This window comes from Amblyomma mixtum, chromosome 4 (genome assembly GCF_055824585.1).
Source record: "Amblyomma mixtum isolate Tamu chromosome 4, ASM5582458v1, whole genome shotgun sequence".
Taxonomy (NCBI): domain Eukaryota; kingdom Metazoa; phylum Arthropoda; class Arachnida; order Ixodida; family Ixodidae; genus Amblyomma; species Amblyomma mixtum.
Window position 1 is genome coordinate 24,998,878 of NC_143015.1, and position 144,179 is coordinate 25,143,056.

The 144,179-nt window shown below is 47.8% G+C and overlaps 1 protein-coding gene and 1 pseudogene across 1 annotated transcript; both read right to left on the bottom strand.

Moving 5' to 3' along the window:
• Positions 1 to 47,009: 47,009 nt before the first annotated feature.
• On the bottom strand, positions 47,010 to 116,047 carry LOC149345918 (retinaldehyde-binding protein 1-like). Its single transcript, XM_089541222.1, has 5 exons — positions 115,957 to 116,047; positions 74,712 to 74,963; positions 70,804 to 70,997; positions 62,274 to 62,384; positions 47,010 to 47,201 (listed from the first exon to the last, which is right to left on the bottom strand). Exons 1-5 carry the CDS (start codon positions 116,045 to 116,047, stop codon positions 47,010 to 47,012), a joined length of 840 nt encoding a protein of 279 aa, XP_089397348.1.
• Positions 87,965 to 93,091, bottom strand: LOC149345919 (uncharacterized; annotated as a pseudogene).
• Positions 116,048 to 144,179: the final 28,132 nt, after the last annotated feature.

The window sequence follows — 144,179 nt, forward strand, 5'->3', positions numbered from 1 at the left end:
GATGAGCCATGCCCTCGCCCAGGAATTGAGCAAACTTTTGACATCATCGTTTTGCCCCCTAGCATTCGCACGGCTGGAGGTCACCTCATTAGCCCGGCCGGAAGGTGCATAGCCCGAGTCGGCATCCGCGGCTTCGTCTACGTCGGTGAATTCGTCGTCTTGCGCGAGTGTTCGAGAGATTTGATCATGGGCCTCGACTTTCTACAAGCAAATGGGGCTGATGGTGATGTCCTCAGGCTGAATGGGCTGTGAACGAACCTACACTTCAGCGTCGTCTACTTCTACTGATTGCGCTCTCTTTCTTGTTCTGCCTCTAATCCATGTGTTAATATTACAAAACATAAAGGGGGATTAAGGCGGGTTGCTAATCTTGCAACAACGCAGTTTTTTTTATAGCTTATGCTACGGACACTTCAAGCTGTCATATGAGCAAGCTGGTTGCATAGACAACAATAGACGCCACAAAATTAGTCTGCATTTTTATTATGCAACCCCGTCGATATTGTCACGTAGGGGTGACTGCAGTCCAGAGAGCAGGCAGACCGAGAAAATGGCTTCTCAACGAATCTTTTTACTTGGGCTTACTTGCGCCCGCAAAGAACTGAGTCGGCGGCAGCGTAGCTACGAGCGTGCTCGGTGGAAATCAAACCAAATGCCCGCCGCTCTCGGCGGTTCTGATTTTAAAGCTGATAGCGAACTTTCGAGTGAAAGCGTTGAAAGTTAGTAGACCATTGTAGAAAAACGTAGAATCGGCTCCACCTATCATGGTAACATTGAAAAGTACATAGCCAGGGCTTCCAGATGTAAACTTATTTGTGGCATCAAGCCAATCTTTGCCCGCACAAGTTCCGACAATTTTTTTCAGAAAACAATATCCGATTGGAACTCCTCGTCTAAAGATTGACCTCTCCTTTCTCCAATGTCGAGAGACCTTATATATCTGGCTGTATGATTAGAAATTATTATTTATTAGCAGAAGCACAGTGTACTTCTTTCTTTATTGGGCAGTGTTTGCGGCATGTAATTCATACCATGGGCTGTGGCTTTTAAGTCTGTTTATTTCTTTTAATGAATAATTTCTTGCATAAACTTATTTGTAACCGCAGTATTGTTGCTGATCTTAAGGTACAGTTCTTATTAACTAATGGATAGACCCTCTCCTGCTTGGGCCGATTCGGTCTCCATTATTTTGTAAATAAAAAGTGAAAACAAAATTCTTGCGTTACTATCTTGAGCTTGTTCAGGCTTATTTCCTTTTCCAAGCGCCAGAACTCACAAAGGACTGAACAAATGAGCAGGATGTATTGCTGCGGAGGTGGTTTTACGTGCTAAAAATATGCAGCGCTGGCAGACGAAGGACGAAGACAGGACGACACATAACGTTGCCCACAGTTTTTTATGCGCTTCGTCTGAACGATGTTCAGGCCTCTTCTGCGCTTTCCTAAAAGCCGATGATCTTCGGCAGTAGTGCACAAGTTCTCTCGCGCTAGTCTTTAGCAGACTAAAAGTGCTCCGCTTCCATGACAAGTTTGGTAAAATATTATACAAAAGCATGACAAGGAGACCTGTAGAATGTACAAGAAATTGGACAATTAAGCTTGATAAGAACAAACTGCTGGTACATGGTGCAAAAACCGCACTTTCCAACGCATCTTCTTGTTATAGTAAATCCCGCACGCGCTCTACTTGGTGATGCTTCCTAAGAACTCGCGTTCATTGCAGGACAAGACTCGGATCTGCGCTGGTGTTCGAATCTGCTACGCTTTTGGCGAGGATAAAGAAAATGTGAGCAGCAGCCTGCAGGCCATCATTGCCACTTACGATGTTAGGATGCTCAGCAGCCTGGGTAAATTTCGAATAAGGTTTGATCTTTATGCGAGGAATGCGCGAAAACTTACCTTGATACCTCACACATGCATGATCAAGATGCTTGCTTTATGATGTATTGGAGCGTACTTGTGAATGTTTAGTTGAGTTAAATTTTTTTTTCTTTTTTGAATGATTTCAAGGAAATCAGTTATGTTCTTTTTCTGTTATTTTTCGCGCTTTTGCGTAAATGATATGTAATGAATTTTTCCTGCAACTCCTTTCTTGGCATAACGCTGATATTATGAAGAAATCGATACAATTATGTATAAAGATATCAAACCCAACTAATGCGAAGTGAAAAGGCTGCTCCGTGCTAGCTGCCGGGGAAGGCTAAACCACGTGCGAAGGCTTTGTTGGGCTAGGGAGCAAACAATCGACAACTTTCTCTCGCCTGGAATTAGAGGCACATAAACAGCAAGAGGTTTCGCAGCCGCACTCGATGGGGAGCTTGTTGAGGTTTTTGCGGAGGTCGCAGCGGAGCACCAGAGGGAGACGACCAGCATGGCAGGCTTCTAGTTCCGAACTGCGCGTGCCGGGCGTGCGCTCCGAGCACGCGCTGTCGTTCTTTATTTTCTTTTGTCGCGGGAACGCCGATCTCAGCGCCTGCGCTTTATAGCGTCGCCGGGCGCTACAGGGCCCCCCGCCTAGACGGAACGTCGGAATGTACGTGCCGACGGGGCAGAGATGGAGTAGCCACGGCAGGCAAGCAGGCAGCTAGAGTAACAATGTCCGCACGGGGTCGCTACAAGGTCCGGTAAGTTCAGGTCAGAGGCCGGGAAGAGCAGTCGGGTAGAGTTCGCCGGCTCAGGTGGACGAGCCTGGCTGCTGCGCAAGGGGCGAATGATGCAGGGTGCCGAGCTGACAACGGACATGGGAGCAGGGGAGGCCATGGTCGGGCCGTCACCGACTGGAGTGCTGCCCGCGGACACAAGTGTCGTCGGTGTGGGGACGTTGGAGCTGGTGTCGGTGGGAATCCGGCGCGCCGAGTACGTCGGCACAAGCGCTGGAGTGGGCGAAACGGCTCCGTGGCCTGACAGCAGCTGTGTTTTGACCATCGACATAGCGGCGACAGCTGTGACGATGCCGGAGCAAGTTGCTGGGCTCAATGCCAGGTGCTTGGGCGAAGCGGGAGTGACAGTCCGGAGCGACTGGCCAGTGCAGGTGCGCGTGTGGGCACGGTTGGCTGTACGTGGCTGCCAGGAGGTTGTGGCAGTGACATGCCGTGGAGCTGAGACTGCTACATCAGACGGCTGGCTGACAGCAACAGGCACAGCTGGTGGTTGGACAGTTGCTGCACTACTCGGTGTGGGTAGCTCGGCCATTCGGTGCCGAGGGTGGCTCAAGTCAGGCACCAAAGCAGACGCTTGCTGCAGCGGTGTCGAGCTGCCAGGGTCAGAATCCGAGAAGCAGTTGATCATACTGAGGGCTTGGGGGGGGGGGGGGGGGGCTCTTGGGCAGGCGGTGTGGTCGCCAGGGTAGTGGGGCTGGTATGTGGCATATGCTGCGGTGGCGGCGGCACCCTCACAGCAGAGGTCTGCAGAGCTGTTGGCGGTAGTGACGAGGTAGATGGGGATGCCGGAAGCCTCGGCACGGCTGCTGCCGCAGAGTCGTCCTTGGCTGCAGGAGGCTCTGGCGACAACGCCACTGAAGCGCAAGGAGGCAGAGCCAGAGACGCGGGTCGGATAGTAGTGGGAGCAGGACGCGAGGCGGAGCTCGTGCGGATCCCACCTGGTGTGGCGTCGAGAGAGACAGCCGGGCTGGAGACGCTGGACGGGAGTGGCGGCGATGCGGCGAGGGGCTGCTGAGGCCGGCCGGGTTCTGATGAAGGCTGCGTGGGCGCGGGCGAGGCCGGTGCAGGGCCAGAGGCTGGCGGCGGCGAGAACGGGTCCGCTGCGTCGTAGAGCGGCGGCGGAACGTAGTAAGCGCCGAAGTACGCCAAGACGGCCGCACGCAGCTCATCGTATGGCCGGCCGCCGAAAGCAGAGTAGGTGAGCCGACGCAGGAGGTCGGGTGGGAGGATGTCGCAAAGGACTTCGTGTTTGAACGGCTGGATGGTGATGCCGTTCAGGTACATCGCAGCCTCCGGTTGGGCGAACCACCCGCCGACGCCTGCAGGCCGGAACGCCGGGAGCGGCGGGTCGAAACTTGGGTGCTGCCAGTACGCCATGCTAGAACGCCGCTGCGATAGAAGGCACGGTTCGCCAGGTCACCACTGTTGAGGTATTAGAGGGGTCGCAGCGGAGCACGTACGGGTCACCACTGCTGAGGCTTTTGCGGGGTAGCAGCGGAGCACCAGACAGAGACGCCCAGCGTGGCAGGCTTCTAGTTCCGAACTGCGCGTGCCGGGCATGCGCTCCGAGCACGCGCTGTCGTTCTTTATTTTCTTTTGCCGCGGGAACGCCGATCTCAGCGCCTGCGCTTTATAGCGTCGCCGGGCGCTACAAGCTCAAAAACATCATCGTGCACCTCCTACATAATCGCTTTTTGCCTTATTTGAAAAACGAGCAAAGAATAGAAAAGTGAAAAAAAAAGTAATATTTTTCATGTTAGGCAAGAAATGTGTCACATGGGATGAAGCAGACGCTTCTATAGAAACACGTGCATTGCGGCCTTCGTCACTTCGGGGAACCCATTTTAACCTGATTTTTGCACTCGAGCAGGTTTTTAAACGATCGAGTTAAACCCAACTTCTTCCAGAAAGTGTGAACTTAACAAAGTGCGGTTTCCTTCACCTAAATTTCCTTAAACAGCGTGTACTTCTCAGCTGTTAGTTGGTAATTTTCATCTTCTTGTAACGCCTATAATCGGCGACGTTCCTTAAGATGAAAATAAGTGCGAAAGCTTCGCCTTAAAATGAAGGCATAAAGCACGTGTAATGAGATGATACCTCCGTGGCACCCCTATATCATGCATTACGAAAAGCAGACCACCCCTTCTTTCGAGGATAGTACGAGTTTAATAGGGACACAGTTAAGGTAAACGACTGTTGTCTCCCAGTATGACCACGAGCAGACAGTTGTCGCAGATGCGTGGAACAGTCGCACATTACATTCTTGAAGGAATTGGTGAGCGCTATAAAAACACGGAAAAGGGACGAACACACTGGACGAAGCGCATTCTAACAACAGTTTAATCTCTGAAGAAACATGACTATATACACACACTTGACGTCATATTGTCACGTTGCAGTGACGGCAGTCCAGTGGTCAGGAAGACACCAGCAAGACTTGCAAACGAAGCTCTTTATTTGGGCTGACTTGCGCCCGCAAAAGAACTGAATCACTCGGCGGTGGCGTAAGCAACAAACGTGCTCGTCAGTCGTCGAACTACGAATGCCCGCCGCTCGCGGCATCGCTCAATTTAAAGCCGGCAAGGAAACTTCGAGATAACAGGAGAAGATCATCTACAGTAATCTGGAAAAACCTAGATGCAGCTCTTCATGGCTGCGATCAATCGAGATTAGCCTGGTCGCTTCTCGCGTCACGAACAAAAGTGATAACAACCCCTTTTCTGCGGCCTTGCGCGAACGAACGGAAAATAGAATGTACGTGGCATTACCCTCCTCCGAAAGAAGCATCGTCTCGATGCTTTAAAATGAAAATAAACACGGATAAAGCAAACTGCGAATCTTTTAGCGTTCATAATAGGGTTTAAGGCGTACATGTACGACTTCCGGGCGTGTGCGTCGTCCCTGCGATGCTGTGGTGCCGGCGGGGATGACTTCATAGTCGAGGTCACCGATGCGACGGAGAACCCTACACGGGCCAAAGTAGCGTCGCAGCAACTTTTCACTCAATCCACGGCGGCGAATTGGAGTCCATATCCAAACGCGATCACCTGGCTTGTAATGCGTGTCTCGGCGGCGCAGATTGTAGCGTCGGGCGTCGGTGTGCTGTTGGTCTTTTATGCGAAGCCGCGAAAGTCTACGGGCTTCCTCGGCGCGATGAAGGTAGGCGGCGACGTCGAGGTTGTCTTCGTGTGAAACGTGGGGCAGCATTGCGTCGAGTGTTGTCGTGGGCTTCCTGCCGTATACGAGCTCGAATGGGGTAGACCTGGTTGTCTCCTGGACGGCAGTGTTATAGGCGAAGATCACGTAGGGGAGAATGGTGTCCCACGTCTTGTGTTCGGCGTCGATGTACATGGAGAGCATGTCTGCGATGGGTTTGTTCAGACGCTCTGTGGGTGCGTTGGTTTGCGGATGATATGCAGTTGTCCTCCGATGGCTTGTCTGACTGTAGTGTAAGATGGCTTGTGTCAGCTCCGCTGTGAACGCCGTTCCTCTGTCTGTGATGAGCACTTCGGGAGCGCCGTTTCGCAGGAGAATTCGTTCGACAAAAAATTTTTGCGACTTTTGTTGCGGTACCATTAGGCAGTGCTTTTGCTTCGGCGTAGCGAGTCATGTAGTCGGTGGCCACGATGATCCACTTGTTACCTGATGATGAAGTCGGAAAGGGGCCGAGGAGGTCCATCCCTATTTGCTGGAAGGGCTTAGTTGGAGGTGGTATGGGGTTCAGGAGTCAGGCTGGTCTAATCGGAGGCGTTTTGCGTCGCTGACACTCGCGGCACGTTTTCACGTAATGGGAAACGGCGGCAGCTAGCCGCGGCCAATAGTACTTCTCCTGAATGCGGTGCAACGTGCGAGCAATGCCAAGATGCTCTGCAGTCGGCTCATAATGACATGCCTGCATAATTTCTTGCCTGAGATTTTTGGGCACGACAAGGAGATGCACCGTCCTGTTGGCCGCAAAGTTCTTCTTCAGGAGGACATTATCCTGAAAGACGAAGGACGACAGTTGGCGCTTGAACCCTCGGGGAGGCGATGCGGTCTTGCCTTTCAAATAATCAACTAGGCTTTGCAACTCTGGATCCGAGTGCTACTGCTGCACGAAACTGCTGGCGCTTACCGGTCCTAAGAAAGCGTCGTCGTCTTCCTCTTCCGGTGCTTCGTCTACGGGGGCTCGCGATAAGCAGTCGCCATCGGAATGCTTGTGGCCAGATTTGTAGACTACAGTTATGTCGAGTTCTTGAATTCGCAGGCTCCAACGAGCAAGGCGGCCGGAGGGATCTTTCAAGTTGGCAAGCCAGCATAGATCATGGTGATCGCTCACAACCTTGAATGGCCGTCCGTATAGGTAGGGGCGAAATTTGGACGTGGCCCAAATAATGGCGAGACATTCTTTCTCTGTCGTCGAATAGTTGGCTTCGGCTTTCGACAGTGAACGGCTAGCGTACGCGATAACTTTTTCCTCTTCACCATTTTTCTGAACAAGCACCGCTCCTAAGCCCACACTGCTTGCATCGGTATGGATTTCAGTTTCGGGTATTTATCAAAGTGCCCGAGCACAGGAGGGGACTGTAAGCGGCGCTTCAGCTCTTTGAAAGCTTCCACTTGCGGCATTTTCCATTTAAAAGGCACGTCAGCCTTTGTAAGTTGGGTCAAAGGTTCAGCGATGCGCGATAAGTTCTTGACGAATCGCCGGTAATAAGCGCACACTCAAGGAATCTGCGTATAGATTTCTTGCCATTAGGCTGTGGAAACTCTGCGATAGCAGCCGTCTTCTGAGGGTCTGGGCGAACTCCATCCTTGCTTACGACGTGACCAAGGAACAGCAGCTCCTCGTAGGCGAAGTGGCACTTCTCTGGTTTTAGTGTCAGTCCTGAAGACTTGATTGTTTCCAGCATTATTCTAAGCCTTCTTAGGTGGTCTTCGAAGCTTGAGGAGAAGACAACAACGTCGTCTAAGTAGACTAGGCAAATTTGCCACTTCAAGCCTGCGAGCACCGTATCCATTACACGCTGGAACGTCGCTGGGGCAGAGCAGAGGCCGAATGGCATCACCTTGAACTCGAAGAGTCCGTCTGGTGTGATGAACGCCGTCTTCTCGCGATCTCTTTCGTCGACTTCAATTTGCCAGTAGCCGCTCTTCAGGTCCATCGATGAGAAGTTCTTCGCGTTGCAAAGCCGATCCAATGTGTCGTCGATGCAAGGGAGGGGGTACACATCCTCCTTCGTAATGCTGTTCAGGTGGCGGTAATCGACGCAAAATCAAAGGGTGCCGTCTTTCGTTTTCACTAGGACGACTGGTACTGCCCAGGGGCTCCTCGATGGCTGGATGACGTCGTCACGAAGCATTTCCTCAACTTGGTTGCGGATAGCTTGGCGTTCTAGCGGCGATACGCGGTAGGGGCTTTGTCGCAGTGGTCGGGCGTGTTCGTCTGTGACAATGCGGTGCTTGGCAAGTCCGGTTCGTCGCATATTCGATGCAGATGAGAAGCAGTCGCTGTACCTTTTAAAAAGACTCCGTATTTCGTCTTGTCTGCTCCGGGTTAATGCTGGGTTGATATCAAACGGGGGTTGATGGCCTTGGGCAGATAGTTCTACTGGATGGTCGGGAGGGCAAATATGTCTCTGATGTCTGCCAGCTCGTTGAGAAAAGCAATCGTCGTACCTTTGTTTAGGTGCCGGTATTCTTCGGTAAAGTTCGTTAGCAGCACTTGGGCTTGGCCATTCGGGATTTGGGCGACTCCCCTTGCGACGCCCAGTCCTCGATCCAGAAGTAACTGGGTGTTCCCCTCGACGACTCCTTCGGTAGTTTCGATGTCTTTAGTACCTATGCAGGCGACGACACTTGATCGGGGCGGCACGCTCAATGCTTCGTCGGGGACGCTTAAGGCAACGCGATGAGTGGCTGTCGTCGCTGTCGTCGTTGTCCATGGAAAGCCTGATCGACTTAGATCGAAGATCGATGATTGCCCTTTGTTCATTCAGGAAGTCCACTCCCAAAATCAAATTTCTCGAGCATTTCTGTCGGACCAGGAAGGTTGTAGCATAGGTTCGCCCATTTACTGTAACTCTCGCGGTGCAGCGTCCTGACGGCGTAATAAGGTTACCACCTGCGGTGCGGATCAGCGGGCCATCCCAAGTTGTTGTCACTTTCCTGAGTCGGACAGCGAGTGGCCTGCTCATGACGGAGTAGTCAGCTCCTGTGTCGACCAAGGCAGGAACCGCGTGACCATCGACCGTAACTTCAAGGTCAATTCTTCGCGTTCGCGTATTGTACGTTGTCTTTGGTGTACGATCGCGGCTTCGTCGAGCAGTGAAGCTGCGGGGGGTGTACTCTGACGTTTCCTTTCTGGGCAGCGTTAAAAGTTTCAAGTCTTGCCGCGTCGTCGTCGTCGTTGTCGGTGTTGTCGGCGGCGTTGTCGTCGGTGTTGTCTTCGTAGTTGAGGCGTGGACTTGGGTTCTCGTCGATGGAGGATCTTTGTGCTTGCGCTCGGAAGCAACCTCACCTCCAGAGGCTGCTTTATTCAGTTTAACATTCGGGTGCAGGCGGAGCGTCCACGCATCGCGTAGCCTTGGCTAAGAGATACAAAGCGCGGTGAAGATGGCGACGGGGAACTTGATAGGCGGCTCGGCGATGAGCATCCTTCCTGACGCAAAAACTCCTCAATTTCGGCTGGTCGCTGGCCGGGTCGGGGTCGTGGAGCGTCGTAAGAGAACCCTCGGATGCCCAGTCTTCTGTATGGGCAGTGCCGGAGGACGTGACCGGCCTCGCCACAGTGGAAGCATAGTGGGCGGCGCTGGTTGGGAGTTCTCCACTAGTCGCATTTCCTCGGCTGTGTGCGACGCTCATAGGACGGGCGGGTTGGTGCGAGAGGGCGGCGGTCGAGCGCAGCTGGCTGACGGCGATAGGGGCTTGGGTCCCGTCGTCGAGGTGCAGGACGGCGCACATCTGCAGCGTAAGTCATGGCTGGAGGCCCCAGAGGCTGCGCGGTCGTCGGCGTTACACCCAAGGCCTGTTGCACCTCATCCCGGATGCCGTCGGTGAGCGAAGTGAGCTGCGGCTGCGTTCCTGTTGGCAGCAATCGTTGGATATCTTCTCGCACAATTTCACGAATAACCTCCCGCAGGTTATCGTTGTTTGCGGTGTCCATGCAGCTTGCTGACAAAAAACGCTGCTGGCGGTCATACTGGCGGGCTCTGGCATCAAGAATGTTTTCAATGGTGGATGCCTCTTCGACGAGTTCCGCGACGGTTTTCGGTGGGTTCCGTACGAAGCCCACAAAGAGCTGCTCTTTGACTCCTCGCATAAGCAGCTTGACCTTTTCATCTTCCTCCATGCTCTAGTCGGTACGCCGGAAGAGACGCTTCATCTCCTCAGTGTACATTGCAACGGTCTCGTTTGGATGTTGTATGCGAGACTGTAGCAGCTGCTGGGCTCTCTCCTTTCGCACGGCGTTCGTGAAGATCTTCAGAAGCTTCTCCTTGATGGTTTCCCAGTTCGTGAGGCTAGCTTCCTCATTCTCAAACCAGATTCTTGCTGGTCCCTCCAAGGCGAAGAAGACGTACCTAAGTTACGTAGCATCATCCCAGTGGTTGAAGACAGCCACACGGTCGAACTGTTCCAGCCATTCTTCGGTGTCGGCGCCAGGCGAAGCGTCGAATGTTGGTGGCACCCGGGGCTACTGAAGAATGATTGGAGTCGTCGTCTGGGGCACGCTCATGGTGGACGTTGCTACTGGTTTTCGCTTCCGGGTAGGGTCCGGCAGAATCCCGAACTCAGGTGCGTCCCTTAGCAGGCGTCGGCTTCCGCGGTGGACTGGACTCAGGTCCCGCGGTGAATGACTAAGAGGGCTGGCGTCACGACTCGTAGGGGGTGTCCGGAACATGAAAGGCTACCCAGCACCTCCACCAGATGTCACGTTGTAGTGACGGCAGTCCAGCGGTCAGGGAGACACCCGCAAGACTTGCAAACGAAGCTATTTATTTGGGCTGACTTGCGCCCGCAAAAGAACTGAATCACTCGGCGGCGGCGTAAACAACAAACGTGCTCGTCAGTTGTCGAACTACGAATGCCCGCCGCTCGCGGCATCGCTCAATTTAAAGCCGGCAAGGAAACGTCGAGATAACAGGACAAGATTATCTACAGTAATCTGGAAAAACCGAGATGCAGCTCTTCATGGCTACGATCAATCGAGATTAGTCTGGTCGCTTCTCGCGTCACGAACAAAACTGTTAAAAACCCCTTTCCTGCGGCCTTGCGCGAACGAACGGTCACTAGAATGATACGTGGCAATATCATAGACAGAAGAGGGAGGAACGCACGCGCTGACAAGAATGAAGGAAAAACAGGTAAAAACTACGCGCGCTTACAACAGCCGAAGATTACTATTCTTGAGGTAGGTTAATTCTGTTCCCCCTAACATCCCCGAAGGGGTACTGACGCATTCCTTAGTAATCTTCGGCTGTTGTAAGCGCGTGTAGTTTTTACCTGTTTTTCCTTTTGGTTGGTTGGTAAACATTTATTGAAACAGTCAAGGGGCCGAAGGCGCAGATCTAGGGGTCGGCCAAGACTCTTTGGAATCTGGCAGCCTCTAGAGCGAGACCAATGAGCGTTCGTTGGTCGTCTAGGGTAGAGCTGCGTAGACGAGGCTCCCAGGTATGTTGTGTGGGTGTTGGCATGTGTTGTCGTGGAAAAATCCAGACCATATGAAGGAGGTCTGCTGGGATATTGCAGTGTTTGCGCATCGGCATATACCGTTCAGGAAATATATTATGCAATCTTTTGGGATTGGGGAAAGCGTCCGTCTGGAGTTGGCGCCATATGACGGCCTCTGTTTTTGAAAGTTCTTGGTGCGGACCTGGATAGATTTGGCGAGAAAGACGATAGTGCTTGAGCAGATCGCGTGAAGTGATTATGGTTTCCTTCCTGACCAAGGCGGGCATGTTGGGGGCGGGGTGATAAGCTGCTCGGAAAGTGAGCCCTCGAGCTAGCTCATGTGCTCCCTCATTACCCTTCAGACCCATGTGGGCTGGAGCCCATATCAGTAGGGTCAGGTGTTTAGAAGGATTTCATACGAGTACGCCAAACGCTTCGACTGAAATACGGCCATGAGTAAAATTAAGAATGGCGCGATGTGAGTCACTTATGACTACTCTAGCTTTAGAAGCGGAGAGCGCGAGAGAAATAGCTACTTCCTCCGCTGTAGTGATATGTGAAGTGCGTACGGAGCAGGAGGCATGAAGAGTCATGTTCTCATCTGTGGCAACCGCTGTTGCAGCAGTCCGAGTAGGATGGTCTGCGGCGTCTCTGTAAAGCACGTCAAATCGGCCAGCATATCGCTGCTGGAGTGACGCGGCCCGAGCTTCTCTGCGATCTTGATGATGAGTTGGATGCATGTTTCGGGGGAGAGGGAGAGTCTTGATGTTGGCCCTGATGGCAGGTGGGAGACTGACCACCGAGGATGGCGGACGGAAGGGAGCTATGCGAAGTCGTTCGAGGATAGAGCGGCCTGCGGAAGTTAGGGAGAGGCGTTGGCGCTGGGCCAGGAGGGCCGCCTCAATGAGCTCCTCAACCGTGTTGGAGACACCAAGGGCGAGAAGCTTGTCGTTGGGAGTAGAGAGAGGAAGACCAAGGGCTGTTTTGACACCGCTTTGGATAAGGCAACCTAGGGGGTGCTTCTCCGTGAGCGTGAGACGTAAATATGGAGCAGTGTAAGCAATACGACTTACTACAAATGCTTGAAAGAGATGAAGGAGATTCGCCTCCTTCATGCCTGCCCGCTTGTTGGAAACGCGCCGTATGAGACGGGCTGTCTGCTGTGTGTATCGATGCAAACGTTGTATTGTGTTGGTGTTGGCTCCGTTGGCTTGGAGGTGGAGGCCAAGAATTCGGATGGTGTCGACCGTAGGCACGGGAAGGTTTTTAACAGTTAGGCGGATATTTGGAGATGTGGGGGGGTTTCCGGGTGCCGGGATAACGCCCAAAGAAGAGCTCTGATTTTGCTGCTGGGCACTTAAGTCCTTTGTCCGATAAGTAGTCTTCAACTGTGTTGATCGCAGCCTGGAGAGTCTCTTCAATGTGTCCGTCACTGCCGCCAGTCATCCAGAGGGTGACGCTATCCGCGTAAATGCTATGATGAAGGCCCTCGTGGCGGGCGAGTGCATGAATAGAGTGGTCGTCGAGGTTACGGAGAATCTTGTTATTGATGCGGTCTGGGCCGGCTTCCGAGCCCGGACGTAACTTAGGTAGTGCAGCCCGGACTTCTGCCACTGTGATCGGGGCGCTGAGGGAAGGGTTGTCGAGACCGGCATAGTCTGGGAGCAGAGTAGGGGGATGCGGATTGATGTATTTGTCCCTCAGCTGGGCGAGTAACTCATCTGGAGAGCCTGGAAACTGATGTAGGAGGCGTTCCAGTTGTTGGGCGTTCTCTGAACGAGTGCTAGAGGGGTCTATGAGGTGACGCAGGAAGCGCCACGCATCTGCTCTTGAAATGTTGCTATCTAGTTCGTTACATAAAGCATTCCAATTTTGGCGATCCAGGGTGAGGGCGTAGCGTTCAATCTCTCTGTTCAGCGCAGCTAGCTGTTTACGTGCATAACGGTCAAGTCGTAGGGGGTCAGAGGATTTTCCGGGTAGACTGATTCCTTGGCGGCTTGTACGTCTTGAAATAGCTCAGAGGTCCAGAGACCAATATCGTCAATCTTTGAAGTGGGGAGCGGCACTCTCGGAAGCGATGCCAGTTAGTGAAGAGTTGGGGGCGAGCAGGGCGACCTGCCGGGCCCCCTACGAGAACGAGCTCTAGTAGATCGTGATCACTGCCCAGATTTACGTGCGTGTTTGTCCAGGAGGCATTGAGGCCTTCGCTGATGATGGAAAGATCTGGAGTAGTGTCACGCTCAGTGCGGTTGCCATGACGAGTAGGAAACGAGGGATCATTAAGAATAATGAGACGGTTATCATGGATAGCTTGCCACAGTGTCTTGCCCTTAAGCGTATCTGTCTGGTAGCCCCAGGCCGTGTGCTGAGCGTTAAAGTCCCCGACGATGGCAATGGGACTGGAACCGGCCAAGCGTGAGACTTCCGCAATGAGAGAATGAAAAGCAGGACGCCTCGCCCGGGGGGAGCTGTACACGTTCAAGAGGAAGAGGCTATGGCCTCGTTTGCGACGGGGTAGAATTTGCAATAGAAGATGATCGATAGTGGAGATGTTAGTGTCGTGAGTGAGAGCGGTTACATTCCTTTTGACAAAGGTGACCACGTTGGATGAAGAGAGAGAGCTGTGGAAAGTACGATATCCCGCTAGCTTGGAGGTGGACCCCGCCTCTTGGAGGGCAGTTATTTCTGGGCGAACTCGGTGTTGCAAAAGCTGTTGGAGGAGAGCTCGTTTACGGGTGAACCCCCGACAGTTCCACTGCCAGAGGGTGAGACGGGTTGGAAGTGTTATTGCGAGCCATGTTGGTTCAAGCGTTGCTCTAAGAGCTGTATGCGCGTTTCGACCTGCATGAAGCGGGCACCATGAGCTTCTTGTGTACGTGTCAACCTATCCATGGGCTCTGTGAGACCCTGAAGCTGCGAGAGGACTTGGGTAGAGAACTGCTGAAAAGTGTTATTGAAAGTGTCTTCAATGTTAGACATGCGTCTGTAGAGGCGCCTGTCTAATGAAGGCGCGATTGTGCAAATTTTGCGTTTGGGTGGAGAAGGCTCTTGCATTGAACCATCCTCCTCCTCGTCGGGGCCGCGGAAGGAAGCGGGAGAGTGGGTTGGGTAGCTGGTGCGTTGGTAGTTGTCTGTGCGGCCTGTAATGCTGATTTAAGATGTGAAATTTCTAGTCCTTGCTGTTGTATGAAAGCTTTAAGTTCAGCTATCTCACGTGAGGGCGGTGGTGGCTGTTGTGAGGGTGGTTGAGAGGCTCGATCTACCCAGCCTACCTTGCTCGCCGTCTTCTTGTGCAGGGTGTCACTGCCGGGAGCCCTGGAGTGGGATGGTCGGGATCTGGACCTGGAGGGTGACTCCTCGCGCCTCGTCCGGCTCCTGGCACGTCCTCGATCTTGGGAATGACGGGAGGGCAGCCGAGGGAAGGAGCTGGATCTGCTCTTGGAGCTACCCCGGGACTGTTTCTGATCCTGGTGCAGGTCGAGGCGGCTCTTGCGTTGCGTCCCTTGTTTAGCTTCCTCCTCGGACTTGCGAATATCCTCCCAGCGGCGTTTGTTCACAATGTATGGAGTACGGTAACTTTCTTTGCAAGTCTTGTCTCCCGTGGGGTGTGCGTCCGCGCAGAGGCGGTACCGAGGTTGACATGCGTGGCGTGCAGCGGGTTTCAGCGTCCCGCACGTTCTGCAGCGTTGATTTGGTGTGTTGGCGCACACATCGGCCCGATGTCCGAGCTCACCGCATGCGCGGCAAACTTCGTTGCGTTTCTTGTAAAGATAGCACCGAAAGGGTACGCCATAGTAGTAGATCCACCTTTTGACGCGTTCGTCTTGGAAAGTGAGTAGAATAGACGCTGTCTTGCCCATTCTACGAAGTTGGAATATTGGAGGGTTGCGTGGGTCGTCAATGTTTGCGTGGAGGTCGGCTGTTGTATACTCGAGATCGATACCGCGCACCACTCCTCTCCCAAAGGTTTCCGGAGCCGCCGCGTACGCAGAGACTTGGTACATCTTGTTGTTGATGTTGAGAGTCTTGATATTCAGGAAGTCATGCGCACGTTCCTTATTTGCTGTGCTGACGATGATCGTGTTCTGTTTGTCGTTAAAAAGGAGTTGGTCGAGGCCCTTGCCGTCGGTGTCGCGAAGTCCGGCTGCTGCCTTTACCGCGACAAAAAGCCGGGGAGCTGAGAAATTACCCGCAGCAAGACCATCACGGGGCCGTATAATGATCTTGAAATCGTCGCGCGGAAGCCGTGGTTGGTGAGAGCCGACAGAGTGCTTTGCTAGGCGTCGGCCGTTGCGGAGACAGCTCTTACTTTGCGGTGAGTCATCGCCGCCAGCAGCGTTCACGTCGATGCCGGCAGCTGTAGAGCCGCCAGCCGCGTTCGCGTTGGAAGTCCTGGCAAGATCTTGCTTGCGCTTCTTGTCGATCTTGGTTATCCAGTTGGTTTGGCTTTGAAATTCTTCTGGGGTGATATCCGTACCTTCTACCACGTCCATGGCACGAACGGAGAGCAGGCCCTGTGCCATGAGGAACCTATAGTCCGTGCCGGTGGCGGCGGCGGCCGCCTCGGCTGAGATTAGGCTTAGCGAGACGGGCGGGTGAGGCTAGATGAAAAGCGCCGAGAGAGTAGAAAATACTTCAGTTCTTGCTTTGAAAGTGGTTTCGATCGATGTTGGAGCACTTGCGATGTCAGTTGTGATGAGTGAAAGGTTGATCCAAGCGAAATTTTCGGCCAGCCAACGTACTTTGACAGGAGCCCATGTGAGCAACGTCTAACTCCTTGACTGAACGCCGCGTTCTCCCTGTTTTTCCTTCCTTCTTGTCAGCGCGTGCGTTCTTCCATCTTCTGTGCATGATATGACGTCAAATGTGTGTATATAGTCATGTTTCTTCACAGGTTAAGCAGTTGTTAGAAAGCGCTTCGTCCTGTGTGTTCGTCCCTTTTCCGTGTTTTTAGCGCTTACCAATTCCTTCAAGTATGTATATCCAACTAGCCCCAGTAGTAGCTCTTTTGACATTAGAGCGGTTACACACCTGCATATACAACTGAAAAAAAAATAGAAACATCATTTCGACTGGAGAGATAAATTCTTAGTGGAATTTGATATTTAATCTGTATTTATTTAAAGAATATGCGTATTTATTAAAAGATCATCAGGAAAAACATTTTTTATCCGGTACTAAAACACATGCTAGCGTCCGCAAAAGTTTGTTTGAAGAATAAACCGAAAACGCTCTCCATAAATTCCTGTAATAACTCGATTTATGCCTGAACTCGAGCTCATAAAATTGGACCGGATTTTTACCTCCCGAATTCCGAAGGCAATTAAGACTCGAAAAAGAAAGGCCTTAAATAGAAACCACCGTACAGAACTGAAGACAGTTCAGGAATGCAAATGGCCTTGGGGGTGACTATTAAATTTTGAATGTGTAGTTGAAGGCGTCCCGTTTTTCCTAAATGGCGTTTACAGAAATTGAAGTAAGCCCCTAAAGATTTTAGCCGCCGCGGTGGCTCAGTGGCTATGGTGCTCGGCTGCTGGCCCGAAAGACGCGGGTTCGATCCCGGTCGCGGCGGCTGAATTTCTTTGGAGGAGAAATTCGAGGCCCGTGTACTGTGCGATGTCAGTGCACGTTAAAGAACCCCAGCTGGTCGAAAAATCCGGAGCCCTCCACTACGGCGTCTCTCATAGCCTTAGTCGCTTTGGGACGTTAAACCCCATAAACCAACCGACCAACCCTAAAGATTTTAACGGACTGTACTCTACTATTCATTTGAAATCCTGAAAATGAAATGATCAGCAAAGTAAACCCAGAGTTTTCACCACTTTCATACCACTTTCATACCACCACTTTCAACATAACGCCGCTATCACCATAGCATGAAACTACTCGTGTACTACTCAAAGGTAACGAGAACGGGATTTGGCTCGTATGTGATTGTCTGCAACGTCGTTTGTTTACCAAGCGCGCAAAAGAATTCAGGTTAGGTGTCAGCCAGTGTGTTGACGCTTGCATCACGGCGCAACATAGCTAATCAGTTTTGGTCGCCTTTTCACGTTAAGCTTTTCGACTAAAGTTAGCTTTCAATCGGCGTACTAAACACGCCAGAGCATTACGTTTCTTGATGGAGCCATAAATTATATAATTTTTCTCCCAGATATACAAAATAAAAACATATTGACATGAAACAATAAGTAGCATTGTAATGTACAAGTTAAGAGGGAAAATAAATGTCATTCTTTCTTTGTGGTAGGCAAGCCTGGAAAAAGGTTGGGCGATAGAAAACATTATCATTCAGGCGCAGTGTATAAGTTGCTTTATAAGCTTAGAGTGCCCCCCGAAAGATTTTCTGAAATGCTGTCGTGGGCTGCAATACAAAACAAGACCTAGTCAGTGCGATCCTGTCCGCTGCTTTCTGTAACAATGTCCTTTAATGAGAAGGGAACGGAATCTGGACTTAGCTATGTGTTTGATTTATAAATTCAGAATAAAATGTAACCGCTCATTGCTGCCTTCCAATTGCAACCTACTTGTGTCAGTCGGACAAAAATTAAAGGAGATTAAAGGTGATAGTTTTGTTTTTGGAGCCCATCACGGCGCTGCATCTACGGTTGTGGACGCCAATTCTGAAGCTTTCTTTCGATACGCCTAGTGCTGTTTTGAGAAAATCTGCGAAGGCGCCTGCATTTTAAATGCCTGGTGGACACAATGGTACGGCCATGGCGTGCCTAGAAAAAAAAGGATTGCTATCAAAAAGAACAAGTATTAGTGAATGTAGCGAAGTTCCGGAATGCGCTTAGGAAGTGATGTCTGGTGTTGTGACTTTCTTTTGATCTCAAGCGGTGGAATATTTTGCTAGGGGACACTGCAGCAAATAATTCCTGGCAGAACCACCTTTGGATGATGAATAACATAATTTATTTTCATAAATTTCGTTTAAAGATTACGGCTGAAATTCAATGATCGTGGAAGTGCGCGGCGTGCATGAAGTCCTAAAGTTCCTGAGCCATTGATGTTATTTTCATAAAATAAGGGGCTCGAAATATTCGTGCAAACATTTTCGCGCTCTTCTCAATAATAAAACATAACGTGCGTCTGAAGGGCTTAAATTGAGTCTAAGTGTACGATATTTTGGAAATTTTGATGTCTAAGATTTCGGGAGCGAGCAAAAAAAACGTTGACCTATCTAGCAGCAGGAACCTTCTGTAAAAATAATTAAAAGGACAGTGAACACTCAAGGAAATGTACTGCGATGAGTTCTCACGCCATTTTGAATCGTGATCGGGCTGAAAGTAGCTTTATTTTTTATAGATTCTAGAGCCCCTGGCACAAGTGCAGTGCTGCTGTTGAGCACTACGAGTACACTCTAAGCTTTCATTGCTCGTACTTCCGTCCGGTGGCCTAAAAATAAACGTTAGTTCTAGAGGCAAAATTTAATGAACTCCCATAGTATTATTTTTGAATGACCACTGTGGAAACTCTATCCGACTTTTCTTATTAGCAAGATTCGTTATTGGCCTCAAGGCTATACTGATGGTTGCCTTGCACCAAAAGACGCATTTCTTTACCGCCAGCCTACTCAAACCTCTGACGTCAAGACCGAGATGAACTCCGTGATCACCAATTAGAAATGATGGCGATGAATCTTGGCCTCTGTGATCCCCGCTCGAAGATCACAGATTCACTGTAGTTTGCTTGTGTGAATGGTAGATGGCGCTGACGGATGTGTTTCAGTTATAAGCATCTTCTGCCTTCAAAATGCCGCGTCTTCAATGGAAGTAGTGTCCTTATTATCAGAACGTGGGAATACATGGATGCAGGCAGCTTTCACATGAACATCGGTTTAAAATCACAGAATTGAAAACGAATTATAAGATTTCGTTAGCAAACTTCACATTGCTTCGCACATCATCATTAAAATCGCTCTTCACTCTGACGTGAGAGGGAAACGGCAGTATATCAATCAGCACCGTTACAGGAGAGGTCACTGTCAATGGCACGCAGGAAAATGGCTTTAATCTTTCTGTTATTTTTGAAGGCACGTTGCTCAGAACGTGTCATGTTTCTAGAAGATACAACAAGCGAGAACTCCTTTCCGCGAGAACATCTCGGAAGCAAGATATGTTAGCCAGTGCTGTATACAGGGTGTCCAAAGTTAGAATTTCTCGTTTTTTAAAGAAATATAGAGAGCTTTCCACGAAAATTGTTTTCGGAAATTTGTTATGCTGCCAGGTGGACGCAAACTGTAAGATCAGTAATAACTAACGTAAGATCAGTTAATAATGTAGATTAGATAAGTGAACTTTTATACATGGCGGTTAGCATGCATGTTTGTATTAAAACTTAGAGGCTGTGGTATTTGTTGTTTATTCTATCTTGTGCCATTTTAGTCACGTGCCTGTCTCCAAAGATATGCGCGTTCAAAATTTGAACCCAATCCGTCTTGTTGCGGATGCGAGAGCACGGCATCTAAGGACGCTCCTCCGCGGTGTGATGCAGCTCTTGCTTACAGGGCTCCGTCTGATAAGAATGTGGACTGACAGGCAACAAGGATTACACTTCGTTAGTGGCCAGCGTTTTCGTTCTTGCCCAGCGAAACCAAAAAAAAATTTTTTTTAAGCGATTGCTTCAGTGGGAGATAAGGCGTAGTGATGCTTTGAACTTCGCATGCGGTCAGGGGCAACGATACCGCACTGCTGGCCGAGAGTGAAAAGTAATCACCATCGACCGGCACTCCACTTTCTTATCAGACGGAGCTTCATGCTGAGTGTTTGGGTCTGTCATGCGCAATTAGAAGTATTGGGTTGAAATTTTAAACATGGATTTCACAGGGCACCGGCGCATTGCTAAAACTGTACAAAAATAGAATGGCCATCAAATACCACTAACCCGAAGTTTTCAATATAATCATGCCTGCTAACTACATTGACTAAAAACTTAATTATTGCATTTTTATATACAGATATTATGATCACAATCATTCTCACAATTTGCGTCCGCCTGACCGCATATCCCATGTACAAATACAACTTTTGTTTAGAGCTATTTGTATTTTTTTATTCCAGAGAGTGTAAGTTTTAACACTAGGTGTATAAGCGGCTTAGAAAAGTTGCTTTCTGCATTATGCAAGCGTTTCCTGATAATGAAAAACGCTTTTGCACTGTAACGATATTTAACAGCTCTTCTACAGTGGCTTTCTTCTGGCATGCTGTCGTAGAATTAATATTGGGCGCTTTGTTTTTTCTTGCCTAATTCTCGTTTCGCATATAGGGAGAAGGCGCATTCGCTGATCGTTTCCTCGCTTGCGTAAAGCGTCTGCTTCATAGGAGGTTCGTCACGAACCCTGTGAGTATCATCTCTTCGTTCTCAGAGGCTTAAAAAGGCTTAAGGGTTGTAAGCTGTATAAGTATAAATGATCGCCCTTTTGTGTGGCTAGCAGAACTCTTTCTTGCCCTTCAGTCAGGTCGTTATAGCTACAGAAAAAATCTAAAACGCGTGTCTTCTCATAAAAAAAGTTTTCTTTGTGCCGAGGTAGTGTCGGGCGCTGTGCAAGATATTACAGGAATGGAAATAAGTTTAGACAGCAAAGAAGGGCCGCCGCAGTGGATTAGTTATTATGGTGCACAGCTGCTGACCCGAAAAACGCGGGTTCCGCCTCGGCAGCTGGGGTCGCATTTCTATCGAGGCAAAATGCTAGCTTCCCGTGTGCTGTGCTATATCAGCGTACGTTAAAGAACACTAGGTGGTTGAAATTACCGGAGCCATTCACTAAGCTGTCCCTCACAGCCTGAGACGCTTTGGGCCGTTAAACCCCACGAGCCTAAACCTAAACAACAAAGAAGGATATCTGCCATTAGATTCCGAGCTCGCAGGACTGAATCCTGGCCGCGGCGGCCACATTTCGGTGGAGGTGTATAACAAAAACGCTAGCGTGCTGTTTGATGTCAATGCACTTTAAAGAACTGCAGGTGATCTAGATTTGATCCCGATCCCTGCAGTGGAGTTTTCCCCTGTAGCGGATGTGTCGTTTCGCGAGTTAAAACGCTGCCTACCCTGCACGCCAGGCCCCTTGCATATCTATGTACCTGATCCAACATCGCGTCTATCAATTTGCCCATTTTTTTCTGTACTTACCATATACTTTTACGTTGTGTTGGTTTGGTTGGTTTATGGGGCTTAACGTCCCAAAGCAACTAAGGCTATGAGAGACGCCGTAGTGGAGGGCTCCGGAAATTTCGACCACCTGGGGTTCTTTAACGTGCACTGATATCGCACAGTACACGGGCCTCGAATTTCTCCTCCAAAGAAATTCAACCTCCGCGGCTGGGATCGAACCCGCGTCTTTCGGGCCAGCAGCCGAGCACTATAGCCACTGAGCCACCGCGGCGGCTCTTTTACGTTGTGTTAGAATTCGTAGTCATGGTTTCTTTTCTGCCGGTGGCTACTCAGTCTTGTGGGCTCACAGGCCCCCTAACAAAAAGACCTACGTTGGTAGCAAGTCTGTAGACTGTCTTGGTCACCAGCCTGCCTCAAAATCAACAGAGACGCGTGCAAAAGCTGCTCCTCTCACTGGCCTTTTTATGTCTTCAGCCTCGAAACATTTTTTTCCGTCCCACCTGAAGAATAGTCTGCTTGACGGAATTTATAATCCTCTTCAGTCCGCTGCCTCTTACTTGTGCTTCTGGTGCAGTACACACCGGAATCTGTATTCGCGGCCATAACGCTTGGATACAACATCCAATATTTCTACTTTGGGACTTTCAGCGACGTCAGACGGGACATCGAATAAGAGTACACGTAAACATGACTCGTGCTTATCATGCTTCACCTGCTCTGCATGTGTTGTGGAATTCTTTTGGAGGGAGGAAAGTGTAGCCGGGTACAGAAAAAGGTGAGAAGGAGAGATGAGCTTTACGTAATTAGAGTGAATGCGGGGGTCCCGAGAGGCACAGGTGATGTTGGAGTGGGTGTTGTCTGGCTAGTGATGAAAATGATGCATTAAAGGAGGGAAACAAGTCTGTGGATATCACTAGGACGGCAACAGCTTGTAGGACCTGTCTTTTGGTCGGGATGCTAAAATTCAGTATGCTGGGTTTGGTTTCTATGAAAAGAATTCCATTTTCACTAGAACAATCTTTAATATGTCATAATTTCTACCTTGTCCACGTGTTCCAGCAGTCTTACTTCCTCATGACGTAACTTCGGCGGTAAGATAGCAGTAGCGAATTGTTTTCAGGCGTCGAATGTTTTCAGTTACGCCATTTGGCGGCGGTGACGCAATAACCTGGGAGGACATTGGGGGAGACTCTATAAGCACCCTGAAAGTGTAGTTAAATGAGCGAAGGCTTATCGCAAATCATAGCGGTAGTGCATCCCCTTTTTTACAGCTTAACTCTTGTCGAATGTTGAACCGCTGTAATTCTCGTAATCAGTACTGAAAAAAAATAATAATTTTAAGTTCCTGCGCCGCATATACAAATGATAGTGGTAGATGACCGCCTATAGGTGTACTACGTCTTTCCCTACAGTTTTATAAGCGTGGAGACGGTCGATAACGGTTTCCTTCTTGCAAAAGTCTTTCAAGAGCGTTACCTCTCTATTACTACTTACGTTTATCAAGGACGCGTGTGTCTGCAATAAAGGTCCAATTGACGAGAACATTAACCACATCCGCACGCTATGTGTAGCGCCTCATTTGATATCTATACTTTGTATACGTTATATACCTGCCAGCATAGCGGCTATTTAAGTGGGACCCCCAGGGACTACCGTGTGCATAAAATTATGGAGCCACCCATTTGACGCAGAACGTTCGAAGTTGTCTCAGTCGAAGCTACGCAGAAAAAACTCATCCTAGATGTAGTAGATTTCAACACGCGCATTTTTTCAATAAAGCATAACTTTGTAAACGTGATCGAAATACGTACAAACTGAAATAAAACTGGCGACCGGCACCAACGGCATAACAGTCCTTTAGCTGTATTTAGTGATGAACTTGAAATTTCCAGAACGCAGAAAGACAAAATAATTTGGTCATACTGATGACGATGAGTCGTCTTCGCAGATAAAGTCGATCAAGCCGACTTATTTAACATCAAAGAAATATTGAGCATTCCGCAGAACTATTTAGAACCTGCTGACTTGTGTAGTACCGCACCTGATCTGACACCCAATAGCACAGAGCAGACTCACAGGATCCGAAAGGTTACGCAAGTAGAAAACGTCCTGTCTTAGTGAAATTTACCCCATATAAAGACCGGCAGACTGTAGCTACCAGAACACATAAGATGAAGGGCAAACAGTTTGGCATCTCGAAGGACTACTAACGCACTGTTCGAGAAAAACGACCTAACATGTGGGAGTACGCCAAAAAGAATCCCGTAGACGAAATAAAAGCAGTCTTGCGGTTTGACAGATTTCATTCACCTGGGTTAGCTGAGATTGAAGTGGGAAAAGACAGCATGTGCGGTGACCCAACGACCACAGAAGCATCATCGGGCAATGAAACTGTTACATTTGGCTCTGGCAGTATATTTCCGCAGCATTAAATTAAAGTCCCTGAGTTCCATTTTTTCTTTCTTGTCTAGACCCTGACGCTGTTACCGGGACCGAGTCGAGGCTTGATCCAGATATATAGGTGGCTGAGATCTTTCTTTGTGGCTGCAATTGCTTCGGCGTGGCTGTGGCGCAAGAGATGGTGGCATGTTTATTCTTGTGCATTAAGCTCTCCCATGCGCCGCGAATAAATTCTAAAATATCGTAGGCGAGCTGGTGTGCAGCAAGTTGGGACTCATATGAGAAGAATTTTGTTATTAGCGCTGTTTTTCACCCTCCTGGTCCAGCCTCCCAACTCCAGAAGAGCTTTCGAATGTCTCGAACTGATGCATGGGGACCATTTTATCCTCGAAGGGAAATTCAATTTGCCAAGTATTCACTGGTCGGCTGATAAGCCGAGGAATACAGACAATCAATCCGTCAACCAATGAATCAAACAACATATTTTATATTCATAAAAGAAGGGATACGAGGCGCAAAAGCGACGCACGCAAAAAAGCTGCACACCAGCTGCTTGGCAATAATCCAGCCACTCAGGCAATAGTTACGTGTTTTCTTTTTTTTTTTAAATTTCGCTTGACAGTTCTTTTGCTCAATACTGGAAATATCTATTACACGCTGGTGTGCTATTACTGCTGGTCTTCCCATGTATTGTGGCTTTTTACATATAAAGGATCGTTGTTCTTGCCGCCAACATGTTAACGAAGCGACAAATGGTGACGCCACAGGCCACATCCTCGATATATTAGTTTGTAATATGCCTGGCGTAGTATTCAAAGTGACTGCAGCACCGGCTGTTAGCGATCACATTTCAATTATAGTCGAATTTTCTATAGAAAAACTGCATGTTGTGAAAAAGCCTGAAAGAAAGCGTACTCTCACAACGGCACTTGAATCGTATTTCCCTGCTTTCGACACTCTTCCCGAAGAATTTACTACTGAGAACATATGGGACACTGAAGAAAAGCTTTTCTTTTAAGGAAACACTTTTCCAACTTCGCGATATACGGGTATGGTCACACATACAAAGGTGTTCACGAAAGCATGGTTCAATGCGGGTCTCCATGCTCTCATTCTGGAGCAGCGGCGCGTGTAGAGCAATTTGAATAATAGTAATTCACCTACTCATCATGTTCGCTTGTTGTATTTAAACCGTGCTCCCGGTCCAAGGCTGATTATGCTCAGAAATCTTAATTTTTTTTTTACCTTGGCGAAAAACTTGATACGAATGCTGAGGAATTCTGGCGACACGTGCTTTGTAACGACGAATTCGGTAGTTCCACTTCTGCGTTGAGAGGTAGGAAGGTTCCCGTGCAGGACGACAGAAGTAAGACGAAATGGTTTAGGAGCTCTTTTTAATATTTTATTTCTAACTGACAAATTTTAGATGCAGCATCACATGATATTGGCCACACGTCTCCTTTATGTTTATTTATGTTTATCAACCCTGGTATGCAAAATTTTTTAATAACATAAAACAGTGAAAGGTAGCGCGTCGGATAATATACCGCAGCGATTACTATCTTGTCAGGCACGCTGGAAATGTACTTTTTCGTTTGGTCGAAAAATCATGGACATAGAGAATTTCGCTCATCGCAGCGAAATAGGACACGTTGTCCCGGAACATAAAAATTGGCAGTGAAATTGTTTTCAAAAGCGCAGGCTGGTTTCATTAGCTAGCATTTTCTGTAAATTATACAGCACGTACATTGCAAATGAAGAATGATTAGTTAATGATTGTTTAACGTTTTAAAGCGACTCAGGCTATAAAGCGAACCGTAGTGGAGGGCTCAGGAAATTTCTACGACCTGGGGATCTTTAACGTTCACAGACATTGTACAGTACACGGGCCGTGGCCGGGATTGTACCCGTCTCTTTAGAGTGAGCAGCCTATCGCCATAACCACTGAGCCACCACGGCTGCTACAGTTGAAGAGTGAATTCAGCCAGAAGAATATAGTGTCCTAGATCTAAGACAGCATTGTTTTCGACATGGTCATTCGCGTGATACAAAAGTGGTTTAATTTATTCATGATGCGGTCCTCGCAACAGGCAAATAGTTAGTAATAGAATATGTATCCCTAGACATTCACAATTCATTCAAAACAGTTCCACACGATCTTGTTAAAACTGCGGGGCTAAAAGTTTAACCAGGATAATATTACTTTGAGTTCAAATTTCTTGTTCGTGATTAAATAGTTTGTCGTAAGAACGCCACTTCATGCACACATGTTCCAGTTACATGCCCTGTACATGCCCTGTACATGCCCTGTACTTGCAGTACATGCCCTGTACTTGTTGTGGGAAATAAACTGAAATTGAAACTGCAACTGAAGTTCTTGTTGGCGGCCCACAGGGTTCCATGATCGGCCTTCTGTTTATTGTCATCAGATGTAGTACCTATTGATTGTTTTTCATGTTTGCTGGTGATTTTATGTCGTGCAGGTTTTTAATGATAAGAGTAATTTTGTATCGTTGGAAACCAATTTAAACACTGTCGTTCCTTGGTGGACACTTTCCTGAATGTCACTAAGTCTTAAAAAAATACGTACCTGTGACTTTTATAGGACAGCGGGGCCATACTAGTTCAATACATTATAAATAATGTTCAACATAAAGCCAAAATATTTAAAATTTAGATGTACTTCTGTCCCCGGATTTACGATAATCAAGACATGTATACTACAGTGCAAATAAATAAAACTGCATATATGATCGGTTTCCCAGGTTGCAATTTCAAGCACTTCTCAAGCGAGCTGAAGCAGGGGCTATAGTTAACATACGTGCGATGTATGCTTGAATATGCTTACATTGGATGGGACCCATACACCAAGGAACATATTAGTATCCTAGAAAAACTTAAAAATAAGGCTCTCGGTGTCTTCAAAAACAAGGAGCTTGAATTTAGGAGTGATGCCTTTCGTAATTCGACTTTCTTCAAACGACTCCTCAGTGCAGTGGTTTATCGCCTGTAATTGTTCCAACATGCATTTTTACGGCCTTTTTAAACGTTTTTTACAGGCATTTTTTAAGCGTTGAGTGCTTAATTTGGCCATGCGAACATATATGCTTTCTGCTGATTTATGACGTCCATTAGAAAGAAAAACGATTCTTCAATTCTCTCCCCCCCCACAGTTGTAATTATCATGAAGGAGATTAAGTCGATAAATAAATAAATAGTAACCAAGCTGCTGTAACACGCCGGTGCTCCGTTGTGCCGTGAAAGGCTTAGGATTGAGTTTGTTTCTATTCATAAGCCACCCAGTGTTATGTCAAGGTGGATGCCAATCATACATTACATTATGAGTGTGATCACTCCAAGGTTTGCAGTTCACCAATAGAGAGCTAGGAGTAACGGATAACAGTTCTCGAGATTATTTTCGGCGATTTTTCCTCGCAAGGAAAACATCATTCGTTGTTATATATTTAAACAGGAAGAACGAAGCGCATACTAGAAGAGCGTGCATCACATTTTTCCAGGCTGGGTTCTATGTAGCAGTATTTTCTCGCTTTTTATGTCGTTCACTCTACCTGTGTGCAGAGTGCCGGGAAAACATACAACGTGGACACAGACACGCTTCTAGCATCGTATAAAGTAAGTAGTCACATTTTCTAGGCTGAAAAACACACAAACTGCTGTAAAGCTTCCGTTCCGGGCGCCTAATATTGCGAGCACATTTCCTGTTTTACCCTTCGAGGTTGACATCTCTTCAACATCTTCAGCATACACATTAGCTGCTTCGTTAGCTCTACGTAACATCAATGCCGGCATGTATAGAGCTCCTTGTCCATTTTTCTGAACTGTTTAAAAAACTCTTAACTGTCTAGCAGGAGCGTCTGTCTATGAAAACAGTTTACCCATCACTGCACACTGCATCGCTTAGGGGCATTAACCTTCAACATGATCTAGGAACGTACAGTCGGGGTAAAAAATCTCTCACCTACCCTCCAACATCCACATTTGGAACTTGAAGGCGTTTCGGACGGATACCTTTTGCCCGGCTATACACAATTCCAAGGAGTGCTTCCTTAACGCATACCACAAATCTGTCTTCGTCTCATGTAAAGTCAAGGGTCAAGAAAGCATAGCCCGGTGGCGCTAATCTAACCGTTACTATAGGTACCGTTTATGCCCTCTTCCCCCTTTGTTATGAGGAAGTTCGGCATCGTTTTGAAGTGTGCGCCACTGCATAAGTGTCGTGTCCGGTCGCTGTGTTGAATGCAGCGAAAGACGCACACGGTACTTTAAGACTTTGTTTATTTAAAGCTGATGAGGGTGCGACCAGCGTCGACCGAGGCAGGAGCTGAACTGGCCGTCCGAACAAGGGAGGGAGCGGAGAAGCGTCCACGGGAGGGAGTGGCTTCCCAAAACAGGAGGAGGATGCGGGGGCGCACCTTGGGGGGCATCTGGCGACAGCGTGCGACGGGGGGCAAGTGGTCGATAGGACAGAGCACTGCACTGGTAACACACAAGAGGGGGGCAAGTGGCCGTTCGGACGGGACACTGCAGGGGTAACACACACACAAAAGCAATAAGGGGACACAACAATAAGCGAATGCCAAAAGCACGATCGAACAATATGTACCATTTTGCATACGCATAGGAAGAATACGAAAATAAAAATGTTATTTCTGCGAAGTTTAACATCTGCGCGACACAACTGCTGATCATAATCGCCAGATTATTTTTGATGCGAGGGCTTCGGTAATGGGCATATTATTTTAGCTCTCTGTATTGTCAGGGTAAAGCTTTAATAATAATCTTTTTAAGACTTCTGGTTTGTTTTACTTTCATACAGGCTATTTTTAGAATCAAGCTTCCTGACAAAGCGCAGTGTGCCGGGGGAGAAAGAGAGAGCTGGGGCTCTACCGTACGCCAACCTCACTTGCGATGCGCATTGGCTGCCACCCTCACTGGCACCAACGCGCTCCCTAAACCTGCAGAAAATGACTCATGCCCATACATTTTTTACAAGACCTGCGCTGCGGAAGATGACATGGATTGACTTATCGTAAACAGGAACGGTAAATGAAGCTTACAAGCGTTGAAGTGCGGGCTGGTTGGTTGCTCATTAGAAAAACAGCGCGAAGGACGCAGACGAAGAAGAGAAGACACAAGACGCAAGACGACTTGTGTCTTCTCTTCTTCGTCTGCGCCGCGGTGGCTCAGCGGTTATGGTGCTCGGCTGCTGACCCAAAAGACGCGGGTTCGATCCCGGCCGCGGCGGCTAGAATTTCTTTGGAGGAGAAATTCTAGAGGCCCGTGTACTGTGCGATGTCAGTGCACGTTAAAGAACCCCAGGTGGTCGAAATTTCCGGAGCCCTCCACTACGGCGTCTCTCATAGCCTTAGTCGCTTTGGGACGTTAAACCCCATAAACCAACCAACCTTCTTCGTCTGCGTCCTTCGCGCTGTTTTTCTAAGGAACAGTAAAGCTCAATCACTGCGTTTTATTTTTCCTCTGTCGTTTTTTAAAATGTGGGATCCGCGTCATTTTATCAAAGACAACGCTCGAAAAAAATTTTCAACTAGCCTATTCCCCCGCACCTTAATGCTCAACCAGACCTGAACAGCACACGTCTTGGGAGAAAGGTGAACGCGGCAGGTGTCTGCTGTGATGCACTAAGATGCTGGCAACAGCGCTGGTGGCGACGCCGTCTAAAGAATTTTTCTTTTGCACCTAAGACTGAAAATGAAGGTCTAGGCGGCACTTAAGCACCACCGTAAGGGAATGACGCGCTAGCTTAGTAGCTTAATACCTATATATGCAGAAGGGCAATCTGTGCATTACATTCATAAATCCCTGGGGCTCATCATAATCCACCTGGCGCACTGGTGTAGCGGTTAGGCCAAGTGCCACTCCCCTGCGCTGGCACGTGCTCCTAGCGGTGGGTCTTATGCGGTCCAGGTTACCCTTCCCGAAAAACTAACCACTAATTTAACTGCCCCCTGCCACGTTGGGTAGTTTGCTCACTCTCCGGTTGGCAGTTTGTGATGACGCCGCAATGTCACTCGACATAGGTGTCCCACCTGCATCCTGGGTTGCTCTCTGGGGACCACCTGTCAGAGCTATGCCCGTAATTTTTTGCTCACAACGCCGTCACCAGATTTTCTGGGGAACGGAGCCTTTAGCGCACTGATACTTTACCTCTCAGCCCCCCGCCCCCCCTCCCCCCCGGGAGGCTGATGTCTGTCATATAAAGCCTCGAGCCCAAGCAAAGAGCTGTCACTTTCAACATCAAGCTCCTAAACCACTATCCTCCAGCCACCTCTCCGCGACTCCCCGCATCTAGGTGGCTGCCCACCCAAACACCGCCTTATTGGATCAAACGCCACAGGCCTCCCCACCCACCTATGCCCTCCAGAAGTGCCACCGCCGCTCAATCACCCAACTCTTCTCGCCAGAAGCGTCGCCCACCACCGACCGCCTACCTCACCCTTCAAGAAGACCTTCAACTATAAGAGGCACATGCGGTAGCCGAACATAAAAGCGAAGGAGCATTAGAACTCACAGACAAGTGGGAAATCCAGCTGTCCTTCAAAACCAGTACCCTCCAGCCACGTCCCCAGTCATCCTCTAGGCTAGGGTATGCCACCCATCCACCGCCAGCCTCGACCCACCTCCGCCAACCCCACCCTCCAAAAAAATTCCGTTACCTGGGTGAAGCCTCTGCTCAGAGTAAGGGCAAAAAAGTAATCATCGAAGGTAAATCCAAAGTCTTTCGAAGAGTGGTCGCATGCGGTGTCTGGTCGTTCCGATATGTTCTTCACTGATAGGCTAAAGCAGAACTGTAAAAGGTGTATTAGTGAGGGGCTTCGGATGGATTTCTGCCACCAATGTTTTAACCTCTACAAGATTCGCCATTAACGGTCATTTTCCTTTGCATTGTAGCCGCCTCGTGAAGAAAATTGCTTTTCACACAACGTACCAGGCATCACGCATTATAATGACGATGTCGTGGTCCCCAGTGCATTCCCATCTGTGTACATGCATTAGGCAAAACCACCTGTGTGCTCGCAACTTAAACTACCATCACATCAAAATGGAGCCACTCGTTATGAGCGCGCAAATAGAAACGTCAACCAATGACACCACACACGACTTGAAACCCTGGGCGTGATGTTGAACCGACGGGCTTTCTTCCTCGACCTGCACAGTGTCTCTAGAAAATTTTCAGAGCACCGCGAGCGATTCTCCTCCCTGACACAGGTATCCTAGACACAAGCATCCTTTGGAAATGAATGTGAAATGCTTCTGTAATTCCTCCAGTCAGGTGGTCTGAAAAGAATAGCAGTGCTGCAACAAAACTGGAAGCATTTTCACCAGGGACAGCACAAGGCGACATCCCTAATGAAACAGAATGAGTAGGAATCATGATATGAAGTTTGATGAGCAGCTATTTTATGCAGGAACAAAAATTGGGTAAGTATCCTGTTTCTACATTACAATGCAAAAAATTAAAAAAAAAGATTACATGTAGCCAATCCCAACTTCAGCTAAAATAATAGCACAGGTCATTCTCTGCAAGAGCAAGTTATGAATGTACCAGTAAGCCCTTGGCCATAATAATGATCGTTTGGCTATTTTCCAGATCACTGCAAACACCATTACAAATATTTTATTGACTTAATTTCTGTTTAACCACTGCCGCCATCGCCACCACCGTCTTTTTCATACAGCATCAGTCTTCTTGTTTCATTTCTTTCAACTGTCCATTTAGCCTGGGCGACGTGCGGAGGTTTTGAAGGCTAGCGCGCGGTATCATTCCGCGATGTTAATGGAGGCGGAGTTTGTACACGTCATCCACCTTCTGTTCGCTCACTCCACCTAAGATGACGTCATGGAAAGTTCCGCCGCCACTGCTGATGCCTGGCCACATAGGCTATGCTCGCCTCTATTCATCACGTTACACGACACTCGTCATGGCTATCGGCACTGTGAATCAGTTGTTCCGACAAAATCTCATTTCTGTCCAATGATTGTTCATCTGAGGGAAGTGTATGAACACACCAACTTTAACTTGGAGTGACACTCGATCTTGGTCGTGTGCTCATCAATACTACCCCAGCAAACCAAAAACTTCTCAGAGACGTCTAGCTAGACGTCTGGTGAGATGTTCTTCGCTTGCTGGGACCCTTGTAGTGCTCTGTCTTTTAAGGCGCAAGGCTTTCATCTCATGAGTTGTGTAGACGCAAGTCGTAAACGAAAGTTGTCCGCATAAAGGGTCAATCATAAGTTCTGATGTAATTAAAATAAATGCAGAAGTTGATTAACCAACAGTTGATAAGCAACATATGTGTAATGGATTAAAAATTCAGAAATATAAAAACAAAAATAAAAGAAGTAAAAAAAGAAACGATACAAACCAAATAAAAATAGCAAATTTAAAAATGAAATTTAGAAAGTATAAAACCATAAAAATAAATATCATTAAAAGAATAAAAACTAATAATTGAAAAATTGAGGGAGAAAGAGAGAAAAGCGAAAGGCTTTCGGATTTCCGCTCCTAGGCAGACTTAGGTGCAATCCTGTAATTTTTAGGATGTCTATCGTGGTGTTCCTTAAAATCTTTTTAAATAGCTCGTGTAAATAGAACATGTTTTAAGTGTAAAAAATACTACGTTCGAAAGAAGGCACTCGTCATGGCTATGAGGGTCGGTACTCGCTTTGCCACGAGAAATGATTCAGTTCAAACCCGACCCGTGTAACTTTTTTCTGCGATTTTTTTTTCTGCTTGTGTGACAACCAATCCCTTCCGCTACTTCCCAGGGGAGACCAGGGGAGTCTCCCCAGGCCCGCTGCCCCGGCTGTGGGTCGCTATAGTAGCCCTCCCTCATTGATTTCTTTCCACCTTGGGGTGGCAAAATTACAATTGCCTACGGGCCAATTCGTTTATTTTGCTTTGCTTATACCAGCGATACAGTAGTGGCGCAGGAGAGGCTCATTTTCTTATTCATTTATTATGTTGGTTGGTTGGTTTATGGGGTTTAACGTCCCAAAGCGACTAAGGCTATGAGAGACGCCGTAGTGGAGGGCTCCGGAATAATGTCTCGAACTACTTCATGTTAGTGTGACACAGAAGGACCACGCGCAGATCCCTGAAACCGCCCACCGTGGCCCGTGATGCTAGAGCATAAAAGTATTTAGCGCCTTTCGCTGTCACCTTGTCGCCGGTGCTGACATCGTAGTGAGATCAAAATTTTTTTCTGCGTGTTCTCGCGCGAGTTATTGCATTTTGGACAATTTCGTAAAAGCGATGACCATGGCATTCAGCTACAGGGAGATTTCCTGTGAAGCCTAGCCTGATTTTGGTGCGCGTTCAGAGTTCTATTTTTAGGTGGCACAAAGCAACCAAGAAAACCTGATGCTAATGGCAGGAATACGGCGAAACACAATGCTTATTTTTCTGTAAACAATCTGACCGGTGATATGAATCAAGCCTCAATAGCCCGAACGCAGAATTATCCGGAAATGTAACATGCTATGCACTGATTTTAAGAGTCAGCAGTTCCTTTGTTCGCGCAAACAAATCAGTCTTTAACAAGTAATTTTTATTACTTTCAGCGTTGCGCCGCCTCACACCTTCCTAAAGACGTCCGATATATGCTGAGAACAATCGCCTACTACATGGATTTCATCAGTGGCTGAAGGTGCGTCAGGATGCAGTGGCGGTTGTCTTCTTCATTTACAAATTCGTCTAAAAAAGCTTCATAAAGCTGTGGATGATAGGTTTTGTCGCTCTGTTATGTGGTAATACCTATGTTAGCAATACGACTAGATCCCGTAGCAAAAAACACATCTCATTGGATGAATGCACGTTGATGTGGTATTACTGCGACCGAAAGGAAACTTCAGGTGTGGTAACAGCGCGAAATGCGTTAGGACATGCACTATAGGCAGATATACAATTGAATAAATGCAACAACTGTAATGTATAGAGTAACGGTTGGTTGGTTTTGCATGCTATTTTTGAACGAGGCACGCACAAAATAATATAGATGTGCCACAGATCACCATCCCAACTTTTTTGTTTGTGTTCATGTAGCGCATCGTTTAAAAATTACCATCTAATGTACAACGTTTTGCAAAAACAGGTATTGCTGATCCTGGGCTAATGCTTTCTGCGACAAAAATTTGAGGGGTTTCTTAGCCCAGCTGCGACTCCACCCTGAAGGCCACGGCCGCTGCGCTATCAATGGCCGTACCCGTAGCCACGAAGAGCAACTCACCAAGCGATAGTTAGCAAGCAGTAACGACTTATTTACCAATATCTAAATGCTTAGTAGCCGTTTTCATCAACGCCCCCGGAGGGAAAGCATTTGTAGCTTCCGCTAATGCTGGTGCCGACCGTACGCCTGTTTACCAATTCTGAATGTAAGACTCCGGCTATATGACACACTCTGGCAAAAACTAACAGAGGACATACACATCCATGCCACTCTCTATAACACTAGGTGTGTCAAGGGCGCCTCGGCCCTCCAGTGGTACGTGGAACTGGTGGGTTGCATTCTGAGCGGGTGCCGGCTTTTCCATTAAAGCACGCTCAAAGTAGGGGCAAATTATAGGTGACACTGCCGAATGAGGAGTTCCACTCGGGCCCCGCTTGAAGCTTTGGGGGCGGGATATTCTTGTATTTCTTGGTTCTTTCGCACAAGCACATCGAGATATATCCATCCGGTTCCTATGTATGCAGCTCCAGTACACCTCGCGTGCGCAGCGTGTAGTCCTATAGAGGGACTTCCTGCGTGAAAAACGTCAGAAATCTACATACAGTGCCCGTTGTGTGGCCGACTACAGGACGTGCCACTGCACGGCTAAAGCAGTGGATGCACCGGCTACAGTTTGCCTGAGAATGTCACTCTCACTCGGATCAGTCATGGACTCGTAACGGCATGCGCCCAACCGAAAGTCGTTTATATTAATTATTCATTTATTTAAATACCCTGAGGGCACGAGGGCATTAAAGAGGCGAACGGGAAAGATACACGTTGTATAAGGTACAGTGCAGCAGAAAAACAAAATACAAGAAATTATAACGCGGCGAAAAGCAAGAGAAAAAAAATGAGGCAAAAAATAAACGGGGAAAAAAGAACACGTGAGGCAAAAAGAAAAACATTTCTGGCAGACAGCAGTATGACAGCGGAAACCAACGCAAAGAAGATTGACTAAAATCTATAAGTAGAGATTACATACGGCAGCCTTAAAGGCATTTGGGTCAGTACTATCGACAATGAGCATGGAAGGTGGTTCCAACTGTCAGAAGTGTTAGGGACAAACGAATAGAAAGCGTGTTTGGTATGACATCAAGGAACACCTACTTTGTGAAGATGATTAATCCGACCTTAAACATATGTAGGGGTAGTTAGTACACGCTTCTTAAGGAGAGGATTGTAGTAATAGATGTTATGAAATAGGCATAAGCGAGAAATTTTTCAGCGGAGTGAAAGTGGTGGCAATGATAAAGTAGTTTTCATTGCGGTAACACTAGAGTTACGGTGATAATTGGAAAGTATGAAACGTGACGCGCGGTTTTGAATAGATTCGATATCAGATGCTGATGACGCAAGGCCAGGGCCCCAGACAGATGCTGCATATTCCTGCTGCAAAAAATTCCACAGCTGTAGTTGAGTACTTACAGAGTACCGAGGATATTGTCTTTGGTTTTTGCATAGATGTACAAGATTTGTTTTACTCGATTCCTCAAGACCAGCTCTTGGCTGCAGTAAAGGAATGCATAGAAGCAAACGGTGACGTGGCTTTTCAAAATTCATGTTTGTCGGTTGACAACTTTATCGCATTATGGCAGTTTTATCTTAGTTCTACTTTTATAAGTTTTGACAACCTGCCTTTTTTGCAGCGCAAGGGTGTGTGCATAGGTTCCTGTGTGGCCCCCATCCTTTGCGATATTTTCTTAGCGAAAGTTGACCAGTCTTTGGACATAGTTTTTAATGGGGGGGGGGGGAGGGGTTTAAAGGTTTTTAGGTACGAGGACGATTTTTTAGTGCTTTTAAAAAAGCAGACTTCCTTCACCTACCCCTCTACAGTAGGTGAAGTTTTAAATGCTTTTAACAAACATGGACTTGGGCTCACGTTCACCCATGAACTTCCTGACACTAACGTCTTACAATTTTTAGATCTAAATCTAACCTTTCTTGAGAGACATGTTTGCTGGGGCTATTACCCGCGCGCGAAGAAAGATCTTTTGCCTTATGATTCTATGCACTCAAAGACGGTGAAAAGAGCAATAGCGTTGCATTGCTTGGAGTCTTCTTTGAAAAAGTCGTGCCCGCATCGGTTGCAGGCTAGCTTCCAGAATCAGGTGAGCCAGCTTTCGGCGGCTGGGTTCCCCTGCTCAGTGTTGACTGCTGTCTGCGAGACCCTTCTAAAGAAACTTAAGCAAGGAACACGAAGAAACTCCGGAGAGGATCGTTGCAGGTCACAGAAGCCGTTGGTGGTGCCTTACTTGCACAAAACTGCTCACAACTTGAAGAAAGTGGCCAACAGGCATGGGGTGAGTGTCGTTTTTTCCGCCCCCAACAAGCTGAAAAAAGCTGTGCCCCCGTATTTGCAGCTCAAGAAAGCGGGGTTGCCAGATAAGGCACGACTCTCCATTCATCATGTGTTCCGCAGGAGTGGTCTATGCTATCCCCTTAACGTGTGGGAAGACCTATGTCGGCCAGACTGGGCGTTGCATCAACGAGCGCTTGGGGGAACATGCCCGAAATTTATCAGATTTAAAGGATAAATATGCACATTTGGTAGCGCATATTATGGGTTGCGACGGATGCGAGGCACGATTCAGTCAGACTAAGATTCTTGGCAAAAGCGCAGATAAGAAGGCACGTGAATGTCTGGAGGCTTTTCACATAAGAAAACTTGGCAATAGATGTGTCAGCACCCCATCTGTTTCACTTTTTTCATCCGAGTTGGAATTCTTAGATGCCGCCCTTAAATACTCTTTGTTAACTTTTTTGTTTTTGTTTTGGTTACCGCTTGCTCATGTGTGCTTGCTGTGATGGTCGCTTCGATATCTTTACCTTTCCTGCCCTCCTCCTTCTTTTTCAGTGAAACTTCGCCATATAAAGGCGCTGCCTGGTTTCAATAAAATTAGTTGTGAGTTAGCGCTTTGTGTCTCGTCCTTGTCTTTTCGTGGTTTGCATGCTCTGGCGCTATTTTCTTCAAATCAAGTATGCACCAACTCGCCCAAGAAGAAGTGTTAATGCATATTCCAAGTTAGGCCGAACAAGTGTTTTATAAAGAAGCAATTCTATTGCACTAGAAGAAAGGTAGTAGTTACGATGTAGGTACTCCGACATACGTTTAACACTAATAAATTCCACATGCAGATTCCAAGAAAGATTGGAAGTTACGTGCACACCAAGGTATTTATAGAAAGAAACAGTTTCAAGAGGAGTATTATTAAGGTCGTAAGTGGCTACTTCAGTGTTACGTCGAGAAACACGCATATGTTTGCACTTACTTTTTTTAAGTTCCATGTGCCATAATTTACATCTTCTGAACATTGGTTAATTTTAGAGTCACTGTTAATTTCATGGTAAATAACACAATTAATTTTCTAATTTATATAAATTAGAAAAAGAAGGAGCGCTAGTACAGAGACCTCGAGAACGCCTGAGCCCACTGAAGAGGAAGGAGAGTTCGATTTGTTGGCTGTCACGTATTGGGAACGGTTAGTGAGGAAAGAGTGAAGTCACGAAATGTTGGGGTCGAGTATGAGATTATTTAATTTAAAAAGTAAATTGGTGAGAAACTTTCTCAAAGGCTTTGGAGAAATCGAGGAATATACAGTCAGCCATGGAACCCCTATCAAGAATGAAATGAAGATCCTGTGAAAAGCATAGAAGCTGAGTCTCGCATGAGAATGATTTCCGAAACCCGTATTGGCAATGACTGAAAAAAGAATTTGACTCAAGAAAATTGGCAAGGTGCGAGCAGATGACATGTTCCATGATCTTGCAAGGGAAGCTAACAAGTGAAATGGGCCGATAGTTATTAGGAGAATGTTTGTCCCCAGCCAACCACCTTGCCCACCCTTCCAGTCGCTAGGGACACAGCCAGACTCAGGAGATTGTTGACACAGTTCAGCAAAAATAATAGCACTTTGGTATTTTTTCAAAATTTTCGAGTTGATGTTATCCTCTCCACATGATGATGACATCTTCAGCTGACCAATTATTTTCTCAGTGCCAACAGGATTCATTATACCGGGGTACATAAGAGAGAAGTCACAGGGCGGGTAATCAGGAATTGCGGTAATTAAATTGTTAGTAAAAAAAGTTGTAAACACATCACTAAGAACATCAGCACACATTTCACTAGGAATTACTTCATAATCTAAAGTTTTAAGATTAATTGTACATGGGTCTAATCAGGAATTGCGGCAATTAAATTGTTAGTAAAAGAAGTTGTAAACGCATCACTAAGAACATCAGCACACATTTCACTAGGAATTACTTCATAATCTAAAGTTTTAAGATTAATTGTACATGGGTCTAATCAGGAATTGCGGTAATTAAATTGTTAGTAAAAGAAGTTGTAAACGCATCACTAAGAACATCAGCACACATTTCACTAGGTATTACTTCATAATCTAAAGTTTTAAGATTAATTGTAGATGGGTCAGTTTTCGTAACCACGTTCCAGAAGTGTTTGGGGTTATTTATTAGCATTGATGGAAGAGTATGACTAAAAAATGAGTCCTTAGCTTGTTTTAGTGCTGATTTATACTCAGACGCAGCGGACTGGTAAGCATCCCACCGGGCCATAGAATTGTACAGTTTGGCGGAGCGAAACAGGCGGTTCTTTTTGTTAGATAGCCTTTTTAGTGAAGCACTATACCAGGGCGAACATCTGTTAAGTTATTTTTCTCAGCGGCATGTAAGAACTTGTCAGAGATGCAATTTTATGTCTTAACCACGGATGTCTTAACCACGGGGAAGCGATCCAGCAGGGTTGCCAGTGGTGGTCAAAGTCTTCACCGTGAAAGCTGACGAAAGGTGCAGGTGTGTCACTGCAATCCCGCGCATCCGAAGAAGTACAGCACAGGGCACCAAGCTGTAGACACGAAGTGACCTGGGCAAAGAAACGGACGAAATTGAAGAGTCACATCACGTAGCTGCTCCCACGGCCACTGAACAGTTCCGGAGCACGCCAGCAGTTATCATTGACGACGGGTGTTGATGGCATAGTCAATGCGGATGTCCTGAACCACGGGGAAGCTATCCAGCAGGGTTGCCAGTGGTGGTCAGTCTTCACCGTGAAAGCTGACGAAAGGGTAGGCCTGTCACTGCAATCCCGCGCATCCGAAAAAGTACAGCACAGGGCACCAAGCTTTAGACATGAAGTGACCTGGGCAAAGAAACGGACGAAATTGAAGAGTCACATCACGTAGCTGCTCCCACGGCCACTGAACAGTTCCGGAGCACGCCAGCAGTTATCATTGACGACGGGTGTTGATGGCATAGTCAATGCGGATGTCCTGAACCACGGGGAAGCTATCCAGCAGGGTTGCCAGTGGTGGTCAGTCTTCACCGTGAAAGCTGACGAAAGGGTAGGCCTGTCACTGCAATCCCGCGCATCCGAAGAAGTACAGCAGAGGGCACCAAGCTCTAGACATGAAGCGACCAGGACAAAGAAACGGACGAAATTGAAGAGCCGCATCCCGTAGCTGCTCCCACGCCCACTGAACAGTTCCGGAGCACGCCAGCAGTTATTATCGACGGCGGGTGTTGATGACATAGTCGATCCGGATGTCTTGAACCACGGGGAAGCGATCCAGCAGGGTTGCCAGTGGTGGTCAAAGTCTTCACCGTGAAAGCTAATGAAAGGTGCAGGCGTGTCACTGCAATCCCACGCATCCGAAGAAGTGCAGCACAGGGCACCAAGCTGTAGACATGAAGTGACCTGGGGAAAGAAACGGACGAAAATGAAGAGCAGCATACGTAGCTGCTCTCACGCCCACTGGCGCTTTGCTGTAGGCATAATTGGTATCAGCCCTCTATTCCAAGACTCCGATTATAGCACACTTTGCGTCACTTGCTGCAAACCGTGGGCCAGGATTTTATCAATGTGCTCTCCCAAGAGCGGCATATTGTGCGCTCTTGCGCACTCTTGCGCTTGCCGCACTTGCAGGCGTGGTTAAAGGTGGGTCAGGCCAGCTGGTTGACTTGCGCGAGCGGAGAGGGGAGGGGTCCTGACGTCCATTGCTGGTAGTGTATGGAGCAGCTAGGGACCTTTCAGCGCAGGGCGCGTGGCATGTCGCTCCGCCAAATGGCACGCAACCATTGCCTCATCTGCGGGCGTAGGCGCTAGTGGGCCACCTGGCCGGCGGGCGCGCACAAAGCGCGAAATGTTTAAGAAGTTGGCGCCAATTGTCTGTAGCTTGGCGGGAAGTTTGAGATCTCCCTGCGTCAAACTGTTTTGGCCAACTATGACTGCGGTCGCCCATGAGACGTAGTGAAGCGATGGCGTTAGGAATAATTCAGAAGAATTGGAACAATTAAGCCGCCACCTGGCTTGGGCGTTGAGTGATCACTAGCACATCTGAACGCGTGCGGAGTTGCGCGAGCCGTATCTGCAGGTGTGTTAGAAAGCACGTTCTAAGAGTTCGAACTCCTGTAACCACAGTCTTCAGCTTTTTGTATCGCGTCCGATGAACGTCGACGCTTGCGCCTTACCGCGAACGTCGGTCAATGTCATGAGGTCCGGCAGCCCTTCACGCGGGCTGGTCATGTTGCTACCCATGACAAAGCCTTTCTACTAGAATTTCCGAGGAGAACCATGGCAGGCCTCAAGGATGTAGGGCTTGTCATCCGGCTACGACCTTGCATTCAAGACCAGTACCGCTCCGCTTGCTCTGGCCACGCCAATGGCCGCGGTGAGCACCGCACCGAGGTACTGCCAGCAGGTAGTAGCGTATTAATGGGCACCTTCAAAACCGGTCGCCTAACTTGGTGGCGCAGGCAGGCTCTTTTAATGCAATATAACGCGGGATCATGACGGCGGCGATCCGCAAAAGGTGGCACGTCAGAAAGCGAAAGAATAAACTTTTGTCATATCGCTACGCTATCATATATCAACGAGGAATGCCCCGCCGGTGTTCTTGTCGCCAGCTGGTCCGCTGTGCCACCACTTCCAGTGCGCATCAGTGGAGTGGGAGTGCGGGGACTGCTCCCCATATCATCCCAATGGGGTGTTACGGGGAGCAGTCTTCTGCCGAGCGTTCCCACTCCTCGGCTGTAAAATGTTCGCCCGCTAACCACGGGGGGGCTCGAGGGAACAAAGGAAAGAGCGTCAAGAAGGCGTGAACGCTCACATGCTATTTATTACACTTGCAAATATTGCACAGAGTAGGCCAGCTACGTAAGGAGGGCATCCGGCTTGCCGGCTGGGGCAGGCGCGACTTCGGGGGTTTTGGCGATGAACATTCGCACGCTCTGACATTGGCGGCCGGGTCATCCCGCACGGCATTCTTGGGCTAATGTCATCGTCATTTTCCGGGACAGCCAGCGATAGCGTGCGTTTGCTGCGCTCGGTTTGCTGCCCTGGGCCTGAAGTCGAGCGGCAGGGCGCGGGATCTTTCTGTGCGCTTGCCGCAGGAGCAACGAGAGCGTGCTGCAACAACCTCTCGCGAGATTTGCAGAAATCGAAGAGACTGTAGACGGCTGCGGAGAGCTCCCCGGAGCCGCGGAGCAAATGTTTCCTCGTCTCCGTGGAGTTCCCCGTAGCCGTCTACAGGCGGCCCTTCCATCGCTTCGTTCGCTTTCCCCAAGAAGGAGCTTACTCCTGGCCCATCTGGCACAGTCCTCGACGCATGATGGTGATTTTCTTCATGACCGCAAATATTTGTTACCCTTTTCTTGTTTTCTATGCTACATAATTTCATTTTCATGTATGTTCGCCTTGAAAGTACACACGTTCTGCTGCTCTGCCTTCACCGGGCCTCGAGCACCTCTCAAGCTACCCTTGTAGCTTTTCCCCGAGGCCCATTTCCTATACGTCGAGCAATCAGCTTCCTTCTTCTTCTTCAACGACGGTCGGCCGTGGCGAGACAGAGAGAAAAACACCTTTTCCACAGATTTGAATGCGACCTTCAAACGGTACAATATATATAACTAAGATCGGAGAACGGAGGGTAACAGTTCACGAGGACGCTTCGCTTTATTCACACAGAGAGTTAACATCACACAATACAGGGAGTTCACAATTATGTTTTTAGAATATATCTGAAAACAAACGTTGACTCGGCGGCCGCTTCTCAAATTAGATGGCAATCTTATTACAGCTTTGCAAAAGAAATTTTTAGCACATACGTACTGTAAATTCTGTGAATACAATAACTACTACCGCAGGGCAACTGCAGCTAGGCAAGCAGAGCAGCGGTATTGAAGAGGAGACTATACCGTATTGGCCGCACTAACCTGACCGCTGAGCTACAACACACTTACGAAACGTTTCGAAAAAAATATGTAGTGCATCAGAAGGCCCTAATAAAGACTGAGTTTACCGCGTTGCCCTCTAATCCACAAATGCTAGATGTAGTGACGATCATTTGGCAACCTCATACCAACCTCATAGGCTTAAGCAAGGAAAGATTTTTTTTCGTACATATATGATCATAAAAATTTCGCTTTCTAATGCACGCAGAAGCAATAACTGCAACGTTCGTTGAACAAAGCATACGTGCACAACCTGCGCTTCGCTGGAGGCGACCGGTAGGAAACACAGTGAGGAATACGGTGTTCAATGTTTGCAGTCCAGGCAGCTCTATTTCGACGAATGACGCCAAGATTACATTCTTTTGAAGCGAAAACTTCACTAGGCTAGTCAACACCGCGCTTCGCGTGAGTCGGAGCCCAGATTTCCCACTTCTGCGCATGCGCAAAACCGAGTGACGTCCCGCACCGCGCAGGTGGCCGCAGCCGTCGCCGGGGGCTCGTCACTACTTAAAAAAAAGGAACTGCGTCGGGACTGGGAATCGATCCAGGCCCTGCGGCATTTGAAACGGAGACGCTGACGCTCCGCCAGGAAGGCTCAAGGCATGAGCATGAATAAAGGCGAATATAGTGAATGTATGGTTTCATAAATGACATAAAAGGAAGGAAAAAGTGAAAATAAGAAAAGAAATAAAAACAATAAAAGTAAGTAAAGGGAGATTAAAAACAATAACAATAAGAAAACAAACAACTAAAAAATAAAAAACACGAAAAATAAAAATAAGAAACGAAATTAAATATCAATGAAAAAAGAAACTACGAAAAATTTAATAATAAAAATAAGAAAAAAAATGAAAAAGAAATAAAATATGAAAAAAAACTGTGAGCTAGGAAACGCTTTCGGCTTGCAGCACTTTACACGGCCAAAGTGCCCCCTGAATTTTAAACGCGCCGATTACGGTCTCCTCCTCCGCCTCCGCACAGGCAGTGTGCGGACGGCCGAACGCCTCCACCGTTATCGCGGTGCTTTTAGTGCATTGTGCGCGAACTGCGACAGCCATGACGTCAAAGCAATCATAAATGCAGCTTTTCGCTTGCATATCCAGGCTTAACGAGAGCTTAACCACTGACTAATTTTTTAATCCGCCAGCGTTAGAAGCCTCATCGGGAAGAAAAATTCCTGGTAGCTTATAAAATTTTCTGATTGGGCGGAGGTGAGTGACGTCACCAGACCGGATAATTGGCACTTGCCGGGAGGAAGTGATGCTGCTTCTGATAACGTCATCTAAAGATTTTAATGCTACCGAATTGCACACACATAACGCAGTTAGGTGCCCCTAATAATATTTTCACTTGTAGGACGGCATGAAGAGCAAGCTCTAATGAAACGCTTCACAGAGTCGTGTTTCGCTCATGGGAACAAATTTGTTTACCTTTGTTGGGTGTACCCACAGACGCTTGCAACCGGCCTTTCCACTTGGGATAGCACTGAGAGCTTTCCCGGATTCCTGGCGATTGGTACACTCGAAGGCGGAGCATACTCAGGCGTATCTTTCGTGTTCACGCCCAATGGTAATGTTTTTCTCGCTGCGAATTGGAGCCGCTATTTGTACTCTTCATAAGGAAGCCTTCGAAATCACACGATTTGAGTACCGGGCGCGGCACGCACCAGAACATGCCTTTGAACTTGTTCGCCCTTGCTTGTGTGCAGGTAAGAAGTAATTACTCTCCTGTACAAAGCAGTCACTAGTCGCTTAGAGTCGTACCATGCCCCGGTTCCCTTTTACTTGCCTCAAGTACAAACCGGAAAATGCTTAAATACGCAACTATGCCAGAGCAAAACGTCTTTAAAGAGTGCTCCATCTTCTAACCTGGCATTCGATTACATAAATTGCAGTCTTAACAATTCGAGTTTCTCAAATAAAAACGTATGCTCTTCTCTATTTATGAAAAATGAGCTTTCCTATAGCCTTAAAGATCAATTGACTTCAGTATTATGTGAGCTTTTGACATATTCACGAGAGCTGCGACAAGTGCGTGAACATGGGTCTGTTGCTATCCATGACATAAAATATGTATATGAATTCTTATCAGCAACGCATTCTGTTCCTTTTTTAGGAAGCTCATGCGTTCCTGGTTGTGAATTGATAGCATTTTATGCGTGTCTTTTCTACTAAACCTTGAGTTATTAGTAGCACTCGTCCGTCCTTCTTCATCCCCTGTAGCAGCGCTGTTTTGTATTCAAAGATGTAAAAATTTGTTTAACTTCCCGTTTTTCTGCATTGTGTGTTGCAGCTTCAATGACGACCACTTAACAACGAGTTACGTGGATGAGATTTTCTACTACTGTTTTCTCTAATTCATTTTTTGCCGAGTAGCAGCTGACTGGAACGGCCTTCCCCACGATATCGCTGCCATCACCTGCCCTGGAACATTCATGACTGCATTGAACACCTGTACTTCTTAAAAACCCACCCCTTATGTAACACCCCGCAAGGGGTCTTTAAGGAAAATAAAGTGATGTGATGTGATGTGATGAGATGTTCATGTATTGGGCGCATCCTTTTTGCTAAATTGTGCAACTCTGGCCTCTTCAGACAGGCTAAACAGACAACTTGTATAGTTCCACGAATTCATCGGTGAATTTCTTGGAGATTTTAGTGTGCAACCGACCCTTTCGAGAAAGAGTTTGTTCTGCTAACGTTTTCACTTCGAAACCGCTGAGGCAAATTTTGAATTCTGCTATAAATCGTTTCTAGGTCGCGATGATATCCTCGAGTTTGTCATAGATGTTCTGCCATATCGGTGAGTGAAAACACAGCGTTCGCGAGTGGGGTGATTGTGCCCCACTTGACGCAGCGTCTCACTCGTTGGTATTTGGCAAGTAGTCATGACCGTTCACACCAGCTGCGATTGCGATTTAGAAGGACGGTAGACTGGGTGCGGCTCGTGGTAGCGCTAGTACGAATTCTTTGACGTCGGGCTCGGAGAGTATTCATCGATGGACACCGCGGGTATGAATGGTGGTAGATAAGCGAACCCTGCGACTCCAGCAATTTGTCTTCGGTAGCCTGTACACCGAATTACCATCAAATTCTCTCAAGTTCGGGTTTATTGAAAGCAGGAGGAGAGCCTGCTGTCATCCGGGCCCGCTTGCCAAGTCCTAGCACGAGCAATCCTCTATATAATGTTTCCGCCTCTTCAATGCGTTCCCATTAGAAATGTACTCTAGGTTTTCTGTTTTCTTTCTAATAAAGCAGTTGCAATGCAGCTCTTCTGCTATCCATTGTAATCCTTCCTTGTCGCCCATCATATGGCTGATTATACATCCAAAATCACGAAGAAACTTGGCAATGAACATGTATTGAGAACAAGTACTACAAGTTCCATTACAGGTATACGAAACCCTACATTAGAATGATTATATCTCAAAAATCCTGTTAAATTAGGGCGCTAGAGCAATGAACAAAAAGGCGTTTGGGGCCTTACCAAAAAAAGCAAGATGACCTTTGCTAGCTTTGCTGTAAAATTTTATTGTATCTTCATGGTCATCCCTTTTATGTTCCCCGCAACAGCTCTATCCCTCATAACTGTAGCGCAGTGATGAAACAAAATGTATCAAAAACTAGTCCTGATTCTTGCTTGGCTTAAAAAAAGTCAAGCCCTAAAGTGGTTGTCGCTATTTACCAAGTAACATGTTTAGAAGCAACAGAAAACTGGCTCATGCATTGCTACATGACTAAAAGCTGCGACACTCTAGTCTTATTTGTACTACAGGTCGAAGCATGACAGCTTTCTTATACATTGGCGACAAATGCGCGAGCGATATGTTTGCACCTCCATCTTGGATGGAAGCGCTTCTTTGTCAGGCGCAAGGTTTGTGCAATATCTAAAAAGGTTCCAATTGCTACATGCAAAGCAGGAAGTTTTACAACCTTTGCACCGGACAATGTGTCCTGGCTTGATATATTTTTGCTTTAAACCAGCTGTGCCTAAAAGGTCAGCCGTACGTTGTCATTCGTTTTCTCCGCTTCGCTTATCAGCAGCAGTGCTTTAGCACTGGCGCCTAAAAGGTTGCCATTACTTTACGCTCGTTTGTACTGAGACGTGGGATTGTCTGAATTAGCGGTGGAACTGGGTATTCTTACTGGTATATTTAAAGTGCTTTATACCGAACAAACTTCTCACGTAGTCGACATTTCGAGGCAATTACCTTCGCTAAATTGTCCCCTTAATAGCAAAGCTGTCAAAGTAGGGCCCTTAGCATGCAATACATGGCCAAAAATTCTGGACAAAGGCATTGTTCAACAGGGAAGAGTTTACGAACGCACTGTTTCCATATATTGAAAGATTTCACTGCAACGCTCAATATATCTGCAGATCTCCCATCTGCAGGTTACGTTTTTTTACTATTAACGTTCTTGCCATCATCAAAGACGTTCTTGGTTGGTTTTCTATGCCAGTCCTAACTGCTCGATGCGAGCGATGGTAAAAGCTTTGAAAGAAAGGCTTTGATACGCTTCGGAAGAATCAACCCTTATCTTTAATATTTTCATAACAGGTCCACACAGCATTCCAGTATTCAAAATTTTGGTCCAATAATCCTGGATGTGCGGTAAAAAATATGCTGATCTTTTAATGGAGACGTGTAGGATAAGGACGTATTTGAGCATGTTGCGTATATGCAATTGCTGTCAGAGGTGAACATTTTGTACGTTGCGATAGCCATAAGTATTCATCGTCTCAAAGTAGCTAGCGTGACTCTGCAATTCCCTCTCCATCCTGTCGTAGTCGTACGCTTCGTGAGTGCCTCCATGTACCTCCGAAATGAGGTCATCCGGCACAAGGTCGCGCACCTCGTGCAAGTCGTAACCGAAGAGGCGAATCTGAAAATAGGAATAAAATTTGTTAGACCGGTTTCCATGCGCCGAATATCGCTGTAAACCTAGAAAAAAGTAAGGCGCTTTAGCTGCATGACACCGTGGCTCGAAAGGAGCTCAACTGTAGTCGTTTGTGGCCGCCCTATATGACAGTCTTTTTAACGCTAGCTTAATATGCATGTACGAGTCCTTTTTAGCAGCGCCAATAACGGTTCATTTTGACAGGCTACTTCCTCTTTACGAAGAGGAGTGAAAATTTTTCTTGAAATTTAGGCGTCCCAACAGCACTGAATAATTTGCCGAGATAGGTACGTGTGCACTGAGAATAAGATTTGATCTACGCTGAGTCCATTTAGCACATGTCGCATAAGGAGGCTTCTTTTCTATTTAGTGATGATTCTGATAGTATATTGTCGTCAATGGGATCTTTCCAACAGTTATCTCTCAATGCCGATCATTCGTCGTTTCTTCTACTTGCTTTTTTGTTATCTGTTGCTCCGAAATGATGAACTCACTCGGAACACATTTTCACCTGTTCAGTGTTCTCTGCATTGTTTCTTGGTGACAAGCTGTTGACAAACTCCTGAATGAACCTATATTGTCTTACAGCATCTATGAAAAAATAATAACTAACAGGAAGCGCAATCCAAGCCTCTTTTAAAGCGAAAGCTTTACTACCCTAGCGGCGGTGATTTCGCTGTGTCCGCACGAATGAACTTGAACAGGAGGAGCTGAGTTGCGTAAGTAACCACGTGACGTACCGCTTGACTCGCGATAGGGAGAGAAAGAAACAACTTTATTGTTAAGGACTAGTAGACTGTGGGCGACTGTACCTCAGCGTGACCCCCATACATGGGTGACCTCCAAGGCCCCGTTAGCAAAAGCTTCCAGTGTTGTGTTCTCTTTCTTCAGCAGCAGTTGATTCCAGCTCCCTTCGGAGGGAGCTGGCAGGAGCATACGAGATTTACCACACATACTCATAACATTTGATCTTGGGTTGCCAAGCCCTGACAATTTAGGCATGTGGGGTTATACACTCCGTTCGTAACAAATGATAACCTGTGGGAGCTTAGAATGGATCGTGTCTATATCCTTCTTGCATCGTGACCGGTGCTTTGCTAAGGTCCGCATGCGGAGGTGGATAAAATCCGTCTTCTACTCTTATAATAGTTGTTACGGTACATGGTCAGTGCTTAATTCACGCCGGGGATCCGAGACTGAGCGGCTGATCTCCCAGTTCTTCTGATCTCGAGCTATACGATATGCCTCCTCGTTTCCCGGGTTCCTTGAATGACCTGGGGCCCATACTAATTCTAATTACGGTGTGCAGCGCAACCCTGCAAGGTGCAGGCTGCCGTCTTGCTACCGCGCCGCTATAGAAATTCGTAATGGTCCGCGCTTGGGGTCACTTTAGACAATGTGCGTCGATGGATCCGTGATGCTAGCGCCACAGCAGCCTCTACGGCTTCTACAACTGGGGCTGCTTAAATCACAGCCGTGTTAATTATTCTTCCTTCCCGGTCACTGCACATACTGTGAATTTGTAGCAGGTTTCGTTCGCTGTATCTACGTGTACTGCATGCGGTTCGTACGTATATGCATGGGGGAACATCTACGTATTCTGCACTGCATCTACCCATACTGCATCAGCTCTCGCTTTTCGTCTCCCATCTTGTCTACCTCGAAGCACGTTCCTCCGTAATGGTGTCACGATTAATTGATGTCAAAAGACGTCCGGAAGTGGTGTTCGGTCTTCCGAATTCATTACAGTATTAATGTTGAGTTTGTTTAGTACGTGTCTCCCAGCCTCAGAAGGAGAGAGCCTTTCAATCTGCCATATCTTGTGGCCTCATTCAGTTCATCTTGGTTATTATATACTCCTAGACCGAGAAGTATTTCAGTGTTGGCAAATTTGGGCAGTCCGAGAGAAGCTTTCTTCCGTACTTATGACGCTGTTCACAGATTCGTTAAGACAGAGGTGGTAGCATGGGAAGAAGTAACTGATGCGATTAACAAGAAAAGCCTGGTTTAGCGTTCTCCCTCCTTCTCCTCCATCCCTTAATGTTTTGTGGCCGCTCTCCTAGGTGTCCGGCAATTTGGCGCCCGGTCGTCTGTAATCTTTTGATGATTTCACCATCGTACGTGTTACACTGGATTAAAGCACCAAGCTACCTGTTAACCGGGACTTCCGGCACAAGATTCCTAGCCACATTGACGCTGATGTTCTCCGTGCTGTTCTTTTGTTCCTTTTTCTTTGTGCGGCCTCGAATAATAAGGAGCTCAGATTTCTTAGGCGAGCAGGTGAGTCCATTTTGTTGCACAAAAGACTGAGCAACCTCTCCTGCACTGTGCAGGGCCTCACAAATTCCTACGTCTGATCTATTATTTGTCAAGATCAAGCTATCATCCGCATAGATTGAGTGTTTAATAGGCGGCATGCTTTCCAGTATCTATCCATGTTATCCAGTAGCGGCGACGGATTTTGCACGGTCAAGTTCAAAAGAAAGGGAGGTAGAACTGCTTGTGGAGTGCCTCGCGTACCAAGATTGATACTCGCACTATTGGGTTCTCCCCGGTAGATCTCTGCACTCCTGTCTTTTAGGAACTTGGCAGTGTAGTTATTGATACGGGTCCCTACATTTATGTCTGCCGGTCTGGGAGGACAGCAGCATACGAAATATTATGGAAGGTTTTACTCATGTGCAGCCCAATAATAGTTCGAGCAGCCTTAACTGGCCCTTGGTCTAGGGTGTCATTTTGTATCTGCCACATGATATCCTGTGTCGACAGACCTGGTCTGAAGCGGTCATAGTATCAGGCACAATGTTTGGTTTGGTTTGGTTTATGGGGTTTAGCATCCCAAAGCGACTAAGGCTATGAGAGACGCCGTAGTGGAGGGCTCCAGAAATTTCGACCACCTGGGGTTCTTTAACGTGCACTGACATCGCACAGTACACGGGCCTCTAGAATTTCTCCTCCAAAGAAATTCCACCGCCGCGGCCGGGATCGAACCCGCGTCTTTCGGGTCAGCAGCCGAGCACCATAACCACTTAGCCACCGCGGCGGCTCAGGCACAAGGCTTGCAGTTTCCAGATATCTGTTCACCTCATCTCCCTCACCTCTAGCCTAGGTAAAGTAACGGAGCATGTCATCCTATATAGGTTAAACACGTGACTCGCAGCAGCTGCAGCAGCGCGCTCCGCCGTCATCGCGGCCGCTGCGCTCTGCCTGTCCAGTGTCTCGCTATGAACAAAACAGGTCAGCCGGAGCCGACGTCCTCGAGAGCGGGTACACGCAGGCGTCGGGCCGAATCTGATCATCCGGTTGACACTGCCAACCGTGCGAGGCATTTGGTAATCGTCAGGGAGCGTAAACGCGTTAAACGGGCAACCGAAACCGATGAAGAGTGGGAGCTCCCGCTGCCAATTTGTGTCTCGCTATAGACGAAGCAAGTCAGCCAGAGCCGACTTCCTCAAGAGTTGGTACTCCCAGACGTTGCGCCGAGTGCGATAATCTGGTGTACATTGCCTACAGTGCGAAAAATTTTGCAATCGTAAGAAGCGGAAACGCGCTAAACGGGTAGCCGAAACCAATGAAGAGTGAAAGCTTCAGAACGCTCTGTGGTGGCGCATTGGTTAAGCCGGTAGTCTACTGAACCGGAGTACCCGAGTTGGAACCTGAGAGCGGCGGTCGCATTTCGATGCAGGCGAAACGCAACCCCCCCCCCCCCCCCCCCTGTGCGGCACGATGTCAGTGCAGTTTAAAGATCCCCAGCCGCTCAGTTATTCCGGAGACCTCCACTAAGGCACCCCTTTCTTCATTTATTTTTGCACTTCCTGCTTCCTTTTCCTTAAGGCGCTATTCTGGTGTCCATGAGGTACGGAGACAATTACAGCGTCATTTCGTTTCCGCAAAACCAATTTTCATTTTTTCTTTTCCGAAAGCTAAGGAAAGCCGCATAACTGGCCTGCTGGGACATTGGACACCTCAGTCGAAGCTTTAAGCTACGTGCCGGCAGTGACAGATGTGCGCTACATGCGTTAGGAAAGAGAGAAACAACTTTATTGGCATAGAATATCGGGATTTAGGGCAGGGGGCTTGGTTTGGTCCCCAGGTGAGGGCGACTTGTGCCCACGAAACGAGTGCCAGTTGGATGGTCTTGTGTGGACTTCTGAGGAATTGATGCCATCTTTCCTCGGAAGGAGCTGAGAGTAAGGTTCGTGGGGGCTGGTTTCCCGCGCAACCACATAGAATATGCGCCTCGTAGGCGATTTCTACCTGGTAACAATTTTGGCACACGGAGTCGTATTCCTCGTCTGTGATGAGTGGTAGTCTAAACTGGCTAAGGATTGAGTGTGTCTGCACCCTGAGGAGCTTGGTGTCTTCCTCTCGATTTAAGCTGGGGTGGAGAGGCGGGAATTAGCGTCTCTTCTCCGTTTGGATGTTGGTTACTTCGGCAAAGGTGTGGGGTGCCTCGGCAAGCGCGTCTGGGCCACCCGGTTCGTTATTCCTCGGGCTAGTCGGTGGACCTCTGTGTTTCCAGAGTTTCCTGTGTGGGCAGGTGCCTGGACGAGGTTGATCTTATGGTTGGGAGTGTAGCCGCGGAGGATGCGTGCAGCGGGGTGGCAGATAAAATCTGCCGAGTAGTTTTGTATTGCTCTTTTGCTCTTTTGGAGTTGCTCAGGACTGTGCGCGTACGTGAGTCAGCGATGGCCAGCGAGATGGCAGTTTCTTCCGCCGCTGCGGGAGAGTGGTCTCGTACTGTGGCGGTGGTGACGACAGTGCATTGCGGCGTGGGTGCACAAGTCACGTATGTGTTTCCATTTTGCCCCGTAGCATGCACGTATATATTGTGCTCGTCGGCAAGGCATCTGGCATCCAATGCTTTGGCTTTGAGCTGGCGGCGTGTATCATGGCGGCCAGATATCATGTTTTTGGGGATTGGGTGTATGACAAAGCGGCTATAAACCCCTAAGGGAATGGGGGCCGTGGGATGGATATCGCCTATAGAGTTGATGTTGAGACTGTCAAGTATGAGCTGGCCGTGTTTGGTGTGGGAGAGGCGGTGGATTTTGGCGGTCTTGTGTTATTCTGTGAGTTCTGTGAGCGTGTCTTAGCTGCCGAGTTTGAGGAGATGCTGTATGCTGGCGTGCTGGGGCAGCCCCAGTGCCGTTTTATACGCTGAGTGTATAATGCTGTCCACAGCTTCCTCGTACTTCCAGTGAAGGTGATAGCAGGGGTAGAAGTATACAATCCGGCTGAAGAGGAAAGCTTGCATAAGCCAACAGAACTCGTCATCTTTCATACCTCTGCGCTGGGTCCCGATGCGACGAATGAGGCCGTTGATCTCATCGGCGGTGCTGCGGAGACACTGAATGGCCTCCAAATTTTGCGTGCTATTCTGTATTAGCATGCCCAGAACACGGATGATCTGGACCGGAGGTATGGGATTTGTCAACTTGGAGCACAATAGGCTTTTGCGGGTCGGGGACAGGCAGGCGAACTCGTCTGTGCCTGATGAGTACCAATTCGGACTTCATGGAGGAGTATGTGAGCCCTTTTGCCTGTACAAAGACGTGGACTTTGTCAGTTGCTCTTTGGAGGGAGCTTTCGATTTCTCTGTCTGAGCCAGAGTTGATACAGAAGGTAATGTCATCAACATATATTGAGTGTTTAATGTGAGGTATGTCTTCCTGGAGTGGAGGGAGGCCTCTCGAAAAGGAACGGAGAGAGGACTACTCCTTGTGGTGTTCCTCGGGTGCCTAGGGTGATCTCGCTGCGGAGGTCTGCAATGTGAAGTTCTGCTGTACGGTTATGAAGAAAGTCGCCGATGTTGTTGTAAGTGTCAGTGCCTACATTCATTTGTGAGAGGTTTGCCAGGATGGAAGCATGTGGCTCGTTGTCGAAAGCCTTGGTGACGTATAGACCTAGGGTGGTTCTTCAAGCTCAGATGGGGTTCGGATCGAAGATATCGTGTTGGATTTGCTACATAATGTCTTCGGTGGACAGGCCGGTCCTGAAGCCGATCCTAGTGGGGGGTGGGGGTCCTCTTGGTATACGTTAGTATGGAGTCTACTAAGTACGACGTGTTCCATTAATTTTTACCAGGCAGGATGTGAGCGAGATGGCCCGGAGGTTGCCCTCCTCCAATCGTTTGCCTGGCTTCGGTATAAAAATTCCTTCGGTCTGCTTCCAGTGTCTGGAAGTCGACTCTCATGCCAGTGTTGGTTGAAGATGCCCGTGAGTGCCTCGACGCACTGATCGTCGAGGTTAGGGAGCATCGTGTTGGTTTTGCGGTCGTCGCCGGCGGCCTCGGTGGTTTTAATGTGGTTGAGAGCGGAGCAGACTTCTGCTGCCGTGATGTCTGCGTCCATGTTGGCATTGACAACGTTGTGGTAGAAACCCGGCACTTAAGCTATAGGCCGTCGGCGTTCGTTGTGTTATTGGCGTTGGCGTTGACAGCATTCTAGATTCTGATGATTTTATGGTAACGGAAGGGGATCATAAATGGCGCCCTGGGTCAGTGGACGCCTCAATCGCGTTTTGAGGTACGAGGCAGTGGTGAGGGAGAGAGAGATGTGGACTGTAGGCGTTGGCGCTGACAACGTTGCTGCAGACACGCGGCACTGCAGAGTTACTTCACGCTGGTTATGCAAGCGTGACTTTTTTTTTGGATAACCTGGGTTAGCTGAGATAAGCAGGAGCCTTTTTTTTTACAACAACCGTCCGTCTTAGAAAATCTCACAAAATTTCTTCTCCTTCAGCAATACCACCTACGTTATGGCGGCACAGCAAGCAACTGGGAATTATGATGTAAACAACGAAAACTTGAATGCATAACTAGCGCACATCCCCGTTCATTGGTGCTACCTGGAGCCTTGATACGAGCGAAGCCTTCCGTCGAAATGTTGAGCTTGTAAACGAACCACACATCGCTGTCTCTTGTCTCGACCGAGTTCGAATTGACGCAAAAATTAAGACGTTACCAAATGCAGGGTAATGCCGTAACCGCAATCAAAACCCTTAAGAGCATCGACACTTCATCGGTGCCGTACCAGTGTCAAACGCAACAATCCATCAACGCAATTATCATTGCCTTAACTTTATTGGCTTACAGATATTTAACAACCCAAAGCAACTCAGGCTATGAGGGGCGCTGTATTGAAGGGTTGAGAAAATTTCGACCAATTGGGGCTCTTTAACGTACACTGGGATCGTACAGCACACGGGCCTCCAGAATTTCGCCTTCATCGAAACTGAACCGCCGTGGCCGGGATCGAATCCGTGTCTTTTGGTTCAGCAGCCGAGTGCCATAACCATAGAACCACCACGCGGCCTTAACTACGTACAGCTCAGGAGAAAGGCCACTCCAGTAGACTTCCCCGTTATACCTGTCCTCCGCCAGCTGTGGCAACAGTATCCCCGCAAACTTCCTTATCTCGTGCCGCCAATTCACTGCTTACGCCTCCTGCTACGTCTGAATTTTCTTGGAGTCCACTCTGTCGCAGTAGGAGCTTTCGGTTATCTTTCCTTCGACTTACACGCCCTGCATATGGCCATATGTTATTCTTGATTCACCTAGAATATCATTAACCAAAGTTTGCTCGTTGGCACGCAACCCTATCCTTGTGTGAGCGCCAGCTCATCCCCGCCGACGGAGATCCTTCTCCGGAGGGCGAGCAACCCGAACTTTGAGCTAGAGCAACCCGAGCCGCCCGTGTGAGCAGAGAGTGATGTGAGGAGAGGAAGAGGAGGACGAGCGCTCGCGCGGCGCGTAAAGAAAACAACAGACTCAGGTGTTGGACACGAAAGAAGCAACACGGCCTCTTGTTAACCCAGAGCTCCTTTGTAATGGAAAGACGAATAAATGTCTTTTGAATTGTTCTTTTACCCTAACAATTCAGAAGTGGGACAGAGTCAACGTTCGCCCGAACTTACGAAGTTAACCGGCAAGCCCCACCATGCCTGTCACCCGCACCGGAGCATCTTCAACGGATATGGCAAACGAAGATGGCGGACGACCGAGCAACGATGGCGGGAACGACGGCGCCGACTACTCAAGTGAAGGCGGATCCGACAACGTGGTGACAAATGGAAACTTATCCCCGATACCTCCGTCAACGATTAACGTGGCGGAAATCCTGCAGGCCAGCGTTCAGGCCGCAGTGAGAGAAGCCATCAGTGGAATTGCCTTGCTTCAGACGCAGCAAGCAGCGGCCACACCCATCATCAGCGCGGGAGAGACAGCTAGGTTAGTGCCATCGTTTGATCCAGTGTCATCCAGCTCTCCGACAGTAGACGCTTGGATAAGACGCGTGGACGACTTGGCACAAGTCTACCATTGGTCCGACCGGCTGACATCTGGAAACAAAACATGGCCGGAATGGAAAGAAGAAATTAAGCGCGCCTTCCCCACGACAGCGGGATTCCAACGACTCCATCGGGAAATGCAGGAGCGACGACAAAAGCGCGGTGAGCCCATCGAGTGTTATTACTACGACAAGCTCTCGAAAGCTCGCCGTTGCAACCTCACAGATGAAGCATGCATTGAATACCTCATCACGGGGCTATACGATGACGACGTAATTAGAGCAGTGAACGTACGCACGTACGAGTCGCCGGAAGACCTTCTTCACTGCCTGAAACGCCTCGAAGAAAGATTGGGAAACACTGCCCCCAAAAGTTCAAAATCAAGTGGTCCCCCGAACCATTCTCGTTTCCCCGCATATGCCAACGCCCATGACAACAAAAGCGAAGCAATGGCGTCGACCTTGAACACTACCGACCACAAGAACCTTTCTCCGAAGGCGAGGAGGAAGCCGCCATGTAGTGAAAGAGGAGAGCCCCTCTGCTTCAACTGCAGCGAGTACGGTCACGTGTCCCTCAATTGCCCGGCACCACAGCGAAAGGCGAGATGCAACGCTTGCGGACGAGTGGGCCACGGAGAAAAAGACTGCAGGGCAAAAACGGAGAGGAGCACGCGTCGCTCAGAACGTGTTGGGCTTTGATCTCCGAGCCGCTGAAGAGGCGAACGAAAAGTACTTTATCATGGCGAAAGCGAACGGCTGCGACATACGAGCATACGTCGATCTCGGTAGCCAATGCGTAACTCTGCGTAAGGAGGATGCCAACCGAATCGGAGTCGCTTACACGAAGTTGACCAAGCCGTTCACTATCGGGGGCTACGGGTCCGGACATGTGACACCGTGTGGGGAAACGAACATCACCCTCACGGTCGACCAAGCTACAGCGGACGTTCCCGTGCTGGTCGTGCCGGACGCGTCACAGTCCATACCCCTACTTGTGGGCCAACCTTTCACCGAGCAACCACACATCACGATTGTGAGGCGGAAGAACACAGTGCGGATTTTTGAGGAGCACAGGAACGAGGACAATAGAGACGACACGCTTCAGTCCATTGAAATTCCAGAGCTCCCAGAACGACCTGTGTGCCTATGGGCGAAGGAAACAACGGTTGTGCCATCAAAATACGTGGGTTTCGTTAAGCTCTACGCCACTGGTAGCGAACCACGCTCAGATGTCTTCGTGGACATGCAGCTCAGGTGCCAAGAAGGTCGAGAGCATTGCATACCACGCTGTGTCCTCAGCGTTGACGGGACCAACGAAACAGTAGTCCCTATAATGAACATTTCCAATCATGAACTGACCATCAAAGCGAACGAACGAGTCGCACGAGCGGAAATTTGCTACCCAGACGATGCATCGCCACGAGAGGGTGAGTCGGACACCAGCATTGTCCAGCCCTTAATGATACCGAGCGAAGAGATTCAAGTAGGTCCTGGTGTTGCTCCTGAGGAACGTGAAAAGCTCGAACAGCTTATTATTGAGTATCAGGACTGCTTCGCAACCACCGTTTCAGAGATTGGCTGCACAAATGCCGCTGAAATGAGCATTGAGCTAACAACGCTGGAGCCAGTGAAATTTCGTCCCTACCGACTCTCTTACGCCGAACGGGCACACACAAAAGAAATGATTGAAGAACTAAAGCAACCTGGCATTGTTGTCTACTCCAAATCGGATTATGCAAGTCCTGTCCTACTGGTGCGAAAAAAGACGGGAGCAACGAATTTGCGTGGACTACCGTGCCCTCAACCGTGTCACAAAAAAGGACTGGTATCCACTGCCTTTAATTGAAGATCAACTGGACCGTCTGAGAGGGAAATGCTTCTTCACGAGCCTAGATCTTGCGTCAGGCTACTATCAAATTCCTATGACAGAGGAATCGAGACACAGGACTGCGTTCGTTACTCCAGACGGCCATTATGAATTCGTTCGAATGCCATTTGGCTTGGCCAACGCACCGGCAGTGTTCCAGAGAATGATCAACGCTGTACTGTGTCTCCTACGGTACACCGTGGCTCTCGCCTACATGGATGACATCCTGCTGCCCACAACGACCGTGGAAGAGGGGCTTGACCACCTGAGAATGCTTTTGGATGTCCTCCGTGGAGCGGGATTAACGCTGCGATTAAGCAAGTGCCGTTTCTTCTTCGAGAAAGTCGATTACCTTGGCTACGACATTTCTGCCAGAGGAGTGCGACCCGGAAGTTTAAAGATCCAGAGCGTCGCTGACTTTCCCGAACTAAGGAATGTACACCAGGTGCGTCAGTTTTTGGGTCTGGCAAGCTATTTTCGAAGATTTGTAAAAGGGTTCGCCAGCACTGCTAAACCTCTAACGCGACTGACGTCTAAGGACGCAGTTTGGAAGTGGACTTCAGTGCACGAAGCCGCGTTCACTGAACTGAAGATGAAGTTGACTGAAAGGCCAGTTTTGGCGCATCTCGCGTTCGACGCAAGAACAGAGGTGCACACGGATTCCAGCAAAGACGGCCTAGGAGCAATACGTCTGCAAGAACAAGCAGATGGGCAGCTTCATCCTGTCATCTACGCAAGCCGGCGGACAACTGACTACGAAGAGAGATACCACTCATACGAACTAGAAGCGCTTGCGGTTGTTTGGGCGTTAGAAAAGTTTCGAGTGTACCTAATCGGGATGAACTTCAAGGTGGTCACTGACTGCAACGCAGTACGGGCAGCGATGAGCAAAAGGAATCTGCTTCCCCGTACTGGCAGATGGTGGCTGCGACTGCAAGAGTTCACCTTCGACATGGAATATCGTAAGGGGGCGGCAATGGCTCATGTTGATGCACTAAGCCGCTCTGCATACGACCCCCCAGAAGAGACGGATATCGTTCCTGGCGTTCACGTCCTTGCAATATGCATAGCGACAGAAGACGTGCTCACCGTTGCCCAGCTGAATGACCCAAAGGTTCAAGCTTTGAAGGAAAGGCTAGAAAAAAAAGAAGACCAACGCAAGCGACAGGAGCGGTACAATAGGAAGCGGGTGGAAGTGCCGACATACAATCCCGGAGATGTTGTACTAGTTGAGCGAGAACCGGCAGCAAATGGGGAGTCAAGGAAACTGAAAGGAAAATATAAAGGACCGTACATCATCCGAGAAAGGCTTCCCAACGACCGCTACCGCATCGAAAACGTGCCTCCGGCGCGGCAAAGGCGAAGAGCATACAGCAGTGTTGCACCGGTTGACAAGCTGAAGCTCTGGGACCGGGAATTCAACGAGGCAAGTTCTGAAGAATCGGAACGCGAGGGCGATTCCGACCGGGACGGTCGGTGGCACAGGATGGCCGAATTTGAGCGCCAGCTCATCCCCGCCGACGGAGATCCTTCTCCGGAGGGCGAGCAACCCGTACTTTGAGCTAGAGCAACCCGAGCCGCCCGTGTGAGCAGAGAGTGATGTGAGGAGAGGAAGAGGAGGACGAGCGCTCGCGCGGCGCGTAAAGAAAACAACAGACTCAGGTGTTGGACACGAAAGAAGCAACTCGGCCTCTTGTTAACCCAGAGCTCCTTTGTAATGGAAAGACGAATAAACGTCTTTTGAATTGTTCTTTTACCCTAACACTTGTCTGCTTGCATTGCGCCATTCACAGTGCTTTTCATAGCTTGCAGCGTTCAGCAAATCATGCGCTGTCCCTGAACGCAAATATTTTTTTTTTTCAAGCAAGAAAATTCTGCGAATAGGCTTTAGTTTCCCTTTTTAGTGGTATGGCTGCGCTTGGGTGGATGCTAATGAGCAGTTGCTCTCTTATTACTGCACCATTCCGTATGCTTAACTATGGACGCCCACCGTTTCCACCTCGAGATGTTGATGAGTTGGTTCTCGCCCTACCACCTGCTATCCGACCTCATTTGCTGAATTGGTGGAGTGACTGCCGCGTACAGGCGGGGCTCCCGGCCCCGAACCCCAGACAAGGAGGAATTTTTAAACCACGAAGTTCCCGTGAATATACGTGTATACGGTTCTATTTGGAGCGATATATCTGCGCTTGGGTCGACGCTAAGCGGTCGTGATTGCAACAGGCTAACCATGCGGGCTAGTTCGTATCGATCAAACATAACGCAACTCATGAATGTAACATTATAGCCGTCGTTATTTCATTGCTAAAAACGCACCTCAATTTAGGGCATTGCCCTACACGTTGGACCTATGTCTACTGCAGTTGCTGTATTTTTGAACTAACAATGAAGTTTTCCAGCATATGTTCATGACATATTGACCACAGGTATTGAAAGCATATCCTTCAGCATCGCCTTTAGGCTATGCATTACTGAACCCAAATGTTCATACAGTTTAGAACACTTTCCGATAACGTAATTTTGTTTGCAACTATCCCATTCATCTATATAATCGGAAATTAGCGGGTGTTTCAGGGATGCCCCTCACTAATTTTTGTAAATAGGCGTTTAGAGGAAAAAAGGCGAGCTTTTGCGGCATAGTAGTGTCACTATTTGTAGGTCTTTGAAAACAATCTATTCATGTTAGCTACTGGCTTGTCTAACTTTTCAAGTCGACATTTTTAGCTGGCCATTACTGATAGCCTTATCAGTTATAAGAGTTAAGAAAACACAACCCCGGCACTGTGCCCCCCCCCCCCCCCCAAGTTTTGGCCATTTCTCACAGAATTCGAGAACCTAAAGACTGAGTCGCGTGGACAGCTACATCCCACAGTGGTTTTACCTTTATGGCGCATGCGCATGGGACATTGTCTCTCCTGTTAGCGCTGTTATCTGGTCGTAGTAACGCTGCGCGCTGCTGTGTTAATTCCTCAGTACTCGATGCTAAATCAGAAACGGGTATAACCAAAGGTTGTTAAAGCACCGTGCTGAGGAGATTTGCGGCTTTAATAATGAACACCCTCAAAGAAGTGTTCGCGACTAAGCTGTTATCCTAATGAGATAGTAAATATTTAGATTTCTTCGACCAGTTTGGTAGATAAGAGGATGAACCTCTAATTTGATGTGCGCCAACATGGATAGCTCGGAAAGTAGGTGTTCTTGTTAACTCGCTCGGCTTTTATCTGTGGAAGCCAATTTTCTTTAAATTCCCTAGAAAACCCCGGATATACTTTAAACCCTGTTCCTCTTCATGTGGCTTTGGTGTCTGTTTTGCTTAATTTTTTTTACATTTATGGAAACGCGGCTTTGTGACGTCATAGCCAGAGTCATACCTAGCATATTTTGCTTTACACAATAAAGAATTCGCTTTTGCTTAGCCCAGCTATACCTGCATATTCGAGCCAAAGCTTTATAATTTCATGGTTATGCTTGATTAATTGCCATTTATATAGAGACATAGGCTAAGATTATCAACATTTATTGCTCGTTGGCTTAATTGCCACAAACACAGATCGATGGTCAGAGAAGTAGTATGCCGCCGTCTCAAAACTGGACGCGCAGTAGCTAGACGTCAGCTACAGCTGACTAGCTTCGTCCATGGCCACAAAGAGGCGCGCGCGCACGCGAGAGCGGTGCCTGCGCCTTTTTAAGCGAATGGAGTCATGTGGATAGTCACGTGACCGCAGCTGGCAAGGCGACGGTCGGCGCAGCGGCGGAGGCGGACGCCGGCTGCAAGCAGCAACGAACCACTTGTTTAGTCTTGTGATAGACACACCACCACCGCTTCTCCGCTTGCAGGTCGAAGTGGCTTCCTGGTGGCCTTGGCTCCTGCTAGGCCAATAAAGCTTTGGCTTTAAAAATTTTATTTAATATACTGGTTTCACACATCTTGACTAAGTGGGGTCGATGTTTCTTTAATGCTAACGTGCACCTTTCTGCCGGGAAAAAGGTAGCGCAAGAAAAAGATTCGCAAGCGCGCACCCCACCTGAGCATTTGTTCAAACATCACGTGAATCTGGTCAAACGATGTGTGTATCAGGATTTAATCGGATTTGGTGAAGCTCTTCCGGATGTGAGAGACATCCGTTTGGAGCGGGTAGCACCCTCCACACAATTGTGTGCATGCCTCAGGCCTATGTTTATATGATTCACCTGCTTCCTAGACTTTTTTTTTATTTGAGGTGTTTGCCATTAGGCATAATCTAAAGGGAAAGAAAAATAAGAAGGAGTGTAAATAAGCCTTGGTCGATTTCACGACAAAAACGTATATGACCAAACTAATGAACACTGTATGCTCAAGGTACAGCCCTTTTTAAAAATATACGTCCCAAGGGGTTTGCTTTCAAGCCGTGTTGTGGGGTGCTCTATCATCCCCAGGCGTCTTCAGAGCGGGAAAGGGTAGGACTAGAGTCCTCTCACCTTCTGGCGATTTTGACCACTGACGATGCAAAAGGGGCCCAGAGGCAATGCGCACTTGGGCCGTATACATTTTAAAAAGGCTGTTCTGTACGCAGTTCTCTCAGGAGTATACAGGCGTGCCTTGTTTTTTCTTCCTAGCCTTGTCCTATTCTTTTAATGGCCATTTGCTAATAGGACAAAATATCTTTCACTGAGTAAGCTGCGCTTGCAACTTGAAGCACAGTGGTACGAAAGGAGACCGAAAAGGATGTTAGCGGGTTAGAAGAAGGCGGTTCTTCACTCGAAGGTCGTTCGCACTGCTAAAAGGCAGTTATGGTACGTCATAATTCATAGTCACAACCTTACTTAGGATTAAATAAGGTTCTTCCGAACAAGGCAGGTAAGATGCCTGGTCGATAGGATTGTCAATTGTAAAGTAAACGTTTTAAATGAACAACAACTTACCCTCTTCACAAGCTTAGCCTTTAGAAAATGCTTCACAAGAAGAAACAGGACATCAAATATTGCCGGATTGTTGACAATGTATATCCCTTTGATCCGCAGTGGAAAGCAGTCCTGAAATCAATACCTAGCTAAGTGACAATTTCTGACGCGCACGTTTCATATAATGCCGAAGCTCGAAGTGGTTGCTTCGATGAGTACGTCTGAGTATGGCTGTATTAATTTTAATGCAACCTGTGGCGTAAAATACCTTTTGCACTATTCAAGATCCTGAATCCAAACATTTCATTTTAAGGAGAGAAGTTTTAATCAAGTTTCGGTTTCTTTTTCTTTACCTTATGTTGTTTCATCTATGAGATGTGCAATACCAATTGTTCATCAATGGCCGACACTAGTTGCACAAACTGATAAAGTGACACCGACAGATAAACATCCCACAGGGTATTCAGTCTTTAGGAGTTATTCAGAACAAAGCCTGAGCAGTAAACAAATGTCGTCTTCAGGTGCCGCCTGTCACGGTGGGCATGGGCTCACTTGCCCACCACTACTCGGTGGGAAGGTAAGCACCCTGCCATAAAAGCGGCTTAAACAGACATACAGAGAACGGCTAAATGTGGGCAATGACCATTATAAGCCCTAGCGCACTGAAATGACGTGTTCGCATCGTCGCATAATTTGCTAAATGCAAATGTGTACATGCTTGTTAATGTGAACAGTAGCCCACTGCTGGCATGCGCAAGTAGTATGGAAAAAAGTAGGGGAAGAAAAATTTAAGAATAAGCATTCCAAGTTGCCGAGGTTTGGCTTTTGCTCGGGGCTCGACCCCACTGAGCCAGAACCAAGAAGCAACTACCAGGACCCGCACCACAGTGGACCTCCTTTGCTCACTGCCGCGATGCTGCAGCTACCATCTCAGCAGCTCTACCTGCTCTGGCCACATGTAACCATAGGCCAATTCGCTAGCCGTTTCCTGTTCTCCAAGCACATGAAGGTCCTGGGCCCGTCAACACTATCACAATCTGGCAAGCCTGCAAGGATCGCTGTTAACGTTTACCAAGCGCCGTGCTCTGTTTTCAGACCAGGTTTCTGACCGCCCATGAGTTGCGCAAATGGAGCTCGAAAAGTTAGCTGCTGTCGGGACGCAGTGCGTAATGTCTGGAGCCGAACTTCACGTCTTCCCACGTGTGGAAACGCGCAGTTTTGGGAGTTGAAACCGCAGCGGAAACAGATGCAAGTAGCGCAGCCGCTGAGAAAGAGAACGAAGCCGCAGAAATAAGGAAGGAAGCCGCTGAAAAGAGGAATTGAGCTGCCGAAAGAGAGATCAGAGAGCTGCTCTGACTGTTTACACCGAGCTCTCGGTTACGCAAAGCTCTACAAGTCCTCTAATTCCTCGAAAACTGCTCTATTTATTCCATGAGTGCCGCGACAACCTTCATTCGTACCTGCAGCGATTTAAGAGTCTAGCAATCGGACAGGAGTGGCCTGTCAGTACGTGCCTGATTAGAGAAGCCCTTAGCGTAACCAGCGGTATGACGGCGGAGGATTCTTTTCATTTGCAGAAAGTTAAAAAATGCATTGCTGCAGTGGTTCAAATTCACTGCACAGGAATATCAGAACATACTCTGTCAAGCACGAACCAAAGATGTTGAAACAGGGAAGGGGCTTGCTACTCGTCTCTCCATTTACTTCGACCACTGCATCAATATTACTGAGGACCCTAAGATACGCTCGATGGCCTCAGAGGCATATGCTATCAGAATAATTCCAGCGCTGTTGCTATCCCAGACTCGCGGTCTTCATTAAAGAGCAATGATGAAAGAAGCCTGCTGATATCGCTGATATCGTGCACCGCTTCATGGGCGCACAGAATCAGGCTAATATCGGAACAGTTGGATATGAATTCCAGGACGAGGAAACACAGTGCGGCGACTTCTCCAGAAAGCAGCCACCACGCTGTATTCCTTGTCACCAGTTGGGGCATCTTTGCTTTGGACTGCGGTCTTGACTACAGGGATGAAGCCAAGTACAGCCGACTTGGACACAAAGTTAACGACTGCCGAACGCGACCCAAAGCGAAAGCTGCTTCTTGTGCTATGGCCGGAGGTCCGATATCACGTCAACGATACACAATTACGGAGTGTCTCAGCGCAGAGGAGTATGACACCTCCACTGACCATGGTAGGCAATGATAAAGCACCTGTTTACGAATCGTAATGCCGGATGTTGAAGGAGGCGTGTTTTTCCAGCAAGTTACCATCTTCAAGGACACAGGTAGCAATACCATGATTGCTGGCAAGTCTCTGGTGCCGGAACTTTCAAAGGGCGACCAGTAGCGTTTGGCTTCAAGATGGGTGAGTCAAATGCTATCCAGAGACTCAGGTCCGTGTGCATACACCACTTTTCTCGGAGCCATACCAGCCTTCTCGCATGGATCGGCTTCAACACGATCTCGACCTTGGCAACGTGAATGGCGTTACGTGCCATGATGATCCAGACCCTGCTTAAGAGTACGCAGTTACGCAAGGGACCGACATGAAGCAACCGTGTAGGGCGACCGCTCTGACGCTTCCACTAGTTTCGGCCGTCGCGAAGACATACCGGAAACCCGCTGTAATACTGAATATATCTTAATCGCCTACGGTAAGTGACCTAATTGCCGAGCAGCGGAGTGACAAAAGCTTGAAAACGTGCTTTAACAAGATTTTCAAAGATTTCGGTTCCGGAAAGGGTTAAAACTGTTCTTTGGCCGTGTAGAGTGACCTCTTATATCGCCATTTAAACATTTCCCCTGGAAAGCCGCTCAAGCAGTTAGTCGTCCCGACTAAGTTCCGGTCGACTGTCCTGCAATTTGCTAACGAAGACATTTTGGCGGGACACCAGGGCATTAGCCAGACCACTGGCCGTATACTAGGGCACTTTTTCCGGCGTGGCATGCACGTCGACATCCCCGGTTTCGTCAAATTTTGTGACGTCTGCCATAGGAAAACTTCTAAAGGACAAGTCAACGTAGCTCCATTGTGCCGCATGCCTGTCATTAAGATACCCTTTCAATATGTACTGGTAGATATGACTGACCCGCAGTCTGCGAAGTCGGATAAGGGATTATCACTCTCGCGACTTCGCCGTCCGCTATCCGTATGCAGCTGCCCTTCCTGCTATCGACGCGGGGAACGTCGCGGAAGCTTTATTTAATTTTCCCCCGAGTCCGTATCCAAAAAGAGATCGTCGCAGGTCGAAGACTGAAGTTTCCCCTCGGAACTTATGCAGCACGGGACCCGTCTTCTATTTGTCAAGCTCCTTCGTGCAACTTCCTACCATGCCATGGCGAATGCCCTGGTTGAAAAGTCCAATGGCACTAAGTAGGCAATAATTAAAATATTTTGTCAAGAGCAACCACCTGGCGCCGGAACTGTTTGCTTAGAGGGAGCTACCAAAAGCAAGATTGGGCTTTCCCCCGTTTGAGTAAATTTACGGCTGCCACGTGTGGAGGCCACTGAATTCCTGTAAGGATTGTTGATAATTAATCTTCATGGCGGGGCCTGAACCACATTTGCCTAACCACCTTGTCGACCTTACGAACGCTCTAGAAAACCTGCAACCTCGCTTAAAAGGATCTTGAGAAAGCACGTGGAAAACAAAAGACGTACTGCGACCGAAAGAGTCGCTTACGCCAGGTTAAAATTGGCGAGAAGGTGCTTATACTCTTGCTTGCTAACTCGAACAAGCTTCTTATACAATGGCGAGGCCCGTTTCGAATTGCGGACGTTAAGTACAACGTGGATTGCGCCGTTGAGTTCGAATGTAAAAATTAACTTTTCCATATTAATGTGCTTAAGAACGGCCACCTACGCCACCTGTAGTGTCTGTTGCAGCCGTGCAAGACAACACTTCGCACAAGAATACTACCTTCACTGAAGAAAAGAACTACGATGGCCGGATCTTGCCTATATGTTTATGCCGCACACAGACTGTCACAGATGTGAAGTTCTCGCCGAATTTGAACACTTCTCAGCTCTAAAAATGCTAGAAAACTGTGTGAACAGTTCAAGAAAACTTTCTCGGATCGGCCTGGGAAGACACATATTGTGGAATGCAGCTCGGTACCCTCCTGCTCTACGCGAAAGAGAGGAGCACGAAGTTCACGATGTGTTGAGCGTTGGCATTAGTGAGAAGTAATCCCAGTACCATGCACCAAATCTAACTGTCAAGAAAATTTAAGCCATACGCCATTGCTTACACCATTCGGTTTGTACTGATTTCCATTAGTTCAATAAAGTTCTCAAGTTTAAATGCGACTCGATTGCGAGATGTTGCCCTCGCCCTTGCCGGACAGAAGAGGTTTTTCTCCCAATTCGATTTAATAAGATGTTACTGGCAGGTTCGAAGGACTCCTGGAAGCCGCGAAAAAACGGCATTCTCCAGCATGTGGCGATTACATCACTCCAGGAATATGTTCTTTTGGATCAAAACGACCCTAGCCGAATGTACGCCTAATGAGGGCTTTGCTTGGTGACCTCAAGGATGTTCACCACTATTTTCACGATGTGGTAACCGCTACAGCATATGAAAACGTCTAAGCATATCTTCGGGCGTATACGCAGAGCAAATCTCGCCATCGAACCAAGAAAATGCAAGATCGGCGGGCACACCACTCCTTCCCATGACGATCGCATTGGTGAACCGAAAGTAGAACCCATGCTGAAGAAGGTAGAAAATATCTTAGCCGCAAACCTTCCATCTGTCAAGGAGGCTGCGTAATGATTTCTTGGCCTCACGGGTTACTGCCATAAGTTCATTCCAAGCTATGCCACGATTTCTTAACTACTTACAGTCGTCACAAGAAAAAACCAGCCCAACCTCGTCACTTGGGGCTCCGCCCAAGAGAATTTTTTCGGCCCCACAAGAACAAGCTCAGTGCGACCTCCATCTCTCAGAACCGCACCTTTTACAACCGCTTTCCCTCCTCACAGACGTCTCAATTACTGGCTTAAGTGCGGCTCTTCTGCAAAACGGTAGTGATGAAGTGCGGCATCCCGTGGTCTACGCAAGCGGGAATTTGCTGTAGCGAGCGACACGCTATCTACTAGCGAGAGGCAATGTCTAGCAGAAGTCTGGGTCGTGGGCAAATCTCACATTTTTTTTATTTATTTATTTCCTCAAAGGTCTCGGTTGAGACATTACATGAGGGAGTGGACGGTATCTGGCAAACAATGGTAACAAATGTTAAGATGAAAGGTTGGCGACGCTCCGCTTGAATTCTAGTGGGTTGATGATAATGGCAACTTCGATGGGCAGGTCATTCCAGTCTCGTGCAGTACGCTGAAAAAATGACTGCTGAAATGTCACAGTATGGGCTTGTAGGGGATACACTGCGTTACTATGGCTGAACCGGGCGATGCGGTGGGCTCTTTTTATGTAGTGGTTATCAAGAGGCAAAGAATGGAAAAATTTATGAAAAAGGTTAAGACGTGCTATCTTACGGCGCGAGGCTAGGGGGGGGGGGGGGGGGCAAGTTGATTCGAGCTTTTAGCGCTGAGATGCTTGAGTGGTAGGAATAATTAGATAGAATGAATCGTGTTGCGCGGTTCTGAACCAATTCGAGGGCGTTAGTAAGATTATTGTGGTGCGGATCAAAAATAGCGTTAGCATACTCAAGCTTGGGACGCACAAAGGTTTGAAAAGCAAGCTGTTTAATAGGGGGAGGAGCGAGTGAAAGGTTACGGCGTAAATAACCTAGAGCACAATTAGCAGAATTTATTATGTGATTAATATGACAGGTCCAAGTTAGGTCACGCGAGATATGCACACCAAGATATTTGAATGATTCGGATGTTCCAATCTGCAGGTTATTAATATTATAATTAGGCGCTACGTAATTACGACGACGGTGAATGGACATTAACACGGTTTTAGAAATATTTAATGACATGAGCCATGTTTTACACCTGTCCTGTATGCGAATAAGGTCAGTTTGTACGTGTACGTGTACGCCGCCTTTCACCGTTCAAAGCGACTATCAGCCGCTCCAGTACCTAGTTAGCTCTACGTGTGAAGAATTGCCTGTTGCGCTGGAGCTTGCTGCTGCACAAAAACTGCTTTCAGTGTGGATATATGAGAGACATTGAAAATGTAGGCACCGACTCTCTCCGTCCCGTGGGAGGTTGTTTCTACCTACGTGCTTCATCTATTGAGGTTGTTGTCGAGTGAATGTTTATTCAATTTTTTTCCGCTCCCACCTGAAGTTCAATTTGTTCTAGTATGGCAAAGCATCTGTCTTTGGTGAATGTTTTCCAACAGAAGTGCTGCAGCTTGTATGCTTGTGCCATCCCTTTGTGTCTGAACCTCGTGCCCCTGCTAGAACAGTTGCCCTGTACCTCTATTAAAGAAAGGAGTAATGTGATGGCATGAATAGTTGAGTACTCCGAGCTTGTGCGAGTCGCAGTGGAAGTAATGGAAGTACAGATGAAGAGAAATAAGCATGTAAAAGTTGCCCGGGTATGGCTCTTGCTCGGGGCTCAGCCGCATTCAGTCAGCCCTAGAACTACCTGCCAGGACCCGCACCACAACGGCGTTTGTTTTCACACTGCCGCTACGCTACAGCTATTGTCTGAGCAGCTCTACCAGCTGCGGTGAAATTGAACCACAGGTGAGTGTCCCTACCCGTAGCCTAGCCTCCGAGGAAGAAATGGCCCCGGGCCCGTCAACATCACCACATCATGCATCCTAAGCATCCTTTACAGGACTTTATCATGCGTGTTAGTTTTTAAAGGCTAATAAATTGGGTAATAGAATTTAGGCTATCACTATAACTAGCATGCAGTTGACCGCCGCATGTGAGCCAAAGAAAGAAGGCAGAGAGCATTGCTAAATTTTCGTGTATCAATATATTGATACGACGGTTTGTATCTCAGACTATCTGGATTTAACTTCCTAGAGCGGCAAATGGGCGATTAGAGACGCCTTAGTGAAGAGTTCAGGAGGAATTTAAGCTAAATGGGGATCTCTAAAAGCAGTATAACAAGAAATGCATTACTCCATTTCTAACAGAGTTTTTATTACCAAGAAAAGACAATAAAACAGAGCGCAGGTGTTGCCATCACCGGCCGTTTTACCAAAGTTAACTGCAATCGGGGACGCAGTGTTTCTTGAGCGCCTGTCTCTGAGGTTGGGCGTTACCGCCAGTCACATCAAAACGGTGATCATGGAGCCCTTTTAACACGATAGCATTAAGGATACCGTGTCGTCGTCGGCGCCGCTGGGCGTGAGCGAAAAATCCACAAATAAATGTCCAGAGGAGGACCCTAGGTGGGCCACCTATGTAACGAGACATTGTGACGTCATCATAACTTGCCCACCGGAGTTAGAAATCGATCGCGAGATGCCGCTCGGGCAGAGCAACCTCAATCGCAAAAGCCCCATCTGTGGTTGTGTTTTAAACAGGCACCTGCCGGGGCATCGGTACATCACTTGACCGCTGCCCATCTGAACCAAAAGTGCCATGAGGATTTTCAGCCCTCTGTGAATGTGAAGTAGAGAACGAAAAATTCCGTATATATGGGCATTAAACGATTAACCGCATCACGTAATAATTAGGCGGAGCTTTTGTGTCCCCTCTGGTTTTTTTATGTGGACGTTACGAATATGAATCAATGGGTGGGGCTACTTTTAATGGAATTCTCTCAGCAATGAATGCGTGTATTGCCACCGGACAAGGGTCAACAGATCCAGGAAGAGCAATAGAAACCGTTGTTATTAAACTAAAGGTTGAATAACCTTCTCCGCAGTGTGAGCTGTCATCGCTCAGCACACTGGAGGGTTTGCATTTTGTTTCGATGGAAATGAGGCCGTGGAGGACAGGATTCGATCCCGCGCCCGTAGACTCAACATTCGAATGCCATAACTACCACGGGGAGTTACATGAGTATGAATACTGTGCCGAAGTCAGGCTGTTTTACATCCCTGTTTGGTGTGTTGAAGGCGACCACAAATTACTGAGTAGAGTTAGTTGCTGGGCTAGTTGGTAATCTCTAATCAAGTTCATAGTAAACAGGGGAAAGGCACAAGGCCAAATACAGAAAGGGCGAAGAAGGACGGGAAGGAAGACGAACATAGCGCTGACTGACCTTTGTCCTGGTGTCTTTGCGCTGTTTACTATGAACTTAATTGAAAGTTCCTGTACGCCATGTGAACTGCCTTAACGGAGACTTTAAGTATAGCGCGCTCCGTTGTCGCTACCGTTTAGTGCGTAACGCGAGGCATCAATGGGCATGCGAAGATCAAATGCCTCCGGCGTCTGTACCAATCCGAGCGTGCGCACATTCGGTGCGCGCTTTGCGCTAGCGGTACGCGCTGTGCTAAATATCTCTAATGCGTCCTCCTCTAATGCGGAGCCGCCTAGTTCTATAAAAGAGAGCTCTTCATCCGTGTGCCAAACTGATATTCTTTGGCACCTCCCTAAAGCGCGTGTATCGTCTAAATTATTTACCATTTTCTACCACCTATGTACGGGACGTAAAAAGATTTTTCCACTTGCCTGCGTGATGGTGACGAGCTTCTTTATTACTGACGGTGTGTAGTGCGCCAAGTGGTAGACACTCAGTCCTTGGACATTCACTATTAACACGACACCCTTGATCTGTGCTTCTTGCTCAAAGAGCAGGTGCTCGATATGAACACAGGTAGTCCTCATTAAGTCGTATACTGGGCAGATGTCTTCATTCCAAGCACCTTATATAGAAAAGCATGCACGCAGAAGCTATTTGGTTAAGTCCGTAAGGTGCCACCGAAAGCATGAAAAAGAAACATATGGGGCACTGTTCATGGCGCATTCGAAAATATGATCCCTGAAATCTTCAGGGCTCGCTTTTCCTGTTCTAAAATTCCAAGCTAAACAAAATTGTTAAGTTCAATAAAAAATACGAAAATGTGACGTCTACTCAGGTCAGGTGAAGCCTAAAGAATCGGTCGCTGATCTGATCATTAAGCATGATTCAAAAAATCTTATTCCCAAGGTTCAATGGCTTACTGATTATGGGCCTTCAATATAGAGCCGAAAGGTGAGTTTAAAAAGTTTACTCTCCTAATCGTGCAAATACATGCAAAATGAACTCGCTCCGTTACCACGTTCTCCAGAAAACCCTATCTCTACTACCCCATTTCGCTCAAATGCAGATCAGCAAGGCGAGACGCGCCGACCTCCACCTTGCAGCGAAAGGCTCGCGGCGGTTCTAGGGCTCTAGTGATGACAGCGCCGTGATTATTGCCCTGGTGTGAAATTTCACCTAATAATATGCATATTCCAGCAAAAGAATACGGAAGAAGAAAGTGGACTGCTTCATTTTTAGTGCGCAGATGCGTTCTGGTTGCGCCAATGAGCTGAAGGAGAAGTGCGACTGTTGTGATCTCCGCTTTCAGCACGCTGCAGGCTCAATAGATTTTTGACCGCTCCAAAAGTGCCATTCTAGACGTGCTTACAAAGTCAGCACGTAAAGTGTAAAAAACAAAATCAAGAGAGGAGAGATTGCAATGCATAGCTAGAAAGACATTTAGGCATACTGGACTGAAACAAGACACACTGGAAGTTCTCATAACCGTCGTCAGAACAGCGCGCCGACAAATAGCAAGGGCGGAGACATTATGTGCGAATAAAATACGGGACAGTCGTGGACTGTGGCTTGAACTAACTGTCTGGCGAACAAGACTTTTATATACGCTGTTAGAAACCATGAAGGTAAGTACGCGCAAGGGAAAATACGCTGCAATAAGAATCTAGTGCTTATACATTCATGACAAAAATAGAAATCATATTCCAAGTTCAACGTTTTGCTCACAATTCCATGGTTATATCGCTAAGGGTACACTCGCATCTGTGCCCTGATTCCCCAACGTCATACTCTACACTTTTATTATCTCTATCTTTCTGCAATCTCGAGAGTGATGAATTATGCATGTGCTGACGAGCATCACGAGCACTTAAGACTACGCACAGACAGATCTCCTGATAATGCAGTTGTACGAACGTGTTTTTGTGTTGACGCAGCCTTTCGTTTACGCAGCGTCCGGTTTCGCACAGATATGCTATGATGCACGGTGAAGGGACCTTTTAAACAACAGGTTCATTGTGCTCACTGAATACTCTGCGTAATCCCACAGTTTGAGGAATGTCGTGCATCCTGTTTTAGCAGGGAATACGACTTCTACATCACACTTCTTTGCTACCATTCTCAGTTTGTGCGATAGTCCATGAATATAGACAAAACAAGGAACCGCTGTTTCCTTATTCAGCCGTCATCTTTATTTTGCTTCGGTGTCGGGTTCTTCTCTGCTATAGCTCTGATTAACTGGTCAGGGGAACCACACGTTTTCTGTTGATGCACCTACATTTTTTATTTTTAAAGCACCTATACGTAACGACGATGCACATAGAGAGAAGCACACACAAGGCGCTAAACTATCAACTAACATTTATTCAGAACTATTCTTTTTCTGAACAAATGTTTGTTTATACTACAGTGCCTTGTTTCGAGTGCTTCTTTGCGTCTCATCATTACGTGCTGGCCTTTTGAATTTGATAGTACCAACTTGCCAAAATAAGCACTTTAGCACGGTGCACCTGCAAGTTTAGTCCCTCAGGTATACTTGCCAGATTTTCTGGTCGCGTGTGTAATACCAGGAACAAAGATAAGCCTGTAATAGAACGGAAAAGTTGAGGTATTCTGTGTACTATTCTCCTAAAAGAAACGAAGTAGCGGCAGAACACGGAGCAAGAAGACAAGACCGTCCTCTACCTGCGGTGTCTTTTTTCGAATAAAAAGATACCTCTCTTCACTGATTCTGAATGAGCCGACTAATAATGCGGCATTCCTCGTTTCCTTCTCGTTTACTGAACCCAGGACGCCTCCTCAGCATTCAGCAAAATATCGAGTTCCAAATAAGCACGGCCACTATTCTGTGGGACCACACTTCTGACTTGGATGCCCATGCGGGCTCCTAGGTATGTGCTATTAGCTACCGAAATGTCAGTCGACGCTGAGCTAAGCTGACCTATGCTGAGCTAAGCCACTGTCAATTTGTTTATGTAACTTTCCTCTACCTCTTTCGGGCCTTCCTTCTCACGCGCTGCCCTTCTCACCTCGCGCTCCTCGTCTTGTTTTACACGTGCAACCCCGCTTGCTTCAGCTTCACGCGCATCTTCACGTGCCTGTGCTCTTTCATTTCCAAGAATTTTCATGTCTTGCTTATAGCGACTCATCAGCCGTTTTCTACACATCTAGCTCGAGAGCTACGCCCAAATTTCCGCTAAGTGCGCTTCTTCTCCCATCCCGAAATCTGTCAGAGCGAAGACAAAAACAAGAAAAAGTATCCTGGCATGGCTCGCCGCTACATCTGTTTTCACGGCGGAATGAAATGATCGACTGGACGTTCGTTTGTAGGCAAGACCCGTTATCTGGTAGAGGCGTCTCGTCTGATAAACTGCTGCTCTTCGTTGTAGACAGCAGCGTTATTCTACAGCAAATAAAGGCAATTAATGCATGTTGTAATTGTAGCAAGAATTTTGTTGAATACAAATATGGCATCTGCAGTTACAAGCCGAGGAAAACTGGAAAAACGCTTCTAGTTTCCATTACTGCCACTGCGGGCCGTGTGGCGCTGAACGCTCGAGACACCGCGGAATTTTCGCACGTTCGGCGCAACCCATTCATTTTTTATGCCCGCTAGTAAAAGTCGCTGTAAACGCAGGAATTATTTTGTAGGTCAGATTTCGCAGCGAGCAAAGAGAGGTAGCCTTTTATTCTTATGTTAAGGCGGAATGTCTTGGGTCTATAACGTTCTATCAAAATACACGTTTGAAATACACCTTTGGATAGGAGAAACTTCACTGATCCAACACCTTTGCAGTTGCGTGGTGTTCCCTTGCCTGCCAACAGATGACACTACTTGCTCAATGTACAGGAAAGCAGGGCATGATTCTCTGCATATTTTGGACCTTGTTCATTTTCAGAAGGGCAGTTTGTTATTCCCCAAGACCGCGGCAGTAGTTAGCGTCAGTCGTAACTTCAGAAAATGATAGTGCGCCGAGAAAGTAAACATTACTTCCTGAGAAGAACTAACGTCGAGATATCTTAAGAAATACACAGAAGTATTCGAAATAAAATGTGCTTAAAAAAGCCCATAAAAATTTTCAGGAAAGATGGCGGCGCTCACAAAACAGGTCACACATGCCACAGGCTGTCAAAAAACCGCATGAGAGACAATGGACGTGATGGGATTATTTCACATGATGCCTGACTTCGGTTATGAGCACGGTCAAAGATTTCAATACTTCTTTGCCTTATAGTGATGAAGCTGTGCCTTTTACTTGTGCGGGGAGTATCTTTTTAGTCGGTTCGAAGGAAATATCAGCGCTGTGAAAATCGCAGAGGTAATTTTCACACTACTCACCGATGTTCAGCATAGCTGCAACCCTCCCTTCGTGGTCTCTCTTTCGTGATATCGTCACCAGACGATTCTTTCGGCATGCGGAATCGAAGGGAATGGAGTAGGGTGTGAGCCCTTGAAAAACTTCTTCGTATTCCATTCTAGTCCGAAAATACTTCTTAACGTTCTTGAAAGCACGGTTGACGTCGTACTTTCGACCACGTAAGAACTTAATTAGGAACTCATCGTCCTGAGGACAGTCGAGCGATGGTTCACCTGTTCAAAGGAGAAAGTAGTTAGCGCTTACATCGTCATAAAAGAAATGTTTTAAAAAAAGAATAATAAATTGCCTCCTTTTTTTTTCGTCGCACGTAGTATACAACGCATATTAACTTATATGGAGCAAATGGAAAGCTCCCGGAGCCTTGCCCGTCCCTTTTTCACTTTATTTTCGCAAAGAAAGCCATGTAGCTTCCTTCTCTCTACCATGGTGCAAAGACAGTCTTCTTTACCTTTTAAAATCCTGAATGCGAAACGTGGTAAAAAGTTTTGACTATATAATATTTTCCACTAGAAGGCGCCTAGCGGGTCCTACCGGGACACAACGCTCTCGTTAAGCCCGCCAGCCATCTTGCCTCTACCTTGTCCAGCTTCCCGCCACGCAACACGTTCCTACCAATCCTTACGTTCATTATCATCCCAGGCCTGTAGCTTGGAGGCCTTCTGCCCCGCATGGTCCCTAAACCCCTACACCCAGCTCTGCCCCGGATTCGCCTGCCAGCCCAAACAATATGCTTTAGATGACTGCCGTGCTTCATGTTCAACTTCTTTCCGTTGAGTTAGAGACTGGAAATGGCAACCTATGCCTGAGAAATGCGCTTTTGAATTACTAAGCCCAGTATTTGATTACTACCCAGAAAATGAGCTCGTCAATCAGGACAAATTTCATGCCATCGAACTTACCGCTTAACAATGACTTTGGAAGCAATAGTTGTATTTTGAATTTCGCTAACTTTCGTTCATCACCTAGCTATGTGATAATGTCAGCCAGGACCAGGCCATTAACAAGCTATAGAGCTTTGAACAACGGCACTTGTTTGGTATTTTTTTGTGCAAAGGCAATATTTCGATGGGTAAACGCGGAGCAAGATCTTTGGATGTTGCTGGGTTCCCGATATTCGTAGGTTTGTGCCGTCTGAAAGAAAACGAGAAAAATAAATAACAATCTGCGACTGTGATTCGAACCCGCCCCAGCGAGAAACGAAGAGCTCAGCTGGCCAGTGCACGACAGCACTATGCTATCACCGCAACCGAACACGCCTCGTGTTAAGCAGCAATACACTGTCGGACTATGCACTGATCATTTCTTCATCAACTAATACTGTGAAAATGTGAAGAAAAAGAAGAGGATGTGCCTCAATAGATGATACAAAGCGCAAAAGGGACAGGACGAACGAAGAAACAACACGGACAAGGCGGTTACTGCAAAAGTAATTTTTTAATGCACGATCTTGCCTTTTATACCATGGTGCAAGGGATTAAAAAAATTACATTAAAAAAAATTACAGTGCATTAAAAATTACAGTTGCAGTAAGCGCCTTGTCCGTGTTGTTTCTTCGTTCGACCTGTCCCTTTTCCGCTTTGTATCATCTAGTCATGTACCAACTCGCCCACTAATCGATTCTTATGGGCCTTAGCCCAGCCGCACTGCCATCGCTCCGAGCGAGACCCTGCTCAGCTTGACCGACGGCGTGCCACCACTGCTTCACCACTGCTTCACCACTGATTCACTCCTGAATCCGTCGTCCTCAGGAACCCCAAATAAACCACCATACATTTAGTGCAGGTGCTGTGTAGAGAAAGCAGAGCGGTCAGGTGAAAGAGGACGACTCTGGAGCGGCTCGGCTGTCGCTGAGTTAGCAGTTTGAGGAGACCAGTAGCCGCCAACTAGGGCAGGTGGCGGAGAAACTAGCACACGACGACGACAAAGCCGGGCCAATGACCAGGCAATCCACAAGAATAACAGATGGGGAACTGTCATCAGTTGCGGTGGGGGCACGCCACCGCAACGATGCAGGTCACAAGAATGCCCTTTTTCATGCAGGCCTTACTGATATGGATTACCACGTCAACGCCGCCGGGCTGTCAAGGCAGCTGTTACAACCTGGACATGGATTCCGACGTTCGGCAGCAAGTTGACTTCATGGACAACGAAATCGACGCCGTGCAGTACCCGCTTGTATCAACCTTTCCCCATCTGGCGAACTGTTTCCACATCTGGCAACCAGGAACTACGCTCAGCGCCACCGCGTTGATTGGACTACAAATACCGCCATCACACTGCGATCACTCGGGGCACGCCACCGCAACGATGCAGATCACAAGAATGCCCTTTTTCATGCAGGTTGGTTGCTTATCAAATTCAATTTGCATTCGCTCTGATAACGCGTTTTTGGTTGCGGTGTCGTGCCCCATCGACGCTGACTGCAGTTTGCGAAGGTTCTTGTGCTCTTCATGCTACCAGTGTATCAACGCCTATGTCGTTTGTCTTATGCTTGTGCTAGCCGGGGATGTGGAATTGAATCCAGGACCCCCAGAGAATAACACCCCTCAACCATCCCTCGAATCAATTGCCTTGGCTATATCCCGCATTGAATGCTCTCAAAATACTATGCTTAGTGAACTAGCGTTGATTCGCGCTGCTCAGTCGAAGGTCGAGGATTCAATATCCAGCCTTTCAGCGCGAGTTGACGCCCTGGAACAATCCACGAGCTCAAATCAGTTAAGAAGCCCGAGTTTATCAGCCGATCCTGATATGGCTAAACTTTCATCCGACATTAAGCTACACAAGAAACAAGGAAAGACGTACACAGGCGCTGAACTATTGAAGAGAACTATCGCTTTGAGACGTTGAGCCCCCATATAAACCAAAATGTTACACATTAAAAATATACTTCAAGAAGGGCTACTAGTCGGCTTTACCAGACCAGATGGATTACAGTTGTTTAATGGAGGCACTAATTTCTGACCAGCCAACGCATCGGTTTTGTAGATGACCCATTTAATCTGATATGTATAAGGAGCCCCATCATTAAGAAACCGCGGTGTGGGCGTCCATCAATAGGAAGAGGGTGATTCAAGGTCACGTAATGTCATTTAACCGGGAGAGACGTCGCAGCACCGCAAATTGAGAAGAAAAAGGGGACGTCAGCAAACTGGAAGCGTTCCGACAACCGCAGTACTTGCACACCCCGAGAGACGACACGTCATCCTGCCTGGTGAGGCGTTTCTGGCACAAATACTGTGGGCCCCAAAATTGCCGTACAAGTGCGGGAATGGTCGCGCTAAACTCTGCGGTCGATCTAGAACCTGATTGCTAGTCGAAACGTGCATCACTGTAAACCAAGAATTACATGGCTGTTTATGGGAACCGTTCGGCCTTACGAGTCGGGGCCCTTTTCTCTGGTAGGCTTGGGCCCCTAGTTGCCCAGGACGCACTTGCCTGTCTAATGTTGTCACGTCCTTCACACGTAATGTAATTAGGGGGTAGTTGTCTCCTTGCTATAGTATAGGATAAACGAAAAGACGGCAGCAAAGGAACAGTTTTGACTGACTTTCGAAGCGTGATTTCCAGTACTACATTGTTCCAAATTCAGCTGGAATTGTGTTGAAAATATGTTTACGACGACTGCCCTATCCTTTGAAATAAGGTATACTTTGGACGAGCTATTTTCATGTTTGCGAGGTACAGTTTTAATACATTAAAAAGATGCTAAAGTCGCATATGTTTTTTTTTTTTCAAGTACTTGAGACGTGCCGAAGCATACTTTAGGTAAAGTATTTTCGCCAAATTTGAAGAATAAATTTCGAATACCAAGCGGGAAATTTCAGGAGCCGATTTCCTGCTTATTTTTAGTACATTCATGAATATAAAACATGTTTCCAATACATTGTAAATATCCGACCTTGTATTCCCAAAGTATTAATTGTCACTTAGGGATAACCATCCTGATCAGCCTTCATAGGCCCACTGAAGGGAAAAGGCTTCTCTCATATCTCTCAAATTAACCGGGTCCAGCGCCAGCTGTGGCCACCTCATGTCTGAAGTTCCGGCATATATGGGTGAACTTAGAAGCGCACCACACGGCTCAAAATGTTCATTCTGTTTGATCGGCAGCCTTCGGACCAAACTGGCAAGGCTCGCGAGCTGAGGCAGCTTAGCGTGCAACATCGGGTTCCAGCAAAAAGAAAACTGCAACGCCTGCCCGGACACGCGAGGCCTCATCGGAAAGCAAAACACAGGAAAACACCCACGTAACGAGGGCGCTGTCTACCGGCGATAAGTCAGAGGCGAAGAAGCATTCAGAGCGAGTTGCGCACCATCTATCGCCAGCCACCGTACAAATACCGGCAGCATTACCTCGCACCCGATGACTCTCATTTCGCGGCGCTAGAGGCAGCCAGAGCCCCGCTTTCCGCCTTTACCGTTAGGTCTGTGGGCACCTGTAGATCTTTACTCTTGTATATTTTTCAACCCGCCGGTACAAGTAGAAAATATAACAGCCTCTACACAAGAAGAAAAAAGAGAATTGGTAGTGCAGGTAAAGTTAATAAGAGCAAGTTAACGGAAATACGGACATAATACATGGAGAATGTTATGTACCTTAAAGAACGAAGGTAGCACAAAAGCGATCATGGGAAAATGAGGCCTAAAAACAAATCAGGGCAGCGTGGTAAGGAACAAGGAGGAATATGTTATTAAAAAAATTTGGGCCCTTCTTAACCGCTTTCTCAAAACAGAAAATACGATAGCATTTGGGAGTTGGCCAAGGCTCCAAATATTTAGGATAATTAGGAGCCTGCGGGCATAGCGTGGTCGCAGCTGGAACAAAGCACGGTTAACTGGCGAGATATGAGAGAAGCGCTTGTGCTGCAGGGGGCGTATTAAACTGATTATGATGATGATTACCATTAAAAGCCAAGCGCTGTGTTTAAACAAGCGTGCATGTGTTAATCTTCTATGTGCAGGGGTTGTGAAATTCTCAAAAACTGAATGAGTGTTTAATATTTCTAGAAAGTAGGGCTCTGCTAACGCGATTCGGTGAAGCGTCCTTCGATGTTTCAGAGCGCTTCCCGCTGAGTAGCACCCTTGGTGCAGAGCTGTTTTACCGACTACTAATGCGAATGCATTAGTAGAGTAGAATGCATTAGTAGTACAATTGGGAGAAAAGCCAGATAACACAGATTGCACAGAAAATTCCAGCGATGGCAAGAAAAATAGGGTGCCGTCAACAAGCAGCCGTATTACGCACATACCAATCCAAGGACCGCCACTTTAGACAATCCTATGCATGTTCATCATCATCAATGTTGATGACGAACATGCATGTTGGTCATCTATATACAAGGTGTCCCAGCGAACTTTGGGCCATGATTTAAAAAAAAAAAACCTGAGCGTTCTTCAAAACTGAAATTGCATCGATGTTGTTAGGCTGTATCTAAAGTTACAGTACAATCTTTTGCTCGACATACTTGAATAATTAGTCAAGATCAATTAATTAACTTTTTAAATATGGCTTGAAACGTTCAGGCGCCAATAGGAAAGTTGTGGAGCAACACAAACATTGTCCAACCCAGGCACTTGCAACGAGATTGACTTCGCGTGGTCGTTTTTATTCGGAAAAAACGAAAGGCCGCAGAATTTAAAAAATACCACGTGACAGCGCGCTTCGTGCGTCCGAATTCGCCGCAATTACAGAGCCCTCATCCGCGATTTGTAAAAACATCGCCCTCGCCGTGCCTTCTCCTCGATTACGAGAAAGGGCTTCAACCTTTGCTTGGCTCTGACGTTACCGGCAGCGGCTGGGAAAAACCTAATGGCCCTGGGAGTATCGAACACCTTCGACGAACTACTTGAAGAGCAACGTAGTGCGCAATTAGACAGACTCACTCAAACCAGAACGGCAAGACGCCTACTGGAGAAATTACGGCTACCTCTAGGCACACAAAGAGACAAAGAACAGATAAATAATGAAGAAAGAAACAACATCCGGGTAATACCAATACCGAGACACATGGATCCCAATATACGAGGGGGTACCCAAAAGAAACCGGACTTATTTTTGTTTGAACTTATTTGTTCACATATTAAGCACAGACCTTCAATCTCCTTCAAAGTATTCCCCACTTGCAATGATACGCTTGTCGAATCTTTCATTCCATTTTTCAAAACATTGTTCAAATTCATCTTTTATGATGCTTGACAGTGCCTCCGTCAATTTTTTCTTCACCTCAGTAACATCAACGAAACGCTTTCCATTCACCTATTTTTTCCTTCTAGGAAACAAAGAATGTAGCACGGGGCAAGGTCGGGAGAGTATGAGGGTTGAGGAATAGGGGTCATGCCATTTTTGGTCCAAAATTGTCGTAGAGACAGAACTGTGTGAGCAGGGGCATTGCCATGATGGAAAAACCAGTCACCCGACCGCCACAAATCTGGCGGCTTCCACCACACACTGTTGCCCAATCTTTTCAAAACATCCAAGTAGAAAGCCTGGCTAACTATCCGACCCTGCGGAACAAATTCTCAATGGACGACTCCTCTCACGTCGTCGAAAAAACAAATCAGCATTGTTTCGAGGTTTGGTTTCACCTGACGAGCTTTCTTGAGGCGAGGTGAATTTGAAGTTTTCCATTGCCATGACTGTTGCTTTGATTCAGGATTCGATTCAGGAACACTTGAGTTGTCCCCATAGCATCGTCCTTGTACGTCTTTCTTAATATTTCAAGAGTTTCCATTGAACTTTTTCCGGGCAAAAATCAAAATTTCACCGGTGCACGCTGTTCACGAAAATCAGCCATTGCAAAAACGACATTCACACAAAACAGTCGTCACTCAAACTCTGCCTAAACTAGTCTGACCTCCTTCAACGATGGCACTCGGCTTACTGACTCTGGAATGTTCGTTCTATGCGCTCCTAGTGGCAAAACGCGGTACCACAGAAGCTTTTCCGACCAAAAAATTTAGTCCGGTTTCTTCTGGGTACGTACATCATGAAAGACGACAAGCCAGAGTCCGAGTACTCACCAGTGTACTCACCAGCGACAATCCCAACGTAGTCTACAGGGACGCAGCAAAGTACCGATACCAACGCAAAACGATCGCCGTTGTAACAGACGAAGGGGGGCAAGAAATAACCAGCGCAACGATAAACAACCCAAACATAGAAGCAGCTGAAGAAGCCGCCATTGCTTTGGCAATATCGCACGGCAACGCAACAGGACCCAACCTCACAATAGTGACGGACTCCAAACAAGCATGTAGAAACTACACAAGAGGCAGGATCGACAGCATCGCCAATCATACGAGGGGGTACCGAAAAGAAACCGGACTTATTTTTGTTTGAACTTATTTGGTCACATTTTAAGCACAGACATTCAATTCCCTTCAAAGTATTCCCCACTTGCAATGATACGCTTATCGAATCTTTCATTCCATTTTTAAAAACATCGTTTAAATTCATCTTTTGTGATGCTTGACAGTGCCTCCGTCGTTTTTTTCTTCACCTCTGCAACATCAGCGAAACGCTTTCCATTCACCTATTTTTTTCATTCTAGGAAACAAAGAAAGTAGCACGGGGCAAGGTCGGGAGAGTATGAGGGTTGAGGAATAGGGGTCATGCCAATTTTGGTCCAAAATTGTCGTAGAGACAGCGCTGTGTGAGCAGGGGCACTGCCATGTTGGAAAAAACAGTCACCCGACCGCCACAAATCTGGCCGCTTCCACCGCACACTGTTGCCCAATCTTTTCAAAACATCCAAGTAGAAAGCCTGGCTAACTGTATGACCCTGCGGAACAGATTCTCAATGGACGACTCCTCTCACGTCGTCGAAAAAACAAATCAGCATTGTTTTGAGGTTTGGTTTCACCTGACGAGCTTTCTTGAGGCGAGGTGAATTTGAAGTTTTGCATTGGCATGATTGTTGCTTTGATTCAGGATTCGATTCAGGAACACTTGAGTTGTCCCCATAGCATCGTCCTTGTACGTCTTTCTTAATATTTCAAGAGATTCCATTCAATTTTTTCCGAGCAAAAATCAGAATTTCTCCGGCGCACGCTGTTCACGAAAATCAGCCATTGCAAAAACGACATTCACACAAAACAGTCGTCACTCTAAAACTCTGCCTAAACTAGTCTGACCTCCTTCAACGATGGCACTCGGCTTACTGACTCTGGATGGATGGATGGATGGATGGATAGGAGCGCCCCCTTTGAAACGGGGTGGTGGCAATTGCCACCATGCTCAGCTTTTCTTTATTTATTATTTTTTTTGTTTACTGTGTTGGCAATTCTCATTAAGATTCTCCATCAACTTTTCCTACGGTTTCCTACTATTCTAACCTTATGCCACATCTCTGCTTTTCAGCCACCAATCCTCCAATCGCTTTTTGCTGACTTCCACTGCAGATTTATTTACATGACCATTGTTATCTTTAAACCCTAGGGCCTCAGAAAGAGTGACTGTGCCTGCATCGACATCCGGATGGATACCATCACATTTGATTATGAGGTGTTCAATTGTTTCCACAGATCTACCACACACTGCACATGTGTGTGGTAGATCGTTCTATGCGCTCCTAGTGGCAAAACGCGGTACCACAGAAGCATTGCCGACCAAAAAATTTATTCCGGTTTCTTTTGGGTACCCCCTCGTATTCTACACACGACGAGAAGACACAAAAACACTAAACATAGTATACAGCAGACGAGTTAGCTCGAGGGTACGTCAACCGAGCAGACTCAAACACTTTGCACCACAGGCACCTTTGACCCAGTTACCCCCACGTACTGAGATACACACGATCATTACAGGGGTCAGCGGAAACGCTATCCAGCCCCACACAAAAGGCTCACCAAAGAGGAGGCGGTAGACTGGCGCAGACTACAAACAGGTACCTACCCGCACCTGCACAAACTACACAAGATTTTTCCTACACAATATGCAGACGAATGTCCATGGTATCAGGGAAAACCTACACTAGAGCATGTCACATGGACCTGCCCTAAGGCAGAATTAGAGCCCAGAATAGACAACCCGAGTGTGATGCAGTGGGAGCACTTGCTGGCCAGCGAGGACGAGGAAGCGCAACGATTCCTTGTGCGCCGAGCCACGATGGCAGCAGTCAAGTGCGGCATCCTGGACCAAGGATCGACCACGGCGCCCAGTGACCCGTAAGGGTCAAGAACACTTGAAATTTATTAACAATAAAGTTTTTTCCATCCATGGCAAAGCGCTCCGAAAAAGCGCTTCGTCAAGAGCTGCTCGCCGATGTCACGGAACAGCACAATTATTGCCGCAGAAACGGTAGCCGCGCTTTCTTTCAATTTCCGCCCGAACCCACTGGCGCTTATCTTGGAACCAAGCGCTGCGCGAAGCTCTGTCGTGGGCAGCACGAAAGGAGCGAAGCAAGCGATGCTTTTCACACAGCACGGATGGGAGCGCTGTAATCGCGGCGCATTCGAGCGCACGTAGCGCGCTGTCACGTGGTATTTTTATTGCCAAAGCAATACTACTTGCACTTTGACGCCGTTGCCGTGCCGCGGCTGGTGGCCACCATCGTGCCGCGGTCGGTGACCACCATTGACCTTCATTTTACCTTGACTGCATTAGATTGGATTAGATTGGATTAGATTGGATTAGATTCGATTGGATTGGACTTGATTAGACTGGATTGGACTGGATTGAACTGGATTAGATTCGATTGGATTAGATTACATTAGATTGCATTGGAATGCATTGGATTGGATAGGAGTTGACTGGATTGGATTGGAGTGGATTGAATTAGAGTGGATTGAATTGCATTGCATTGCATTGGATTTGATTTGATTAGATTAGATTAGATTAGATTAGAGTGGATTGGATTGGAGTGGATTGGATTAGATTGGATTGGAATGCATTGGAATAGATTGGATTGGATTGCATGGGATTGAATTGGATTGCATTATATAACCGATGCATCAGCACAAGTCTAACCACAAGCACCACCACCAGCTACACTACCAGCTGTACCATGGCGTACGTACGGATATTACTTTCGCAATTGCCGGGCTTAACCAAGCTAAGCCACAGCAATTTTTTTTTAAAACTCCGCGTGCTTTCGTTTTTCCCCAATAAAAACGGCCCGCTAAGTCTACCTCGTTGGAAGTGCCTGGGGTGGACAATATTTGTGTAGCTCCAGAACTTTCCTATTGACGCCTGAACGTTTCAAGCTATAATTAAAAAGTTTGTTTATTTATTTATTTATTGATACTGTCAGCCATCAGGGCGTTACAGGGTGGAAACAGATGCATATGTAACTAAAGTCACACAGCCACAAGTATAAACAGTACACAATTCAAAAGAGTCAAATTGAAAACGACCACCCTATCGCAAATCTCACCTAGAACCATACCGGAAACGTAGTGTATGGTTAGTGGCTACAGCGGAAGAATAGTTGTTTCTTGGTAGCTAGAGTGGAAAAGAAGTGGATTCTTGTTGTCTATAGCGGCAAAATAGTGGTATGGTCATGGATACTGGCATGCTGTATATACCATCATGATAGTGGTATCGGCGGCCATGGTGATTTCTATCATAAGCTAGGGGTCCACATAATGGATTTTAAGTGGAATATTCTGGCTTCGTGCCAACCGTGATGGCAGCAGCTGCTGCAGAAACTTCATTCGTGGCGTGGGCACTGCATGGCATTGTGCTTGATCCCCACTGTGCAGTATCAACGTTTTTAGGGGGATCCGTCACGGGCTGACGGGCCTGGACGGGGTGCGCGTGGGAGCGACGCCCCACACGCGAAACGCGGTGCACTCGGTTACCTCGGAAAGCGCGATTTCAACGAGCACGGCAGGCACACACTGGTCAAGAGTACCGCTGGCAGGCCCGTCGTGGCACTGAGCGAAGAGCCAAGGAATACGAACATATGTGCGCTCGAAAGCATTCACGCCATCATACAAAGGCGACCGGCCGACCAGTCCCTGAAGGCCTCGAGGGCGGTCTCAGTACTAGCACGTTTCAAGCGGTCTTGGAGGCGAGAGTGCTGGCGAACTCGTGAATAACACTACCGCAGCGACGGCTACGTCCACGAGTTCGGCGCACCGCAGCGAACGGCGCGGCTGCAGCCGCGACGCTAGCGCGAATTTTACGTCGAAAACGAAACAAGAGCCTTCAATTTTAGTTCAGTAAATTAAATTACGACTATTTTATACCGACATAAACATTGTTTATTTTTAAGAAAGCACTGCAGCAACACTGCGGCCGTTTTCATGCAAGGTGAACCATTTACTCTGCTTACAGGTAGAATTAAACGCTCCGCGCAGTCTATCAATTTGCTTGCAATGCCACCCCGAGAATGAAAAGCAGGAGCCGTGCGAAAGCCTCACCGCATGCCTAGCCACGCCTCCACTCAGCGCGAAGCACTTTAAAAGCTCGCAAACGCGCCTTTGGCGCAGCAGTGGATACCGCTGTCAGCTGGGACGTCTCCTTTTAAGGCTGTCTACCCCGTCCTTTTATTGCGCAAACATACGTTGAGTAATCGTTCGAAGATAACTGCGAGGGGTAAAGACAAAGTATGTATGCAAAGTTTTCTAGTGCAGTACCGTGTGATAAGCACTATCAGCAGGAAAAGTTTAAATATGCATGGAGCATAAAAACAACTCTAATTTATTTTTTTTTCTGCAGAATACAGCTTAACACCCACTTTGAAATCGAACTCGAAAAGCGCGATCTGACAAGCTAATACCATGTATCGAAAAAATATATATACTGCATTTCCAGGTTTCGGAAAGTAAAATTTTTGAAAATAATCCACTGATCAATTTTTTTTCTTGATGATAACGCCTCAGAGAATAGCTGTCAGCAGTAGCCGCCCTCAGGTAAAGAGAATGTATTACAAAAATGAAGTGTTATACACTGTTATTTATTACACTACAGTGTGTTCATCTAATATTATAAACACTCTACAAATTTTGCATTTATCTAGAGCATGTATAAAGACATGAAGGACAGATTTGCTTCAAAAATGTATTCTATAGTACACTGTATATATAAATGAAAACCACAAAGTAAAAATTATGCAGGACAGTCCGCAGAGTCTGTCCCCTTCAAAGGCAAAAGTGAAAATATTCGTTAAGTTTACAGTATTTACAGCTTTTACTATACAGATCCCAAAAAAAGGAAAAAAAAATGGCATGAAGTAAGGTTGCAGCTGGACAGAATTTCAGCTGCATCCATTTTTAGGTATTGTTTCGCATACTTTCTACACATAAACACCAAGCAGCACACGTGAATCCTACTGCACTAGGATATGCATAACTTTTATTATACATTCACTTGCATAAACTACACATCCCAGTAAACCTCTGCAGATATTTTCAACATGTAGTTAACATCATCATTTATTGCCCCTTAAGGGACCCTAGGTGGGGTATTCCATAAGGGGGAGCAAAAAGAACAGAAGGACATTATGGTTACATAGCAAAAGAAGGCAAGCAAATTATTACATGGCATTACAAAAGGGTGAAGCAAACATACATAAGTACACTGTGGCCATGCGGCAATTCAAGCAAGATCAAAAAGGGTGTACATAATACGAATAAGGGTAACTCAGAAAAAAATGTTAATAATCAGTGCATTTGTGGTACATGAGGAGTAGAAGCCAATGTGTGTTTGTTATTTACAGCTAATGACAAATATGCAGGGTCTAAGAGTAGATTCATGAATTTATTCGCATAGTATTCAGTTGCTACGGCCTCTCGCAGCTAACTGCATCGTTCTATGGTTGATGGCAAGAAAGACTTATTAAAGGCATTACGGACCTATGTAAATGCTGCGAACTTAAAATGTTGAAAAGCTGGCACAATGTTTTGTTGGATGGAAGTAGGAATGTGTTGTGCAAGTAAGGGAAATTGTAGCCGGCATTTCCACCTCGTGTAATGCAGCACTTTGCCAACCAGGTTTATTCCAACCCACAGCTAGAGATGTGCCCAAGCAAACAGCCCAAGTGATGACGATGTGTATACACAGGAGAGAAAGATGAAGTGGTTTAGAATATGCCCAGACCATGGAAGTCTGCTAGCCACTGTTATTCCTAGGTACAGGTACAACTCTGCTTGTGTTACGGCTATAAGCTTAAAGAATTGTGATAATCTAGGTTATTACGTTTGCGGTCTTTACGAGCTTTATGACCTAAGCATGTGAGCAGAGGCTTGAACCCAGTCGCAGCTAATCTCAATTCCTTTCTATTCTATTTGGCAAGTCGCAAATAAATGTCTTTTCCTCCTGCAAAAATTCAATGAAAAGGCAGCAGTCGGCCACTTCCTCCGGCAGTACCACAGTAAGTGCTCTGCCAGATGACACAAAGCACTCTTTGATGTGCGATGGGGCAGCAGCAGTGTCTGCAATGATTATTGGTCTGCACATCAAGACGCAAGTTTTGGCCTCTAGTAGCAATATTTTTTCGATGCGCTCGTAGGAGCCACTGCATGTTTTGATGAATGTTGAGTCAGAACGGGATGGTCGCTTGTATGCAATGCTGTGGAAGACCTGCTTTGCTTGTACAAAGCGCTCGTACTGAAGCACTTTGAATGTTCTCATGCCTAAGCGATTATTCACAGCATCCTGCTCTTCAACACTTAGAGCAACTTCTTTTCCCTTGCCTAAAGGCACAACTTGCCAACATGCGTAGCCTTCTGTAAACGAGGATACCCAAAGGTCCCCATGCAGAACTCTTTCTCTTGGAGACACAGCAAGCTGCTGCTCATCACCTTGTGCAGTTGTTGATGCATAATAATGCGTTCAACAATTTGCAGAGGGATGCCATTAGCAGCCGACACCTGCCAAACTATGTGCCCATTTCCACTTTCAAAAACAAAAGCAGAATGTGCCCATAATGGCCCAAGTGACCGGGCACAGTTGGCCAAATGAAGTAGCACATGAACATTGAATGTCAAGCTGGCAACCCCATACAAACTCTTGCACTGAACGACGAAACTCTCCAGAAGCAGCTCTGAAAAAAAAAATATTAGGTGAATTTGGGAGCCATTAAAAATTTCCTCAACAAACGCAGCCAAGGTGTTGTAAATCCACCTCAGTGGAAGATTTTTTTCTTCATGCTTTCTATGCCAAAGTTCATCGAAAACAAGCGGTTCCATGTTCAGGAACATGAAATCTCTCTATTACAGAAAAAGCAGACTATAAGAGTGTATGACACTAGCTGTTAAGCAAAAATCACTAACCAATTTACCACATCACAACTTCTAACAGACAAGCAATGGATAATGTTTCAGTAGTGCCGTAGTCAACTACAAGAATAGCACAAAAACAGTGCTATATACCTAACATGGCAAATATTATGACGTCAGAGAATATAAAAGACACTATAATAAAGAGGAAAAAGGGTTACAAGATGGCAGGATTTACTTTTGCAATATTTGGTAATCAACCGGTTTGTACCCTCTGTAAATATTTTAGAACCACAGTTCACAAAATTAACCATACCAAATGTACTATGCAGGAAAAGCATTTCTGATTGTAAATAATATTTCGAAATGCTTTGCAGACAGTTGTGCAAGACTACAAAAAGGTCAAAATCTTACATGGTTAATAAATTACATGGTTATCTCAGATACTTCACAGCTATGCTATATTCAACAATTACACCTGTAATAAGTTACCTGCTTTGGCAATTTCAGACAGAGTGAGTTCCTCTCGCAGAAGGATGTGGAGAGCCTCTGACAGTTTGCAGAGGTGCTTCCAATAGTCATGGTGCAGTATACCGTCTAGGCATGGCGGAGCATAAAACAATATCCACTGCCTCCACTCAGATGCTTTCCAATGCCCTCGTTCTCTGATTGACCGAGGCAGCCTTGTCACACAGTGTGGAGGTTTGATGACCAACAGCCGTAAATCAATGTTTTCAAGTGCAGATGGACGACCTGCAAAATAAATGTGCATACTTTTTTGTGAGCAGAGAGAATAGGCTAGGGGATAATAACCTGTAGTATATAAACATCCCAACAGATGAAAGGAAAAAAAAGACACAAGCATCGCTGTACATAATACATAAATATCCGTACATGCATATAACCTTGCTTTTAGCCATTAAAAATAACACGAAATGCTGAATACACTGTACAGTGTATTCATAATTTTGTTTCATGCAGCATGTTTCCCTACACAGCAGTTCCCAGCAGCCGCTGAGCTGAGCCTGTTGATAATAAAATATGCTGCTACCGTCTTATTTCATCATGGTTTCTCAAAATGCGACAACTAGGAAGGCAGCTTAGTAGTAAATATTAAACGGCTGCAGCTTACTCTTTCACCACATTTTGTACACTATGTAGTGGCGCCATCAACAGTGTCTTCCACTAATCATACTCAGCAAAATCAGAGGCCACAGATTATAACACGTGCATGGTCTGCAATTTCTCAGCTCCCATTTCCCCACAATAAGGTGCACATTTGAAAAAGTGATGATAATCAATAATAACTGCAGTGCCACAAAAAGCAGGAATGTTACAGAAACTTTCACCAATCTGAATCACAAGTGAATCGCATTGTGGGCATTGCCTTACCGACATAGACGGGTTGACCTGAGTTCGAAGTTGACAAAATTGTCTCGGTCACTTGTCTAGCAACACCAAGCAGTACGGAGTGCATATATTCTGCACTGAACCCATTGACAAGGTCTAGACCTGACAAAGAAAGAGAGTGCCCAATATCAGTAAAAATACAGCACAATGCCATGAGATAAAGTACAGGAATGAGCAAAATACTGATATATGTACCAATGAAGTCAAGCATGGTTCTGAAGTGGGATAAAATAAGACAAAATAATACTACAAATCAGGTACAAAAAGAAATTAACATAGTATAGGGACTGTAGAAACTAAATAATAGAAGCAACCAATTTTTGCAATCAGTGTTGCACAGTTTAAGAAAGATGGCAGGAGCCGAGTGCTATTATTTTATAGATGAGGAAAACCATGCCTTGGTGGAGGCATTTGGCAAGTGTATAAAACCTTAAGTGAAGCTGCTCCTTCTGGACGTAGAAAGGCTGGAGCGTTGGGAAAGCATGCAGGTCAAACTCTTCTGCTTATGTAAATGCTGCACAGACCTAGGTTTGTGTATATGACAGGCTTGGCTGCGTTGGTACACCGCAAACCAGGCAGAATGGCATGGAAAAATTGCACGTATTACGGCAAGCACTGCCACTCAAGTGAGTTTCGCAAAGAATTCGCAAGTTGCACATTACCTTTCACCACCTAAATGCATGTGGTTTGCAGCATTGTTCTTAATGCTGAAAACAAGAAATGAACTTGATCATGCAGGAATTTAAATGTAGTGAGAGCCATTGGCCTTATTTCTCTCTTTACTAAGCTGTCGTTCATACCTCGGATATGTCTTACCACATACGCAGTGCTTGTGACATCAGTCAGTCCATGCCAACTAGAGCAAATTGAAGTTAAATGCTAATAGGAAGAAAGGAGGAGAATGTCCTTACCTATCAAATTCATGAGTGAAGACGGCCCTTTGAAGCCATTGATTATGTCTTCATAATCTTCTGCAAACTTCATGTTTCGCACAACCATGTATGTGGTTCTGGCTTCTGGCTGTTCTTTCGTGATATACCGCATGCTCCCTTAAGGCAAAAAGATAATACAGCACTTAATCACATGAACAGTAGTTTCCATAAGTTGGCACACTTCACAAAAAAAAACTAAGCTCTTTCAATTTCGCTTATGCTGATACTTGTGATAACTGTTTAGCAATTACCCTAAGTACTGTCGAACTGTTCGGAACGCTCACCTTCAACATGCTCCCCTCGGATGAAGCACCAGGGGCATCCAAAGTACCCGTTGAAGGGGACCATATTCAGTACCGCTGCCCTTGCTGGCGCATCGACTGAGCAGCACAGCACGGCTGGTTTGGAGTAATGTGTAGTTGACTGGTGTGTCCACTTCACTGCTTCGGTAGTGTTGACTTCCGTCACAAACTTCTTCAAGAAGAGCTGCATGTTTGGATGTTTTTTGCCAAACCAAAGCCCACCAAGTATCGGATGTTTAAACCGCAAGTGCGGTGGCAGTTCATTCACGATGAACTGTAAGGGCCACACTGAGCTCTTTGACGACTTCCAAATTGGACTCCCGTCAGTGTTTATAGTGAGAGTGATGTCATCTCTCGCAAGTGTTTCCCGCATTCTGCTGTAGCACTGAGCACTTGTGATGTCAGAAATTCCAGACCGTGGCTCTTGCAGCTTCTCCAGGTCTTCATGAAGCTGGGGCTTTGTACTTTCAATTGCAAAGCTGAGTTGCTTATGCAAATTCAGAATGATGAAAAATGAGCCGCGGTCTTTGAGCGTCTGCAGGGAATTGGTGTGCCGGCAGTTGAGGCACTGTGCTGACTTCTCAACGACATTCAGGAGAGCACTGCACGTCTCACAAAAATAATGGTACTGCACAACGTCTTCTTTTTCTTTGCACCACAGTTTGCGAAAAGCATATGTGCTTTGGGGCAAGACATTACGTTCAAAAAGGAAATTATTAGCTTGGTTAAATCCCCCAATGCAGCCCATGTTAGGCCATGTGATACTGCATATGCCATAACAGCAGCTATTGCACCCATCTTGGTAACCTCTGCATTTGGCAACTTTTCATTGCTGAACTGCACAAAGGATGATGGCAGCTCATCATCTCCTTCTTCAGAACTCTCAAATTCTTCGCTGAGACTGTCACTATTGGCACCAGTGACATCACCCATATCAGAACCGGCGTCACTGGAAGTGTCACTTTCTGGCCGCAGTGCATCATTATGAAAGTTCTGCTGACTGTTGATCCCAATGTCACCACACAAATCAGAACTGGCGTTGCTGCAGATGTCACTTTCTGGTTGCAACTCATTTTCAAAGTCGTAGTCACTGCTCATGTCACCACTCATATCAGAACTGGCGTCGGTGCAAGTGTCACTTCCTAATTGCAACTCGCCCTTTTGTAAGTCGTAGCTTGGAAGTTCTACGTCGGCCGCAGCATCGCTGGCTCCGTCTTGCGCGGTACCTTCAATGGGCGGAACGTCCGGGTAATCAGTGCATTGCAGTTCATCCCTCGGCTCCGTATTGCCCGCTGTGTCGTTCGCGTTGTCCCACGCGGTACTTTCAGTGGGAGGTGCGCTTGGCGGACCGCTGGAGACACCTTGAGCACTTGGAGGTTTGATCGTGAGCACGGCGGCACTCAGCGGATCGACAGCGGCTGCCAAAGAATGGCCCTTTTGACGCCTGCAGAGAGTTGTGCACGGCACGTCAAAGTAAGCGCCGGGCTCCAGATAATGCTTACGCTGTTTTTTAGGAGCAGATCCAGACATTGTCAACGTCACTAAACTTCGGATACGTATGAGCGGCAGAGTACGATCTCAGTGGATTACGTAATCGCGGATGCTGTGAGTTCCGCACCGGCACCAGCGACGAGCAACCTAGCAGACGCATGTACAACACAGAATCGGCCGCGAGCGAGTTTCGTACGCGACTGGCTTTTGCCTGCACCGTTCAGATACACATTGTAATGTACTACCAGGGAAAAAAATGCACAGGACACTTAAGCTACGCTTTGGGTATGACCCGATAGCGTAGTGGGTTATAGCTTTCCATTCTGAGCAGTTTGACACCTTTTAATGCATTCAATTCTTTTAATTGTTTGAATTTATTAATTGATCAATTACACACAACAATTTTTCTTAATTAGCATCATCAAGCGTTAGCTTTTCATTCTGGGCATTCTGACACCTTAAACACCATTTTTCATTTTTAGAGCGCAGCTCTTTGGCGTCCGTTCCTGGGTTCCGCGTCGTCGTCGGCGTCGGCCTCGTAACCAGCTCCGCCCCCCTTTCATCCCCCCAGCGCTATCGGCGTCAGCGGCATCAGTCAGTCGCTGCTATCTCTTCCCTCCTCCCTTTATCGTGTTGTCCGCTTGCTGCGCGCGCTTCTGCCCCCATCGTTTGCCGCTGGGTGTACACGCCGCCCCCCTCCCCCCTCTTCCTGCGAGTCTCCGGTTGTCAAAGCGCCGGCTCGAACTTAATTCCTTTCTTCGCTCCTCCTCCAATGCAACCCCTGTGCGGTGGCAATCAGAGAGCCAGATCGGTGGCGGCGGATCTGTATATGTGCACCGCCCGAGCCGAAATTGCGAATACGTGTGAAAAATAAAAAAAAAAATTCTGTGATAGCGCATACATGTGTTGCTCGATTTCTTTGCCTCAATCTATCGAAAAGGTGAAACAGCTTATTTGCTGCGCTCAAATTTCGCATTAGGAAGTAACGTAATCGTCGGTAATTTTTTATTTCTTTAATTAATCAATTAATTGCAATGATTTCATTAAGTGGTCATCATTGCCTGTCACACACCAATCAATCCCCAGTCTCTAGAATCACAAATTACCATGATACGATTTTTTTTAGGCAGCCCCCTAGTATAGGCCGCCGGTTCGAATCCCTGTCGCGAGAACGCTGAATCGTATGACCTCATCTGGAACATTATGCGGCAAACGGCTGACAATATACAGATTTTTTTTACGCAACCCCCCGATTAGTAAATCCGTTTTTGAGGAAAGGAAATTGAGCAGTGTCTGTCTCACATACCTATATCGGTGGGCACCTGAATCACGCCGTAAGGGAAGGGAGGAAGGTGGTAGGGAAAGAAGAAAGAGCGAAAGAGGTGCCGTAGTGAAAGGCTCCGGAAATTTCGACCACCTAGGGATCTTTAACGTGCACTGACATCGCACAGCACGGGCGCATTTTTGCGTTTCGCCTCCATCGAAACGCGGCCGCCGCGGTCGGGCTCGCACCCGGGTACTCCGGCTCACTAGACGAGCGCCTGAACCACTGAGCCACCGCGGCGGGCACAGCCCCCGATTATTTCTGACACGCGGTGCCGACTGCACGCCAAAGGCTTTTCGACCGAACGAGCACAGATGGGGTAGGCTCAACCTCTGGGGCTATTTAGAACGCACAGACATGTACCCCTGTCCATGGCAAGAATCAACTTCAGAAAATGAGTCATTAATTGTACCAGCGCACGAGTAAAAATCTTGTTTACCTATAGAATTCTCGTGGACATAACTCCATGTCATGCAGTGATATATGTGACGCTCCCTTGTACTTAAATTGTTGGAGAGGGGGAATAAGGAGTGGTATTTTCTGGGTGTCAGCTAGCCTGACTATGTCATGCAATGATATTCGTTTCATTAAAACCCGCTCTTGGGCGAGTTGGTTCATCTGTGGTAAAGGTATGTACAGTCTTTGCCAAAGGTAACCAGACTATACCCAGTTTGCTTCTCACTCGTATATTAAAGCTATTATGCCAGCCCTCAGGCTGTAAATCTCTGTATGGTAAGAAGAACGTACATACCTCTCTCCTCACCGTCAAAGAACTGTTGGTATTTAGGGAAGCCGTGAGGGCTCTGTTATACGAATGAGGAGCAAACCATGCAGCTTGGTTATTTTTGACAAAGGCTGTACTTGCGCGAAAGAAAACAGGACAAAAATTAAGACGCACGTACATGTACGCCGTGTACATGTCGTATGTGTTTCTTCATTTTTGTCCTGTTTTTTCGCGCAACCTTTACCAATGATATTCGCGACGAATGTATCGGGGATTTATTGATAAGGTTCAATCCGCATATCAATTCTGCTTTTTTTCACTGCTAGCGAAGGTGAACCGAACCAAGGTGTGGTTTCGGTTCCGAATACCGCACGCAGCCATTAGCAGACGCCGTAGCCGAATAACAGCAACAAAACTCCGAGCGCTTTGTTGTCACCGTCGTTGCTTTGTCGGCTTTGTTACCGTGGCTGTAGTTTTTTGCACCAAGGAACCTCGAACCACGTGTGCACGTGCTTTTTCTCGCATTATGCTAGCATTTGTGAAGTATGAAGACCGATTTAAGGTTATACTGCCGGTCCGGCTGATCAAAGGTTTTTCACCGACTAGCGAAGATTTCGACAGTGGGAAGAAGCTGCAAGCTTTTTGGTCGAGCGAGAACGGGGAGGTAGAAGGTTACTACCCAGCATTCGTTCTCGCACTCGGAGGTAAGCCTGCCCTTGTATGATTTCCTTAACCGTATCTGAAGAGCGCTTAGCCTGCGCCTGGCTTGTGTAGCGTGGGCGAGCTGTTTGCTCCGGCCCTGAGCAGCATTCGCCGTTGGCTGCAAATGTGCCTTGAATATGCCTGGCACCTGCCCGGCCTGTGGTTGTCTGTGTACGCTTTGCTGGTGTTGGCCGTACAGACGCAAAGGTACTGACATTGACTTACAACATTTGCGTTCGAGCGCAGTCGAGTAGACAATTTTAATTTGTGGGGTTAAACGTACCGAAGCGACACATGGACCATGAGGGATAAAGGAAGGGCTTCGGATTGATTCAGACCTTTCGGGGTTCTTTTAACGTGCGCTGGCATCGCACAGCACAAGGCCGTTTTCGTACCTAGTCTCCTTCGCAAATCGGCCGCCACGGCCGAGATTGAACCCTCGACGTTGGGATCAGCAGCGGAACGCCAAAGCCACCGAGCCACCGCGGCAGTCCGAATAGACATGCGAACCGCATAGGCACAGTTTGGCCTTAGCAGAGCAGCTACGCTAACATTTCGCTTGGTTTGCTTCTAAGCACTCTGCTCGAGCGCTCTTCACAAGCGCTCTTCACAAGTGCTTTTCACAGCCGTGTTCGCCTTGCGGCCGTGGTCAGATGGCTGCCTTCGACTGTGTTTAGTTATTGGTCCGCTGCTGGGAGGGCGACGACCAGGCGAAGTGCAAGCAGTAAAGTTATGTGGTTGTGTCCCCACACTTGGCTGTACCTACAATACCAATACCTACAGTATAGAAAATGTTATCTTACATGTTCTCAACCGCGATAACCGATACCGCCGTACCGATGGTCGATGCACAGAAACAGATTGTGTAATATTGTGTCGTTTTGAGTTGGACACATTTGGTGTTGGCAAGCGCTAAGTTTAGCTGATGGCAGCTTGATCACCAGCACCAAAGCAATGCAATGTTTTTCATCTGATACCTGTATTAAAGCTGGAAAGTTGCCACATTTTAACCGATGAATGCAACCAATTCAAATCTGGACAACATTCTCTTTTCAGATACTCTTGATTCCTTGCGAAAAAAAAAATAAAGCTGATGCGAGAACCACTGCTGCGCATCATCATGACCGAGGAAGAAGATAAAAGGGTGCCAGGTGAAAAGCGGGTGAGCATGCTGTCTGATGTGTATTCTTTGTATTCTGTAACTTGTACTCTACCAACAAGTCAAGTCACTGTATTTTCTATAGCAGAGCTTGCCACAACGCAAAGAAGCGCTAAAGAGGCAGAAAGCTGCATGCAGCAGCCTCCATACTGAAATCATCGAGGAGCACGAGCAAAACAGGGTAAATTTATTGGAGGATTTTTTTTTTACTTTACGAGCAGCATCACTCGTGGCAACATATTGGTGCATGTTATTTCTCTTGTCAACATTATTGGTTTTGTGCATTCTAATTTTTAGACTGCAGAGCTAGACCGCGTAAAGGATGCCCTGGTGCGCAAGGAAAAAGAAAACCGGCGGCTGAAAAAGGAATTACAGGCTGCAAATGAGTTAAATCGGCAACTTACTAGCACCCTGCTAGAAAACATTGGTGAGCACCTTTGGTTTTATTTTTGCGAGTCAGGTGGCATAATACTTGAAACTCGTTTCCTCTTGAGATGATCACAATAACACATGCCTTGGAAGAAGAGGAAGTTGAAGTTGTTTGCCTTTCAGCTTTCTCGGGCAGATGCAGTAGTTATTTCCTGCCTGAGTACTCTATTTGTCATATACATAACAGTATTCATGAGGCCCTGCAGGTGTAAATATAAAGTGCAGCAAATTTATGGCATTTCGTGGCGTTATGATTACTTCAATATTCCTTGCAAGGCTCAAACTATGCTCCCCTCTTTACTGATCTCAATCTTGCTTCATGCAAATAAACTTGCGGATATATAGAGTGACTTGTTTAAAGGTACACTGACTTGCTGTTGGCCTCTATCAATAGGAGGTATTCACATGACGTCATCTGCAAGGGGCGCTAGCGGCCGGCGCGGCATTCGCCATGGTGGTGGTCGCGCGCGCGTCCGCCGCAGCCACCCGCAGCGTTTAAATAGCTGGTGATGGGTGAAATGTGAGTGTATTTCGCGTCTCGCCGCAGATAATTTCTGTCCGGCCCGTACCGCCGCGTGACTGAGTGAATATTCCTTGAACTGTGCGAAGCAGAAAAGAGCGGGCACGCTCAGAAGGTTCTACTTTGTGAAAAGGTCGACCCCCCGTAGGAATGCGAAGGCGCCAGCATGGTATGCGATGTACAGGACTGCTGCCGCGCTTTTAATTCACTGGTATCGAGGCCCACCTTGTGCACGGCTTAACTTTGCTGGCAGGCCAAGGAATTAAAGCATACAAACCTATGAGAGGGTGCAATTACTTGACAAGCGGGTGAGTCCAAGAGCCTTGCTTAGGGTGCCGAAGGCCGAGGTGCCGAAGGCCGAAGTGCCGTTTTTGGAGAGGTGAGTAATTCGAAGGGTCTGTTCGCTTAGCTGTAGCTTAACTTGTCACCTCTATCAGCTGAAAGTGACGTGTTGCTACGGCTAGACGTCTTGTGCATTCGAAGCAGCGCTACGTAGCTACAATCAAAACTGCAAAATATTCTCGCTGGGTCTGACGTTCGTGCTGCGAGCATTTGTTTGACCGTTCTGCCGCTGGAATTATTGGTTTTTGCGGCGCCAGTTTTGGAATTTCGGTAGTTAATCGTGCTGTTTATCCACGATGTGCCCTGCATGACTAGCTGACAGTTATCAACTGATATTAAAAGCTGCAAGTAGTGTACATTTTTGCGTGCAGTGAAGCCAGCCAGTTTTGCTGCCAAGTTGAGGCAGCTCTGTTATCACGGCACAGAGGAATTTTGCTGCAAACTTGATGCACAATAAGCATACGCGGTCGCTGATGCATTTAACAACGTGCAAATATGTTACGGATCACTAACAGTTCAGGCCGGGTACCTCACGGCGTACCGTGATTACTGCACGAGCTGGCGTGTAACGACCGCAAACATGGCGCTTTTGCCGCGGCGATGCTCGCGCCGTCTGGTAGCGCGGCCTCAGTGAATACCTCCTATAGATTGCTGAATTCTAATGACAGAGATGCACTTTCACTGTAAAAGAAGCTTTTATGAGCTAGGAAGGGATAAACAGAAGCCATTTGCAGACACGGTTGTACCTTTTATGTAATGGGGGCCATTCCCTGGTACACTGTATTGTCGTTCCCCAGTGTATATTTTTGTGTATTTCAATAACCACAGACGAAATAGCCAGCTGCATTCAGAGGGGCCAGCAGCGTGGTGAGGTCATTGCAGAATACATCATGCCTCCCTCTTTGGACGCAGGTAACACTTGTGATATTCCCTGATATCTTGTCAGACTAGAGCAAACTGCAATCTGTGTTTCGCTTGATTGTTTGCAGGCTCAAAACTTCCTGAAGAGGTGCTGACGGCCATCACAAGTGCTGCTGGCCCTGCAGGTACATTTCTAACTGCTAATTTATATTTCCAGCTCCCTAAAACATTAAGAGTACAGGCATATGAGGACAGAAGGTGAATTAGCTGAGGCCAGTCCTTAAGGCTAGTAATCTTACTTTATCCTTTGTGCACTGGATCCCTCGAAGCATTTTTCTGAAGCAGTATAAGCGGGTGTTGTGCTCGCAAAGCAAAGCAGTCTTAGACCAGCTGTGAAGATTGTGAGGGGGCCATTTTTAGGAAACTTTTCTGGGGAAAAGGTGCGCATTAATATCAAGTACAGTCGAGCCCACTTATAACAGCCGCAGATATAACGAACGCTCGCTTAGTACGAACGAGGGCGGTGCTACCGTCAAAATATATATTGGGGCAATGACACAGTGTCTCACATAGAACGAACTGTTGTGGCCTCAACACTCGGTTAGAGCGAACGCGAAGCTGTCGGGCCCCCGTAGTTGACCGAGCCGGCGGTGTTTGGCGCGGTTTCGCTCGACTGCGAACCCGCGGCAGGCGAATTTCGCGCACTTTGTGTTCCCCTGACAAGACGCGGACACAAAGCGCACAAAGCGTCCCCCGGCGCTCCTTTGCGGGTAAAATAAAGTAAAAAAGAAAACGCGCGCGTTGAAAAATGAAAACGAAAAAGCGCGCGCGCGCGGTGACGAAAGAGAAAGTGGCGCCGCCCGCGTCGCTGTGATGCATCCACGTGATTTGTTGCTCCGTTGCCACCCCGCGCTGAGGCCATTGCGCCGTCGATTCTTTCTGACTGCCCAGAGACCGACGTGGACGATGACGAGGATGCTGCTCTACCGCCGGTTGCTGTGAACGCTTCAACCGCGAACGGTTACATCGCGTCGCTTAAGGAACTCGTGTGCAGCAGAGACCTTGGCGATGAACATATTAGCGCGCTGGAAAAATTAGAAACGGCTGTGATGCGATCAGCTTTGAAGAAGAAGACATGAATCACAGACTATTTTCAAAAATAAAGTTAACTTTCGTCTCGCTTGCTCTTTTTGCCCGTATTATAGGTGGTCCACTTACTACGAACTTTTGATACAACGAACAAATACCGCGTGACGATCAAGTTCGTTATAAGTGGGCTCAACTGTAAATATGATAATTGGGCAACATTTCAAGTCTCCAAGAGGGCTGGTTCTTTGAGAGGTAAAAGTAAGAATAGGAACCTGGGTAGCAATTACCTTTGCAAAGAGAAGCTAATTTCTGAATGGTGATATGAAGCCCCTTTGTACAGTGGAGTATAACAGCAAATGAACGAACACTCGCCATATCAGGTTGGTTGGTTGGTTGGTTTATGGGGTTTAACGTCCCTAAGCGACTAAGGCTATGAGAGACGCCGTAGTGGAGGGCTCCGGAAATTTCGACCACCTGGGGTTCTTTAATGTGCACTGACATCGCACAGTACACGGGCCTCGAATTTCTCCTCCAAAGAAATTCAACCGCCGCGGCCGGGATCGAACCCGCATCTTTCGGGTCAGCAGCCGAGCACCATAACCACTGAGGCACCGCGGCGGCTCGCCATATCAGAAAAAAAGGAAACGGTTGATGTTTTTGGGTCTGCATGGGTTCCCTGCTCACCTGGAATACTATGGGGCATGGTTGGCCAAAAAAAGAAATTGAAAGAGTGTCTAACTAGAGTGTTCTGGGAGCCATTGCCAATCTCTCACAGGAGATCACTTATCTGTAGTAGTCGCTGCATGACATGGAGGAAGGAAAGCTCAGGAGAGGCCCTTGCTATCTGGATTGTGTGACAGAAAGTGTGCTTTAAGTCTCATGTTTTCGCATGGACTACAGGGAGTCTTTGGCCGATGGCACAGGCAATAATTTTGAGCGCAGCGTTGTCTGCAAGAGTGTTTGCTGCGCATACACAGTGAAATGGCGGCCAATAAGTAAGGAGGAGCCCTCATGTTTGGCCTGAAAAAATGTGACTTAACGGCCTTTCCAAAATTCTTTTCTTCCTCCATATTGTGTGGTAAGGCCCGATATGGCAGTAAAGGCATTCATGCTCATATTGAACAAGAGACGCATGCGGACCCCAAGACAGCTCTTTTCCTTGTCTCTAATTTGGAGAGTTCATCTATTTCCGGTTGTGTTCCCCCCTCACCAGATGGGATTTAGTCAAACATTCAACGAGAGTTGGAACATGCAGCAACATCACAGTGGCTGCAATTTGTTGTACATGGAGCTTGATGAAAGGCTGCACGCGTCTAATCCTATGCCTACCTGCTCTGTTTTGCGCTTTTGACGCTGTGTGGGATACATTGAAGCGAATACCCTTTGTAAAAGGGTAATGATACAGGCACGAGGCATTAACTTTCTTCTGAACCCTTGCACGGCAGTCCTGATATGCTCAGGAAACATTCTGTATTGATGCAGGACAATGCATATGTCAATAGGACATTTGAATTTAAGGCTTTGATTGAAAGCCACAGTGGTTTCATGTGTAATGTGTTATTTTCATTAGCCAGAAATGCAGCGAAACGCTGTACAGTACTTTTTTCAGAATGGTTTTGTTTGTTTAGATGGTGGCTCTGCCCTGGCTGGCACATTTGCAGCTGAAGCTGATATGCATTGTGGTGAGTGTTAGATTTTCTCGAACCATTAGTGACCTGTAGTGAGATTGGTTTTGCTTGTTCACATGGTGATTCAGCCCTGTCTTTTACATCTCCAGATGAAGTTGCGGTGCCCTATGGTGAGTCTAGTGTTTTGTTCATCCATCAGAGACCAGCGTTGTTTCCTTTTCTTCTTTTTAATAGACGTGTACTTTCCGCATCCTGCACAATGGGTAAGTTGCAGAAACCTTGAAGTCGGCTACTGTGCACAGTGAAAACTCCTTATTTATGGTGGCTAGACCTGTTTTGGCCAAAGTAACTGGTTGCAGCATGGAGACTTCGAGAGTCACAGAAACACTGCACATCTTTTCTGCACACTCCTGCTGTATGTTGTGATAAAAGGATTAAGCACACCCTTGCTGAGCCACTGCTTGCGATGGGAGATGAAGCAGAGCTGTTCTTAGCTGCTGCTTGCCACATGCGTGTAGGGCAGGAGGTAGTAATCTCCAGCACTGCACCCAACTTCTGTGTGCAGGGCAACCCGTGCCATGATGTAGTCCTAGCTTTGATCGGTAGCGGACTTCCAGGTTTCCGCAGCCTATCTATTGACTCGTGGTCATGATTTCTGGGTTGGCCAAACTGCATTTCATGCCAAAAGTGGACATTTTCTGACCGCAGCATGTGCAGAGGAAGCCACTGCGTCCACTGCGGAAGCAAGCGCTGCTGCTGCCCTGCCAATAAACACACTTTATGCCGTGAATGGACAGGTGAGCATGTACATGTTTACTTCAGTAGCAAGAGTTCGCAAGTTACATATCGTACTAAGCCCCTTTCGTAATACTTCGTTAAGACTGCTTTGTCTAGAGCAGGGCAGAAAGGTGGGCCTGTTGGTATGGCATGTTAAAGAAGAAATATACCAACCAAAAAAAGACGAAAACAAAAGGAGAGAAAAACAGGACAAAGGCTAGACTAACAACTGAATTCTTTATTCAGCATAGACTGCCAGGTAATCTCTACGCATGCACCATGGCAAGACAGAAACTTAAACATGGTCATTCAAATAAATTCTTTTGTCGTCGGTGCTATCGTCGGCACTTTTAAGTATCTGAAAAAGGTGATGCTTGCGTCAGTTTGCCATCGATTGTGCTGACGACAAAAGAATTTGATTATTTGAATGGCCATGTTTGAGTGTATATCTTGTCTTGGCGCATGCCTAGAGATTACCTGGCGGTCTGTGCTCAATAAAGAATTCAGTTGTTAGTCTAGCCTTTGTCCTTTGTTGTTCTGTCCTTGTGTTTTCATCTTTTTTTTGGTTGGCATATTTCTCCTTTCACATGCTTTGTCTTGTTCCATGTAGGTGTATAAAAAAAAAGCTGCGGCTCAACTACTGCTGATCCTGGTTAGAGAGCGAAAGCTATGACGTATCGGCAGCTATGTGTGGCTTGGCGTCTGTAAACGTTCAGGGTGTTCCATACACTGGATAGGCAGCGCGCTCACCCTGGGAGGTAGCATTTAATGGTTGATCGCGAGAGTTTGCTCACCCAATGAACGCTGTGACCTATTGCTGCAGTGCCACGTTTCTGTCAAAATGTTAGCGCTAATGCGTGCAGCCCACATCTTTCTTTCACCACCCCACGTACCTCAAAGCTCGATTCAGGCGTCCAGGGAGCCAGTTATGCGCACTTCCTTTCCTTAAAGTCATCGAAGTCTAAAATCTTGCCAACGCCAGTGAACACGATGAATGCCTACGGCCTATGGCTTCGGTGCCGTGTTTCTGCCACAATGTTGTCAATGCCAACACGTGCAGCGCACATCTGTCACTACCGCCACATAGATTAAAGTACGACTGACGTGTCCACTATCCACTGTGCCTTTCCTTTGCTTTCCAAGGTCCGATTCCGTCGGTTTCATAGCTTAAAGCACGACTAAGGTGTCCACTGTCCCAGGGGGCCAGTTATGTGCCTTTCCTTTGCTTTCGAAGCTTAACGTCATTTGAAGGTGAAACTTGGGCCCACCGCGAAACTGGGTTTGCCTAGCGTAGTGATCCTTTTGCTTCGAAAATTAGCTTTCTGTCCTGGAAGCACAGATAACTATTCTGTTGGGTCTCGCAGCTTTTGCATAAAGGCACGCTGTGCTAGCTACTGTCACTTGCACTGTCATTTCTTGATGAGAAAGAAGACGCACAATATTGTTGTGGCATGTCCGTTTCTGTACCCACAGGATGGCTTGCCTTGGGACGAGCTCCTTGATTACTGCCGAGGCAGTCATTAGATGGCATTTTGGCTGCCAGCAATGCACAGGAGGGACAGTTGCTGTTTCACTGAAACTTCTTTCTGGGCGAGTCGGTGCATTCTGAACCTAAGAAATATCGCAGCCTTAGCACATGCATCCACAGAACAAGAAGAGAAATATGAGACAGAAACGCTAAATGGCTACTGAAATTTTATTGATGGAAGGCGAGCACCTTATAAAAGCGAGGAACAGGTGGCAAAAGAATGGGAGTGATACAAATGTGGATGATAACAGCATCGATGAATGCGCAAGCAAGCAAAATAAGAAAACCAATGCATACCAAAACACAGACAGACAAAAAAACTCAATCATTGGCCACTTCTCAAAAGTTGACTTCTGCAGCAAAGAACGATGAAGAGTGGTGCCAATGCACCTACTGCCATATTTCTTTATATGGTATGCTTCCAAGCTAACGTGCCGTCGGCACTTATATAGAGATTCTTGATCTCTCCCAGCCGAACCATGCACCCTTTGCACTTTTTAATGTGTGCTACCAAATGTGCATACTTGTCCTTTAAATCGCTTAAATTTTGGGCATGCTCCCCCAAACATTCATCAATGCACCGGCCAGTTTGGCTGACATGAACCACTCGTGTGGAACACTTGATGAACTAAGTGTCATGTTTTATCTGACGCAAGTACACTGATTTGGTTGCACCCATTAGTAAGTGCAAAGGATGCGTGGTTCGGTTGGGAGAGGTCTAGATTCTCGGTCACAGTGCCGACAAGACGGCGTGTCAGCTTGGAAGCGTACCGTGTAAGGCGGTAGATGCTTTAGCATGCCCTGTCTTTATTGCTCTTTGCTGCAGTAGTTGCCCCTTTAGGTCAACAACTGAGTTTTTTTCTCTGTGTTATGGTATGTATTGATCTTCTTATGTTGCTTGCCTGTGCTTACGTTCATTGATGCTGTTATCATCCCCAATGATATCACTCCCATTTGTTCCTCGCTGTTATAAAGTGTTGCTTCCATCAATAAAATTTCAGTTGACAGCCAGCGCTTGTGTCTCATATTTCTCCTCTTGTTCAGTGGATGCACGTGCTGGTGCAGCAGAAAGTCATTTCTGCATGTTGCAGGTACATAACCAGGATTGTTAACGCTTGTACATGTAACTTGTGTCTTTAATTCAGATTTTGCCATCTCCAGCCATGTGCTAACTTGCATTGTGGAGAAAAATTTCCATGAGGAATGCAAAAAAGACTCGCACAAACGCTATACGGGCACCTCCTGACTAGGTTAAAGCAACTACGCAGAATCCATAGCCCACTTGTTATGAAGGGGAAAGTTATGAGGAAGCAACTGAGGTCAAGTTTCCTGCTTGAACCTTGATCATTTCGGAAGCGCGGCTTTTTACTGGCTTCATTGCTGGTTTTTCAGGGCTGTGTTACTCAATTGGGACGTGTTTTCAGGATCAATATTGCCTTCTATTCTCTGTTCCTTGGTCTGGTGGTCTCTAATTTGGTGCTCCTAAATGTAGCATGTGTGGAAAAGACTGATAAGGTAGATGAGGATTTGGAATATGGAAGGTGGATGAACATTCTGGTGTTAGGTATGCCCCAAGGATTTTGGCAGGACTTCTGTACCACGTTTCCTCATATTCCATGTCGCCATGGATATAACAGTTGGTGAACTGCTTCCATGGAAAGATGTGTACACGTTGAACAGATAGCATTTTTTCACTGTCACTTTGTGCTTTGTCCTCTCAATCGATGTCTGTTTGTTTCTGTCATTTGTGTTTTATTCAGACTTTGCCATCAGCTGTTAGCGTTGACAAGATACACTGGCAGACTGCATCATTGCCCTCTCACTGTGCATGTCAGCGGTTTGAAAATCTCTGTATCACTGTTATAAAGTACAGTATGGAGAAAAGCCACTGATTGTTCTTTAATGACTGCAGGTGCAGGTGCACCCAGAAATCTCGATCTCGGAGGCCAAATGGAATTTCCTGCTGCAAAACCGCTCGGACGCAAAGTTCACTTTAGAAATGGCCCGAGTGGTCTGGTCACGGGAGGAGGCTGCTGCACGCAGCCTCACGGGCCAGGCATGCAGGAGCATGGCATGCTCAGTCAGAAAAATGCCTGCCACGCCGGAGAAGGTTGAGGCAGTTGCAAGTAAGCGCACTTTGGAAGTTGAAGTCCTACTGTGGGCTCTCTTATTCTTTCCTTTCCTAGCCCATCCTAACATATGTATATTTCTAAGTTGACTCCAAATTTAGGTTGACACCCCCCCACTCCCCCCCCCCTTCCCAGCCCACAGGTCTGACTTGCCAAAGAACATTCGCTGTAAATATAAGTCAGTAACTCACACCTCTTCCCCTTGCAGCTCTTCTGTCTAGTCTAATTCTCAGAATCGCCTGCCACGAACGTGTAGTAGTGCCTAGCTATAACACGTCTGGATGTGACTGCTTTGGGTTCCGCCTGCACGGCAGGGTGCAATGACCGCTCATTCTAGCGCCCATGCCATAATTCGAATTTTGCTTATTTCGGACAGTTTTCCGGTCCTCTTCGAGTTCGAATTAACGAGTTTTACTGTATTTTACTCTAAAGGCCATTATCATATGGTGCCACAGTTATTTGTGCGGAGCACTGAAAATTTTGGTGCCATTTACTGTAATTTTGTTGTGTTTGCTGATTACTTATTCCTAGGCCACATTTTCTGAAGAAGATGAAGTTGAGACCCAATTTGTGTTACCTGCGTTACTCTTTCAGACTGTCTGCAGAAATATGTTGCGCTGCATCCTGCTCCGGAGCCACCTGTTCACACCAGGGTTGGGGCGGCGCGAAAATATCTTCGCAGCTTCTTCACTGAAGCTGGTCGGCAGGGGAAGCGGGGCAAAGCGGAAAAAGCAAAATCCTCGCCTGCAGATGTGGAAGCCGTCCCGCCTTCCATCGCAGCCGTGCCGCCTTCTAGCGCAGCTGTATGACAGCACTTAGGCTGATTATATTACATAAATTTAAAATAAATGTGTTGCGAGCCCTGAACACCCATACTGGTGTGCTTCCTGTATTGCGCCTTCGTGTCACCTCAGGAACAATCACATCCAATGACTGAAGTGCAGCTGGCCAGTCCGTCACTGTTCCAGTGTACAGCTTGCCATTATCGGCATAGTGGCTTGCCATTATGCCGCTATAGTGGCTTGACATTATGCTGCCATAGTGGCTTCCCATTATTCTGCCATAGTGGCTTGCCATTATGCCGCCATAGTGGCTTGCCATTATGCCGCCATAGTGGCTTGCCATTATGCCGCCATAGCGTCTTGCCATTATGCCGCCATAGCGGCTTGCCATTATGCCGCCATAGCGGCTTGCCATTATGCCAGCATCCACCAGTTCCCACTACCATAATCCACCAAGATGGTGGTTTCCACTCATCCAGCATTGGCCAGATTTCTGACAGGGCATCGTCGCAACACAGCCGTCCTGCATTGCAGATACAGGCCTAAAGTACAAACGCTAGTGGGTAAATATTTTGGCTTCCAACCATAAAATAGCAGTAGGGAAACAAAACGTATGAAAAGAAAAACAAAATTACAGGGATGTCTGTACAGGTAACTGAGGGTACAAGCAATTTTGAAATCTGGGGAGATTGTCTATTTGCAGAAAGGCCTGGGGCAGGGAATTCTATTAGTTATTGTACTGGGGAAAAAGGAATATTTAAAACAGCTAATACGGGCCATCATGGGTGTAGCCAGGTAACTGTGAGAGCTTCTTACAGGGCGACACGAACGATGTTGCAAATAGAGGCTTGTGTTTAAGTTGAAGTGATTATTGCGCAAAAGATAACGAAATTTTAACCTGGCGATCTTCCTTCGTTTCGACAGTGAAGGAAGTTGTAATTCATGTAGCATGTCAGTCACGGAATCAGTATATCTATATTTTGACAGAATGAACCTAGCGGCCCTTGTTTGAACTTTTTCAATCTTATCCGTTTTATTTGTCTGATACGGATCCCATATGACGCTTGCATATTCCAGTGTCGGACGTACCAGCGCGAGATAGGTAGTTAGTTTTGCTTTTGTGGATGCAAGTTTCAGTTTTGTTTTAATGTACCACAATTTAGTTCCGGCTTTCTAAACATATGTTGTCAATATGTAAATTCCAACTTAGGTTTGGTTTGGTTTGGTTTGGTTTATGGGGTTTAACGTCCCAAAGCGACTAAGGCTATGAGAGACGCCGTAGTGGAGGGCTCCGGAAATTTCGACCACCTGGGGTTCTTTAACGTGCACTGACATCGCACAGTACACGGGCCTCAAGAATTTCTCCTCCAAATAAATTCTAGCCGCCGCGGCCGGGATCGAACCCGCGTCTTTTGGGTCAGCAGCCGAGCGCCATAGCCACTGAGCCACCGCGGCGGCAAAAAATTCCAACTTAGATTAGATGATATAGTGACACCTAAATACTTAAAGGAGTTAACACGTGTTGTATTTCGCCCATCTATTTCATAATCAAATGAAAATATATTTTTGGTTTTGTTTGTCAGTGTAATATATGATGTTTTTGCATAATTAATTTTCATTCTGGAAGCTGTACACCATTGATTAATGGAGTTCAACGCCAAATTTAATACGAGCAGGTCTTCTGGCTTTGATATAATTGAGTATATTAAACAATCATTCGCAAATAGCCGCAGTGTAATTTGAGGAGGAAGTGAGACTGCGATGTTATTAACATAGCATAAAAATAATATGGGCGCCAGCACAGACACCTGAGGGACACCAGAGGGTACAACCAGGACGTCAGATTTCGCACCGTCTACCTCCACGTACTGGGTTCTATTAGTAAGGTAAGCTTTAATCCAGCATACAATATCTCTGTTCATGCCTAAGTCAATGAGCCTATTAAGAAGTTCATCATGGGGTACACGGTCGAATGCTTTCGACATGTCTAGGCAAACTGCATCTACTTGATCCCTGTTGTTTAAAGCTTTTAGAAAATCATGCAGTCTTTCTACAAGTTGGGTAACAGTAGAGAGCTTCCGCCTGAAACCATGTTGATTGGGATTTAATTTGTTCTTGTCCTCAATGTATTTGGAAAAGCAGTTTGTCACGACGTGCTCAAGCATCTAGCAACAAGCGTAGGTGATAGGAATAGGTCTGTAATTGTCAGGAACGTGTTTGCTTCCAGATTTGTGTACTGGAACTATCCTAGCCTGCAGCCATTCATTTTGCAAGGAATGTTGCTTCAGTGATGCATTGAATATGATAATTAAATATTTTGCGATCCATTCCGTGTATCTTCTTAGGAACTCTTTAGGAACAGAATCAGGACCGGAAGACTTTTCTCTATCTAAATTAAGGAGGAGGGAAAATATTCCTTCATGCGAAAAGGTAATAGCGGGTGTGTCAGACGGCGGGGAGCACAATCCGCTTCTAGAATTCTTGGGAATAGAGTTAGAAGAGCTAAATACAGAATGAAAATACGGATTACACCTGTTAGCGATTTCTGATTGATCAGTAACAACACAACTATCCACTGTAATAAACTCCATTTTTTCTTTCGAGGGTGAAAGGTGACGCCAAAAACGCTGTGGGGATGTTTTCATAAATTGGGTGAGCTTTTCTGAAAAATACCTATCTTTCGCTATCAATAACTACTCTTTAAGTATCGAAGATAGGTGCGAAATTTCATTTTGATTCCTTACTCTGTTGCGTTTTCTCCGCTTTATCCTTCGCTTTAGCTGGATTATTTCACGATTTATCCAAGGGTTACGTTTCTTTATCGTTTTTTTACGTTGTGGAACAAACTTTTGTAGGCAGCACCTGATTATATATTTAAACCTCTCCCACAAAGTGTTGACGTCATCTTCTCTGTGGTAAGAATCCAAGGTCAACGGCGTCTCTCATAGCCTTAGTCGGTTTGGGACGTTAAACCCCATAAACCGACCGACCGACCGACCGACCGACCGACCGACCGACCGACCGACCGACCGACCGACCGACCGACCGACCGACCGACCGACCGACCGACCGACCGAGCGACCGAGCGACCGAGCGACCGAGCGACCGAGCGACCGAGCGACCGACCGACCGACCGACCGACCGACCGACCGACCGACCGACCGACCGACCGACCGACCGACCGACCGACCGACCGACCGACCGACCATTTCCAAGTAGTCTATGATGCTGACATCATCACAATTCGAAAAATCGTTAACAGAAATAGTTCGCCTTTTCGTTTTTTCCGGTGGTCTAAGCCGTTTGAAAGAAACTAAAACGAGGTTATGGTCAGAAAGCCCTTCCTTAACGGACACATCATATTCAGTTATTTTGCTGCTTACAAAAACCAAGCCAAATATTGATTCCGTACTTGCTCCAATCCTTGTTGCCCTTTTGACAATTTGTGTGAGATCATTATTAAAGGCAATGTCTAACATGACCTCACAGTGTTTAGCATCAGTTGTGCCTGCATCAAGTGACTCCCAAGATATACTCGGCAAATTTAAATCACCGGCAATGATTACACTTACGTTTCCAGGTTCATTATTTAAAACGTATTCTTGTAACGCTTCAAGAAATGTAATAGGGGCACTGGGGGGTCGATATACTGCGGCAATAACACAAGAAGAAACACCAAATTTTATCCGGTACCAGATGCTCTCCGTGCTAGGGCAATCCTTCATAAGAACAAATTCGATTCCTTCTTTAAAAAAAAGCGCCACACCACCACCGCGCGCGTCAGGATCCTTACGTATCATTCGATACGTAGGTGGTACTATCTCACTATCAGTTATTTCAGGACGCAACCATGTTTCTGTTGCTGCAATGACGACTGGCTGGTAAAGCATCATAACGTATTCTAGCTCAGTAGTTTGATTCAGGAGACTGCGTGCATTCAAATTTATCAATGTAAAATTTCTTTCTTCTGTCCCAAACTGTAATTCGTTTTTATTATCAGTAGCAAGCGTGCGTTATGCCCTCACGCGGCAGTGATTATCGTCATCCCAGAAAAATTCCTCTTTATCAATAAAAAGCCTGTCATGCGCAGTTTATGTATCTCGACTAAATTTTCAAATACGGAGAACCAAGAAAATGGTACTGTAACTTCAGATAAACCTCAACAACATCCACGCGATTTCAGTTCTGAAGAACGCTTGGTTTTTTGTAAACCTTGGCCCAAGTTAGCTGGGACGCCCTGTACACTCCCCACTAGCCGAGCTCCATGTGGCGCCAGTTTCTGACGACAATCGCACCAAAAATAAATTACCGACGATTATGTTACTTCCTAATCCGAAATTTGAGCGCAGCAAAAAGCTGTTTCACCTTTTCGATAGATTGAGCCAAAGAAATCGAGCAACACATGTATGCGCTATCACAGAGTTTTTTTTTTATTTTTCACACGTATTCCTTTAACAAAGATTCCACTAACAGTTCTTGACAGTCATGAATGAAGATTTGTGGTCGGAGAAATAGACTGATATATGTTCGACTTGGTACACCAATGCTTGATTCTCAAAGACGAGATCTATACAAGTGCCTCGCGAGGTTGTCACAGCCGTGGGACGCGTTACGAGCGAGAGGAACGGGATGTTCTCCCGCATAAGTGTTAGGAAATTGCTGTTTGTCTTTATGTCAACATTAAAGTCCCCCACTACTAACATCGGTGTGGATCGATGGACGGTTAATGCGAGTTGCAGGAAGTGCACGACGTCTTTCGTGAGTGCGGTAGGGGCGAAGTAGGCAGCTACTACCAGCAAGCCGTTGGGCAACTTTGCGGCGCACAGTTCGCCAAGTTCATGTGACGTGCCAAACATTTCGACTGGTATTGAAGAGAGACCTGTGCGCAAGTAGATAGCGACTCCCGCCGCTCTGTTGTGGTCTCTGCGAGCACCACAGCAGTATAGGAAATCTATGATTTCGAGAGGCTCTTCGGGATCCATCCAGGTTTCAGCAAAGCAAAGTACAGAGGAATGGCGCAGAATGTGATCGTGGTGTACGTCCTTGGCATGTGCGGCAAGGGAGCGTACGTTAAGAATGTGGTTGTGAATGATGAATCAAGTGCTGGCAGCGAATGACGCGTCCATTGGCTGTCTGCGTGTGTTACTGATGTGTGGTTAACATGTTAAGCTTCGCCTGTAAGAGTGGAACGCGACAGCGTCTTGCAACGCTGCCAGGGAGTCCACAGAACGCCATCGCCAATTAGGCTGTACGCCTTGCTGGACGGTAAATTTATTTTTTGAGGAAAGGAAATGTATCTCTCTCGCATATCTGGGTGGACACCTGCACCTCGCCGTAAGGGGAAGGGGGAAGATGGGAGTGAACGAAGACGCCGTATTAGCTAGACGCGCCTTTGTTCATTCCAAACCATTCAGCTGGCATTACGGAGTGGCTAGCGTGCTCGTATCGCACTCCGGAGACCCTGGTTCGATTCCCCAACTCGACCAATTTCGTTCTCGGTTTTATAGATTTATGCGGTCTAACTAGAAAGGTTAATTAGGCTATTTCATATTTACATTATTGCATTTCTATCCATCGTGTTCTGTCATTAACCTGTCAATTGTTGGAAGTGTCTAGGATGTTCGACACAACGTATATGAAACGAGCAGCGTCTTACTGAGTGGGGAAGTGCGTGGTGGTGGTGGGAACGCGGCTTCGTACTTATCTGTTTTTTTTTCAGCAGCGTCTCCTTCCGCGGACGCTGTTGTCGCTGCGGCGCGCGTCTTTCTTTTCTTTTCTTCTGACCTCTTCATTCTCCTCTATATTAATTAGGCTAATTGATTAATTAAGCAATTAACTAAACTCAGTCCAACTTAGTTGCAGCATCACTATACGATCCCTTTGATTGGTTGCATGGTTACTAGCCAAAGTACAATTGGCCCCATTTGAAATTCGCGCACTGTGACGTCACGAGAATTTCGACCAATTGAAACGCATGACATTGGGGGCGGAGCTGGTTACGAGGCCGACGCCGACGCCGACGCCGACGACGACGCGAAACCCAGGAACGGACGCCAAAGAGCTGCGCTCTAAAATTGTGACGCAACCATTTGCTGTCACAATGTTGCCGTCACAAAAAGGAATTTCTTTTTATTCGAGAGGTCTGCCATGAGGCATACTGTAAGTTGAGAAAAGGGGAGTGGAATGTAGGATATAGAAAGTTAAAAGAAGGGGTGGAGACCAGTTTCCGCGAGGTTGTCGCATAAGCTGCTGGTGAACTGACTGTTCATAGTCCACTTCACATAACCACCTTCGCGGTTCCACCGCAGGCCCACCTCCCTGAGGAGCCGTTTTCTAATAGGAGCCGTCGCTGGGCAAGTCCACAACAGGTGCCGCACATCACAAGTGGCCGGTGCAACTCCGCAATGAGGGCACCTGTCAGTTGCTGACAGATCTTTATCACGCCACCGATGACCGACAGATGGGGTCAGAGCCGCCCCTGCACGAATCCGGCGCACTGCTACCTCCTCCTGCCGAGTAAGACTACGGGGTAGAGGGTGCTAACACGGAGGAATTAGAGCGCGTGTTCGCTGGCGCAGAGCTTGTGAATCGGAGACATGGGACAGGAACGGATCTGGGGGAAGAGGGGAAGGTGGCGGGTGGTCTTTTGGTGTCAATATAACTCATAGCATCTGTTTGAATGTTATGTGGATCGTGAGCATGACCGCGAATGAAGTGTATGCGCACAGGAAATGGGTACTTTGCGCACAGCCGATGAATTGATTGCGCAATCTGGAATGTGCGTCGGAGTTGGTGTAAAGATGAACTGCATTGAACGTGGGAACAACCGGATGGGAAGCAATGGCATTGTAAATCGCTTGAAGTTCCAATGCCAGGGGGGGGGGGGGGGGGGTGCATGTCGCGCGATAATTGAGATGCGTATGAGAGGGACTATGCACAGTATTAACTCCCCGCTCTGCAGTATGAGATGCATCGGTGTACAATATGCATGCACCCTTCAGGCAGATACGCGGCTGATTTCGACGGGCAAACAGTGGGGTGATGGTCTGTGAGCTGACAGTACGATCACGGTGGGAGGGTCTTTAAACAATGAAGTTGTCTAGACTGTTTGCGAACCCTGTTTGCCACCCGCTGGTCGATGAGTTCACTGAGAGTATTAAGTTGGGCGAACTCCTCAAGCACGGGTATGGGTGTTAAACGGGGCAGATATGTTATGGCGCACATAGCCTCACTATTGATAGCTTCACGGGTGTCCCACTGTCTGCGAGTGAGACGTTCATAGGAATTCTCGTTGCATATACCTTCCACGTGCTACGCAAGTTGGAGGCCAGCTTGCGTCAGGCACTCGAACCGACGACAGATGCGCTTGTAATTGTGCGCTTGCCCAAATGTTCGTATCGAATTTTTTCAGCAACCGTTCGTCATAGGCGCACGTGTATACATCGGTGGTGTCATAAATCGCGCCACCGGAAACGGCGCAGACAGTAAAGCGCACTTCCTGCGGCTCGCTATTAAACCGCCGGAGTTCACTGAGGCCGTTTGCGTGTGTGCTCGTGCAATGAACAGTGAACAGCCAACGTCTGCAGCTTCGACATAAAAGAACTTTTATGCATCTAAAAACATGACGCGTAAACAATGCTCCCAGGTATAGCAACGCTTTCGCATTCCCACGCGTAATCGGTCTTAAATGTCCCTGGCGAATTTTTTCGAGGTCGAAAGCCTTAGCAGCTCATTCAAACAAACCAGCTGAACAACGAAATTTCATGAAGAGGGTGAAAGCATCGCACGAATATGACGGTTCTTTCGAATGCGGGTCTCCAACCACCTCTAAGGAGAGAAGGTGCTGCTATACTTTCGCGTGCTGCCCACTTTTCCGCATTAGCATGGAATTCCGCAGTGCCACATTATGAATTCCGGAATGTTTTCCAGTCAACACAGTAAATTGAAGCAGAACGTTTACTTGGAATTTTTGTGTACAACTACTGTTTTGTTAACTATTGTGTTCTGGAGTTATTTCAAATTTTGTATGCAGAAGTGAATTTGCGCTGTAATTTATTCTGTGACCACTGCTGCCTTCTCCCAGCCCACAGGCACTTTTCAAGCTGTCATAAAACGGGTTCTTCGCCTGGGGGCCTTCAACCACGAGTTGAAAATAAACGAACTGAACTGAATTGAATTCCCACTGTGGGTTCTGTCCACAAATGAAATCATTGTTCAAGAAAGCGAACGAGCGAACTCAATAGATATTTGATCCCTAGTTTACGAAGCCAATTCCTTAAAGCAATTTAAGCGCTCTACGGCCCACAATTTTACGTGTGTATAGTATACGTATGCATGCACATAGTGAGCAGTTCCCCTTCTTCACTGTTGTAGCAGCGGCTTCGGGCTGGGCTCGGGCAGGGCCCCACGTCGACCTTCGCTGGCCTGGCCGAGGTCAGGAAAACGGTGATTTAGCGTACCTGGGCCAGGCCCGGGACGGGCTTTGAACCTATGGCCGGGACTTGGCTTAGCATGAAAATGAAGCCCGTACAATTCTCTATGCCATATCTCATGTTCCGGCTACCGAGCGCATGACTCGGTTAGGAGGACAGGCAACCACTGTTTTAGGTAGCTACTGGCGGAATTGACGAGACACGCTAGGGAGGACACAAAACTGCGATGCCAAGTTACTGCCAAGGTTAACGACCGTTAATTGCGCTGAAGACACATGAAATACAGGGACGAAATAGGCTGACCAACTCGCCCAACTAGTTGTCTTGTTCAACTATTGCAGTCACGAAGCACTTTGTATGACACGACGAACCGCTTTCACCAACTCTCAGTGGTGCGTTACGCTATCTGGCCAATTATTTACCGAAGAAACGACAGCTACCCCCCGGGAAGCTATCCGAATATCTATACTGAGCTTACCTGCTATGAGCTCTCGCAGCTCATTTAAGGCATCTTGTTTCAATTTGGCTGTTTCTCCCAGCTCACGCTTTGCCACATCAAGCAAGTCCATTGAGCCTTGATGCGACATTTCTCCGCCTGCATCCAAAATTATTTGGTGAGGCCTGTGGTTTGAAGAACAGGTTATGACTCGTGTCACACAAAGTAGGTGCACTGCATCCGCGCTACGCAAATGTCACTCTGTATTTTAGGAAGCGGAATCTTCCTATTAAGACTAACTTTCTTTGACGTCACCTCTTCAAATAGTAATCCACAGTCGTTTTGTACGACCGTGCTGCAAACATCTGGGAAAACTATGCCGCAGAATATTATCTCCTCGAGTAGTTCCATTTGAGTGCATTTGCTTTGTTAATATGATTCTCCAATTTACATTCATGGGTGTCTTGTACCGAAAACTATTCTACTCCGCAGTTCAGAGTGCATTGTCGACGCTATTACATTTTTATAGTTTATTAATCCGTTGAATGCTATGTGGCATTGCGTAAGAAAGTAAGCAACAGGGTCTATCTCCCGATACGCACACAGGATAGCAGGAAAAAATACAAGCAGGAAAATTAAAAACCACTAAAGGCTAGTTCAACCCATGTTAAATGTAATCAACACAAATAAATAGAATGCCTTAGTTGCCTTAGGGGCTTAGAGGCCTAGGTTGCCTATGAGCCATAAAACAAAAACAAAGTAGGAATGAGAAGAGGGCTATAAGGACCCAGACTCGAAGTACGAGTGGGTAGAAAAACTTGTATCAGAAACAGAATTGAACAGAAATGCGCAGCTCAAAGCGTCGACATATATAAATGAAGGCGAAAGGGATCAACGTGTATTATAGGCATGCTCGAAAGGGTACTTTCCATATCCAGGTACTGACTACGTTGATGGCTGCGTGTATAAACATTATGTTTTCCCGTTTTCTTCCAGGCTTCTTCTTCCAGGCTACCAAGTGCATTTGTTCTATATGTGCTATGTTTGTTGCTGCACTTTTCGCTTTATCTCTTGAGTGAAATTGGTCTCTACGTTTTTCGAAACATGGATCTTCAGTTCTCTTTTCATCGTCAACGAACAAGGGCGGCTGTTCCCATGAACTTCTTTTCGTGTGCCTCTTACTTGACTGGCTGTTTCCTGACCACTAACACCGCAGCTGTTCTATAGGTGATTAGCATTCTAAAGCAATGAACTCGTGGACCATAACAAACCTCAAAGTCAAGTTTCACTTCTCGCTCCCACTTCTCTCCAATTCGAACTTGCTTCTGCCTTCAGCCCCTGTCAGCTTTTGGCTCTCCTTTACAGTGTGACATTAGAAAAGAACCGTGAAATGAGTGCAAGGAAAATGATATGGCATCAGCATCTGCGTAAAATAACCTATATTCTGTAGACCGTGCGGAATCAACTGCAACACAGGTGATCTCACTGCGCAGCGGTGTAGCCATTTAACCTACAGTGCACTCAGGTATATGCGACTGCCAAGAGCACTTCAAGTAAACATGCAAAAGATAAAGCGCCATTGACCCATTGCTTCCAAGAGAAGGCAAACTAAATAACGCGTAGAAATGCAACCTCAGTGCTGGTAACAAATCTCTCCAAACAAACAATGCATGTATACGCCGCGGGAATCTGAGCACTGCCTGATGTGGTAATAAACTTCCACTGCGAAGAAGAAAAAAATGGCCCAACTAAATTTTGCAAGCGGACAGAGCCTTCATAATTCTCACACTGATGTCTTTGAAATCACACCACAAATCTTTAACTTGGTTACGTGTTGGCTATGGAACTCACGAGCGTACATAAAGGTGCAAAATATTTCATACACACTCTGAGCGCATGCACATAAGCGAAACTGACTTTTCTTGTGCACATGTACTAGTATTTTAAATATCTTGTTCTTTGTGAAAATTGCACTTCGCATTTCCGCTACAGGCAACCTCTCCACTTGGATTTGATCGTAATTTTTGACAGCCTTTAACTTTTCTTTGCAAAGAAATTGTACCTCGCGTTACCTAAAAATTGCTTTTGTCGACAGAACTTGCCTCTTTCGTCGCACCAGCTTTAAGTCACCCGCAGCTCGGCCAGCTGACAAAGGAAAAGAGTGCGCAGTTAAGCCATCCTGTCGGTTCGCCGTTCGAGGGGTTCGCGTGCGCCCAGATTGCTAAATTGAGAGCGCCTGCAGCTGTCGAAAGCATGCACTGGACAGTTCAGGTCACTTCCGCAAGGTGCGCGGCCGTCCGTGGCCGCGTTGTGTCAACCAGATGTGAAAAGCAATACAAACACCTACTTCATGTGTTTGTTGCAACTGAAATATATTTCGAGCAAACGTAGACATCATATGTGAGTAGAAATGAAGCAAAGGAAACAACTACACCGCGCCCAAAAATACTACTGCCTCTAGAACCTAACCTCGCAGAGAATAAGTGCTCTATAAAGTTGATGGGAATCCCCAAGGCAGGACCTAACTTAGCAAAATGTATTTGTAATGAGACACGCAAACTTATTTTTGCATGCTTTAAGGAATGCACGTTGAAAATACAACTAACGAGATGTGTTATCCAGGCTATACAAACTTCCAAGCATGCGCTACAGCTTCGGTACAAAAAAAAAAAATTCAGTTTCGAGTCAGCGCTCGTCTTTGTGTCCTCTTGCTTCGTCCGTCGTTTTGTTCGCGCTGTACCCTCCCACGATGAGAACGAAGCGAATATTCATTAGTTAGGAACAACGCACTTCTAAACATATCACATGGCGTTCTATAGTCGTATTCCACCCAATTAACATACCGCTGTATTACATAGATCGGACCGCTTAGTTTAGAAATATGCACCTGCGTGGACACGTGATTAAAATGAATAAATATAAGGAAAGAGGATCTTGCATTTAGTGAGCGTAGGGTAGGTTTGTTCTCTCCGTGGTGGTTAAGCACGCTTTAATGTTAAATACCTTCCGTCATCACGTGGTCAAAAAAGCGGGCGGAAATAGGCTGATGCTAGCCTTTTCCAAGCATCGATGATTGCATTAGCCAGGCGTCAATATCACTTAGAACTAGACAGCGTTCTACTTGCATTCGAGATTGTGAACACAGCCGTGATTTCAAATATTAGTTTCTTTTTTTCAACGCATCTTATTAAACCGGGTATGTAGCCTATACTTGTCAGAAATGCAAGACTGCACTGAATAAGCTGTTGTCCTGTCTAATTATTACTGTCATTCTTCGTTTCTGTGTTTCGCTGTACCATCTGCAACAATGACAGGAACTGTCTAAGTTCAAATGCAGAATTCAAACAGCAATAGCGCTTTCATGAAGTACGAGTATTAGTATATGATTACCGACTTCCGTGCACAGCCGAGGGCCATTAACATTTGACAGTTAACATGATGAGTTGACCTATTACTTTACTCTTTTATTGCGGCAGTGGGGTGACCTTGTATACGAAATACTGTGCAGTGCTTCCCACTTTTGATCACACGAGATTCACAGCGTATTAGCATAGAATGGAGACTAATCATTCTAAGGCAGTGAGATCAACGAGAATGACGCCTTAGGTAGCGAAGGAAGCAGTCGCACCCTGTTCGTTTGTAAAGCGAACAAGAACATATGTACAACGCAAGGGCACAAAAGCGCACTATGATGACAGAAATGGTCGCGACATCACACTGCTATGCCAGCTTGTTTCCTCTTCCTGAAAAGCTGCGAAGCTGGAGACCATTCGCTCACGCGCAACAAGCGACTCAGCAGGCCAGTGCTACGAAAGTCTGGAATACGCCTGGATAAGACGGTTTGTCGTAATCATCGCTCATTTGAGACGGACATTTGCATGCTGGCGCCACCGAAGTGCTTCTCAGTCCTCGGGAGTGATTTGTGCTGCCATATGAGCCACCAGATAAATAAAACCATATAACACTACACTGTTGGAACTGGAGGCTGCTCAAAGCACTGCTGTATGCAGCAGGTGTGTGAAAAGGTGAATTCCGCAATGCAGAAATAACAATCGCTGCCAAAAAAAAGCAATCGTTCTATCACACCCCCCTTGCCTAAAAAAACATAACGCACCAAAAACCCCGCACCTACCGAAAAATGATTTAACAGCCAAAAACATACAACGGCCTCAATATCACCCGCTGCACGCAGTCCACTACATTTTGAAAATAATTGCTGGCGGTCTCACTGCCTCAGTGAATGACCGCTTTCTAATGTCATACGGCAGTGAAAGTGTCCTAGCTTCATTTTTAAGATTCTTTTAGTGGCATTTCACGCAGCTGTTGCAGAATTCGTTTAAGAGTGACAGGCCAAAAGAAGTAAACAAGTCTTCTAGTGCACATTCCAGATACACATACCTGTACGTCCTGGAGGTAGAAGCTCGATGAGCGTTAATCGGTGGCGCAGAGAGGAGATCATGGATTAAGGACGAGTAGGAGGCGGCATTCAGCGTCAGAATAGCATCCCGCGGGCGGCACGACTGCCCAAAACGAATAGGGTATTGAAGAAGAAAAATTTATTTAATTTCTCATGATGTGAGAGGCCCCATTACGAGCTCATTTACAAGTAGCACAGTTTATCATCCCAATATTGGAAATGTATTGGTAAAGGCCTGTCCTACAAAAAGCCAGTGTGCAACCATCCATTTATAATACTGGCCCCATTACCTGTGCTGCTTGGGTTTGCACTATTGTTTTCAGCCTCCGCGTACATGTAAGCTTTATCGCATGTGCTCCACCATGACCAGCTTGACTTTACTGGCAAAGTGGTCGCTAGAGTCCCCAGCACGGATCGATGAGCACGAAGAATTCTTGTCTTTCTTATTTCGGCAAATCAATTGCTCGATTTGGGCAATCGCATGTAATCGGTAGTTGAAAGAGTGTCTTATTACTTAACTTACATTTTGGAGGACAGCTAAGCAAGGAACCATACTCAAGAAAACTTTGCGCAGTTTAACACAAGACGGAGGGAGAAACACGCACACACGAGCGCAAACTTGCAGCTGTATTCATGATGGAATCACTGGGTGCGAACAAGCAAAACACTGAGAAGATACCATAGGACAGGCGCCTTTTTTACAACTAGTTTAATGGGAAGGCAGCAAACACTTAAATATGTTCTGTTGCATTCTGTAGCAACTGTATTCTCGGAAACGGTACATCGCCTTAAGAAGCAGGAAGGGCGCAAGCGTACCATATCCAGCGCAACACATGTGGGAGAACATTGGTACAGCAAATATAGCATCAGTGATAGGCACAAGCCAATTCATACCGGAACTCAGCGGAAATGCCCAGAAACCAGGAACAAGGAAGCGGGTTATGGATCGAGAAGAAAATCAAGTTCTTTTTTGAGAAGTGCTACCCATGCTTTACTCACGCAGCCTTCTGTAGTAGATATATCTCGAAAGCCTTCACAATTTTCCGCGCCAGCCCATAGGAAGCTCTCCCGATAACAACCGTACAACAGAGAGGGCGGCACAGTTGTTTCTTCTTATTCCTGTCAATGTAGTGTTTCCATTTAATGCAATGCAATAACAGGTTCGAGCCGCTATTTCAGCCCAGGGAATTGGCATGCTCTCTGAGCCTGTCATTTAGACAGCGCCCTGTCTGGCCTATGTACACAAACACTCAGTGGAGTGGAAAGTTAAACACCACACCAACAGTGCAGGGCACTAACTGAGTTTGGTGTTTCGTGACGCATTTGTTCTTTGCTTTTTTACCCTGGTACCTGCTGGTCATGGTGCACAGGCGGGACAATTTCAGAGGGGCTAAGACCCTTTGAAACTTAAGGCTGCGTGAGTAAGGCATCTGTAGCCCTTCTAAAAAAAAAACTTGGATTTTCTTCGCGATCGATAACCCGCTTCCTTGTTCCTGGTTTCTGAGAATTTCCGCTGAGTTCCGGTATCAATTGTCTTGTGCCTATCACTGATGCTATATTTGCTGTACCAATGTGCTTCCACACGTGTTGCACTAGATATTTTACGCTTGCGCCCTTCCTGCTTCTTAAGGCGATGTACTGTTTCCGAGAAATTTTCATTGGGAAGTAACGTAATCGTCGGCAATTTTTGAATTCGTTCACGATACGGCATAATCGGTTAAGTTTATTGGGAGCCGTCAGCACCACCGAGACGCCGTTTTTTTTCTCCACCTCCTCGAGCCGGTGACACAACCCGTGCATGTAGGCAAAGGCTACTGGCCTTTTCAAGCGAAAGCTTCACTACGGGACCTCGTGCTTCGATCGCCGGGCGACTTACAGGCCCAACAAGCCTTAGTCGGGCGCGCCCGGGCGGCGGCAACCGCCACTGGGGTCCCATACTAGGGACCTCCACCTAGTGTTTGTAAGGATCGGTCCCTTACGGGCTGATCCAAACATACCTCCTGTTCATTCGTAATAAATGTTTTCACCACCACCACCCGATCGCCGGGTGCCTAGTTTTCCCCTTCAAATGACCTTGATCTTCGAAAGCAAAAATTACTAGGAACTTTAGCGGCTAAAGTGGTGAAAGGCGAAACCCCAAGTGCTGCATTCTGCTACGCGATTGTTCACTTCACATTCAGTTGGTGCATTAATTAACTGCCAATTAATGACTTTTAATCTTTGCTTTTAGGGGTGGAACGCGACAGCGTGTTGTAGCGCTGCCAGGGGGTCCACGGAACGCCATTACCCGTTCGGCGCGATGCGTTTCCCTTTGAACGCAACGCTTTTTGAGGAAAGGAAATGGCCCGGTAATCCACTGCCATCTCGGTGGATACCTAAACCCAGAGCAATATACGGCTCTGCCTAAACCGCACCGTACTGGAAGGGAGGAAGTAGAGTGAAAGAAGAAAGAGAAAGAGGGGCCGTAATGAAGAAAATGAAAATTGTATTGGATGAAAGGAAATTACGCAGTAACTGTCACACATCTCGGCGCACACCAGTCGAAAATTGTATTTGAGGACAGGAAATTGGGCAGTAACTGTCTGAGATATTTCGGTGGACACCCGTCAAAATCCGCGCGCAGTGACGTCACGACCATTTCGACCAATCTGAAACGCGGACAAATTTGCTAACACGTCTTGGTCTCGACAGTATGAGCCATTAAAGGCTTTCGCTTTAAAAAGCGCATAACTGGCCTTTTGGGACAGTGGACACTTCAGTCGCGCTTTAAGCAACGTGGCGGTAGTGACAGATATGCGCTGCATGCGTTGGCATTGACAATGTTGCGGCAGAAACGCGACACTGAAGCCACGTCTCTTTCACCACCACACGCATCTCAAAATGCGGTTCGGGCGACCACTGACCCAAGGAGCCAGTCACGCCCACTTCCTTCAAATCCATAGAGTCTGAAATGTTGTCACCGCCAACGCCAATGAACGCAATGAACACCGACAGCTTATAGCTTAAATTAAATTGGTTTTTGAGGAAAGAAACCCGTGCAGTATCTGTCTCACATATCTCGGTGGACACCTAAACCGCGCCTTAATGGAAGGGAGGAAGGTGGGAGTGAAAGGAAACAGCGAAAGAGAGGTCCCGTAGTGGAGCTGTCCGGATTTATTTCGAGCACCTGGGGATCATTAACGTGCGTTGCCTGTGCACGTTAAAGATGCCCAGGTGGTCGAAATTGATGCGGAGACCTCCACTACGGCAACTCTTTCTTCTTTCACTCCCACCTTCCTCCCTTCCCTCGCGGCGCGGTTCAGGTGTCCACTGTGATATGTGAGACAGATACTGCGCCATTTCCTTTCCTCAAAAACCTACTTAATTTAAATCATAAGCTGTCGGAGTTCATTGGCATTGGTGTTGACAACGTTTTAGACTCCGACGATTTGAAGGCATAGATGACAGTCTCCCTGGATCAGTGGACGCCTCAATCGCGCTTTCAGATACGTGGGATAGTAAGAGAGAGATGCGAGAGAGAGCAATAGACCGCAGTGTTCATTGGGTGAGCGCGATGAACCACTAACTGCCACATATCGAGTGGCAGGGTGGGTGCGCTGCCTATCCAGTGCCCGGTACACATTCAACGTTACAGACGCCAAGCCGCATATAGTCGCCCGATACGCCACAGGTTTCGCTCTATAACCAGGTTCAGCAGCAGTTAAACCACAGCTAATTTTTATTAGAACCTCGGCTACGAATGGTACCGCATCCAACAGGTAGCGAGATGTGCCCAGCCGTGCCACCTGCTCACCAATGCTGCATTTGATGTTGTGAGGGCGTGACTTTTTCATCACCACCACGCGTACCACGCGTACAGTTCCTACAGTTCCACGCGTACAGTTTTTCAGCACCACGCGTACAGTTCCTTAGTGATAGAGCAATAGAGTGATAGAGCCTAGTGATAGACCAAATTTTCTGTCTTTTGGACCGGGTCATACATCCTGCATACCTGAGGTTCAAGCATAAAAGACATTAATACATGAATTGCAACCTGTTATCAATAGGAACCTCATACGTGAACTTCAGTCCCACAGCCCCTTTGCTGAACACGTTTAGAACTCTCTCTACTACTTCCACTTCAGTTTCTAATATATTAAATATTAGAACCTTTATGTTCTACGTAGGGGTCGTCATTTTTTTTTGTCATTCAAGTGGCGGCTGCTTGTCGAAAAATGGGTGCCGCAAACCTGCTGGGTGTGGTGGTGGTGAAAACGTTTTTGAATGCTCAAAGAGCGTTTGGGGATTAGAATACATGGCCCCGCTAATCCCTTCGGTTCCCTCCCTTTATTTCCCCGAACGGGCGCTCTTGGCTCCGTCCGTCGTCGGTCGCTGCCCCCGGGCGTCCTTCGCCGGGAATGCTCATCCCCAAACAACGAAGCATGAGAAAATAGCGCAGGCACTTTCTCAGCGCGGCATGCTTCTCTGAGGGTCGTCGTCTGGTCAATAGCGGATCGCAACAAGCTGAGTCATGACAACTTCCTCCCCCGCCAGACAGACGACATTCGGCGGATAGCAGTCACCGCTACTGCACAAAGAGACGACTTAGGCTACTTGCTTGCAGAAGTATGCCGGAAGCCCTCTGCCACTCGCAACGTTGTCTTTTTGACGTCGGCCAAACTCCTTGAGGCGTCTCTAAAACCTAAACCACGTTACCAAGCACTTAACTTCCCTCCGAGTACACCAGTTCAGTAGAGGAATTGCTACAATCTCGTTACTATCGCTGTTGAGAATAGCTCACACTGAAGCTTCTCAGGACCTACGCATGACGAGAAAACCAAGCCTGCCACGTTACACGTTTTTCCACAAAAACGCACGAAAAAACTTAAGTAGCAATTTTGGTACATGAAGAGCATCCCGGACCACTTATAAAGAACGGCTAAGTGCGTCCGCGTTTTCATGGAATGTGCCCTTGTACCTTATAAAAGGCAAACATCTCCAAAAGCTGCACAACTGAGTAAAAATCGCGAAGTGTACAAAAACCACTCAGCACTACCACTAAAACTTGAAACTTCCTTTGCCTTTGTGAACGGCCGGGAGGCAGGGAACAAAGTGTGTTTATTATCAGACAAGGGACTGCTTATAAGGGCAGGTACAAGCATGAGCATGCGCACTTGGTACCGTAAGGGAACGTGTTAACATGACAGTGCGCATACTTACATCTTCCTTCTTTTCGAAGAGAAAGAAAAACGAAAGAAAAAAAAGTACGCATATGCTTGGACCCTTCTGACTTAAATAAGGCACTTCTGAGGGAGCACTACCCCATGCCGACGTTAGAAGATATTCTACCGCAGCTGCATGAAGCAAAATTCTTTTCTACTCTTGATGCATCATCAGGATTCTGGCAGATCCTGATTGGCAGATCCTGATTCTGGCATTGTGCATAAGCTCCCGCTTATGCACAATGAGCACGCCCTACGGGCGATACAGAAACGGTACGTGCTACCTCAGACGCAGCTCACCCGAACGCCAACAACGCGTCGCGCCATGCAGCAGCCGTAACCGGCAGCGGCAAGACGCCGGCCCGTCTACCACCTGCGACTAAGGAGGCTCGCCTCGCAGTACAGCGGAGCAAGCAGCTGCCACCACTCCCACCTAACGCTATTCGAGTAGTCGTTCGCCCGCGAGGTGAACTACGACTCCTAGATGTCCCAGCACCCCGGCTCTTGAAGACAGTGCAGACCCAGCTCGATATCATTCCACCGGACGACTTCTGCCTGCGCGTCCACCCGACGAACAATACTTTCACCATGGCAACCACACATTTCCCAACAGTCGAGACTCTCAAGACGCTGACCTCTCTCACCATCGAAGGCAAAACACATCCCTGCGCGGCATACGTAGCACCACCACCGGGGGCTACCAGAGGAGTCATCACGAAGGCCTATGACGACGAGACGCCGGCGCAACTGTACCACGACCTGGTGAAAAGAAATCCTGAATACACCATTCTAGCAGCACGACGCATGGGCAAGACACACTCCCTCCTGATCACCTTCGACGAAACCACAGTACCTCACTCCATCAAATACATGGGAGCCATCCACCGCTGCACCCCATACCGTGGCAGTCCGGATGCCTGTACTAACTGCAGACAGCCGGGTCACCGCCACGGCGTATGCCCGAGTTCCAAGACAAATATCTGCCCCCGTTGTGGAACACAACACTCCCAAGAAGACACACTTTGCACGCCCAAGTGCATTCTGTGCGAGGGCCCACACCTGACAGGCACGGGATCCTGCAAGGGACGCAACATCCACCAGCCACGGAAACAGCCAAACCACCCACAAACGCAGCAGCACGACTTGGTCCTATCCAGAGAAAATTTTCCCCATTTGTCATCCGGACTCCCACAGCCCAACCAAAACAAACCAGCTTGGTCAGTGCAGTTGAAACAAGTCTGGGACACCTCGGCCACTGAGTGGGCTCACAAGGTCGCCAAGAGCCATGGGCTCGAAGCCACCTAGTATAATGCCCACTAGGGCTCAGTGCTGACAATAAACGTTTTCCAATCCAATCCAATCCGCCTCTTCACACAGGCACACGACATTCTTGCCTGCACAACCCAGTCTACAACAAGCCCTGGCAAAATCTCAGGAGGAGGCAGCAACGGCTAAAGCAGAAGCTACAGCAGCCCGAGCAGAAGCCGCCGCCTTGCGTCAACACATCGCCAAGCTGGAAGCCCAGATAAGTGCTCTTGCCGCTGGTTCTACCCTCCCACCTGCTGCCGCTCCTACCACATCCCAAACTCCTCCTCCCAACCCGCCTACCGCCGATACCTCGTCCTCCCACTCCGAGCCTAATTCCTCTCCTGATTTGCTAGCAATGGAGGCTGACACTGGTCCCTTTACAAATTCACCTCCGTGCACAAGGCCCTCTCCCTCCACACCCATCTCACTAAACAACATACCAACCCTGCTTGAATCATTTGCAGCTCGCTTTGAGGCAAAACTGCAGGAAGCTATAACTCGCATCAACGAGGAATACACACCCATCAAAGACGCAGTAATCCGCATAACACAAGACAACGCTATTCTTAACCCCCGATTCGATGTACTAACTCAAGGATTCTCTGAACGCTGTAACGATCTTGAGTCCCGACTCCCAAAGCGTGACCCCACACCAAACAGACGCAAGAAGCCCAAAGCACCGGAGGAACAGACCAACCCTATCCCTACCATAGTTCAGGGCTCCCAACCCCCCGTTACAGTTCCCTCCTCTATAGATTGTCATCATGGCAGTTCCACTCCGTAATCTTACACTCTGGCAGTGGAACTGCCGGGGATTTGGTCACAAGCGTCACGTAATCCACCAACTGCTGTCCTGCGCTGCAGGAACCCTCAACCCCACTCACCCTACCCGGCTATGCTCCTGTTCTGCCCACATCCCCCACACCCCCTCGGGTAGCATTTCTGGTTCGTCGTTCAATCACCACCATCTCCCATTCCATAGTGATTGCAGACATTGATCACCTTTTTATTGAGCTTGTGCCGCAACACACTCGAGCGAACAGTGTCTTCATCCTAAATGTTTATAGCCACCCTAAGTGCCATCAAGGTAACTTCGAACGCCTCTTTACGCTCGCGAAGCGCATAGCCAACAAGTGTCCCTTAGTCGTCGTGGGAGACTTTAACGCCCCACATACAGCCTGGGGTTACCCACACGACACACCGAAAGGACGTCGGGTATGGTTAGCTGCGCAACAAGCCGGTCTCTCCCTTCTCACAGACCCCACCTCTCCTACACGCACGGGAAACAGTGTCTGTAAAGACACTACGCCAGACCTCACGTTCGCACATCGCCTCCCTCACGCCACATGGTGCAACACACAAGAGAATCTTGGTAGTGACCATTTCATCATCGAGATTCTCTTACACATTCGACTACATCGCAGGCCTCTCAGAGGCTCCGCTCTTACAAAGTGGGACTCTTTCCGCTCATGTAGAACAGCACGCACTTTCGTCCCCATCACGGACATCACCGCATGGACCGAGCAGCTAAAAAGCGATGTCCGATCCGTAACTTGTACTCTACCCGAAGACTGCCCAAGCGACACAATTGACTCCGGCCTCCGACATTTATGGGCGGCTAAAACAGGCCTAGAGCGCCGCTGGCAAAGGCAGCGATGGAACCGGACACTTAAGCGTCGCCTCGCCCGCCTTAACAAAGAGATAGAAACACACGCAGCGAATCTTTCACGTCAGAACTGGGAATCTATCTGCAACAAGCTTGATGGCAATATGAGTGGGCCTCAGACCTGGAACCTTTTTCGGCACTTAATAGACTCCACTCACTCTAAGACTGCCCAGGGACACGCCCTCACCAAACTCATACATACTTCAGATATACCTCCACCAGACCTCCTCCAAGACCTTCGAAATCAATACTTCCCCACATACCCTCCTGCACACCACCCTGATTATGCAGGCCCCCCTAACGACCAGCTTGACCAACCCATTACAGAAGCAGAGGTCCAGGCTGAACTCCAGACGCTTAACACGTCCTCAGCCCCCGGCCCAGACGGGGTACATAACAAGGCTCTCAGGAATCTCGACGCACATTCCATTGCTGCACTTACAGAATACTTTAATGAGTGCTCGCGACTGGGCACCCTCCCACCACAATGGAAAGAGGCAAGAGTCATTTTCATACCCAAACCTGGCAAACCTCTGCTTACTTCTAACCTCAGACCCATCTCCCTCACATCTTCTGTTGGCAAACTCATGGAGCATGTACTCCAGCGCAGGCTTTGCCAATACCTAGAAAGCAACAATCTCATGCCCACTAGCATGTTTGGATTTCGACCAGGGCTTTCCACACAGGACGTCTTCTTGCAGCTAAAACATCACATTCTCGACTCACAGACCTCCGACACTAAAGCTATCCTGGGGGTGGATCTCACTAAGGCATTTGATAGCGTTACACACTCAGCTATCCTAGAAAACCTTACGACCCTGGGAGTCGGCGCCAGGATGTACAACTACATCCGAGACTTCCTCAGCCACCGCACAGCCACGCTTACCTTCGGCGACCACAGCCTACCAGGGATCACGCTGGGAGCACGAGGTACGCCCCAGGGAGCCGTCCTCTCCCCTATTTTATTCAACATAGCACTTCTTCACTTACCACAACAGCTAGCTCAAATTCCCGACATCCATTTCAGCCTCTACGCCGACGACATCACTGTCTGGGCAAACCATGGCAGCGATGCCGAAATAGAAGAACACCTACAATTGGCACTAACCACCATCGCCGCATATGTACGGGAGTGTGGCCTGACCTGCTCCCCTTCAATATCGGAGCGTTTCCTCTACCGGCCCAAGCAACACGATTCAGTCAATGCACCCATCTCCCTCGCCCTAGGTACCCATCCCATCCCATCCCATCCCACTAGTACACAAAATCCGCGTGCTAGGACTGGTTCTCCACTCCCACGGTGCGCACGGAGAAGTCATAAAGACACTTCAAACACACGCTCAACACACCACTCGACTGATTCGCCGCATAGCGAACCGCAGGGCTGGCCTACGCGAGCGAAACACGACTCGCCTCACCCAGGCTTACATCATAAGCCGCACAACATATGCCCTTCCATACTTACCCCTCAAACAGAAGGAGAGAGACCGGGTTAATGCGCTCCTACGTAGTTGCACGAGAACGGCTCTACGTCTTCCCCCCAGCACATCCAACGACCGACTTCTCAAACTAGGTGTACACAACACCTTTGAGGAGCTAAAAGAAGCTACCTTTATGGCACAACTATCCCGTCTATCCAGCTCAGAGGCTGGTCGTACTTTATTGTCCCAGTTGAGCCTGACCCCAATTACAGAGCCTACCGAGGGGGTCCCTCTTTCTGCTACCCTCCGCTCTAACCTCAACGTAACCCCCATCCCCAAGAACATGCACCCTGAGCGAGACAGGGAACGCAGAGTGGCAAGGGCTCGGGCCCTTCACGAACAGTATAGCGAGAACCATGAGGTGGTCTACGTGGACGCAGCGGAATATACGACAGGCTCCCGTATAGCCCTGGCGGTAGCCGACAATAATGCAAAGCTTCTAACCTTCAGCTCAATCATTACCAATTCGATCACAGAGGCAGAAGAGGCACCAATCGCGCTTGCTCTCATTTCTACATATGCCACAAAAATTATCTCCGATTCCAAATCTGCGATTTTAAATTATGCGAAGGGCTACATATCCAGCACCGCTGCTCGTTTACTGCGTTTCTGGCAGCCCCGGCGCCTCATCACCCTCATCTGGACGCCAGCACATGCTGGCCTCCCTGGCAACGAGGAGGCTCATTCCCTAGCCCGAGGTCTCACATTCCGGGCAGGAGTCGAGCCCCCTCTACGAGCCTCGGAGCGCCTGCTCTCCTTCCGTGATATTCTCTCGTACTACCGAGACAAACGAAGGGAATACGCACCCCCAGCTCCATCCCTCACCATACCGCAGGCTGCACATTGGCGACAACTACAAACCCGAACTGCTCCATACCCAATACTGCTGCATGCCCGATACCCAGACCAATTCCCGTCATCACGCAAACTTTGCGGCAAACCAGGAGACTTCTTACACACCCTCCTCACATGCCCCACCTTCCCTCATCTCCCATCACCAACCGCGGCGGAGTTTTACTGGGAGTCTCTTCTGACCAGCTCGTCCGCTCAAGACCAGCGCCGGATCATCTCCAGCGCTCACAGTAGGATTGCGCTCCAGGGGCTATCCTTCGCGTTGTAAGGGTGCCTCCTCCTCACATTGAGGATGCATCCAAGTGCCATGTAGGGGGCTTCGCCCCCACGATTTACATCATTGGCAATAAAAGTTTCCACCACCACCTACGGGCGATACAGATTTCTGCGCGTGCCGTTCGGCATCGCTTCAGCGCCGGAAATTTTTCAGCGGGTGATGCACCGGGTACTAGAGGGCTGGAAGGGCGTTGCTGTCGTTATGGACGACATATTGGTTTGGGGACAGTCGCGAGAGCAACACGACAGCAATTTAGTAGCTTTGCTGTCCCGATGTCGACAGCACAACTTGAAGCTCAATAAGAACAAGTGCAATTTCCTCCAGCCCAGAGTCCGCTACATGGGCCACATTCTGACTCCAGAGGGGCTGTGCCTGGACCCGAGCAGAGTCTAAGACATCATGCAAGTTCCGCAACCACAAAACCGTAAGGAACTGCAAGTTTTCCTCGGCATGATCAACTTCGTGGCGCGGTTTGTTCCTAACATATCCACGTTGTCAGCGCCGCTTCGCGAGCTGTTGAGAAAGGAATTAATCTGCCAGAATCCTGATGATGCATCAAGAGTAGAAACGAATTTCGCTACATGCAGCTGCGGTAGGATATCTTCTAACGTCGGCATGTGGTAGTGCTCCCTCAGAAGTGGCTTATTTAAGTCAGAAGGGTCCAAGCATATGCGTACTTTTTCTTTCTTTACTACTACAACCATGTGACTAGACCAGGAAGTCGATTCTGTTACCTTAGCAACGACGCAGTCGTGCTCCATCCGGTCCAGCTCAGCTCGGACGCGCTCCTGAAGTGCGATGGCGACTCGTCGCGCTGGCTTGACGGCGCCTCGAGCTTCAGGTTTCAGCTCCATGTGGTAGGCTACGTCCTTGATTTCTCCCAACCCCTGGAAAACATCTTCAAATCTTTCTACTATTTCCTTACTTTCCGAGGCGTCCACGGTGTTTATGCGGCCAATCAGCCCTAAGCATTCAGCCACCTTGCCGCTCAATGTAACAGGAACTGCTTGTTTCACGATAAAGAATAGCACAGTGGTAGTCTGCGCTGTACTGGCGACCTGAAGCTCAATCTTCTTCGTGGCCTTTTCTGTGTGCCCGAAAAACGACCGTAGCGTAGAGCAGCAGTCTTGTGCTGGCTTCATAGTTATGTTACTGAGCGTCGCTTCGGGCATGACGCGACAGTTGGCTCCAGTATCAATTTTGCAGCGTATGGCGGAACCTGCGATGTCGACAGTCGCTGACCAGCGGTCTTGGTCATCAATTGCATTGACTTCCAGGGTTTGAAGGAAGTAACCCTCGTCCTCTGCCATTTCGACCTGTTTTATCTTGCATTCTTGGCCCCTCGGTCTTGCTTGTTGACGACATCCACGCGCGAAATGATTTCGGCCGCCACACTTGTTGCAGCGCTTTCCTTGCGCAGGGCACTTTCCTTTTCCGTGCTCCGTGAAACAGCAGTTCGGGCAAATTTCGAGGCTAGCTTTCGATTTCACTGCATGTATGGCGGCCTCATCTGTTCCGCTCACTTCTGCCTCCCTGATCTCGTTAAAATGCTCTTTCGCTTGCTCCCTTGCTCGGCATATTTCCACTGTTTTGGCATACGACGGATTTTCAGACAGAAGTTTCTGCTGCAGGTTCTTGTCTTTAACTCCTAGAATTATTCGACTGCGCAGTAGTCTGTCCTATAGCTCTCCGAATTCGCACAAGCGAGCAAGACTTTGGATATCGATTAGCCATTCGTTAAAAGATTCGCCCTCACGTTGATCTCGGGAGCCGAAACGAAACTCGTTGAATGTTAAATTCTTCGCTGGTTTGTAGTGGGCCTCAAATTGTTCAATCAGCTTATCGAGGTCTTTATTTTCGTCCTCATTTGCGAAATCGAAGGTATAGAACACCCGCCTTGCTTCTTCTACAATCGTCACAAGAAGGGTTGCTGCCTGAACGTCTTTAGGCTGCTTCCTTAGTCCGGTCGCCGTAGAAAACAGAGTAAACTCACTTTTCCAGATGATCCAATTCTGGTAAGCGTCACCCGTACTTTCCAGTGGCTTTGGCGATGGAAGAACCGTCGAGGCCATGCTTCTTTCTCTAGAGGGTACTAGGGGTGCAGCTGAACGAGGGGCGGCGAAGAACAGCGGTGAACGCGGCTTGCGAAACGCGTCGCCGCCCCACTTCTGACACCATGTGAACGGCCGGGAGGCAGGGAACAAAGTGTGTTTATTATCAGACAAGGGGCTGCTTATAAGGGCAGGTACAAGCATGAGCATGCACACTTGGTACCGTAAGGGCACGTGTTAACATGACAGTGCGCATACTTACAGCCTTCAACCCTTTCTCCTTTTTTTAGAGTTGAGTAAATGCAGCAACAAAATGGCAAACACTTATTCTCCGAACTTCCCATTCTTCAGCCGCGCCCTGCGCATTCGCGGTCGGATGGCCCGTCTGCTATCCGAGGCTTCAAAAAAACTGAGAAGTTGATTAGTGCCGCCTGCGCGCGACCTACAGCAAAACGGGCGCCTCCTCCATTCTTGGGTCTCTGCATGTCGTGTCCCCCTCGGACTCACGCGCGCTCTGCGGCGCCTTTTTGTGTGGCGGCCGCGCACTATTCTCCCTAGCACGTCGCATGCGTCACGTGTTCAAGGGCAATGCCGTCTGTGCTCCCAGAGGTGTCCACCAGAATTCGGACTGCTACCGGACCGCACGGGAGCGAAGAAGGACCCCCCAATTTCCACTTCAGCCATGGCTACAACACCAGCCCCCATTATTTTACACCAGCCCGGACTGCCGCCCACGTTCAACGCTTCACCGGGCGACGATCCTGGGGAATGGCTAGAACAGTTTGAACCTGTCGCCGTGTTCGACAGTTGGGACGACCAGACTAAAATGAGCCATGTTTTCTTTGACTTAGAAGGACCAGTGAGAATTTGGTTCGAAAACAACGAAGCTTCTCTAGCGACGTGGGAATTATTCAAACGGGAGTTCCTGAAGGCCTTCACGAGCATCATCAGGAAAGAAAGAGCTCAGCTGCTTCTGCGATCACGCGTCCAAAACCCGAACGAGTCAGTTGCCGCATACGTAGAAGATATGAAGCGCCTTTTTCGACGAGTCGATCTTGACATGACGGAGGAGAAGAACGTGAAGCTTTTGATGCGTGATGCTAAAGAGGGACTTTTCGGCGGCCTGACCCGCAACCCACCGAAGACGGTCGCGAAATTCACCAGTGAAGCAGCCGCCATTGAGAGAACCTTGGAAGCACGAGCCCGTCATTTTCCTCGACAGCCCCAAGTTACCTCGACTGCCCTCTCGGATGGCACAGCATTCGGAGGCAACCTGCGCGATGTTATCCGAAAAATTGTGCGGGAAGAGCTGCGTCGCCTGCTACCATCTTCCAACCAGCCTCAAGTAGCGACCCTTGAGAAAATCGTACGCGAAGAAGTGCGGCATGCGCTTGGCACCCCGTCATCTTCGCCTCCAGCTGAAGCTCCAGCCTTAACCTACGCCGCTGCACTACGCACTGCTCAGCCCCAACGCGAGAGCCGAAGTCCGCCTCTTCGACGTGAACCAGCTGTCCCCGCACGCCGTCCCCCTGCCCCCGCCCGCCCAGCCTACGAACGACGCCCAAGCCCCAGGAAGTGCGACGCTTGGAGGACTCCCAACAACCTCCCGTTCTGCTTCCATTGCGGCGAAGCCGGTCACATACTTCGCCACTGCCCGTACAGGCGCATCGGCCTGCGTGGTTTCGCCATCGAGGCCCACGACCATTCCCCGGCCAGCGACCAGGCGAAATCGATGACTACCTGCAAAGGGGGGAGTACGCGTCGTCAAGCCGTCTTTCCCGCTCGCCGTCGCCGTCCACCGCACGTTTTGCATCACCGGGCCGCAGCTACTCCGCGGCTGTCCGGGAAGGTCCACTAGCCCACGTAGGGGAAACTAAACAAAGCAACCTGTGGAGGTCAGGTTGCTTGCCAAGGAAACGACGAAGATCCTCCAGCGACCACGCCGTATGAAGACGTCGCACCCACTACGCCGACACCGCATACGACAACCTCGACCACGACGCGAACCACCTTCAAAACGACGCCGTCATCAGGAAAAGCTTCGACCACATGCCCCACCCACAATTCATATATCCGACGAAGCCGTGACCTAACGCCGAAGACGACGCGCAACGCCAGAGCAAGGACATCCGACTTAGAAGTGGTTATCGACGGCCGGAAAGTCACCGCTCTAGTCGACACAGGAGCCAATTATTCGGTCATGAATGGACCATTCGCTACGCAGCTGAGGAAGGTAACGACCGCTTGGGACGGCCCACAAATTCGCAGCGCAGGGGGCCACCTCATTCCGCCATCAGGACGATGCACAGCGCGAGTGACTATCAAGGGACATACTTATCCCGCGACCTTCGTAGTGACACGGCAATTTTCCCGCGAAGTGATCTTGGGCATAGCTTTCCTTAATGACCACCAGGTGATCATCGACCTGCGATCCACGATGATCACACTTTCCACGGACGAAGCCATCCCATCGATGAGAACTCCGGAACATCACGTTGCGCTTAGTGTCCTGGAGGAGCAAGTGAGTGTCCCACCCCGCTCAAGCGTCATCATCACCGTAGGCGGCACGGAAGCGAATAACACTGAAGCCTTTATGGGGGGAACATGCAGTTGCTTCTCGACCGAGGATTCGGCATCGCAAGAGGCATCGCACATTTCCGCAACGGACAAGCCGAAGTACTGCTGACTAACTTCAGCGAAGAATACCGGCACGTTAACACAGGAACGACGATTGCATTCCTCGACGAAATATCCGACGTACGAGGCTTCTTCGCGCTCTCCGACCCATCCGTAGGAGATTCGCCTGACCAAGAGAACTCGCCCAGTTTCGACATAAACCCAGCCCTGCCCCGGAACAGACAAGACCAGATCCGCAATCTCCTTCGAAGCAACAGCGAGTGCTTCTCGTCATCGCCGAAGGTCCCACAAACGCCGATTGCCAAAAATCGCATTATAACCGACCAGCAGGCCCGACCTCCCCGCCAGAGCCACTACCGAGTGTCGCCGCGAGAACGACAAGCCATCCGGGACCAAGTGGAAGAAATGCTGCGCGACGACGTTATTCAGCCTTCAAAGAGCCCTTGGGCGGCACCTGCTGTTCTAGTGAGAAAGAAAGACGGTGCACTTCGATTCCGCGTTGATTACGGGCGCTTGAACAACATCACAAAGAAGGACGTCTACCCCCTCCTTCGCATCGACGACATACTGGACCGGCTCTGCAACGCCAGATATTTCTCATCGATGGACCTCAAGAGCGGCTACTGGCAAATTGAGGTCGATGAAAAAGATCGCCTTAAGACCGCATTCATCGCTCCAGATGGCCTTTTCGAGTTCAAGGTGATGCCATTTGGTCTCTGTTCCGCACCAGCCACATTTCAGCGAGTAATGGATACAGTGCTGGCAGGCCTGAAGCGGCAGATTTGTCTGGTATATTTAGATGGCGTCGTTGTCTTCACCTCGAACTTTGAGGAACACCTAAAAAGGCTTCGAACAGTACTAGACGCAATCAAATCGTCTGGCCTAACTTTGAAAGCAGAGAAGTGCCACTTTGCCTATGAAGAGCTGCTGTTTCTAGGCCACATCGTTAGCAAGGACACATCGTTAGCAAGGACGGAGTACGGCCAGACCCGCAGAAAACCGCTGGTATCACAATGTTTCCACCGCCGGCCGATAAGAAAGCTCTGCGCAGATTCCTCAGACTGTGCGCGTACTACCGACGATTTGTGAACAACTTTTCGCGCATCGCCGAGTCACTGACCCACCTGACCCACCTGACACCTGACCTACCATTTAAATGGGAAGCGCCGCAAGTGGAAGCCTTCAAGGAACTTCAGCGTCGTTTACAGACCCCACCGATCCTCGCGCACTTCGATGAAAAGGCCGAGACTGATATTCATACCGACGCAAGTAGTGTGGGTCTAGGCGCTGTCCTCGTTCAAAAAAATTGACAGAATGGAGAAGGTCATCGCGTACGCTAGCCGTTCCCTGTCGAAAGCCGAAGCTCATTATTCGACAACTGAGAAGGAGTGCCTTGCCATCACCTAGGCTACATCGAAATTCCGCCCCTACCTGTACGGACGACCGTTCAAGGTGGTCAGCGATCACCACGCAATGTGCTGGCTCGCCAATTTGAAAGAATCCTCCCACCGCCTCGCTCGATGGAGCCTGCTGCTCCAGGATGCTTACAAGTCCGGACGCAAGCACTCTGACGCCGAGCCCCTGCAGATGCACCGCCACTGGACGACAATGAGGACGCCTTCCTGGGACCCATCAGCTCCCGCTCTTTTGCACAGCAGCAACGCTCGGACCCCGACATAAAATGCCCCACCGAATACTTGGCAGGCAAGGTTTGTTCACCCCCCGCCTCGTTCAAGCGAGGATTGTCTTCGTTCTGTTTACAGAACGATGTCCTCGTGAAGAAGAACTTTGCAGCGAACAAGACAGCCTACCTCGTTGTTGTACAGGCGCCCAAATCTTTAACTGGCGTGCGCGAGCGGCGACTTTTCTGTGCGTCAGCGCCGTATGACGGGGCGAAGTTGGAAACAGGATGAGGCTAAGCGCATGCTCACAAAGCACGCTCGGCTGGGCCCGTCGTCTGCCAGGCTGTTCCTTCTTAAGGACGCTACCCCTTATTATCGCGTTTCGACGAGCAGGCAGCGTGAGTAGACGAATGGTTTTGCTCGCATTTTACGTTCCGAAGAACAGCGTTGTAGCAACCAAGTGAGGAAATAAAACTGAAAGATAGGCCGTACACTCCCAATCATGCGATAAGCCTGACAAGCAAAGTAACTGATGTGTTACTTGCTGACGCGAAAGCTTTTTTTTCATCTGCACGAAGGGCGCTTATCAACACTCCGCGTGCTTTATGCTTCAGCGTGGCGACGAAACTAAAAGGCCGCTGGGAAACTGAAGTTGGTTGGTTGGTTTATGGGGTTTAACGTCCCAAAGCGACTGAGGCTATGAGAGACGCCGTAGTGGAGGGCTCCGGAAATTTCGACCACCTGGGGTTCTTTAACGTGCACTGACATCGCACAGTACACGGGCCACGAATTTCTCCTCCAAAGAAATTCAACCGCCGCGGCCGGGATCGAACCCGCGTCTTTCGGGCCAGCAGCCGAGCACCATAGCCACTGAGCCACCGCGGCGGCTGGAAACTGAAGTGAAGCTGCTCTGCAGCCGTGCTCGCAGCAGTTCGGAACAGTTATCATGATGCCACTCTGTGTATGTCAAGCGGCAAGGATCTGAATTATAGGGATGTCATTCGGCGCCTCATCGCACAAGGAGATGCTAAAGCAACTGGAGTGGCTGGGGCTTCTGTGGGCAGAATCATACGTGCCTACTGGGATGAAGGTCGGATCGAAGATGCTCCTCGCTACCTCACCAGGAAAACAAAAGAAGACTTGCAGATTGTTGCCTGAGCTAGTGATAACCCTTTAATAACGAAATTGTCCCATGTTCTCCATTCATAATGATAACGACCCATGTTCTCCGGCTTATCGCATAATTGGGCGTGTTCGGCATATCTTTCAGTTTTATTTCCTCGCTTGGTTGCTACAACGATTTTCTTCGGAACGTAAAATGCGAGCAAAACCATTTGCCTACTCACGCTGCCTGCTCGTCGAAACGCTATAAGAAGGGGCGACGTCCTTAAGAAGGAACAGCCTAGCAGACGACGGCCCCAGATGAGCGGGCTTTGTGAGCATGCGCTTAGCCTCATCCTATTTACAACTTCGCTCCGTCATATGGCGCTGACGAACAGAAAGGTCGCGGCTCGCGCACGCCAGCTAAAGATTTGGGCGCCTGTACCTGTAAGTCTGCGCGGAGAAGTTCTTCAGGCCTCACACGACGAGCCGACAGCTGGGCATCTCGTGTTTTCTCGCACCCTCCAGCGCATTCAAGACAAGCATTACTGGCCCCGACTGTCTGCTGATGTCGCACATTATGTGAAAACCTGCCGAGATTGTCAGCGACGAAAGACCCCTCCACCACCGACCAGCAGGATTTCTGAACAAATCGGCATGGACTTGCTTGGCCCTTTCCCGAAATCAACATCTGGAAATAAGTGGATCAATATAGCGACCGACTACCTGACCCGCTACGCCGAGGCAAAAGCCCTACCGAACGGAACAGCAGCATAAGTCGCCAAATTTTTCGTGGAGTACATTCTTCTGCGACATGGCGCCCCTAATGTGCTCATCGCTGACAGAAGAACAGCATTCACGGCGGAACTGACGCAAGCCATCCTCCATTACAGCCAAACCAGCCACCGGAACACAACTGCATATCATCCGCAGACCAACGGACTGACCAAGCGCCTCAACAAAACCATCGCCGATATGCTCGCCATGTATGTCGATGCCGAACACAAGACCTGGGACGTCATCTTGCCTTACGTAGTCTTCGTCTACAACACCGCAGTGCAGGAGACCACCCAGATGACATCTTTTAAGCTCGTTCATGGCAGAAAGGCCACGGCCACGCTGGACGCCATGCTGCCGAACGTTACCGAGGAAGATAACGTCGACGTCGCCGCCTACCTTCAACGCGCAGAAGAAGACTGAAGACTTGTCCGATTAAGGATCAAAGACCAGCAGCGGACCGACGCCAGACGCTACAACCTATGAAGACGCAACGCGGAATACAAGCCAGGAGACCGAGTCTGGGTTTGGACGCCCATTCGCCGCTGAGGACTGAGTGAAAAGCTTTTGCGCCGCTATTTCGGCCCGTACAAGGTTCTTCGTCTGCTAGGTGAATTGGACTATGAAGTCGTCCCTGACCAAATGACTGCATCCCAGCGACGCCGCGTACGACCACAAGTAGTCCACGTCGTACGCCTAAAGCCCTATCATGCACGCTAAAGGACGCCGTGTTTCCACATTCGGTGTTTTTTTTTTTGGCAGAATCTGTTTTTGATTGTTTATAGCCGCGTTATGTTCCAAAAGCATCGAGTCGATGCTTCTTTGAGAGTGGAGTAATGCCGCGAGTCTTTGTAGCGTTTGTTTGTTGTGTTTATTTGTTCTTGTTTCAAGGCTGCCGGCACGTCGCTTTATCGCTTCTTTTGTGACGCAAGACGCGCCTAGATTTATCTCGATTGATCGCATCCAGGCGGAGACGATTCTACTTTGCGCCAGAATGTTCTAGTAACTTTCCAAGCTTTATCTCGAATGTTCGCTATCAGCTTTAAAGAGAGCGCGGCCGACAGCGGCGGGCATTCTGTTCGACGACCGCCGAGCGCGCTTGTTGCTACGCCGCCGCCGAGTGATTCAGTTCTTTGCGGGCGCAAGTCAGCCCAAATAAAGAGTTTCGTTTCGAAGACGTTCTCGCTGTCTTCCTGCTCGCCGTACTACAGTCACCACCAAGGTAGATGTACTATGGTAGCGTAGGCTGCATAGAAGCCCATACGTTCAAAACATGGCGGCTTGTGGTTCGCAGCCAGCGCCGTCTTCGAAATGCGTGGACAACTAAAAAGTGACGTCATAGTTTAAAAAAAAAACGCGACGTCAAAGTAACGTGTTTTAGTGACGTCATATTCGTGACGTCAGCGTCACGTGCTGCTTGGCGGGAAAAATAAACTGCTGAACGCCGCGACGCTTCAGCGCGACACCCGACACGAGAACGAAGAAAGAAGACACGACGAGTGCCGACCACCAACACTATTTTTAGGTAGTCAGTTCTCGTTGTGCCTTTTTCCTTCGTCCTCGCCTCAGGTGTCGCGCTGAATGTGGCAGGTGTAGCGCTGAAACGATGAAATGTGACGCCGCCAGACAGGTTATCGCTCGCACATCGTGCAACCGCACACCTCTTTTTTGCGTACGGGGGCCCCATGGCCACAGACGATGCCCTTCTGGGGCAAAAGCGACAGAACCGCACCCAACCGAACGAAACTACACAGAAGCGCTGGCAAAAGGGAAAAGCGGAAACTGTACACGAACGAAGCACACCAAGAACTCGAGCAACAAGCACGAAGAAAAAGTAGGGCTAGCAGAATCGAGTTTCAAACAAAAGCAAGCAGAATGGTCAAAAGATATGACCAGGGTATTACATCAGATCACCGTCAACCTTGGCATCGTCCCGCTGCCATTTCCGCTGCTCTGAGCGAACGCTGTCATAAAATTTTTACAAAGCAAGCGCTATACTTTCTAACAAAATGCACACAACTAAAGCATTTTAAAACGGAATCACTGCAATTGTTTTTGAATGCTTTTGAAAAACAAAATATGTCCTAATTATTTTCCTCTTCTAGTCGTGTTTGTCCACTCATTTCATTTTGGCGCTTCAGTTCCACCACTAATTTGATGTCGCTAGCACTTGGTTCTGGACCGCATTCAAGCCCCGGCTTCGCGACCTATTTCAATTGACCTTGGTCACCACTACGTGGCCATATCCCACCGCTGATCACCAGTTATTACGGGGCGTGTACCAGCATCCCACCGTTGTCACCGATTGTTGGGTCGCACAGGATAACTCGAACCCGGGCTCCGTTTGTTAGCGTGTTGTGTCGTCGGGCTGGCGAAAGTCTAGAGCTTCGGAGTTCGGTAAAAGAAAAACAAGCGGGTTTAATTGCACTTTTATTAAACTTATATACATACTGAAGATTAGAAGAGGAAGAATCAAAATTTTAAGAGTTCATAACGTCGAGCGTCTGGATGAGCCTTTTCGGCAAGGCCCAAAGCGTCCTTTCACACCCAGCACTGTCTTTAAATCTCCTAAGGTTCCACCCCTCCCTCAGGCGGGGGCCAATCAAACACGAGGCACATTTCCCCAACTTAGGCACCAATCAAATTTCCACAGCACTGTAGCACGTGGCGACACTAGTTGCACAGTCAACCGGCGGAAACGGGAGAGGAGAATTGCAAGTCCGCTGCAAACTCCGGCAGTGCAGCAACATGGTTGCAAGCGGCTCTGTGTCACCGAAAACACGTGTGGTCCTTGCAAAGCCGCGGGCCTCAAAAGCGGCGACGAGCTGTCTACGTTGTGGTCGACTCTTGACGAAAACGGCTAATCCCTTCGGCTCCGTCCCTTTATTTCCCCGAACGGGCGCCCTTGCTTCCGTCCGTCGTCGGTCGCTGTCCCCGGGCGTCCTTCGCCGGGAATGCTCATCCCCAACCAGCGAAGCGTGAGAAAATACTGCAGGCACTTTCTCAACGCGGCATGCTTCTTTGCGGTCGTCGTCCAGTCAAACGCGGGTCGCAAACTGAGTCATGACACCCGTCACAAAACGATCTACATGCCTACGTATTCTCTCCAGTATATCTATGTTCTTTCTTGTTGCCAAGTTCCATAACAGGCACGCATACTCTAAGATCATGTGAAAATTTGCATTATACAAGGCTTATTTTAAGTCCAGTGGAGCATGCCTGAAGTTGCGGCGCAAAAAGTTCAACACCCGGCGAGCCTTTGGCGTTACTTTATATGAGTCTTGCAGGACTTCGTACTCGAAAAAAAAAACGCCTAGGTCTTTGAACTCTGTCTCAAAGGACAAAGCGATGTTATTGTTAAGTTAATCTTTAAAGAAAGGCTGCTTGTTATATCGTGAACCTTGTCGCATTGCACTTTTAAATATTGTTTCATGCCCCACGTAATGCACCCTGATATGACAGAGCAGACACCCTGGAAGAAGTCGCGGTCATTTTCGCAGCCAACAACATCTTGATAGATGCAGCTAGTCTGATGTGCAAGAAGTTTGGGCAAGAACATTACTCAAGTGCCCCCCCCCCCCCCCCCCCCGAAAAAAAAACGAATATAGCGCCGAACAAAACCTTCAGGGACGCCATATAAGACATTTACGGAAGATGCCGATATTCCAACGAGAACCATTCGCTGTCTTCTATCAAGTACATAAGCTTCAATCCAGATCATAATTTTGGCAGGTAGGTTAAGAACTGAGAGCTTCTGTAACAGCAATGTGTGCGTGACCGGAGTAAACGACCTGAGGAAATTCAAGAAAACGCATTTTACTTGCTCACCAGGGTTGACTTAAGAGGCGATGTCATGTGTACTATGAGCTGTGGGCCCCATGAAAGACTGAGTCTGAAATACATTAAAACAGATGCTTGGGCAAGTTGGTAACTCATTTTCACCGGAACAGCGCGCACTAAGACACGGACAAGAAGGGAGACACGACACACGCGAGCGCTGACTTTCAACTGGTATTTATTGTTTGGAACGAGGCATATATACACAGTTCCAACAACACAAGGAAAACAACCATCCATTCATAGATTCATAGTCAATTCATGCATGTCACACTGAACAAGGACGATAACAACATTATCATTTTCCCTTCTCTAAAAATGCCAATTCTTTTGAACTGATCGATAAAGAGGGGCTACTGACGCATGCGTCTTTAGACCAGGTGTTGTGCGCTGCTTCGATTAATTCGCGTGTTAATTGGTCACTGTGTTTACTTAAAATTCGTGTGCTAGTGAAGTCAGGGTGGCAAGTTTTGTTTTCACAGTCTCTACAATGAATCCCGAGATGCCCTTTTACTGTGTTATGCACGTTATTATTGTGCTCCTTCAGGCGTTCATTGAGGCATCTCCCCGTCTGACCCACATACAGCTTGCCGCATGACAAGGGAATGGCATACACTACACCTTGTTCACATGACACGAATCGATTTTCATGCTTGATGTCGCAATCTCTGGGAACGAAATCAGTATTAACCATTTTGCACATCTTCCCAAGCTTATCTGGAGCCGAAAATATAACCTTAACTCGTGCTCTATTCGCTATCTTTTTTAGTCTGTGGGAGAAATGATGAATGTAAGGTACAACAGTAAATTTTTCTTTTTCCTTCCGCGTCTCTGAATCTGCCTGCTTCCCTTTTCCACTTTTGCTCAAGCTACTGAGAATAGATTCGGACACTGATACTAGTAGCTGCTTGGGATAACCAGCCTTAACGAGCCGATCGGTTTGGAGAAGGAAACTATCTTGCATGGAGTGCATGCAGGATTTGGTAAGCGCGTTGTGATAGCTTGACTTCACCACGGCACGTTTCACCAGCTTAGAAT

Bases quoted from the DNA above. Each gene is read 5' to 3' on its own strand.
- LOC149345918 (XM_089541222.1), bottom strand. From the start codon at position 116,047: ATGGACTTGCTTGATGTGGCAAAGCGTGAGCTGGGAGAAACAGCCAAA. The intron at 74,964-115,956 runs GTAAGCTCAGTA...TCCTTTGAACAG, and splicing joins GCTGCGAGAGCTCATAGCAG to GTGAACCATCGCTCGACTGT. The intron at 47,202-62,273 runs GTAAGTTGTTGT...TCCTATTTTCAG, and splicing joins AGGCTAAGCTTGTGAAGAGG to ATTCGCCTCTTCGGTTACGA.